Source organism: Magallana gigas, chromosome 1 (assembly GCF_963853765.1).
Source record: "Magallana gigas chromosome 1, xbMagGiga1.1, whole genome shotgun sequence".
In the NCBI taxonomy this organism is placed as follows: Eukaryota; Metazoa; Mollusca; class Bivalvia; order Ostreida; family Ostreidae; genus Magallana; species Magallana gigas.
The window spans coordinates 41582835-41727013 of NC_088853.1; the positions used below are offsets into that span (position 1 = coordinate 41582835).

The 144179-nt window shown below is 31.6% G+C and overlaps 6 protein-coding genes and 1 long non-coding RNA gene across 8 annotated transcripts; all 7 read left to right on the forward strand.

Moving 5' to 3' along the window:
- The first annotated feature begins 5037 nt into the window (after window positions 1-5037).
- LOC105342635 (cell death abnormality protein 1) lies at window positions 5038-98246 on the forward strand. Of its 2 annotated transcripts, none has more exons than XM_066067377.1 (12): window positions 5038-5111; window positions 5549-5776; window positions 6566-6820; window positions 6957-7094; window positions 8533-8670; window positions 9012-9152; window positions 9957-10097; window positions 10452-10589; window positions 12665-12756; window positions 13227-13345; window positions 13798-13847; window positions 97034-98246. In XM_066067377.1, the coding sequence occupies exons 1-12, from the start codon at window positions 5057-5059 to the stop codon at window positions 97363-97365; spliced, it is 1827 nt and encodes a 608-aa protein (XP_065923449.1). In that variant the 5' UTR covers window positions 5038-5056; the 3' UTR covers window positions 97366-98246. The 2 variants fall into 2 exon arrangements, with proteins under 2 accessions (XP_065923449.1, XP_011447929.3); XM_011449627.4 differs by lacking the exon at window positions 97034-98246 and adding an exon at window positions 14460-16568.
- On the forward strand, window positions 18626-22904 carry LOC136273531 (uncharacterized). Its single transcript, XM_066078087.1, has 7 exons — window positions 18626-18695; window positions 20171-20410; window positions 20530-20784; window positions 21461-21595; window positions 21974-22111; window positions 22403-22540; window positions 22738-22904. The coding sequence occupies exons 1-7, from the start codon at window positions 18644-18646 to the stop codon at window positions 22902-22904; spliced, it is 1125 nt and encodes a 374-aa protein (XP_065934159.1). The 5' UTR covers window positions 18626-18643.
- Window positions 26091-30086, forward strand: LOC136273808 (uncharacterized). Its single transcript, XR_010712058.1, has 3 exons — window positions 26091-26820; window positions 29501-29570; window positions 29672-30086. It is a non-coding gene; the product is annotated as an uncharacterized lncRNA (long non-coding RNA).
- Window positions 57018-70766, forward strand: LOC136273533 (uncharacterized). Its single transcript, XM_066078090.1, has 17 exons — window positions 57018-57156; window positions 58648-58714; window positions 59968-60210; window positions 60562-60813; window positions 62845-62982; window positions 63548-63688; window positions 65139-65276; window positions 65565-65662; window positions 66470-66585; window positions 67046-67095; window positions 67635-67903; window positions 68130-68217; window positions 68504-68577; window positions 68726-68762; window positions 69709-69806; window positions 70340-70468; window positions 70755-70766. The coding sequence occupies exons 1-17, from the start codon at window positions 57133-57135 to the stop codon at window positions 70764-70766; spliced, it is 1974 nt and encodes a 657-aa protein (XP_065934162.1). The 5' UTR covers window positions 57018-57132.
- On the forward strand, window positions 70778-77682 carry LOC136270265 (receptor-type tyrosine-protein phosphatase U-like). The gene is made up of 10 exons (XM_066067383.1): window positions 70778-70958; window positions 71681-71816; window positions 72164-72310; window positions 72698-72791; window positions 73092-73165; window positions 73570-73704; window positions 74071-74190; window positions 74381-74520; window positions 75042-75177; window positions 75801-77682. Exons 1-10 carry the CDS (start codon window positions 70813-70815, stop codon window positions 75876-75878), a joined length of 1206 nt encoding a protein of 401 aa, XP_065923455.1. The 5' UTR covers window positions 70778-70812; the 3' UTR covers window positions 75879-77682.
- LOC136273537 (multiple epidermal growth factor-like domains protein 10) lies at window positions 87315-95255 on the forward strand. Its single transcript, XM_066078099.1, has 9 exons — window positions 87315-87397; window positions 87835-88062; window positions 88892-89146; window positions 89283-89420; window positions 90872-91009; window positions 91341-91481; window positions 92285-92425; window positions 92781-92918; window positions 95152-95255. Exons 1-9 carry the CDS (start codon window positions 87343-87345, stop codon window positions 95253-95255), a joined length of 1338 nt encoding a protein of 445 aa, XP_065934171.1. The 5' UTR covers window positions 87315-87342.
- A 9582-nt stretch (window positions 98247-107828) lies between the features above and the next one.
- Window positions 107829-119854, forward strand: LOC105348153 (receptor-type tyrosine-protein phosphatase epsilon). The gene is made up of 23 exons (XM_066067365.1): window positions 107829-107964; window positions 108476-108613; window positions 108906-109043; window positions 109250-109387; window positions 110159-110256; window positions 110617-110732; window positions 111013-111056; window positions 111306-111574; window positions 112406-112493; window positions 112793-112866; window positions 112991-113027; window positions 113483-113580; window positions 113899-114027; window positions 114367-114512; window positions 115172-115307; window positions 115933-116079; window positions 116424-116517; window positions 116808-116881; window positions 117285-117419; window positions 117789-117908; window positions 118111-118250; window positions 118801-118936; window positions 119492-119854. Exons 2-23 carry the CDS (start codon window positions 108490-108492, stop codon window positions 119567-119569), a joined length of 2559 nt encoding a protein of 852 aa, XP_065923437.1. The 5' UTR covers window positions 107829-107964; window positions 108476-108489; the 3' UTR covers window positions 119570-119854.
- The last annotated feature ends 24325 nt before the right edge of the window (window positions 119855-144179 follow it).

Genomic DNA, 144179 nt, shown 5'->3' on the forward strand with positions numbered 1-144179 from the left:
TCTGAACATTTAGCATTACTCCGCATGTATTTATTTCAGTTATGTTATATTTTTTTGCACATGAATCGCTTTACTGTTGTTTGATATAGAAATAAAACTGTTTACTTATGATAACAAATACAGAGAGAACTGTTACATGTGACAAGTGATGTGTTACTAAGTGTTAACCATCTACGGTGTCTGAAATGAAGATATGTTTAACAAGTGCATATATCATTCAATCTAAATAAGAATAGCGCACCAAAAAAAAACACTCTCTCGATCTCCCTCTCTTTCATTAAGATTGATCGACAAGTTATCAAGGAAGTTATTAATCATAAGTTGATATTTAGAGGAAGCTGAAAACAGAAATGAAATCAAAAGATAGTTCGTGGTTAAAATATATATGGATTTATGTAGATAAAAATAACTTAAGGAAGGACAATGTCAGTATTTCTCGTAAAGGATTGTGCTTCCTGGTCTATGATTTCGTTACATCCGATTACACACCTTAAACTCCTTTCGTGATGCTTTTATTTTATGCATTTATTTCTTATTTTATGTGCATGTTCTGTTATGATTAATGTTCTACATTCATCTAATCTCCTGGCTTAAAAAAAGTGCGTGAAAGGACAACATGGAGCATTATACATTTCTTCATCACAAAAAGTACAGTTTCATAAAGAGCACCTTGATACCTTTATACCGTCACCCTTCAGAATAAAGGATGACGGTATTTGAAATCACATTGAAAATAAGGATGTAAAATATTATCAACCCAGTGACGTCAAAAGGTAAAAATGACGTCATGAAGTTTGTCTTCTTTTGATAGTATAATGTTTCGGAGCAAAAAAGGATTGTTTTCCGAAGGTTTTTCGACTTGGAAACAGCGAGCTTAACGAGGCCGTGTACAGAACGAGTACGCACGCTTTCGCGCAGCGTTTTATTTGTATTGTGACGTCATCTTTTTGCTTGTTTGACGCCATGGCGTGATAGTTTTATCTGCAGATATTCAGCGAAATTTGTTGAAAATGGCTCGTTTAATGCGTAAAATTAATGTTATATTGTGGAATAAACATAACTGTCTCGAAGTATAAGCTATATTTGGGCTCGGGTTGAAAAAGTGAAGAGGGTTCAGCAGGCCAAACCCTCTGTCACGTTTTCTTAACCCGCCTAAATATCGCTTTATTCATATATTTCAAGACAGTAACCATGTATTTTATATTAATGACCCTTAATATGTGATGTTATATATTTTTGTTATTATTTAAATATGTCTAAAGGCTTTATTAATACTATAAAGATCACCTTTTCCGCCTTTGTCAAATAAAAAATAGCCATTATCTGACAAATCTGGGAAATTGGGCATACAAAAATCAACTTTGATAAGACCCCTGGAACAAACCAGGAGGTAAAAGGTTTTTTTTTATTTGACCATTTGATGCCTTTTAGCAATAACTTTAATATGTAGAACAGAAAAAGAAATCCCTAGGGCAGAAGTTTAAAAAAATGTGCAAAATTGATACATTTCAAGCGAAATCCCATAGGGTTAAAGATTAACAAACTTTGAGATGCCTCCTAAACAAACGGTGTGGTAAATGTCTTATTTTTTAATCTTAAAATAATAATTACTACAGTATATCAGTAGAAATTCAGATAAAACATTTCATTAAAAAATCTAGGGCAGAACTAATTAGACCCGGCCTCGTTAAGTATCATAATGTGTATAAATGTATGGAAAAAATGTAAAATACCTACTTGAGTACACCTGTTCTCTATATATCCATTGGTAAAATATGTAGGGAAAATGACAATATTTTTATTCGTTATCAAATTTCGGGAATTGGACTATTTTAGTGACGTCAAAGGTGAACAGCTATTAGACAATCATAACAAATATCGAGATTAATGTGATACACATCATCTGTTTAATGTTTTATTAGGATTTGATTTTGATATAATAAAATTGAAGAGGGGAGAGGGGGATATTTGACTATATTGAATATCGACCTTTGATAGTTTCATCGCCATTGAGTAGCACGGCGAGAAAAGATGTCTGTTAACAACGGTTAGTCCTCTACAGCAAAATTCTTTTAACCGCTAAGAGTTCTGCAGCTTATTTAAGGAATGAATTCAATATTTATTTGTTTTATACGATATAAAATGGTTTGGGGGAGTTTACGCTTTATAAACCGCAAAGTAAATAAAATTTTATTTTTTTACTCTTCAATTTAGATAAAAACGGTCATTTGATCTTTAAAATGACGTAAATGTAAACAACATTCAAAGGTAACGTCAGGCGTATTGATACGTTTGTTGATGTTAGCCTTACTATGACGTAGGCATCATTCTTTATACGATACAAAATAATTTTTTAACCAATCAGAAAGCGCGTTACAACCAGAATTAAATTATATAGGGGATGTAGAAATGGTGGTGATGAAAGAGAGATATTGGGGACAGTGTCTATTTACGAGAAAAAATCTTTTAACTGCTGAAAGGCCTGCGACCTATTTAAGGGTTGTAGGGATAACGGTGATGAAAAGAGAAATACGGCGGACAGTGCCTATTTACGAGAATTTTTTTTTACACTACTTAAAGGTCTACGGACTATATAGGGGTTGTAGGGATAGCGGTGATGATAGAGAAATAGGGCGGACAGTGCCTATTTACGAGCGGTGTTCAGTTCTAAACATACACAAATAAAGCAAATAAAAATGTTCACGTATACCAACGACATGAAGTTGTTACTCAACAACGTTTATAAAAACTACATGCACATTAATATGTGATGGAAACGGAATATTTCAAATAGGTTAGAAACGGAAGCGATTTATCAAATATATAATAATGGTCCCAATTACGCAACATCAACCACAGAATAACAATAAAAATAACATTAGCTGGGATATTACAAATTTTTATTATAAAAAAACAACATTTTTTTGCAAAGTAAATTGCTGTTATACATGTTTATGGGGTTTTTTTTTTAAAAAGATTGATAAATTGTGTACACTGTTTGTACTTGCAATAGCGTCAGAATTTGTTTAAAACACAAAGGGTTTATCGTTTAAAGTTAGTCATTTAAAAAAAAAATTACTTAAATCGTATGCCTTTACATGTAACACCTTTGTAGCAGTCTATTGTTGTTAAGCATCATAAAAAAAACACCTCATTTTTCTCATTTTCAAAACATAAAGGTTCATACACTTTACTGAAATATTTACTTGAAACACCAATTTCACATGAGAAGAAAAAAAGCTTCGTCGACTAAAAGTTATGTTACAGATAGTAAATCTTTGTTAGTTTCTGGATCATTTCACTTATGTTTTTTTTATTATAGGTTAGTACACATGTGCTATGTATTACGGCGGCATGCAGATTGGTTAGTCTTACAATGTCGAACACCCCAAACAAAACTTGGGATTTTGCATTAAATGTAAGAAGTAAACGATTATTAGCCGGATGTGAGCTTAATGTTTAAGAGTTAAGTAATCAAAGTTTAAGCTACGTGGAATTAACCGTTTGGTCCGTGGAATTTAGAGGTAAAGTGGATAGTTTCAAATATAATTCGATATGCGGAAGGCTACAATTGCAGGATTTTAGCGTTAAATATGTATTTGCCGACCATTGCGATCCAAAAAACATTTGTTCGTATAAGTGAATGAATTTGAACAATACGGAAACATGTAATCCGTTGTTTAATTGTGTTAATGTTAGACATAGTGGTTAGAATGCGCAGACCGTACGCTAGTTGGGTGATTGTCACTTCAGTTACAGATTGTGTTCAAAATCCATTTTAAAGTAAGCTTTTTTTGTTTTTTGTATTGTTTGTTTTGGGTTTTTTTGTTTTTGTTTTTTTTTAAACATTGTTCAGGTCTCAATTAGATCTGGCATGGATAAGACGTAAAAACACGTGTTTTTACGTTGTTTTGTGACGTATGGATAATTACCTTTAAAAGTTACTGAAGTGACAATCACTCAATTCTTTCACAATCTCGAATTACACCCCCTCCCCCTCCAGCCTCCATCCCCCACATATAATTAGAAGTAGAGCATGGAAATATTGTGTTTGTGTTCCTTCGTCCAGCAAATAAAGTAGATTTCCTGTCCAAATCTAGTAAATATCGTAAACAAACTTAAAAATATGAAGAAAAGTTGTTTAAAGAATTCACGATTTAAATGTCCCATATTTCTTTAGAAATCTCAAAAACGTGCATTTATCACCCTCAGTTACTCGTAACTTTTTTTAGATTAGCAAGTAACTTAATTAACTTTTTTACCTTAAATCCCCCTGCTGGTTTGCTTCTTCAAGCACTTCCGGTATTACGCATAACTAAAGTAATTTTATGCTTACGGCTATAACGTGAACGCATACCGGTATAAGTACACGTTATAAGTTTCGTATGACTAAAAATCTCTAATAAATTGTTTATTGGAATAACATTTCACAAACTTGATGAATATTGACCATTAAGTAGCACCGGTTGGGGAAGATATCGATTAAAGTAAAAATGGTGCAGTGAAACAACCGAAAAACTTTTCTTCAATTATCTAAACAGTCGATAAATCAAATGTTTCGGACCCATTAAATGCATATTTTGCTGAATACATTAAAAAAGATTATCATTGTTTTTTTAACAGCCTGACAAGTATGTATCGCGGGATATCAACCATATCAATGCTATTATTGTTAAATGTTTTCTTGTCTCAAAGTAAGAAATAATAAACATTTGTTATGGAAATTATCTAAAGCATATACTTCAACACACATCTTTGCAATCGTAACATTGTTTTCTATTTTGAAATTGCCTGAGTGGCATTTGCGATATATATTGGAACAATGGTTAAGCTGTAGTTTTAAACTTTTCTATACCCTATAGAATATACCTTAATTTCGTTTTACTGGTAGCATTCATAGCAACATTTCGGAGAAATAAACAGCATCAATTTAGAAATCCATATGAACACTTATTTAATATTTCAGTATGCTTATTTTAAATGGGCCCACAAGTATATTTATGATATGCATCGTCATTTTCTTTTTCTTTTAGAAAAAAAAAAACACGAAAAGGCCATGCTTTTACAAACTATAGTGTGCTGTACTTTACCAGTGATTGTATACACTTACGGTATTTATTAATCTCTCTTCCTACCTCCATTTTTTCGAGTGTTATTCATACAGCTACGAGCACTTGTTTATATGTAAAATAACTCTTCTTTGTAACTTATATTTATTTCCTTATATTCTATGCTCAACCCTTCTCAAATTTTTTTACCATTTAAAACAGGTCCCAAAACACACTTTGTTCTTTAATTCATTACAATGTTTAATCATTAAGAGGGGATGTTTTAATGATTAATCAATTTTAAAAGCAATAGTTAATCAAGAAAGCGGTTAAATTGTATTTTACGTTTTCATTTTTTTAATTACTATTTCATTTCTCATACAGTGGAATTAACGTGGACTTAACTGCTTCGAATATGTTTTGACTACGTTGTTATATTTTCTCTGTGATGAAATTTGTCAAACCTCTTTGTTTGAATTAACTGTTTTCTTGTTTTTCAGAAAACATTGCTTTACACAAAACGGCTTGGCAGTTACATCCCTATCAATATAGGAATTACGACGCTTCCAAAGCTGTTGATGGGTTAAAAACAAATCTTCAAGCTACGGCATATCAGTGTACTATATCCGAGGAAAACTATAAGACAGCCCTCTGGCGTGTTGACCTAGGTGATATGCTCGGTGTCCATCACATCACAATATACTATAGAACAGACAACGATCCTTGGGGTAAGCATTCTTTAAATAACACTGAAAATATGTCGCTTTAATAACCTTAGTAAAAATGCCCAGTTGTTACAAAAGACATGACAAAATATTCTTTTCTCTCTCTCTCTCTCTCTCTCTCTCTCTCTCTCTCTTTCTTCTTCTTCTTCTTCTTCTTCTTCTTCTTCTTCTTCTTCTTCTTCTTCTTCTTCTTCTTCTTCTTCTTCTTCTTCTTTCTTTATCTAATTCTCTCCCTTTCTCTAGCTGTCTTTTTTTTAAAGATATCTTGTCAACTATCAACAGTTTTAATCAAGAGACGTTTCATAATGCATCAGAACTTTCGGCAGCTGGGTTACACGGTCAGTTTGAGGGTATAGTCTTTGTCAAAGCTGCTTTCTATACTAAACTTTATTTTATAATCAGAAGCTTGTTTTTAGGAAAAACAATGTTACGGGTAGAATTACTGTCCGGTATATTTTTCCGTGTGAAAACCATTTTTTAGGAAACTACTAAAATTGAACAATTATTTTAAACAGGTCTACTGTTTTAACCTAGCGGAAAACAGCGTAAATTATGTTAGTTATGTCAGCATAATTTCGATTCCCTTTATTAAACTATTTTGTTTCATATTTTTTAGTTAGATTTAAAGATTTTTTTAGAGTTTCAGTAAGAAGTTACAGAACGCAGTATAATCCACTAAACCAAGATGTTTGCATTAAAATGTTAGAAACACATTTGCATTCCACATATTCACTTTAGCTTTAACTGAAAAATAAGTCAAGTTGTGATTTGGATTTACATAATTTTTAAAAGGTCCCCGTAATGGATATGTCCCTAGATTTCTGGGATTTTCTGTGTACATATCAAACACGACGAAAAAAGAAGACGGGGTTCTCTGTTTTAAGGACAACCAACATTTTACCAATGAAAATATTCCAGCTGTGATAACATTGAACTGTACTCACCACGGTAGATACGTCATCTACTACAACAACAGGACATCAACGAATTTACCACCCTACTACTCCAAATATGCTTTCAACGAACTGTGTGAATTTGAAGTATATGGTAAGTTAAGATTGCATTACACTGTCTTTATATTTTAAAAGTTAAATTACAGATTGATGAATATAGTGTAGAAAAAATACAAACTCTAAAATTAAAAAAAGAAAGCTAAGCATATTTGTTTATATTGTATATGAAGGTTGCCCGAATCCTAAATACTTTAGCAAGAACTGTTCCGAGCCGTGTCCAGCTCGTTGTAACAACAGTCGCTGCCACATAGAGACCGGTCTTTGCTCTGGGTGTGCAGATGGATATCAGGGGCCGGCTTGTGAACAACGTTAGTATATCATTGAACTGATTATTAGAGAAAAAAATCATGTTTACCATTCAAATGGATATGTCATTTAAAGCATAGTTGAAAAAAGGTGATAGTACAAGTACCTCCCAAATGCCAATTTTTGGTTATTTTGAAAATCAGATAAAACTACAGCACCGATCTTCAAGCTTTGATTGTTTAGTGAATAGGTCAGTGAAATAAGCTGAAGTATTTCGGGGCCGTTACATTAATCATTGCAATCTAAAACCGGCTTCCCTGCCGCCGTGAATATTTGCAAATGAGTTGCATAGTTTAGTATTCTGTAAAACAATTTTATTCACATTCAAGAAATATACGGCGAAATTTTTAGAGCCTTGCCCTTGTGACTAATCATCGCCGTGAATCAATCTTTCAAAAGATTTGCATTCGTTTAGGTTACGCGGGCATGTTAAGGCTTCCCGATTGATTTTACAGCGATATGTAGAAAGTCACTTGTCTGTACTTCATACGATATGACGTCATACTTAACTTTGACGTCACGATCTGCATTCCTGTCGATAGTTCTCAGGGAATGTTTCTGAACGTTAAAAGTGAATTATATCAAACCAGTATAATACCGCATGTTTCCTTTACACAGATGCTGCCGTTAATGTGAGACGTACAGAATTCATTCTTATTAAAAACCAGTATCAAATAATCGGCAGTTTTAAAGCTTCGTTTTAAGTAAAAGGCTATTTATAAACTAGTGGTTTGGAGACTCTCCCTGCTACGTGTAAACAACTGAATGAAGAAATTTTTATGCATGTAAAACCAGCTTGGCGCAGGTGAAAGATCAACACAATTTTAGAATATTTTACGTAATATTGGTAGAAAATATAAGTACTAATGTGAATCGTGTCTGGGAAACCTACGGATTTACCCCAATTTTTTGTAAATCGCTTTTGATTAGTAAAAATGTGCATTATTTTGATGATTTTGTGGAATGTTTCAACAATATCTTCCATACACGAAATATATATTTCTTTCCCAAGCAAGAACTTCAAAGTATATGACTTAACAAATGATTTTTATTAAAAAAAATGTATGATTTAATGTCATTAATCACCTGCACCGATGCAATTTATATAGATCATACGCATTATTAGGACTCGCCCGTCACGAGATTACAAAGTACATATGACGTCACAAAAATGCATAAAATGCAATGTTTAACATCGGTGTCAATAAATGTATCATAGATTTTAAGAAATACTCCCGGTCAAAGTATTTTTACGATGATTAAAAAAATATCGTTTTCCAGCCGTATTTTAGCATCGGGACGCCCTACCATTGCTGCGTAGTAAACGGATGCTTAGAAGCGGTTATTACTCGGTACGAACATGTTTATCCCTCGTTAATTTAACTGATAAAAAAGTGGTTTACAGAGTTTCGTTTATTTAGTATATCACCATACATGTAGATTGTCAGAATAGCACGTATGGAGCTGGATGTTCAGAGAAATGTGGACATTGTCTGAATGGAGAACATTGTAACCATGTCAACGGGACTTGCCACAGTGGGTGTGAGGCTGGGTATCATGATATTAGATGCAAAAGAGGTAAAAAGACAATTACAATGTGTATTACATGTAAAACATATGCAAAATTAATACATTATTTTTTGTATTTTTTTTTTTTATTTCATCTACGTGGTAAACATTAAAATCACTGTTTCGTAATAAAAAAAGCAATTATGTTATTAAGCTTTGCATGATTCGTTTTAAAATTTCCGATTTACAACGACTTTTTATCAGATGTAAATTTAGGGAAAAAAACATGACATTAAATATTTATAGTCTAGTGTATTCAAGTTACAAAATCGAATAAATGAATAACAATTTTGAAAGACTGAATATAATTTCTTATTTCTTTTTTTTTTTTTTTTTTTTTTTTGTTTAAGAGTGTCCTTCGGGGATGTTCGGAATTAATTGTTTGCAAAACTGCAGTGAGAATTGTAATAATGAATCGAGTTGTAACGGAAAGACTGGAGCCTGCTTAGGTGGCTGTATGAGTGGTTGGATGTCGCCAGTATGTACGAAAGGTACACTGCTGATGTTATCCTAAGTGTGGAGATTTCTGATGCAATACACTTTGTTGCAACACACCAAAATTGCGTTTCACAAAAGACATAAGGGCGAAGTCATGCATGTTTTTAGTTTCATGGACAGATTTTTAATGAACACTGTTCATTAAAAAAGCATACATTTACACTGGAGGACTATATATTTATGGGTTGAGCCTAATATGGCCCCCTTAATTGAACATCATCATTTTACTGTAATTCTTTGTTTTCTTTGTACAGATATACACTTGAAGTATATTAATATGTTTAATTTTGAAGGGCCCACAATTTAAAAAATATGAAATCATAAAGTTTACCTTTTCCCGCCATTTTTTGTATTTTTAGCATAAAACGGCTTGATTTCAATCAACTAAACGAAAGATATTGTTTTACTTTATGGCAATCTTTAAACAATAAACGTTATCAAAAGGGTAAAAAAAGGAAAAAATAGAGTGTCAAAGGCAAATATGAAAATTAAGCAATTAAATAGTTCAGGTTTTTTTTTCCAAACACATTAGATTTTCGACTTTGACTCGTTTATAAAAAAAGAAAAAAGAAGAAAGAATTGGTTAAATTTAACTCCCAGATAAAAAAAAAAGTATTCAATTGACCTAAGAATCTAGTGATGTAAAAATTTAACATATTGGATAAATATGGTGGTTTTGAAAGTTACCCTAAATAAATGCCTGTTGTAAAATTTATCATGATTTCATAATCATTCGTATTAAGAAAAAAAATATGAGAGTAACTAGCATATAATGTTACATTTTCAATCGATTTTAGAATGTGTAGCTGGAAAATACGGACAAAATTGTTCGCAAGACTGTAGTAGATATTGCAAAGATTCAATGGCTTGTGACAAAAACACTGGAGAGTGTGATGGAGGATGCGTTGACGGATGGAGATGGCCCATGTGTAATAAAGGTGATTTAATCATATGTTGAAAGGTTAATATTCATCATTCATAATAATCTTAGAATTTGATCGCCACAAAGTGACGTCATCGTCTTGTTTAAGCATGTGGAATATCTTACTTGAAAAGAAATATTTGTTTAGGATGTACATCTTATGAAGTCAACATCTTGCTATAAAGATATTACTTATTTTTGGGCGTACGTAAACAAAATATGTACAGAACTATCAAAAAATGAATAATATATGCAAACAGTTTATACTGACATTCAGGAGATGAAATGAAGGATAAAGTTTATTTAAAAAAACATAAAAAAAAATTCACGATATAAGAAACAATTGTATGGATATTTTTTTTTATAATAGAATGTGACGACGGAACGTATGGGACAAATTGCAGTAGTAACTGTGGTCACTGTTATCAAGGACAGTTATGTGACAAGGAGACGGGGGCGTGTCCTGAGGGATGTGGGGCTCGATATGATGGGATGTACTGCAATATAAGTAAGATAGAGAGATAAATAAAACAAATAGTTTAAATTCAAGCGAAAAAAATCAAAATGATAATTTTATTTTAATAAAAAATACCTTCTGGAAAATGTAAATATTAATCGTCGTACTTGTTTTATGGACATTTTAAAATATACAGTTTATAAAATGAAATCCTGAAATACCTGTAAATGAATATATTTTCTTTTTTGAAATTCTTTCGTTCTCTTATATTCATATATATAATATATGTTTTAGGTGGTTTAATATGTATAATAAAGATATATTTCTTAAAGGGTAATTATAGCCTGTAGCTCCCGGTCTGAAAAAATCGAATTGTCTTCAAACTGATTTTTTTTTCAGACTGGAAGCTACAGATATGCAGCTAAAGTAAATAACACATGCTTCCAGTGTAAATTGTTTTTTTGTAATGCAAGCTTTTAGGAAAGCCCAATCGCTTTTTCGAGCTTTTCCGACAACGAAGCGGATAGCGAGTACATTAAATATATTACTAGTTATTTGATTTCCTCTTTAAAATTTTGTATGTTGTTAACTTAAATATAGCTGATGATGACTGCTGGTTTTTGGTCATTCGTTGATGTTTCGAACTCTGCATCAAAAAACACATTAAAAAGTCATAATAACCCTAATGACTGTTACTTAAAATTATCGCCTTTGGATTCTAATAGTAATACTTATAAATATTAAGTCATATTATATTAAGTCGGTGTGGACTTTTTCAATGTATCTACTTCCAAATTAGCCAATCTTTAAGACTCTGCCTCTCATTGGTACTGCCTCTCATTGGTAAAGCTAAACCCATCTGACAAAAGTGTTCGTTTAATTTTACGAAAAGAGGGATAATTCAAAACCGGATAGGAATTTTCAACATGTATAAAATGGAACATCACATGGCATATTATCAGATCTGAAAATATCAAAAGACCAGTTTTACAGAGAGAACATTTTAATTTATTCACAAAATCTCAAATGTTATGATATATGGTTTACATGTACTTATATGCAAGCATTTTGACATATTAAAGTGTCTAGACTTTGGCACCCAGTTAATTTTTGGGCCTCACAATGAGTTCAAAGTTTACTGTAAGTTTATATCCCATATAACAGTTGTTTAAGGTCTTTGTATCATTTACTTCTAGTTCGTTAGCAAATAACATCCCATAGCATATCATTTAACAAAATTTGAACTCGGTTTTGATGCCATATATTGTAAGATTAATTGAATTGAATTACACAATACTTTCAAATTTAATTCTTTTGATTCAAAAGATATTTGTATAAAAAACTACGGTTTTGAAAGAACATAGAAAGAAAAAAATATATTTACATCAAAACATCTTTCTTGCATATCAACAGTTGTTTTAATTTTTTTAGTTGATGTTTGTACATATATTTTTAAGAAGTTTTAAAGTTTTAGGTTGAAATGTTTGGAAGAGTTCTGTACACTTAGGTGTGTTTGTTCAAATCTCAATGCACAGTAAAGCATACCAAAGCAATCCAATGGATTAAGACCTTTGTTTCGATTTCTCATAACAGAACATTCATTGAAAATGCATACCGTAACATATCATGTTTATCTTATGTATTGTAAGTCCTTTTAAGTTATAAGAATAATAATGGAAACATGTCATTTTTCAAAGCATTATTATAAGGTATATTCCTTTTCAGTATCCTGCCTAAATTCCATTATGTAGATATGTAGTGCACTTGATTGTTATTAACCGAACTGTTATATAGGGACCCCATTGGAAACAAGCTTTTTTAACAAGGTTTTTTGGGCTATCCTTAGGTAAAAAATTGTATTTGTATGTTATGAAATCTATATGATAACAATTTTCAACAAATTTATTCTAATGGACTGGACTTGCATAGTGCTGTGATAATGTCGATTTTTATTTTAGTTAATGTATTTTATATGTATAATCATGGCATTCGGTAATATATTTACCTTAATAAAATGAAATGAAATACTAAAGGTATAAAAAGAGATGCCAATGAATGTATTTCAAACCACAATACATCATAACTGCGTTTATACGTGTATCTATATCAACATTGTTTTCATATAGCATGCCCAAGAGTGTACTACGGGCCCAATTGCGACTTACTTTGCAATAGTTCTTGCTACAAGCATCGGTGTGACTATGGAAACTGTAAACAGGTATATCAGTGCATGAGTCAATAATGATAATATAGATAACGCCAAAAAATAATGTTGTTGTTTGCATGTTTATTTTTAGAACATAACACAAATGTATTAAATGCGGGTATCTTTTGAAAGCAGATCTGATTTTCATTGATACTTCCTTGGCGTATTCATCAAAGAGGGTTTGATACTAGTGCCAACATTAACTATTTATCGATCGTGCTGTTTATACAAGAAACATAATTTGCCAACTTTAACAACAATGGGTTTATTTTTGTGAAGAAAAGTATTTCTAATACTAGTACTTTATTTTTTTTTAATTTTTCAATTTTCAATTCAAATTCTACGTTATACTTTCATCTACGTTTTCCCTTTGTCGTTCTACCTTTTATATTTTGAATTAGTGCAAATTTAGAACAAATCTCTCTCTCTCTCTCTCTCTCTCTCTCTCAGTTCTTTTTCTCTTTAATTATAATTCATTTCAGGAAAATGAAGAAAATGGCGTTAGAGGATATCAAAGCGGATACATGACCATGTTTATTTCTGTTGGGGGATCAGTAGTAGTGTTGACTGCGATTGCAGTGACTGTCATAGTATACAAAAGGTATTTTTGTTGAAGTGCACATTTAAACACGTACATGTATATCAGACATGTATAAGCTAGATGAAGACTATTTTGGCCAGGTTTGGGGAATATTACATTGTACAGTAAAGCATTATCATTACTTTATTAATTGGGGTGTTCAATAATCATTAGCATTACTCAATGTCCTTGAAGAAATACATTACATTACAATTTCAAAATAACTGTTTACATTATTCAATGATTTCTTTGATTTTATCTAAACACACTTCATATAGGATAAGAATGTATGTTTTATTATGAAATGCTCTATACAAAAATCGTTTATGTCCAGTTCAAATTGATTACTTTTTGTTTGGTACTTTAGGTATATTTGAATTGTTTTTTATCAATTTATAATTTTTTCTAGAAAACTAACAAGCAATAATAACTGCTTTAATACTTTTTTTTTAAATATTAAATTGATCACACAGGCGGCGTGGAAAGAAGAATCAGATGCCGAGTACAGTATCACAAAATTCAAGTGAGTAGAGTACAGCATTTAAAGTAGACTTCAAAAAGGCTTGCTTACCAAACAAAATGTGATTGTAAAAATTAATTCTAATTTTCAGATTTTAAGTTTATCATGAAAACGTGGTTAGTAACATATTAATAAAACTTAAATTTTGTAAAAAATATTTTAGTTACAAAACGTATACGAAATTGGAGTACTTAATATCCCAACTGAAAAATGAATGGCATAGAGTGCATGATAAAATTTAAATTATGCATGCAATCTAGGATAGAGATCCACATCAGGTTGATTAAAACCAAAGCTGATATTTATTAAAGCAATTAAAGAGGGTTGGATGGCCGTGGTCATTTTAGAGTGTCTTTATCTCCTTCAGAAAAAAGAGTTCTGAATAACGAAATAGAAATATATTATTATTTTAAAGCTAATAAATATACATGTAATGTTTTACTAAATGATACTCTCAATAGTTGATAGCTTAAAAATCACATTTAAAAATCCAAAGACATTCTGATGGGTATTTTGTTGACCACCCATTCTTCCTAAATGAACGATATTAGAATGGAACGTGGATATCAAACAACGGCGTGTTTATTGAATCAATGCATAATTATGTGTTTTCAGAAAAACAGCCAAACAACAAGGACGTTTCCTCTCGGTGCAACGATAAAATTCAAGATCCCAAGTGTTATGGAGAGTCATCTTCACAAATGTCGGAATATTACTGCGAACTGCCGGAAACAGGATACAATGATAATGCAACTGAAAATATTTATGAAGAGGACGTTTCCTCTCAGTACGACGATAATATTCAAGGTCCTAAGTGTCATGGAGAGTCATCTTCACAGAAGTCAGAATATTACTGCGAACTGTCGGAAACCGAATATAACGATACTGCAATAGCGGAAACCGAATACCATGATACTGCAATTGATAATATCTATGAAGCGATCTGATTTGATTTTTTATGAATTTAACTTATTCGTTACAGTTTTTTTCACCGATTCCGATATTCAATAAAGTTCATGATTTTTTTTTTTACCAGCTGATTTCAATGATATGGAAGCCTAATATACAGATGAAATAAATGAAGCTGTGTCAATGTGATAACCATGTAAAGAATTGTGTCTCATCTCTCTATGAATAGAATAATTTGTATGTATTAAATGTATTCGGTTTTATTGCAACGATTCCGTCATTCAACAGAATTAAATATCTATATGTTTCATTTTTTACAGGTGGATGTATGTTAACTATGGGTTTTTTTTCAAACGATACATTTATAACTTTAATATTTAGGTTACTTTCGTCATTTGACACATTACTTGTTAGGCAATGCAGACTAAGTATAGCCACGCAAGGCGAGGACACCACGTGCATGATGATGTTGTAATTGCGCATTTTAGGCGATGTGACAATATTTACATGTAGTTGGAAAATAATAACGAAACTTGACTTGTAGTTTTGTTATAGACAAAACACGTGAAGATATCGATATTTGAATGTTTATTAAATTCATTAACTATATATGTGAAGAAACAAATGTTTTGCATATTTTTTTTAATTCACATAAAACGAATAATGAAGTGAGCTTTTTTGATCCCCCGTTTTCCGTCAGTCTGTCGATTGTCCATCTGTCTGTTAACTTTTCATTAATTCCTCTCACAAACCACTGCACCACATCAGTTTATTATGTGCCGTAATTCATATAAAAAAAACTTCAAACGCTTTCACTTAATCATGATAACAGTGTGTGTTCATGACGAAAGTACATAATTTGTGTTTTGTTCTACGTTTTACTGATACAATCATGGAACGGATGCATTTCTTCATAATCTTATAACAAAAAATGCTCTGTAGATTAGAACACGCCATTGTCACGGATACCACCACCAAACATTGAGGAAGGCGCTGATTTTTCCTGTTTCTTAACGAGGCCGAGTACAGAACGAGTACGCACGCTTTCGCGCAGCGTTTCATTTGTATTGTGACGTCATCTTTTTGCTTGGTTGACGCCATGGGTGATAGTTTCAACTGCAGATATTCAGCGAAAATTGTTGAAAATATCTCGTTTGATGCGTAAAAATAATGTTATATTGTGGAATAAACATAAATGTCTCGAAGTATAAGTTATATTTGGGCTCGGGTCGAAAACGAGAAGAGGGTCTAGCAAGCCTAGCCCTCTGTCACGTTTTCTTAACCCGCCTAAATATAGCTTAATTCATATATTTCAAGACAGTAACCATGTATTTTATATTAATGACCCCTAATATGTGATGTTATATTTTTTTTTATTACTCAAATATGTCTGAATGTTTTAATAATACTATAAAGATCACCTTTTCCGCCTTTGTCAAATAAAAAATAGCCATTATCTGACGAATCTGGGAAATTGGGCATACAAAAATCAACTTTGATAAGACCCCTGGAACAAACCAGGAGGTAAAAGGTTTTTTTATTTGACCATTTGATGCCTTTAAGCAATAACTTTAATATGTATAACAGAAAAAAAAAATCCCTAGGGCAGAAGTTTTGAAAAAATGTAAAAAATATGCAAAATTGATACATTTCAAGCAAAATCCCATAGGGGCCTACGTTAAATATTAACAAACTTTGAGATGATCCCCTAAACATACGGTGTGGTAAATGTCTTATTTTTTAATCTTAAAATAATAATTATATCAGTAGAAATTCATGTAAAAAGTTTCATCCAAAAATCTAGGGCAGAACAAATTAGACCCGGCCTCGTTAAGTTGATTTTTAAAAAATCACTTGTTCGGATTTTTCTTTTTTTTATATTTGTTTTACATGTATTTGTTGTATTATCGTATTAAGAATAAAACCGACTCATTCTCCTTGGTTTTTGTATGTTAAGAAAATATATTTCGCAAAAAATACTTATTAGAATGTTGAATAATTGCTCACTGTATATAACATTATATCATTAATTTCAGTTGATAAAATACTTTTTACGCATTCAGATTTTATTTTGTATGTTTATCGTTATAAATGCACGTTATATAATATTTTCAAAAAATTAGTCTTTCTGTATATGTTGGGATACAGACTCATGTATTTTGGTACAGTGTATATCGAATTTGTACAAAACATCGTATGTTACTTTGAATAGAAAAGTTAATTAAAATGTCAGTTTAAGAAGAGGAATATCTAAAAAAAAAAATCATATAACTGTAAAAGGAGGGTGTTTAGAGTTCGAAGAAAATGATGTTACGATTTCTATAGTGCCCGTGTTGTATATCCCATATTTCTATAGGTAATCATTACGCTGGCTTGAGTGGTACGAGAGTGAATATTACTTCCTGATCTAGTAAAAACGCTTCTTCAGTTGTGATTTTCTTCGTCTCAAAATTTAATTTTGGATTAAATAACCAATGTAAAGGTGAGTGCAGTTTATTTTTTTTTTGTTTCTGATTAGTTGTTTGACTTTTTTTAATGAAGAAATTGTTAGATGGAGGAAGAACCCCCCCCCCCCCCCCCCTCCCCTTCAAACACGCAGACAACCCCTTCCCATAATCAAAAAAAAAATATTAAAGGAAGATATTTTTTCCTATAAGAACCGATTTTCATTATTGTTTTAATATACATTACATTTACACGAAAATGTGCATTCACATTAAAAAATTTCCATTTTTGGAACTACAAATATTCAAAAAATCTGGGCCTCATCTATTTAACATTTCACATCCGTTCAATTTATTACCCATGAGTAGTTGAACACGTGTAGTGATTATTAAAGTAATATCCAAGTCAAAGTTTAAAGAAAACTTGCTTTACTGATGGCTTCAAATGCCAGTACATAATGAAAACAATAGCAAATGTAAAGATTGTTACAAAATTTTGAAGTAATCAAATTAAAACGCAAATGAAAAAAAATAAAATTAATGGTTCCCCTACCCCCCACCCCCCCCCCCCCCCCAAGCGTTGCATACAAAAAGACATACATTTAATGTCTCATATAAAAGTAAAAAATTAGGTGTCACATCTCAAAAAATTGAGATATCACTTAAAATAAGCTTATTTTAGTTTTTAAAAAATCGAATTTAATTAGTTTTTGAATTCTAAGCTGAATATGCCAAAAATATCGATTGAAATATCAAATTATTGATCAAAAATGTTTTTCAGAACAAAATAAATATATCATAACACACAAATACTCTGGAAATTTAGTCTGTGCTGAAAATTCGGAGGCTAATCTAACAGTACTTTGAAACTTTTGAGTTATGAAAATTGTTCATTTTCTTCTTGAAAACCGTCCACCACAAATTATAGTCCCTAACTAAACTCTGTAAATATATAATTTTCGTTTAACATTTTGGATATATAGGTTTATTAGGCATTGTTTAATATAAATATACAAATACAATTAATATATGGTTCAAAATCTTAAGATAGGAGGTGACATAAATTTGTTACCCAAAAGAGAGGAGCAAACCTCTCTATCAATATATTACTCTATGCTATGCTATGCTATGGTCGGCTATGAAATTTGAACCAAAAGAAGCGTCCACACATTTCAAAGATATATGATAAGAAGCCAATATTTACTATTAATCTGCAATTTGAACATTTATTCTGACGGTTTGTTATTGTTATTCTTTCATTCTAACAATGCCACTGCCAATGTTTGCCAAATAAAACTATTAAATCACACACACCGATACACGAGTGTACAGTAAATAATCATTTGTATCATAATTTGTTTTTTTTCCTGTTTATAAAAAGCGTTTTTACCTCTTTCTGTTAATGTGTGTTCATTTCGTTTTAATTTGCAGGTATTCTCACAAACGATGATAAAGACAATCTTTCTGTTTACCTTACCACTGATTGCATTTACCTACAGTATGTTTTGCGCTAGAATGTTTAGTTGCTTTTAAACTAAGAAACTGAGGAACTGAGGGTCTGTACAACGCGGAAGTCGCTGGCATGATGAAGAATCTATGTGCTTAGATCACTGTAAAGTGATATTTTGACACATTGAATAACCTTGATAACGTTAAAAGATTACACTAATTTATCATTATCTCAAGATTTACGTTCTAGAAAAAACGGACAACAGTCTAGTCTCACACATAAATACATTAAAAGCTGTGATCAGGCCAACTTTGATATAATTTCTGTTTAGGAGATTTTTAAAATCAAAATCTAAAATCTGGAATAAAATTTTTTTTTTCAGTTAAATAAGTGACAAATTTATACAATGCTATTTTGACTAATATACATGAGTTAAGTTGAATACTCATTATGATTGAAAACTGAACCAATGGAGAAAAAAAAAGTGAGGCGTTAATTCGCTTTGCATGAAAAAATCTACAGGTACAATGAACATCAAAAGTTGCAAATGGTTGGGGTTTTTTTATCCTTGTTCGCAATCATAAATTACTCTTTTATGTGGAAGAACTAAAAAATATGTACATGCATTTTTTTAATAAATGTTTTGCTATTTTTACTCATTTTTTTTTATCATATTTTAAGCAATTGAAACTACTGCATCGCACTGCTTTATGAATCAAAGTTCTGAGGTAGTGAGAGCTGGTCTCTGTTGATGTGTCTTTATGCATATTGTGTAGTAAAGACTGAACATCTCTCTCTCTCTCTCTTTCTCTCTCTCTCTCTCTCTCTTTTTCAAGCTTTTATTGTCGGCAACGCGTCAGAGAGAGATATGTCTGTCTAGTAGAAAATAATACAAAAGTTGCTGCCTTGAATTTTTCAACAAGCGTTATTAATGCAATCCCCATTTCTTCAATGCGCTGCAAAGTAGTTCATGGAAATTCATGACCATTGTATGTGTCCAAAATGCGTAGTTTTGTTTTTAAAACACGTAATTTATAAGAAAACTAAAATGATAGACAATTATCTAAAAATTAAAAACAAAAAACGAAAAAACAAAAAAACACTTTTAACAAAAAGTGGCTCTTTGTGTAACTATTTGGTATAGCGGAAGCTTTTACTTTGACGCTGTTGGTTTTTTGTTTACTTTTGAAGTTGTGCTATTTTAGTAACATTGGCGATTTGCCTGCCTACAGCCAGGACTCAGCTTTCAGCAGAGCCCGGCTTAAAAATAAACGAAATAAGAATGGGAAAATGTAATGGTTACTATTTTAGTTTGGGTATAAAAATAAATGTATCAGATATGTATAAGGATTTTTATTTATTATAAGTCAATAACATTTTTTTGATTAAAAATTTATTTCCGGTAGAAAATGATACTTAGATATGATTTAATTTACCATGAGCAAGTACGTACTTATTTACTTTCTATCATGATATTGTTTCAAATAACACGGTATATTTCATTTATTTCTTTTTTTCTTCAGAAAATATAGCTTTAAAAAAGAGTACTTGGCAGTTACATCCCTACGCTGATGAGACATTAAGATACTCTGCAAACGCTTCCAAGGCTGTTGATGGACTCAAAACAGACCTCTCTTATACTGGACACCAATGCACGGTGTCTGCAAATAAAAAACGTGAAGCTGAGTGGCGTGTTGACCTTGGAGCCGTCCTGGGCATCAATCACATCACAATATATTATAGAACAGACAACATATCTTGGGGTAAAATTCTTGAGTGCAATTTGTTATCATTAAACGAACGGTTAAATTTGATATATAGCCGACATTTCGTGTCTCTTTCTTAAAAAAAATATGTATAACCCATTTTCTTCATTTTAAAGGCCCGACTCAAGGATATGTACCTAGATTCCTAGGATTCTCGGTGTACATATCAAACACGACGGATAAAGAAGACGGTGTTCTCTGTTTTATGGACAACCAAAATTTTACCAAAGAAAATATACCAGCTGTCATTACATTGAACTGTCCTCACCACGGTAGATACGTCATCTACTACAACAATAGGACATCAAGCAGACCCCCTCCTGGCTACTCGCGGTATGCTTACAACGGACTGTGTGAATTCGAGGTCTATGGTATGTTACCTTCTATTTTAAGTTAACGAAGGCTTGAACACAGTATTAAACACATTAAAAACCAAATATGTTTGATTAGTCATGAAAGTTTTCAAAATAATGAATAACACAATATTTTGTTAACCATCTTTAGTTCATTTTATTTACATTTCAAAGAAAAATGTAAATTAAGCAATTGCTGTTTATATATGTTTATATATTTTTTCTATATATGTGATGGACGTGTACGTGCTCTAGATTATTTGCTTGTTTCTAGCGATTATTGTCAAGAACGTGGAGGCAATATTTTTAGACCCTTAAAAACAGTATTTGCAATAAAAGTAGGTGCAAGTAGTTGCCATGACGACTTTATTCTCAGGATACAGATTTGGTTTACTTCATACTGAAATAATGCGACGTCATTAGATAGCGCGTGTCACCTCCCAATCAATATTTTTTTTTAGGCAAATTAAAACATTTATACGACAAAAATGCAAACTCAATATCATTTGTTGGTGTTCTTATTAACAACATGTTTTTTCCTCGCCAAAAAAACAGCATTTATTGGCAATTCACCTCACTCTTTATGGGCATTAACAACCCAAAACATCCTTGTAGACAGCCACTAACAAACCTAATACGTTATGATGTACCGTTTTAGTTCTCCTATCTAACGTCACCATTTGTTATGTTATAGGGTGTCCACTTAACTATTTTGGTCCGACGTGTAGCCAGTCGGGTCCTGCTCAATGTAATAACAGCAACTGTCACATTGACACTGGTGAATGTTTTGGGTGTAAAGACGGATATCGAGGTCCAAAATGTGGAGAAGGTATGTATTGCTGTACAATGAAATTCTTCATGCAATTTGATAATAATATCGTCTCTGTGCTTGCCTCAGATAGTTTTTTTTCAAACCTAACCACCAACCCCGTAATTTGAAGTAGTGCATTTTTTTTTTTTACCTGTAAAAATGGCGACCCTTGATCTCAATGTGAATTTAAGATACTTGATTCCTCCGGTACCGTGTTGAGGAACGCTAGTAAATGATATTTAAGTATATGTTTTTACTTTTGCAATGCATCTTCACAACCAGTTAATAAGTCATTAATCATTAATAAATAAATAAATTACATAATATTGAGATGAAATACGCATCCCGTCCGACAACGTTTTGTGGTAGACACTTACACATACATGTACTTTGTAGAATGCGAGAACAACATGTATGGGGCCGGATGTTCGGAAGAATGTGGACACTGTGTGAATGGAGAACAGTGCAACCCTGTTCACGGGACTTGTCGCAATGGCTGTGAGGCGGGATATTATAAAAAAAGGTGTAAAAGAGGTAGAGCCAGCAACACAATGCACACTGATACATCTTAGCAATAACATTGATGATTTATTTGCGTTCCCGGATTATATAAGATAAAATATGTGTTAGGTTAAGGTCTTACTCATATCGAATGTTTTTTACATGATTTCATATAAAAATTGTTTGGTCAAATGCCAAGCAAGAAAAAATTCCAACATAAAGAGATTAAAAGTAATCAGGAATATACTATTAATTCTAATCGAAAGAATTTTTATTTAAATATCTTTATTCTGTCTAATTTTGATTACCACTTTTTGTTTAAAGTATGTCCTCAAGAGTTATACGGAAGAAATTGTTTGAAAAACTGCAGTGAGGGTTGTTTTTCAAAGACATGTGACGGTAAAACCGGTGTTTGTGAAGGAGGTTGTTCAAGGGGATGGAAGTTACCCTTATGTAATGAAGGTATTTATCAAACTCTCATTACTCATTTATTTATATTTGAAACATTTTAATAGATTTTAACATCACCTTATTCATAATTAAATTTATTTTTGGCTATTTATACCTTACGTAGATTTTAATGTTTCTTTCAATGTAATTGTATGCTGTAAACAAATACCAAATGCACCTCCATTGAATAAAGGGTTCTTCATTGCTAGAATGTGATGACTCAACGTATGGAAGTAACTGTAGCTATTCGTGCGGACACTGTCAAGATGAAGTTCCTTGTGACAAGAAAACAGGAAAATGCCCCTCGGGCTGTGCTTCTGGCTATGAAGGAATCTATTGTAACAAAAGTAAATTGCAAGAGTACAGTGCAAACTAGTGTGCATGTAAATCTTTCGAATATGCATGGGGTGGTTGTTTGACTCATTGATCGATGAACAAAATTTATGTAACTTTTATATACATTAGCAAATACAAAGCGTGCGAGAACCGTGTGAAACTTTCAACAGATTTCATTTGGAACTCTCTGACAATTTCATTGTTTCAAAATAGCGCTCGTGTTAAACATTACTTTAAACTGATTGGCAAAACTCCTTTGAGATATTCTCGTGAAAAAAAATCTATAAGAAATGATATACTTAACTTTTAACAAAATTGAATTAATTTTTAACAAACAAAAGAAAAGTACGCGTATTGAAAGAAGACTAGTTGCTGAGACTATTCAGCTGTGTACAACCAGTACACATAATCTCGGACATCGGGTAAGACCTGCACCTGGCTGAACCTGTCAATCAAACTCTGTGTATTCGTTTTCAATGGATGGTCACGCGTCTCTTTTTATGTCAATAGCTAATAGAAATTTAAGACTTCAAGGTAGTTGGAATCAGTATTTGATGATGCACACAATTTCAAAGATAGATTGGTTAACATTAATTTGAACAAAATTAAATGTAAACATAGAAAGAAAATATACTGTTCATTTCTATAAAATGCGGGAAGTAAATTCTTCTGAATCCCGATTAAAAAATTTTCTTCAAGTTATTATCTTAATTATTTAAACGCTGATAACGGAAAACAACAAGTAATCAACACACTGAAATTTTCCTAAAATGTACACATGCAATTAATTATTATGGAAATCTATATGCATGGTACTTAATTCAAATAGATTATGAAAGATATATTGTACGCCGTTATGCGGGGCGCCGGTAATGTATACGAATATTGAGACAAAAATCTAAATCATTTTTTATTTTTTGTTCTTTCCGAAATCCAAAATAGTAATGACAACTTTCTTTATTGATTTTTCTCTGTGATATTATTGTCGGAACATTTATTTACGCGAATGATTCGACATAAAAAAAAATCAATCGGTTGTCTTATAGCTTATGTGACTAATTTTATTTTACATAACTTTCAAAATTATCAATGTAAATAATTACAAGTTTATTTACAGTTAGAATTTTTTCATAGTATTCTCTGAAACCAATAAAAATATTAATGTGAGAAGAAAAAACAAATCCCGCCGAATACTGAAAAACCGATTTCAGTTTGTAATCATACGGATTTCATTTTTGGTATTGAATATTGTGTTACGGTAACTTTTTTCTCTGGAATTTTTATCATTTACGGAACTTATAAGAATCATGGATATTTCTTTTAAGCAATAAATATATTTAGAGAAGTAATATTTTTGGCTAATTCTGTGAATAAATAATTTTTTGCTTTAAATATAAGTACCAAATTAATTTAATTAATCAATTCAATACTTATGTACATATATGTTTCTAATATCAATATTTCTTTTATTTCGTGTTTTCTTAAAATTAATTCTTACTAACAGAGTCAGGGTAAAAATCCGAGAGGACCCGAATCGATCAGGATAACAGCGTGTCCAAAGCGTGTGAAAAGCGAGCAAATCGTTTCGTGCTAGAATTGTTTCGTGTAAACCGTTCAGCGTTTCGTGTAAATCGTTTAGCGTTTCGGGCAAATCGTGCAGCGTTTCGTGTAAACCGTTCAGCGTTTCGTGTAAACCGTTTAGCGAGCGTGCAGCGAGCGTGTGGTGTAGTAGTACGTTTCAGGGTCTTTATCATTACATGTTTATATAATTCGCTACTTTATTGATCCGATAATCTGTTCAAAACGCTAAAATGGAATAAGTTTGAGCACATATTCTTACACAGATAGGACATTTTATTTGTAGCATGTTACATAGGGTCGTATGGTTAGGACTGCAATGAAACATGTGGACACTGTCATGACGTAAACCAGTGTTCCGATATCAACGGGACTTGTTTGACTGGATGTGATGCTAATTATCAAGGGGACTTGTGTAAAACACGTGAGTATATATATATATATATATATATATATATATATATATATATATATATATATATATATATATATATATATATATATATATATATATATAAAAGTTAATATAGAAAAAAATAGATATACAAATTGTATGTATTACTTAGGTAAGAAGATTTATTTAGGAGATAGAAATTAATACTAATTATAGTACATACTCTATCCATGTCAGTCTGTCCCGTTCGATTGGATACGTAGGCCAAACAATTTTTTTTTAAACTGAAATATTTTTTTTGGTTCATGAAATGATAATGAAATGTGTAATAATTGAATGATAATTATCTGATTTGTATTCAAGACATTACATTAAACAATTATCTTGAAATAGTATGCCTAGTTCAGTTTTAGTTGTTACTCCAAATTAATAATAACCTATATAAATTAAAAATATATGGCAACGAGTCGAATAAATACTTTGGCAGTCTTATGTGTACCAAGCTGTATTAATGTGGATACATCGGACGCCAACAATTTGTCCATAGGTTAGTGCTTACATTTCTCCTGTTAAATTAGTAATGAAATGAATAAAGAAAAGAAACACACACAACCTAACAAATGTAACAAAGGTACATTTTAAAGAGCATTAAAATCTTAGCTTGCATAAAAACAGATATATATTCGCCAGACGTTTAATTAATTTCTAAAAGAGAAGACAATATGTCAACGCAAGATGTAAGTATGTGATGTTTTGCATTTATCTGTTAAAGGTACACACCCATTATTTCAATGTACATATTTTTTTTTTAAATCATTGAATGACTTTGCTTGTTATGAACATTACTATGTGTGCATCATACAACTCGTGATCGCGTTCGCGTTTGAAGATATTCGGTTTCCGTGAAACAACATGGAATAATATAATCTCTGTATTAGGGTAAGTAACCACTTTGACTATTAAATATATAAAGAATAGAAGTGTTGTCATTTATTCATATTGAAAATGTATTTCAATTCTCACAACTCTTGCAGTTATAATATAAGTCAAAGTTACCTACATGCATAACTGTGTTTATACTTTAAAGTTGTTTTTGCATTATGAATAATGAAAAAAAAAAAAAAAAAAAAAAAATATATATATATATATATATATATATATATATATATATATATATATATATATATATATATATATATATATATATATATATAGGTTAGTAAGTCATTCAATGTTGTTGATGTATTGCCTAAATGTATGTATGTTTTGAAACTTTGAAAATGTATCATGACACTCTTTTTTATTTCTTGAAATTGCTTTTTTCTAAAAGTAAAATGTATTTTACAAACTGTCTATTTGTCAGAACAGGAATAGGGCAAATGGGATTACATTTGCTTAAGAGGGCATAGACCAGCAGCAGCTAGAAAATTGTTAAGATTATTATTCCATTTTAGAAAACATAAACAAACAAAAAACAAAAAAAAATGACGTGACTATTATAAACAGCTCGGAAGAAGATTCAGAGACATGTGGTCCTGGATAAAATACAGAGAAATGCTTACTAAAATATAGATATCTTGTTGACTTTTATATTGATTCTTGTGTATTGTGTCTAGGTTCCAAAAGAAAAAAAAGCAAAAAGGGTCAAAGAACATTTGGAGAAAGAAAGACAACCGAGAAGAACTGGAAAGGCGTATATGGAAAGAGGCGCAGGTTGTTGTTAGCGACCGCCGTATTTGGCGTCCCTTGTTGCACGGCCTCAGCCGTGCGTCTTCGGGGCACGGAGGGGATAAGTAAGTTCTGTCTTCAGTAGTTCTTGAATCTTATATATTCATATCCAACTTTTGATTTTGAAAAGGAATGCAAGAACTAAGTGCAGATAGAGGACTTGTAGTGGACAAAATGGGATGTGGACAAGAAAAAAAATACATACAAAGGAGATGAGGCATCTTGTTCTATATTTGAATAGGAAAGAGTTTTTGAGGTACATGTATTTTGTGAATTTTACTATCAACATACAATTTCTTTTATTAATTTGATTTTTAAAAAGTATTGATTTTTATTTTTTTTTATAGCTCACTTGATCCAATTTTCAATCGGGCTTTTCTGATCACCTGCTGTCCGTCGTCTGTTAGTTTGTCTGTCTGTCTGTCCGTCCGTCTGTCCGTCCGTCTGTCTGTAAATTTGTCACATTGTTAAATTATTCTCTTGAACCTATGAGCCAAATTTTAATAAACCTTTTTATGATAAGGAAATTCCAAATTCATACAGTAAAAGCCAAGAACCTTTTTTGACGGGGGAGATAATTATAAAAAGTGAAACTTAGGTGTGTTAATTTTCTTTTTCTCAAGTATAACAACAACAGAAAAGCCAGTATTTACACACAAAATTGCATTATATCACATAGTGAATATTGCAAATTGTTAAGATCGTTAATACTGGGGCCGAAAGGAGTGTTGAAAGTAAAACGTAGAGATCTATATGGAAAACATTTGAAAATCTTCAGAAAAAGGACTGCATTGCTGCAATTTTTTAGTTTATTATGTAGCATTTTATGATGTGTCGATACTAAATTGTTGAAAATCTTGACCACCGGACCAATACTGATATGTTTTAATGAATATTTTTATAATCCTGCTAACAACTAAAGGCTCGAGATTAACCGGTTGGTAAATCTTAGGCAAGGGCGGGGATTATTTTGCAAGCCATCAGGGCATGTGGTCCTTTAACGCTCAGGAACATCAGTTCTTATTTTACTGCAAAGTGAAAGATATAAAAAAAATGTTATTTATTGCAAGTGAATACGTGGACCTGGTAAGAACATACACAACATACATGTAAATGTACTAGTGTTTTCTATAACTGTAGGAGTTTAGAGAGAGAGAGAGAGAGAGAGAGAGAGAGAAAGAGAGAGAGTTTGCATTGGTTTTGAATTACAATTTACTAACAGTTTATCCGGGAATTAATTTTCTAAAAGGTTAACATGCAATCCAAATGTCCCCATTGCCAAGTCTTCATCATTGTGTAGATTAATTTAGAGCGATCAAATTAATTTCACTCTATCAATGTTTTCTTTAACACTAGATTGATTGATCAAAGAACTTTAAAACATATGATTAACAACTGGTTGATTGATGTATCAGTGTTCAAAGGAGAGGCTGTTGACTTTTTTTTTCATTCGGTCAGTAGTTATCTAATAACAACTGTACACAGCCCGTCTTAACAATTTGCAGTGCACAGTAGCGAGGTAGGGAAAATGAGACACAGTTGTACATGTATATACACACGCTTCCTCAGATCTGGGTGCTCCCGCAGTGATTATTTAATAGATATTGTACACAAACCTTCTTGACAATTTTCACTGCACGGTAGCGAGATTGGGAACAGTGAAGTGATAGACACGCGTGTACTTGTATATAAACACACTTCCTAAGATCTGAATGCTTGGTTGTGATAAAGAATTATGCAATATTTTGTTAAAACACCCCTTATGACTTTCTGTCACTGTCTGCCACGTAAAGAAAACAGAAAATAAAAAAAAAAATGATTCATAAGTTTTAAGAATTTCAAACATGAAAAGGAAGAACTTTAAATTTGAAACATTATTTGACACGGTCATCCAAATTAAGATGTATTGCTCTTTATTTTTTTTTTCATTTTTTAAATCGAATCTAAATATTTGTTGGGTATTTTTTTCTAATTTAAAAACCAGAACATTGTTTTAGGATCATGCAGGTGTGTCTTTACGTTACCCGTAACTGGTATTGTATATAGATATCCACAATTGCATGAACTTTATCATTGCGTTATATGTATGAGGACATTTTTATACATGTACAGTAATGCATATGAATTACTAAACTGAATTATGCATACTGAAAAAAGTTAAAAGTTTCAAAGGTCCGGACTTACCCCCCCCCCCCTCCAAAAAAATCAACTCTCTCTCTCTCTCTCTCTCTCTCTCTCTCTCTCTCTCTCTCTCTCTCTCTCTCATAATTTGTCAGAAAAGAAATAGAAACAATGGCTGAAAACAAAAATCATCGATTGCGATATGTTCCTTTAGCATTATAAACTGCTAGATAATTATATATTTGAAAAAAAAAACAACCCAATAACATAATTAAAAACTTATTTTAAACTTTAGCAGGCAGTTAAAAACATTACAATGGATGAAATGGGTATGTGCAGATAAATACAGTAATTTACAGTGAGTGACAGGGGCATACAGGGTGACAGAGGCTTACAGTGGCACAAAGAGAATGTGCACATGGGGTTGACAGGGGGTGCTCAGGTACTGACAGAAAAAACACAGGGGATGACATGGAAAAACAAGGAATTTATATACGGACAGGGGTTTTCATACCCAATAGTGTAATACATTGAGATATAAAAGAATAGGATTTGTTAGTTGATGCATCTTAGATCTGAGATATGACGTCCAAAAAAGTAAGCTTCTTTTTTTATGGATTGTTCAAGTTATTGTCAAAAATTGGAATACATGAGACTTATATGATATTTTTAGAGAGTTTTATAATCAAACATTTCAAAAAAGAATTATACAAGACCCATTGTTTCGGTAATCGATGTGGCCCTTGGGCCTCTCGTTTTTGTTTTTATTTCTTAATATCACATATAATTACCATCGATTTTAATTCTCTATAAAGGAGTCAACTGGAAAAGAAACTTTGCCGCTGAATGTATCAGCCGCCGGCAGTACCCCCAAGACATCTGCAGGTAGAACATATTTAAAAATGTGTATATGACAATAATTCCAGAATACATTCATACAGTTCTCTTTCTTTCATTTATATCGTTTAATTTTCATTTTTTCTTAGGAATCCAATTGTAATTGAAGAACGGTTGCTATTACCTGAACACAAATCTTTACCTAGAAAAAAACACCCAATATATTAGTTTATACTTCTACACCAGAAGTCCTTGGAAGTTGGAAGTTTGGAAAGCAATTACAAAATATTCTGTGTGAACAATAACGGCCGTATTTCCAGACCGATGTGGACAGTATATTATCTTTTTTTCGTACATGCTTAGTTTAAGAGCAGCTGTGTATAGTTCAAGATGATCAATGCATTTTTTTCAATGGTTATTTGCAGTATTTTAATTTGTTTGAACATTTCGTAATAAAAAATGACTTTACAGAATAATGTTTATGTGTATTTAACACATATTCGTAATACACTTAATCTAACATTTTCTTGTATTTCTTAACGTCCTCTTGTACAACTTTTTTTTTTTGAATATCTTTGAAAAAAATTTTATACATGTTAGCAGCTAAGTTTTGTTTTTTTAACTCTCAATTTAGAAAATAAAAATGTGTCTCTTGTAAAAACGGCTGAATAAATATATATTTAGTGGTTTGGTAAACAAAATATTTTACTCCATGTGCTATTGCACTTAAATTGAGTTTAATTAAAATTGCATTTGCTGACAAGCTCGTTGTATTGACAATAGAACTTACCAAAATATGACGTCAATCGAGACTGTTCACATATGATCTGTTTTGTTTGTGATGTGACGTCAGAGCGCGCGAGCAAGAGGATAAGTATCGCCTGCGAAGAGAAAACCGCTTTAACATTAGAGAGGAAAGACGCTTCTGAAACGCCAGGAATTTAACTGTTTCGCCATGCTCTCTATGTTTTCGGTGAACTGATATTGAACTTGTGATCCGCCAATGCGCATACCATTGCATCAAACTGTTCTGTATTATCGCACCAACCGCCTATCAGCTGCCAATGTTCAAGTTCTTTAAGATTGTGTGAATTATATCGTGTTTTTATTATTATTATGTGTGTATTTGTCTATACATGTAAGCTATTAAATATCTAAAAGTTAATCGGTTTTTTCACTGATGTTTTTCATACCTGTGTCTTTTTTAGGTCTGAAAGTTACATAAACTATTTTTAGATTTCTGCTTTCGTTGCATGCTATAAAATTATTTTTTTCAAATTTTAATTTATATAATTGATTATTTTAATAGTTTGCATAAAGTTTGCAAATTCAAATTATCTGAATGTTCATGTGTTGACCACCAATCCTCTATTGCAGTACTATTTCGATCTGTCTTAAAATGTTTAGACATTGATATTTTGTCAGTTCAATGAAAATGACTTAAAATAACACCGGAAAAAGACCGCTAATCGTATAGAATTTAGTATATTTTTGACAAGTTTAGAGATAGAAAAACTTTTTATGGTCAATGGTGAACAATTTACGATATTTGAAAAATCATGTACTTAAATCCCTTCACCACATTCAGCCACAGGATGAATCTCTGCCATTCAGTCAATTAAAACATGACTGAATGGTAACTGAAATGTGACTGAATGACATATATGTGCCATTCAGTCACCTTTTAAGTTATTATTCAGTTGATTGAATGGCAGAGAGTCATCCTGTGAGCAGTACTATGACCAGAGTGAACAATAGAGAAGTAACCTGCATCATTGTTCTAATAACATGTAAATCCTAGCTCACAATATTAGAATCGTCTGATAAATAATCTACTTCCATCAGCTCTGTCAAATTACAAAGTATCTTTATGTCTTTTTAAAGTATATGGCACATGGACAAGACGCTATCCAGTTTAGTTTATTGTAAATTAATATATTTGAAATACATATTTTATTTGAAAGTTTTGATTAATTCAAATATAACGCAATATGAAGTAGATTTTGTAATTCTCAGCAGCCAAACATAACATCATGGAGATGTGCATGTAATACGTTTACTAATGTGAAAGATGTTTATATTACCCCATGTCAAAGTTACATTCCTTTCAAAATCGTCCGTGTATAACAATGTGATTAGCGTTTATTGGAGAAGCCTGCAGATGAAAACTTGTATTTCTCTTTGCGAAGTTAATATGAAAAATAGACCATTACAGAGATCAACCAGGTGATGAAATGAAACAACACAACAAACACATATGTTCATTTTTTTTATTCTGCAAGAAGGCAAACTAGCATAAGTCTTGTTCCACAAATCTTAGACTATATTACCCATTTTGAATAGCGTAGTATGCATTTAATACACAAAATGATTCTTTAAAAGATATACCCTTGTAAAAGAATGATGTATCTTCAGCTTAAAAATGTCCAGTAAATATGCATATACAGAGGAGCTCCAGTTATCTGGACGCATAGCTCCCAAGTTGCATCGTCCGGACAAGTGAAACGTCCGGATATCTGAAATATGTCTATTGTTGTCATTAGTGATGTTTTTTTTAAAATAATGGCCCGCAGAGTTTATACTGTTTTCGTTGCCTTTCATACTACATGTAAATAGCAACTCATTAGAATTGTCTGCTGAAATGAACATTTTTAGATATAAATAATCCGTTTTATAGTTTTATTTTGTCATGAATTATTAACCGAAGTAATAACCGAATCTAACTAAATTATTTGTGTCCAAATGTGATATGTGCCCATGTTTTTAACTATATGTTTCAAGAAAGGCCAATTTCAAAGATAATTTAATTTTTTTTTTTTTTCATTCTAAAAAGAATGTCAATTTCATTGAAAAAAATAACGTTCACTAGCTGGAAAACTGCAAGATCCACCAATGCACCTCCGATGATTTGTCACTCTTTCATTTTGTTTTCTTCCTGTTCTTCCGGTTTGGCCGTAATCGTACAAGGCATTTATGAGCCAGTTCGATTTAAATAACTTTTAAATACGGATGATAAACCACAAACTATGAAAAATTTCCAATGTTTCTTGATTTAAAAAGCACATTCTTTATTTGAAATAAAACGGATATTGCTCACCTGGGACACAATGACTTTATATGGACGTTCAAAGGATATTGTGTCATATGGCCCTTCGGTAGAATAAAACAAATTTGAAAAAAGAATAAATACTTTAAAGTATCCGAATTTTACACTTATTTTTGCATACACCTGATCTTTGTAGTTGTACTCTTTGGGAATACCATTTTAATAAAAAATAAGAAGATTATTTGCAAGATATAAGGAATAAGGAATCATTCTTTGAGTATTATGAGGTGATAATTTCGGTCGAGGCATGATCAAATCCATCATAAAGCCCTTCGGGTTTGATTGGATTTGATCACGCCCCGACCGAAATTATCACCTCATAATACTCAACAAATGATTCCTTATTCCTTATATCTTGCAAATAATATTCTTATTTTTTATTGAAATGGTATTTCCAAAAAGTACAATTACAAAGATTAGGTGTATGCAAAAATAATGTCGTTGGTGTTGTCGTTGGCTGTTGTAAACGATTCACATTTTCATCTTCTTCTCAATAACCACTTGGCAGATCTCAACCAAACTTAACACAAAGCATCACTGGGTGAGGGGGATTCAAGTTTGTTCAAATGAAGGGCCACACCCTCTTTTAAAAGGGAGATGTTTAGAATTATTGAAAATTTGTTGGTATTTTTCAAACATCTTCTTGTCAAAAACAGAAAAGCTGTAACTTGTATGAAAACATTTTCAGGTAGTGTAAAATCAAGTTTCTTCAAATCATGGTGCCTGGTGGTAGGGCGGGACCATAATGGGGGGGGGGGGTGTGAATGAATTTTTACATAGGAATGTATGAGGAACTCTTTAAAAATCTTTTTTTTGGCCAAGAAAGTTAAAACTTGTATGCAAGCATCCTCGGACAGTTAGACTCAAAATTGTTGAATTTAAGGTCCCCAGGGATAGGGTGGGGTCACCAGGGGGGGGGGTCACGTTTTACAAATGATTATGCGGAGAAAATCTGTAAAAATCTTCTCAAAAACTATTTGGCCAAAAAAGATTAAACTTGTGTGGAAGCATCCTCAGACAATGTAGATTCAAGTTTGTTCAAATCATGGTGCCTGGGGGTAGGGCAAGACCGCAATGGCGGGGGGGGGGGGAAGCACTTTAACATAGGAATGAATATTAAAAATCTTAAAACTCTCCTTCTGAAAAACTATTTGGCCAGAAAAGCTTAAACTTGTGTGTAAGCATCCTCAGACAGTGGCAATTCAAATTTGTTCAAATCAAGGTCGCAAAGGACAGGGTGGGGCCAAAATGGGGGAGAGGATTTCACTTTTTCTATAGAAATTTATAGAAACAATATTTAAAACTCTTCTCTCAAAAAAAAAAAAAAAAAAAAAAAAAAAAAAAATATATATATATATATATATATATATATATATATATATATATATATATATATATATGATCGATAAAACTCTTCTTCTCAAAACCTATATGGCCAGAAAAGCTGAAACAAATCATGGTCCTTGGGGTAGGGTTGCGCCACAATGGGGGATGAATTTTAAATGGGCATATATAGAGAAAATCTTTAGAAATCTTCTTCTTAAAAATTATTAGGCCAGAGAGACTCAAATTGGAGAGAAAGCATCATCAAACAGTGTAGATTCAAGTTTGTTCAAATCATGGTGTCTGAGGGTACACCGGGGCCATAATGGGGCCGGGATGAATTTTTTCATAGGAATATAAATGTATAGAAAATCTATAAATCTCTTCTTCTCAAAAACTATATGGCCAGAAAAGCTGAAACTTGTGTGGAGGCATCCTCAGGTAGTGTAGATTAACGTTTGTTCAAATGATAGTCCTCGGGTTAGGGTGGCGCAACAATGGGGGGATGAATTTTTACATAGGAATATATAGAGAAAATCTTTAGAAATCTTCTTCTTAAAAATTATTTGGCCAGAGAGACTCAAATTGGAGAGAAAGCATTCTCAAACAGTGTAGATTCAAGTTTGTTCAAACCATGGTCTCTTTGGGTAGGGTGGGGCCCGATGGGGGAATGATTTTTTACATATGAATATATAAAAATCTTCTTCTTACAAACCATTAGGCTATAGAAGCTCAAATTGGAGTGAAAGCATCCATAGATAGTATAGATTCAAGTTTGTTCAAATCATGGTCCCTGGGGGTAGGGTGGGCCACAATGGGGGGGGGGGGGGATTTTTACATAAGAATGTATCGATAAAATCTTTAAAAATATTCTGGGAAAGTTTGAGTCAAAAAAGCAGTACCTTTTGTGAAAGCACGAGTTTTACAGATTAAAGTTTGATTAAACCATGATTCCCTTGAGAAAGGGAAGGGCCATAAAGTGGTGGGGGTGTATAGGAATAGAGAACAATCTTCTGACAGGTACAACAACAAATGGGCTTGACATTTACCATCAAAATATGTAGATAAAAATCAGCAGATTTTTTTCAAAAAATTGAGCAAGATCTGTATTGTACTAGTTGTCAAGATAAGTTGATGTTGATACTGTAATGATTATTTGATCAGAGTTAAGACAATTGTTCATAACGTGAGCAATGAGGCCCCTGGGCCTCTTGTTTGCAAAAAATATGGTTCCCAGAACTTTCTTAGAACTTTTGGAGTAGCTACATCATCTCTCAGGGGCTGTCCTAGATGAGCAATACGGTTTTAAAAATTCAAATTTTGCCCAGATTCAAATAGTAGCAGGGAACTTTTTTTTCAAAAAAAAAAAAAAAAAAAAACAACCCCAAAAAAACTTAAATTTATTTGTGGTCAAAACAAGAAGTAATCTTACATTTACACTATTCTTAATTGTCATATGGTCTATGATTTAGGATATAGCTTGGGGTCAAAACGTTTTATAAACTGGTAAAAAATGTTTTTCTTAAAAAAAATAATAATAATTACACTTTGCGTAATTGACAAATGATCAATTAAGATATCATCAGAAGTCTTAGTTTCTACATGGGGATCAAAAACTAATATTTAAGTTGAACTATTTAATAATAAACGATTGAAATGTTTATCACCCATATATCCACCCCCATCTCCCCCTTAATCAAACCTGGTGGTCAAAATTTAGTCTCTTAATTTTCACATTTGTACAGAAGCAAATTTTAAATCATTTCTTGATTGTTATTTTTCTCTCGACATGCTAGATGCTCATTAAGATTTTAGAAATTGCGTTTTTAATTGTTGACATAAACAAAATGTTATATGAATTTGGGGCAATTGTAAAGTCTCCTAAACAACGCAGGGTCATCATTAGGCTAGGAATTATTAACCACATTGGTCATACACTACATATAAATAAGATAAAATACTTTAACATTACCAGTTCTGAAAAGTCAGGGTGACTCCAAAGGGGTATAAATTATATACCATTTGATGCGCAATGACACAAAGGTAAGAATTACATGGTTTAGGCCAACTTTAGGGATAGGGATCTCAAAACTTATCAAAATATATCATAATTTCCTTTTCTTTTCTTTTTTTTTGGGGGGGGGGGGTGGTCATGTACTTTACACCATTTGTTTCTGTCACAATCAATAGATTTATTCATGCTTACTATTTTCCTGTAGGGTACCTCTGATTTTTATTCTATGTTCATATCCTTTTTGGTGTCTCAGATTTTGTCAATTCGGGTATTGGTCAATATTGGACTATACTCGGACGGTTCTATTTTTTTACTTTAATGCTATAAATACCCATGTTTTTGGTCAGTGAGCCGGGGTCCATTAGCACACACTGCAGTAGTAGCACGGTGTATAGCTAAGCGTATTTTTTACGGTAACCATCTCCATTAGGGGTAAGTTCGTTTTTCCTTATACTTTAGTCTTGTTTGTAATATTTAAGACTTTATTTACCGTAGAGTTATGGTGCGTTTGTGTGACAAGCGTGGTTTGCTAGTTTATTTGTGAGTTTATATTTCGTAGTCTTATACGGCGTTATTGGTCATACATTGACTGTTTTGTGATGTTAAGGGGTCTTATACACTTAACTATATTGCATGTTAAGAGGTCTTATACGCTTAACTGTGACAGTGTTTGATACGTTAAGGGGTCTGATACACTTAACGGTTTTGTAGAGCGAGTATTGTTCGGTGTGATTGTATGGCGTGCAGTTACGGTAATTAGGTAAATAAGTATTTTGTGAAAGTGAAACGTTTAATAAAACAAATTATTATTTATATATAATTAAAAGGTTCCAGCAAGGCTCCAGCAATGTCCCAGTGATGATTCGGCCATAGTCACCAGTGTTCCGGTATTGAACATCTTACCACCCGTGTAACCTCTTTCGAGTATTCACTTACTACGCTGGAAGCCGGTGGACGGAAGCCGTCATCTTAGGACGTGGTACCGAAGGAGGACACATTAGAGGAACACTGGAGGGACACTGCTGTCCAATATACCACCATAGGACATTGACGAATCAGATATTAGAAACATTGTTTTTGTTAATATTTTGTGTGTGTGTGTGTGAATGTGTATATTTGTAAATTTATTGATTTTATATATATAGATAAAGATTGTAAATACTTATTGTTGTTCTCATTGCTTCACTGGTTAGACACACGACGGCTGTCGTGACAGTTTCCTCATAATGACATTAGAAACACGAATATACATGGTTTTCAAGATATTTGGTATTTTCCTGTTTCATGCAGTCAGAACAATCCCAAAGGTTCATGGTCTACGTTATATTTCATGCATCATGTTATTAAGGAAATAAGGCCCTTTTCCATTATTTTGATTCATATAGACATGATATATCTCCAACAGTTATTTACATGCAATACACAAATTTAATACAAAATGTCATCGGGTCAATATGAAGTCAACTCAATAGTGTAAGTGTGACAAATAAAAAAAAATAACTTTTGCAATTACATAGCAGAAACTGCACAAATGCGATAAAAAAGGTACTGATGATAAGCTTATTTAAAAATCAAAAAATGATGATACGTGTGCAGTATGCTGGCAGAGGGAAATAACTTATTTAGAAAGTTAAAGTAATACTTATGTACACCGGTGTCTCATAATATTCTGCTACTACATGTATTATGCTTACCTGTATTGGTCATAATTATAATCCAATTAGAGCAAACTAAGATTTCCTTAAGCTAATCACCACAAACAAACGGCTTATGCCTGTTATTTAATCCTATTCTGCATTTCAAAAACACATATGCACTTGTACACCACGTGAAACCCATCTAGCCTTGTGCTGGGTAAAACGAGGACTCGATGCTGTTGACGTGCAAAGGCAAATATGGTGCCGAGTCTATATCAAATAAGTATTTAGACCATACTTTCTATGACATGAAACGTGAAGATAATCGATAAATTTAAAATTCAACCAGATTGAACATAAAAGACCGATATTGTGTATCTTATCCTATATGAAAAAAAAATTATCTAAAAGCTACTAGAAATAACATGTGGCCTTCTTTTCGACCAAAACTATTACACAATAGTGTTTTTAGGGCCAAACACTTTATGCAGAGATTTCTGTCTGATGACAAAATCTAGTTAATATTTTAAGATTGCGCAGTGTTAACATTTAAAAAATGGATTGACACTTATAGCTTTATTCAGCATAGTCTAAACAATATAATTGTTTTAAAAAATTACACAATTTTTTAAACACTTATTAGCTATTTTTGTTTGAGGGAGTCTTCTTACATATTAAAAATGTTTTATTTTATCTTTGAAGAAAAAAATTCGAAAATATTTTTGAAGCTGGTACATTTGGGTTTTTTTTTTACTGTCAGTGAAATATACCCACAAACCTAAAAAAAAAACTGTTATCTGTTTATTTTACATAATTCATATCAAGTTTCTAAACTAAAACGTAGATCCAATTTACATGTTATCCTTTTATTCCACATAAGTTTATTGATATCGTTGAAAATTATCGCCATGCGCTCTGACGATGACCTTACACAGACATTTCTTCTTTCAAACTGCTTCTACAAGTCATGCACTGCTAGCGTCGCCATCGTATTGTAAATCACGTGATTGGAGTGCAAACCCAAACCACTGGACCAGGCAGCTATATTTGGTGGCATCCTGTTAAATATAAGGTTGGTTAGTTATATAATAAGCATGTCTTGACCTGTTTTTAAAATTAGTCCATAATAGTTTTACCTCATCAAACTTGTTGCTGAGTGTATATTGTTTTTTACTTGTCTGTCAGTCAGTCGGTCCTTTTTTCATGTAAGCGCAACTCCTAAATCGTTGCAAAGAATTGTCCGATACGTTGTAGTTTCAGTCCAAAAATCAGTAATTTTGTGAAAGCACAAGTTTTGTAGATTAAAGTTTGATTAAACCATGATTCCCTTGAGAAAGGGAAGGGCCATAAAGTGTGTGTGTGTGTGGAGGGGGGGGGGGGGTATATAGGAATAGAGAAAAATCTTCTTATAAGTACAACAACAAATGAGGCTTGATATTAACCATAAAAATATGTGGATAAAAATCAGCAGATTTTCAAAAAAGATCTGTACTGTACTATTTGTCAAGATGTGTTGATTTTGATACTGTGATGCTTATTTGATCTGAATTAAAATTTTATTTTGGTCAAAACAAAAAAAATCTTACATTTTCACTCTTCTCAATTGTTCAATGGTCTATGATAATTAGAATATAGCTTGGGGTCAAAAAGTTATATAAACTGGTAAAAGATGTTTTTCTTAAAACAAAAAATAATAATTACACTTTGCGTAACTGACAAATGATCTATTAAGATATGATCAGAAGTTCTTCTACCTGGGGATTAAAGACTAATATTAAAGTTAAACTATTTAACATTAAACGATTAAAATGTATATCATCAATACCTCCACCCCCCCCCCCTTTTTAATAAAACCAGGTAGTTAAGATTTAGTCTCTTAATTTTCACATTTGTACATAAGCAAATTTTAAATCATTTCTTGATTGTAATTTTTCTCGCGACATGCTAGATGCACAATAAGATTTTAGAAACTAGAGACGAGCTCGTTGCAAGTAACGATTAGGTTTTCCGTCGTAGCTGCGTCATACTTGTGACGTATTACAAAAAAATGATAGCTGACCATAGTACAATATTAGATGTGTAAACACTGAGAAACAAAGTATTATATTTCTGTGACCGCGTAGATTTTACGGTGCTAGAGAATTCGTCTGGATCTGCATCGGACGTGTGCAGTACGTACCGGGTGAGGGAATGTTGGCGTTAGGTGTATAAGGAAAAAGGTTGGGGCGCGCTGTGGGCCGTAAGCTAAAACGAAGGGTAGGTTTGCCGTATTCCCGAAGGTCCACCAGTATACAGTTCCAGAGAAATAAACAGGCAATCGATGCAGGATTCCACATTATTGGAGGAGACTCAACGATGGCAACATTATAACAATTTAACAGACATACATGTTACAAACAAGTCGGATATAGCCAGAAGTGGCCTCCGGACTCAAGACTCTGGGAGAGTCGGACGTGGCCGGGGCTGGCCGCCATATTCCAGACTGCGCATTGACAATTGTACATAACTATTTATAAGAATCTTAACAATGAGTATAAATTGCAATTGACAGGTAATGATATAAGTAAGCTGAGTGAAAGGTTCACAGATATAAAATAATTAAATAAACTCAATGAGTCTTTGATGTCCAAGAAATGAAAATCTGATAATTGCACAATGTTGTTTTAAGAGATTAACAGTCCTTGAGACATGACACTCTGTCTCTTTGAAATCACATATAAAGTCTGAAAAGTGTCAATCACTAAATAAAAACATAGGTAATCACAGATTACAAAGCTCACCGAGACGAGACATCACCCTTATGAGACTTTACCTTTATGAGACCACCTTTATCATATTAAATGAAAATCATACTTTATGATCTTGGATATTCATGGATTCTGTTTTGACACAATATCGTATATCATCTGTTAAAAAATTGTATGATAATCATATGTTCATATGTTAATCAAAACAATAATATAAAATTAAATATTGCATCCTATCATATTTACAACAAATATCATATAATACAATAAAATACCATAATAAACAATGATGAGATATGATATTGTAACGTATGATATGACATTGTATTGTGTTATACGTTATTGTATTTGATCACATAATACAATATCATAATATATAAAACAATATAGTATTATAATACAATATCATATTACATAATACATCATAACATTGAAACATATGATATCATATTGTATTATATAGTATGATATTGTATGATACTGTATCATTTTTGATACATAATATGATATTGTATCATATGATACAATATTATATGATATAGTAAAATATTATATGATACAATATCATATTATACATATTGTATCATTTGATACAATAATACATTTTACAATATGATACAAAACAATTTCATGTGATGTGAAACTATATCATATTATAAACAAATATCATATTATACAATATCGTATGATACGATATTATAAAATATTAAAGTATCATATTATACAATTTCATGTGATATAATTCTATATTACAGAAACTAATATCAAATACAATATCATATGATACAATATTATAGAATATACAATATTGTATCATAGGATACAATATTATATTTTGCAATATCTAATGTAATAGTATCACGTGATAAAATAATAAATTAATAATACAATATAATATTATACAATATTGTATCATAGTATACAATACTATACATGACGATATCATGATACATTATCATAACATAAAATATCAAAAAAATTGATAAAATATAACTTTTTATAATATTACATATGATATTATATTGTATCATATTAAACAATATTGTTTCATACTATACAATACTATATCATAGGAATCATGTTATATCATTTATCAACAAACACATCTATCTATCGAGCAGGTTTGAGTGAGGTAGGAGATTTCTTTAGCATCCTTGATAATGGAGATCAGGCTCTGCATCTGAAGCAACCTCTGCGTTTCATTTAAAATATAGTCAAATCAACTATGCAAGCTATCATCTATAAAACATGTGACCTGTTCCAAAAAAACTAAACATTATCCAGGATCCGAAACCTATAGCTCAGATTCAGCATTCAAGCCTGTCAGGTGCATCAGTATACATAAGACGCATTTCCATGCAAGTTTGGTGAAGTTCAGACCAGTAATAACTAAGATATCATCATCAGAGGGCACTAGCAATTAAAACCTTAACCTGCTCCAGCATCCGCAACCTATGGCTCAGATTCAACATCCATGCCTGTCAGGTGCATCTGTATCATAAGACACACCATCCATTCAAGTTTGGTGAAGTTAGGACCTGTAGTAACTAAGATATATTTTTTAGCATCCTTGATAATGGAGATCAAGCTCTGCAACTGAAGCTTCCTCTGTGATTCATTCATATTACAGTTTAATCAACTATGCGAGTTTGAAATAGTACTATTATCTATTAAACATGTGACCTGTTCCAAAAAACCATATCCAGCATCTGAAACCTATGGCTCAGACTCAGCATTCAAGCCTGTCAGGTGCATCAGTATCATAAGACTGGCAGTCTGGTGAAGTTAGGACAAATAATAACTAAGATATAGTCATCAAAGGGCACCTGTTTCAAAAACTTTTACTAGCTCCAAAACCTTAACCTCCTCCAGCATCCGAAACCTATGGCTCAGATTCAGCATTCAAGCCTGTCTGGTGCATCAGTATCATAAGATGCACCATCCATGGAAGTCTGGTGAAGTTAGGACAAGTAGTAACTAAGATATAATCATCAGAGGGCACCTGCAACAAACACTTTAACCAGCTCTAAAAACCTTAACCTCCTTCAGCATCTGTAACCTATAGCTCAGATTCAGCACCCAAGCCTGCCTGGTGCATCAGTATTATAAGACACACAATACATGCAAGTTTGGTGAAGTACGGACCAGCAGTAACTTAGATATTGCTATCAAAGGGCACCTGCAACAAAAACTTTAACCTGCTCCAAAAACCTTAACCTCCTCCAGCATCCGAAACCTTTAGCTCAGATTCAGCACTCAAGCCTATCGGGTGCATCAGTATCATAAGACACACCATCCATGCAAGTTTGGTGAAGTACGGACCTGCAGTAACTTAGATATTGCTATCAAAGGGCACCTGCAACAAAAACTTTGACCTGGTCCAACAACCTTAACCTCCTTCAGCATCTGAAATTTAGGACTCAGATTCAGCATCCAAGTCTTTCAAGTCCATAAGTAGGTCCAGATGCATCATCCATGCAAGTTTGGTGAAGATAGGACAAGTAATAGCTTAGATACAGGACCTGCAACAAAAACTTTAACCAGGTCCGGACGCCGACGCCGAGGGTATAGCATAAGCTCCCCCTTACTTCGTCTCGGTGAGCTAAAAAGTAACTATGTAAGAAATAAACTGTGAGAAAAAATTACGAAACAGATGTTGAATTTTACAAGTAAAGTAAAAAAAAATATAATTGAACAGTGCATTTTGCACGATGATACTACATGTTTATAAGCAAATACAGATCTTAACACGTTGTCTCTAGTTTAATTCGCCGCATTTTATTCACAGAGTGGGACTGTGGTTATGCCCGGTACGAAGGTAAAAAGACCATTGGCAAACGTTTTACACGCATTTTTATCGAACGCAAGCGCCAATGAATCTCTTAGTATATATGCGGAGATCCTGGAAGTTTTACAAGGGGTTTTGAAGAATAATTTTGTATTTCGAGGAGGGGGGACATGCGCGGATCAGAAAATTTTTCCGGGTTGGGGGTTGAAAAGTCAGACGGTTATTTGAGTTTGCCAAGGATGTCCGAGGCATATTTGGTAAGTTTATAATGTACACGTAACTGAAAGAAATTTCGCTGGTGGGTTGGGGGAAGGGGGGTCTGGAACCCTTCCCCTTCTAGATCTGCGCACGGAGAAGACCGATGCCGGTAATTTAACTGTAATTTTAACCATTTTTATTTAATTATTCATGTTCATAATTATCAGAAAACCAATATTACCTTTCAAAGCAGTTAAAACTTAAAACTTAAGATACAAACCATTTAGTCTCGGTGAGTATTGCGTCCGCGTACGAAAATAATGGCAATTTTCAAGAAATTCGGATGGACGATCTGTGTCCTAGGTCGTCCATCCGATTCTTTTTCTGACTAAAAGCTACAGACCTGCAGTTAGAGATTGTCAAACTCTTATTGATTATGTCAATTTGTTTGTCTCAAAGAATCATTTTTTAAATCAATAAAGTTTTACCTTAGAAAAAAAGAAAGAAATCGGGCACAATTTTCAATGCTAGCATGTTACAATTTTATGGTCGAATAAAATTTCAAGAAACAACTCTTCATTGCTTTATCCGAAATATTGCTTGAAAAAAATTTACATCGCATTTTTTAAATTACAAAAGGATATTCAAAATGAACTTGGTTTAACCGCTAACAAACAGGCATAAAGAGAGACTGAGAACCAATTTCTTCTCTTTTTTTTTACATCAAAAGAAATTCAAAAATAAATCAAAATACATTTTTTTCTTTGTATGCGTTAATGAAAATGTAGATCAGCAAGGGGTTCTTTTTCGTGCAAGCACCTACTTAACAGATTGTTATACGGGTCTACAACGATGACAAATATCGAAAAGGCAATATTGTTAGTGATGGATGAATGTGTAGTTTGTTTTTTAAGTTTATTTTTGATACATGTATTTATATTTATCTGGATCGGTTATGTTTGTTAGTTTGTTTTGTTTATCAAAGAGGGGAATAAAGAAATGAGTACTTTCCAAGCACGTAGCATCGTTTTTGAAAGTGTGGGGGGGGGGGGCAAACTCATCCAGCAAATCTTGACAAGCAAAAAAAGAAAAAAAAATTGAATTTTCCAAAATTTTCAAAATTTCACTCATAATTTCAAGATTACCATACCATTTCTTTTACATGCTACCAAAATGGGGGGGGGGGGGGGGCAACTCCATGATAATTCAATTTTTTTATGTATATTTTATAAAAATAGTTGCTTCGAGAAAAAGTGGGGAGAGGACATCTTTATGTCATATAACATGTGAAACTGATTTCATTCCACCCACAAGCTTGAAATAATGAAATAATTTTAATGAAAACAATATAAATAGACGTCATAAATCCCATATCAAACGACATATTACCACTTGATTCTGTGCGTCTTTTTAATGAATTTATAAACAGCGGCAAATTCTAAAATGTATTTTTAAAGGTAATGTTAGCTGCAAGTCTGTAGACCTTGTATGAAAAATTTCGGATGGTAGTCAATTTTTCCGGGATACAGACCGAGCGGTACATATATGCAGCTAAGGTAACTAAGAATGATTCCAATAAAATACTTGGTTGAGTAATGCAAGTTTTTAAGAAAGCAATACTTATATTTGTTTAAAATATAACACCCAAATACTTCGTCTTACATTCGCTATTTGTAGAACAAGCAGAACAAGTATCAGTCTGACCGGCCTCACCATATACATTGTTGGAATTTTATTGTCTTAGCATTGCATTGCTCTGCATGTACACACTTTCTTTTAAAAATTAAACACTTAAAGTGTTCATCTATATGGCTACACATAACGTACACACGTGATTCAAAATAACCCAGACGGAAAACGGTAAAGAATTCAGTCATTGAGTCTACGTTTTATAGAACTTGTAAGAAAACACATTGCGAGTCTGAATGTTTGTTGATACAATGTATGTCAATCTATCAATATACAGTTTGCTAATTATTTTCGATTGCTAAGGCTACAGCGTATTTGATGAACATTGAACAACATTTTTTCCATGCCACTTTTTTCCATGGAAGATAGCTAATACAAGTAAAAAGCATTTATAAAATTTATTTAATTACCCCTTTAGAATTGTGTATGAAATAAATAATTTATAAGTTGCTGCTGAAGGTTGTTTGGTATTTTCGTTTGTAGATGTTTTGCAAGTAAAAAACCTGAAACGCGGGGCAAGTCATAATTAATTTTCCTGATAACCGTAACTTAAAACTAGCGGCTTTGGATTCAAATATTATCGTATACGAATATTAAGTTCACTTTTTAAAATCATCTCCACGATGATAATCATATTATATCCATCGCAAATCAGTATTTTTTTTTTTTGCTTTAAAAGAATTGTTCTATCGGGAGCAATCCCGCGTTCGTTTAAATTGCCAGCGTACATTTGTCATGTCAGTTATACACATTGTGCTTTATATGACGGCCGTGTATACGTATTGTAGAAAAGTTGAGTTAATTACCATGCATTGGAACCATTTTATTAACACATCTCCCAGTATTGAAACAATTCAAAATGTCTCTGTTACAGTAACACAGTGGGGCGTTAATCGTGTACGTCCAGCTCTACAAGCACATGCACTGTCGTCTAGGCGACGGCCTGAATACAGCTAGCGACTCTCCTATCGATCGGTTACCTGAGTCTGGTAATGCATCTAAATACAGAAAGGGGCACAGTTATGAAACATGCAACAAAAATAAGGTCAACGAGGTTTATCTATTTGAAATGAAAATGTACATATGTATAAAAACATTTGGGAATTGTATGTGGAATTATTTTTGCGCTCTACATGTATCAGTTAGTGCATTACAAGAAGCTCTTTCATAACCTCATAAACGTGCGCACCCCCACAAAAATGGACCGAACTGACAACAATTGTTTCTGCAAATACTGACTATGAATTACGAAAACATTAAATTGAATACTATGGAAGGATTCAAAATTAATTTCTTTACAACTATGCTTCAATAATGCATTAGAAATGTTTATTCCTTTTTAAGTTATTGACAAGAAACTTTGGACGCCTCTAACCCCCTTATTATAAGGGCCAGCCCCTTTTTCGGTATACCGAATGAAAGGTCTGGGTACGACCAAGAAGTTTTAAAATACATATTATAACAAATTTTTATCAGGTAAAAAACTAACACGGAAAATACGCGAATTTTTTTGATTTTTTTTCTTACCTTTGTTTCAACATCTATACCACCCCTTTTATTTGCATTTAAATAATAAATAAAATATATCTCGCACAAATTCAATGTATTAGCTTCCAAACCAGCCCATCTTTGAGACTCTGCCAGTCATCGTTAAAGCTAAACCCCCTGGACAAAAGAAGTCGTTAAATTTTACTAAAAGGGGAATAACTCAAAACCGGATAGGGATTTCCCTCAACTAAAATATGCAACGGCAACATCACGCGGCATGTTATCAGTCCTGAAAATTTCAAAACAATCGGTGAACAAACGAGCGAGATATTAAGGATCAAAGTTGGCGTATAGAAGAAAAAAAATAATAAGAAATTTGAAAATTTTTCAGAATAATAGTAAGGTTTTCCGCTGAGAGCGGAAAACCTTAATTAGAAAGTGTCTCATAATATTGTGCTACAGTGTGTTTTATACCTTGGTCATAATTATAATCTAATTAGAGCAAACTATGATTTCCTTAAGCTGGTCACCACAAAAAAAAAACTAACGGCTTATGCCTGTTAATTAATCCTATTCTGCATTTCAAAAACACATATGCACTTGTACACCATGTGAAACACATTTAGCTTTGTGCTGGGTAGAACGAGGACCCGATGCTGTTGAGGCGCAAAGGCAAATATGGCGCCAAGTTTATATTAAGTATTTATTTAGACCATAAAAAACCGGTATTGTGTATCTCATCCTATATGAAAATCAAATTATTTAAAAGGTATCAGAAATAGCATGTAGCCTTCTTTTCGACCAAAACTATTTCACAATAGTGTTATTTAGGGCCAAACACTTGGTGCTGATATTGCTGTCTAATGACAAAATATAATTGCGCTGTGTTCACGTTTGAAAATGGATTGACACTTATAGTTTTATTCAGCATTGTCTAAACAATAATGTTTATGAAAAATCACACGCATTTTTAAACACTTATTTACTATTTTTGTATGTGGGAGTCTTCTTACAAATCAAAAATGAAAATAAAATGAAAAAAAGAAAGACAATTCGAAATTTTTGAAACTTGTACATTTGGGATTTTTTTGTTTTACTGTCAATGAGATTTATTCACAAACCTAAAAAAAAAAGTTATCTGTTTATTTTACATAATTCATGTCAAGTTAAACGAAAACGTAAATCGAATTATCATGTTATCCTTTTATCCTTTTATTCTAGAGAAGTTTATTGACATCGTTGAAATTCATCGCCATGCGCTCTGACGATGACCTGACACATACATTTCTTCTTTTAAACTGCTACTACAAGTCATGCATTGCTAGCGTCGCCGTCGTATTGTAAATCACGTGATTGAAGTGCAAACCCAAACTGCTGGAACAGGCAGCTATATTTGGTTGCATCCTTTCAAATATCAGGTTGGTTAATTATATAACAAGGAACTGTTTTAAACATTACTCCATAATAGCTATACCCCCCACAACTTGCTGCTAAGGGTAGATTGTTTTTTACTTGTCCGTCAGTCAGTCGGTCCTCTTATAATGTAAGCGCAACTCCTAAATCTTTGCAAGGAATTGCCCGATACGTTGTAGGAAATAAGAACACAATACGCAGATGTGCATATTACCAGAGAATGCTGGTTCCATTTTTTTACGGGTAATTTGTCACTTTTGTTGATCTTAAAGGAAACATTTTATACAGATGTGCATATTTCCTGGATGTAGAGCACAATAATCAGTAACCGAAAAGTCGCGGGTTCAAACCCAGCGGTGGTCACTTCCTGTTGTCAGTTGTGCACCCAGCTGAAATTGGGTACCGGCTTACGCTGGCGGTTGACCTGCGATGAACTGGTGTCCTATCAAGGGGGAGTTAATGACTTTCATCCACTTAGCACCAGGGGATAAGAACCGGCCTTGTGCGCCTCCACGGCACGGAGAAGGATTAAATTAACTTTAATAGCGAGCGCAGAATGGGGTTTGAATACACGTTCTTAGTACCGCACAAGCTTTGTTGAGAACCAAGACATTTTTTACAGGTTTCCATTACTTTAGATTGAGTTGAGATACGTAAACAAATGATTCTATATTTTAACGTATGACGTCACAGTGGCTCGTGCTATTTTTCCCGAAGCGGATCAAACATCGGTAATGCGTGTACTAGCAATTTTTAAGGTAAAAACTCGAAACCTGCCTTAGGTGATGTTTTTATTTATTTATTTATTTTTTTGGTATTGATAGAGACATTATATATGTACTAGCTAGAGTCATACTTTACAATCATATCGATCCAATGTTAAGCTAAATTTGCATGCATGTAAGTATAATAAGTAAGGGAGTAAGTATAATAAGGGATTATTTAGAAAAATAGGTCATTTTGAAATGATTTAAAAAGAATAAGAAGAAAAAAAAACAGTTAAAATATCTATACAGATATTGCATATTGTCGAACCATTAAATTAGAAAAGAAGAAATTACACACGTACAAATAGCTAGGGACCGGGGCAAAGGGTGCAACGTATGTAATTAGAATGCAAAAACAAACGAAAAAAATTATAAACCAGGAAAAATATAAAATTCAGATAACAACAAGGTACAAAAAAAAATAATGACATAGTATCCATCGTTAACAAATTTGACCAAATAAACACAAAAAAAGTTTTACAGACTGATCAAATCTCTTTAATAGTAAAAAACGGTTTTAGGTGTAAGCATGTCTATGGATTTTTTAAGAATTTTAAAAATTATAAATCTTATAATTATATCTCTCTCTCTCTCTCTCTCTCTCTTTCTCTCTCTCAAAATTCTTTGATGGTAGTTTATAAATGAACGACACTGATTTGACAATGATGCAATGTATGTGTAATTGTCGCTGCACTCGTCGAAACGGTGGCACTGGATGTTTTGTTGTGATGATTGTTTGGGAGTAATGCCCCTTTATTTACATGTAACTTTTTTGTGAATGTTATGCTTATTCTGCAATTTATTATGTGTAGCAAATTCTATTTTATTGTACGGTAAAGTAAACAACTGTCCAATATCAAATACCTATATTTGTTTTGCTAAGTAGGGTGTCGTACGTAGTTTGACTTATCTGGTCAAATGTATAACAATGTGCATTTCGTGATGGCTTTTAATAAATCCTTATTTATGTCATATTGGTGATCTGACTGGGATTGTCATAAACATAACACATTTTTGAGTATATATTATTTATTTTTTTTAAATAAAGAAAAAAATACAGACTAGAGGAATGTCTTAACAGTAATTGTATTTCTAAAGGTTGATCATCAGACATTGGATGTATGATCGAATAAAGTGCGAAATATGACCTCCCCTGCACACAACTTAAATGTAGCCTGTTTTTCTATTTCAAAGGTTGATAGGGTAACACTTAGCTTCGACCATAACGGAACGAATATCAACTTTTTATTAAACAAAGAAAACAGAAAACAGTTTATCCAAGGTAGAACTGCAAATGCCTTCACTATCATATATATGTACGCTTATGGATTGTTTTGTATTGGTCTGTGTTTAAAATTTTAACTTATTTGGCATTTTTACTACCAAATTAAGACCAGTTTATATTTAAGGCTGAAAACTTGTTTTATGTGTTCATATTTGTAATTAAAACTAAATGTGACAATTTGGAATAAGTTTAATAAAAGTTCCGTATTTAGTTTTATATGTACTTGTATTGTAGTTAACACTAATGTATTGTACCCTATTGAAATGTCATGTGACGGCAATGTCTATTTCGCTCTTCCATATGTTTTTTTTTCTTTTTCTTTTTTTTTTTTGGGGGGGGGGGTAACGACAACATTCCATTAACCCACATCATTGCAAATAATATTTGGACTCAAAGGCGTTTTTCTTTAATGTTGAGAAATTTTAAACTTATTGTTTGTGAGGGTCTTATTTTTTTGTATTTATTTATTCATTTTTGTCTTAATTTATATCGTTTTAATGGTGATAAATAGCACAAGGTATTACAATTTGCATAAATAAATACTTCAAAAATTGATTTCTTTTTCATTCTTGTTGTTTTACATGTAAGTAACGTCTGGATATATCATTCACAATTATTATCATATCTACTTTTTTTTTCTATGTGAGAGAAGCAATGTCTTACAGTTAAATTGATACATGTATATCAAAACGGAAGACCTTTTTGTTGCTTTAACAACAAGAGTCTAGTTGTCTTAATTTTTAATTTTTGTCTTAATTTATATCGTTTTTATGGTGATAAATAACACAATGTATTACAATTTGCCAAAAAAAAAAATAATATTATTGCTGTAATATTGTAGGGATAGTTCTTTTAAGGCAGACTAGGATTGTTTTTGATGCGGGAATAATGTAAAACAATTATAAAGGATATATTGATCAGGTAATCAAATCGAAGTTAATGACATTTGTTCAAAAGAATGATTTCATTTTATTCAGGAAAGTTTATATTTTGGACGGTAGATAAAAAAAAATAGAATGAATGAAATATTTTTTTTCTTAGTTGTGTATAATAATACAGAATGTTGTTAACAAAATTTAGAGTAAAAGAAAAATACAAGTTAAAGCTACACATGTGTATGTTGTATCGAACAGAATGTTGGCAATGTTTAAAATCATGTTTTGTATGTTGCTCTTGTTATGAATTATTGTAGCACCTGAATTTTCAATGCATAGTTATTTCGGCATGTAAATTTGTCTTGACCGATGAAGTTGCGGTAAATGATGTTTTCTTGTAAGAAACATTGAATCAAAAATAGATAGAAATGTCACAAGCGTGTAAACACATGTAAAAGCACAGTTAGTGTTCTTATGCTAACAATTATCAGTTTTTTGTCAGCAGTATAGCATACAATTTTAAACGCGTTCATTGAATCGTGATAACAGTATTTGTGAGTTCGTGACGGTAGCACATAATTAGGGTTTTGTTTTACTTCTTACTGAAACTCTCATGGAACGGATGCATTTCTTTATAAACCCTTAGCAAAATATTCTTTGTAGATCAGAATACATCATTGTGATGGAGACCCGCCGACAGAAATTGAGGAAGGATCATGAAGACTTCTTTGCGCTGATTTTTTTTTAATGTTTTTAAAGTTGATTTATAAACGAAAGACTAAATTTTCTATTTCAAAACTTAAAGGCTTGCTTTATTTCTATACGCTTTTATCTTTTAAAAAAAACACATTTTTTGTTTGTTACTGATTAAGAAGTAAATTTGTGAACCGACAAAAAATAAATAGAAGTTAATTTATAAAAGTGTTGAATATTTCTTTAACTTTATATAGCATATCATTACTGTCTATTGATATTTTATACTTACAGGAAACTGTTTATGCATTTTGATGCAATTCTCGAATATTTTATTTATTTATGTTTATCACTGTCCAATATCTACCAAAAAGAACGTTATTAATGTATTTCAAACTACACCTTTGTCAAATAATAAAGGAAATATCAATTCAATCTTTAGTGTCATATTTTACTTCCTTTTTCTGCCAGAGTTTTAACTGCTCTAACCATCATCTTTTTATAGCCTACTTAAGTGTACTCTAAGCCTATTAACGTCGTTAGAAAAAATGCAAGCACTTATGTACTCTCTTTTAATTGCTGTCTTAAAGAGTTCTTCATTAAAAACAAAGTAATGAATCAGCCAGAAAAATTATATCATGTGAAAGAGGGACAATCTAACACACGTACAAAAAGTAATAAAAAGCAAAAAAAAAAAAAAAGTTAGTAGCTCCACTCATCCACCCATTCCCCCCAAAACTGGATAATTATTTTTGTTTTAAAAAAAAAGAAGACACTATCTCAAAATTCCAATCATTATTTTTCCTTGGAAAAAGTGCACGAAGGTCAAATAAAGAATAAGAAGATTTTGACTGTCTATCATATACTTTTTAAAATAGTTATAACAAACATTAATTTATGCACAAACACTTATTTGATTGATATATAAAGTTTAATTCTATTTGATGAAAAGGTATTTTGTTAACCGATTTTGAAAACAACATGTTTTGTCCTCACGCCGTACGGTAACGTTGAAAACACGACGTCAAGATGACGTGCACAGTTAATAGAAATACCCAATCTTGATATCACCCTGAGTATTTTGTACTTTTTACCATACAATTGAAACTAGCACTGTATCACTTGACATCTAATTTGTTCACGTTTGATCATAAGTTAGTTCCTCCATTCTTTTTAATTGTTTTACCGCATGTCTCTTCGTTTACTGTAAAAAAAAAAGACCTTTAACGTCAGATGACGTTGTTTATTCTTTTGAGCAAATATTTACAACTATTCTACTCTCTTTCGCACTTTGATTTTCAAAATACAAATACCATCACCACCAAGCAATTAATACAGTTAAACAAAAACGTGCAAATAATTTTTCTCTCAATATGCAATGGTCATTCACTACAACAAGGGAATGGCTAATAATGCTACAATTGTAAAATTACGAAATAAACTCAATGTCTACCCAAGCTATACGAGTGTAACCTGGGTTGGGGCATTTTTTGCTTTATAATCCGCGAAGCAGATTATAAAAAAAAACGTAAATTGCACCAACCCAGGTTATACTTGTATAACTTGGTGAGATATTGGGTTAATTCCTTATAATTTAATTTGTTGTAATTTGCTGTATAAATTGAGTCCGTTTTACTTGTATAAATGATATAAATCTTTTCAGAATTCAAACGTAACGTCAAACGGATTAGTACGTTTTTTACTTTGGTGCATTGTGACGTGTCTTGTGACGTGCAAACAAGGTTATACAAATTTAACTTATTTAATTTAACAATCAATGCCACGTTACAACCAGAATTAAATTATTACATAATAATGCACAATATAATAAAAGTTGCAAGACCCTAGGCAAAAATCGAATCAATAAAAACTTTAAAAAAGATCAAAAGAAATTAGCTCATATATGTAAAGAATTATTGAAGCACTTGTTATCGTTCTAAGTATGAACTGTGGAATTGTTTGTGTTCCTCCTTTGTTAGTGATATTTCAGTAAGTTATCAAATGTTGTGTGGGGAAATTGTTTGAGTGTTATACATATAAGAAAGAATATTGCTTCCTGGTCTAGTAAAACGCTTCTTTACTGGGGGATCTCAGTTGTGATTTTCTTCGTCTTAGAATTTCAATTTTGGGTGATTTAACCAATGCATAGGTGAGTCCAGGTTCTTAGTTGTATTTTACAGAATGTTTTACTCGCTTCTCATAAGCATACAAAATATATCAAGGAAACAAATTGTTTTTATAAGCAGTGATTTTCATTATTGTTCTATGTTTATTATTGTTAAAGGTGACTGAGTAATTGCCTAACATATATCAGGTACGTAATACAAGTGATGTACATGTACGATCAAGAATATTTCAATTAAGTAAGAAGGGCAAGATGATAAAGATAAGAAAGATATATATGTTATGTGTTCATTTCTGATCGCAGGTAGTGTGCATGAAAGAATGGAAATATTTTCGTGATATAATAGTATTATTTATTGAATTATATGTACATTTTGTATAAATCGGTTATATTTTTAACCGGGTTTTCCATCGAAAAAACCCGGTTATAAATAAGGTGAAAATGGCGGGCGGGCGGGCGGCTGCCAAAAGGGTACCCTCATTGAACGGAAAACTCCTCCTACAGTGTTCAAGATAGGAAGTTGTTCTTTTGCAGATTAATTGTACATATATTAGAGGTGTGAATAGTGCTAGGATTTTCATTTCTGATTATTTATGAAAAATATTCTATCCTTTGAACTAAGTCATTTTTTGGCAAAATGTTGCATAAAGGGTACTCCATTTTACTGGATACAGGTTGGCATGGATTATGGATACAGTTCACATAAAATAAAACCAGGTTTGCTGTCACATTGACAACTTTTCACTTGTTCAATTTATCTTGAAAATGTCTTTTTTTCTTAAATTGCCAAATTTTATTTTATTATACTTAAGGACAAAGAGAAAGAGAGAGTCGAAATATAAAATGTAAAACCAACTCGCTATGAATATGAAATCTATGCATATTCACTTAATCCGTAAAATGATAATATGAGTTTATCAACCACTTTTTGATGACGCAGTACGCAAAAAAGTAAATCTGGAAGCATTCAATTCCGGTACTGGCTGATTTAAACTGAGGCGAACTGTATGGGAACCGCTCTTTTGAAAAATTTGTTAAATGAATAGATTTAATTTGATAATTGGAAAATTCATTACTTACAAGTAATGTGGTATATGACACCTTCACGTTGTGTGGTATTATTTATCGAAATAAACAATAAAATAAATTATAAATTTTTAAAGAGTTTCTTTACCATAATCGATATGTTGCACCGTAGCGCAGTGGGTTAATGGGTTCTCTAGAAACCAGTAGGTCATGAGTTCGATTCCCTCTGGGAACAAAAAAAAATTTATCTTTCCGAAAATTTCTAAAACGTATTTTTTGGTTGAATACCGTGAAAGAAAATTCTAAACCGGTGATAATATTTCAATTATAATATACTTTAATGCACATTAATATCGACACCTAACGGGGATGAGAGGGTTGCTTTGAATTTCTCTCAGGTTGGGATACATAAATCCTACTAGCCTAGTCAATGTTCCCCTTTATTTATTTGACTTAGTTTTGCATTAAATCGAATATATTTACTTATACAGGGCAACGTCTATAATGAAATATGTATGTATTTATCATTCCAACATTATATTTAGGAAATTTTCTTCAACTCAAAAATGAAAAGTCCCCAAGGTGTTTGGGCCTTGGGACTTAGGAACGATAACCCTTACCTGAGGAACGTTCATACCAAATAAAATTTAAAATATTTTTTTGTGTTTATTTGCAATGATTTTCATTCAATTTTTTATGTCACATTTATTAAAATACATTTTATTATAACATCAAGCAACTTTTTCAGATGATTTGTCAACAGAGTAAGAAAATATGAAAAATTATGTTTTGGGGAAATACTAAAAAAATTGCAATAATAACATTTTTGAATGTTAAGAAGTGTTATATTTTTTTGTATGTGTCCGAAGGAAATATCCATCATATGACAAACAAATTTCTCTCAGTTTGTTATTAGCTGTCTTTTAAAAAAATATTTTTCAAAAACACGAAAAAACATTAAAAAATTCTTTAAAAATACCTACAGTATCCCTATCATCATTTTAATATTTGATAAGTATATGTTTTGTGGTCTTCTATTGAAAATTGGAATTAACTGTGGGTGTATAGAGCCACCTTAAAAAAATTTAAAGTCCATCTAATAAAACTGATATTGTGTTAAAAATGCATGTCGGTACATGTAGCAGAGTCGAATAACGTCCTCAATCCCAAAATTTTACAAAAATCAATAACAGAAACATTTTCGACTTCTCTACACTTCATTCAAAGAACCCCCCCCCCCCCCTTCCACCCCTTCCCCACGATAAATTAAAGTCCAGGATTTTGTACATCATTGAAAGCTTCTTTTTCAATAAAAATAGATCACGTAAATTTACTTACCTTGTCATAGGTCATATTCAAAAGTGCTTTGTTTAAAACGATTTGGAGTGTGCACACAAGTACTACTCTGAAGTGGATATTAAAAAGGTTCTGATAAACTTGTCGTTTTGGAAATGAGGATTTCAAACAATCTGTTTGAATACCCATTGGTATTGCGCCCAGTTGTTAGCAGTCTTATCTTTATATTCATACGAAGCAGATTTTATTATAATAAAACTTTTACGTGAAAAAATAAAACAAAATAAACAATAAAATTTGCCGTGGCCTCAACTCAACATTCAGGTATATTGACGACGCGTTATCAATCAGCAATTGCTACTGCCATATTCACGTCGCCTCGAGATACCCCAGTGAGCTTGAAATAAAAAATACCACAGAGTCAGTGTAATCTGTTTGTGTCATCTGTTTTACTTGAAAGGGACATTAACGTTAACCTAACAACAAAACTGTATGATAAACGTGATGACTAATTTTTCTATAGTCTAATTTCCTTACTTATGTAACAATATACCTTCATCACCTGCATATGGATTTTTTGTCTCTCAGTTTACACGATACGCATGGGCATGCTCAACATATTCGAGGCAAGATACTGATAATCTTTCCTCCTGGAAACAGTTATATTTCACAGGAAAAGGTCAAATTTCCCTCCCAAATTGTTACATGTATACCACCATCGCGTGCAATAATTATGCATACATGTATTAATGACGTCCGGTTCAAAATTTAGATAAGCAAACGTTAACAGTTCCTTGAGAATAAAACAAATCAGTGCAGCGTCAGCTATTCAGAGGACGTTACTTAATTTGTTCATTTTGAAGGAAAACAAATATCATTTTGTGAATCTACTGTCGATCGCTTTTATAGTCTTTACGTTAAAAGATAACGGTCACAAAACATTACACATTGAATTTTAAAATATGAAGATGTATTAATTAAATGCACTTTATAATGCGGTAAATATGTTCTTTGACTGATTTTTTTAAAATGTTATATATTAACACATATTACACGTTTTTCAGGGTGAATACCAGGAAATCTGTTGCTTGGTGACGGTATAGTCTTCAGAATTGGGCGACATAACACATCAGGGCTTTAATGTATCCTCGGATGAATATGCTGGTATGTCGCCACCGAAGCCATGTAACATGTGTTTAATATTTGCCAGTTAGATCCCTGTGTTATCTTAAAAAAATATGTAGCTGGAGCGCTTGATATACATATATATTTAATGCGAATTCCGTTATCCCACGGGACTATGATATCGGTACGTTTCCGAGCTTGCTTGATATAAAAATATACAACTACTATCTTTTCAGTTTTATATTCCTTGTTTGGAGTTTAATCTCTCTCTCTCTCTCGCTCTCGCGCTCTTTCTCTCTCTCTCTCTCTTTCTCTCTCTCTCTCTCTCTTAAATGTAAAATTCCGTAGAGAGATTATGAATTTGTGTATGCTTGAGTATAAAAGGAACCATTCATACCACATGTTTTGTTCATTGTTTTTCTTTTTGTGGTAGTTTCTAAAAATAAATTTTTGTAAGTAATTCTAAACATACTACACCACATCACATAAAGCTTCTTTTAAACTGCACATTTTTCTACAACCTGTTTGATTTACTTTCATTATTATTTGTCATCAAAAACATTTTATTTCGTCATTTCATGCATAGTTTCATTGCATTTGTGACAAAATTACATTCCTTCAGCAAAATGAACATTTGTCAATAGTCTTTGTGAAGTATTGATGTACAGTGTCTGAATATCAGGCTATGTACTGATAGTAGAGTGATAAATATCCTGATTTACTCATTTTGTTTAAGCAGAAGTGGCTACATTGCATTTATTTATTTTCCTGTCCGTAAAAACAGCGTCTTTGAGTATTTAAATTGTGTACTTTTCATGAGTCGGTTTATTCCAAATTTATTGACAAATACCCTAAGGTGAAATAACTTCGCAGTAACTGCCATCACTTTTCAGAATGCCCCTGTTGAAATGTTCAAAATAATAAATATCCTCTTTTCTATTACATACTCTTTAAACACATATATGCTTTACTCTTTGCTTCTAAAAGTATTGTTGAAACTCAGCTATATTCGTTTCATTTTGCGCTCTGCCGGTGCTAGTCTCTCTTTTCCATTGGTCAAAGAAGTCGTCAATGTAAACAACACTGAAAAAGAGAATTACTATAAATATATTAGGACTAAACAGTATGTTGGACCGTTTTAGTTAAAAAGACATATCTCCCTTTATGTTGCTGTCTAAGTTTGACGGTCGCCGTTTAAAGAAAGGCCATTCTAGTTGGAGGAAAAACAATTTTAAATTGTTGCGCTTTATAACATAATGTTCAAAAGGATATCTCCGTTCCCATCGATTAAACAGATGACTAGAATAATTGTCTTGAAGAAAACTTTTTTTAGGTAAAGTTATTAAATGCAGGTCCACGGATTTGTTAACTTTCAGGGATATTTTAATCCAAAGCCTATACTTTATCATTCAGTCTTAGCTGTCAAAGAGTTTTCCATAATATTAGATAAATGTTGATGACTTTTTGTATTTTAAAGTTGTTTTGTACTTGTTTCTGTAACTGTGTTTTTTTGTGTGTGTTTTTTTGCAGGCATTTTCAAAAACGATGATAAATGCAGTTCTTCTATTCACCTTACCATCGATCGCATTTACGTATGGTACGTTTAGAATGCTTATAAAGTTTTACATACACAAACTGGGGAGCCGTTAAATGTGGTAGTTATTGAGATAAAAACAAGCAAAGATTATTTCAGAATTGCCTTGAGACATTCTATGACATTCGAAGGGTTCATATTTAAAATAATTTAACCTTATTAAATCAACCATTGTATTTTGATTAAATGACTTATTAGTATCTTAACACGGCACAAATAGTGGCTATTATGTTACTGTATCAAAAAATACGTTCTCCTAAAAGGAAGCAACGAAATATCTAACATACGGTACCGGTCAGATCCAACATAACACCAAAGTAAACCCCAACTAAACCCCGGGTTTACTTTCTGGGTTTACTTTGGGTTTATTCTGGGTTTACTTTTTGACAGTTTGGATCCACTGTGTGTTTACTTTGGGTTTACTCGAAAATTGCTTTTGAAGTCAACTGTACGCACTGAAGTGTGAAGAAGACCTGTATTTTATCTTACCATCTTACTGCCTGTAATCCCTGCCACTTGTATATTCCGAATACACATGTAGCGTGTGTTTTCAAAGGTTAACTTCTTATCGGGGTTAACTCTGTGTCCTTTCTGGGTTTACTTTCGGTTTGCACGGGGTTTACTCTGGGTTCACTGTAGGAAACCTGGAGTAAACCCAGAGTAAAACCAGAGAGTAAACCCGGGGTTTAGTTGGGGTTTATTTTCTATTAGGTCGGGTCTGATCGGTACTGTATATATTTTCGTCCTTTTTCTCTATCGACACATAAATGTGTCCGGTGTCACCCGAGTCGGCTGTATCAACTTAAATAGGTATTGTAAAGTTAAACCGCCGATGGAATTTATTAAAATAAATGCATTGCAAATAGTATAGTGCTAGTTATTCTTCATTCCTATTCTGTTAAGATGTACTGTAATATTTAATGCTCGTTGTTGTACAAACTGCAGCCTATGGCCTAACCATTGGTTGGTCATAAAGAGGCAGATTAGGTCATAGTTAGCTATGCAGCGAGATCGGCCTCCCGCTTTTATTGCAGATTGTATTGACGTCCAAACGTACATAACCCTTACTTTTTGGTGTAAACGACTTTCAGGACTTCCTAAATGTATAATTACCGTTTAATACAACGGAATTCTGATGAGTTTTAAGTCATTGACAATTTTTTAGTTACAGTCTATGCAATATTCGTCTGGTAGGGGTTAGCCTTTAGATATGACCTATGAAATGTCTGCTTTAAGAAATGTGGTTTTTTTCTCAGAAAACATTGCTTTAAACAAGAAAGCTTGCCAGACACATCCATACATAAATCGACACATCCCTGCGGCGACTGTGGACGCGTCAAATGCGGTTGATGGATTAAAAACAGATTTCTCTTTTTTTGGACAACAGTGCAGTGTGTCTGCAGAGAAACAACTTGAAGCTCTGTGGCGTGTTGACCTTGGAGCCATATTGGGCATTCATCACATCACAATATATTACAGAACAGACCATGTACCTTGGGGTAAGAATCAAATGCTGTTTTGTGTAACGTTAACATAACAGGTGGTGTTTTAGGGGTATGACTAGTTTTCTCTCCCTTAATTGTGCAAATTTTATATTTCTTTGTTATGTACCTATAGCTTGGGAACAGTGTTTGTAAAGAATCTCATTTTTCTCTTGATTTGTTCCTTTGGATTTCCACTACTAACAACATGACACCCTCACAAGGGGTATGCCAAACAGTGCTTTACCTAAAAAAATGAAAAGAATTCTACAATGATAGGTCACTTGGTACATCAGTATTTGGTTATCCAATGCATTGCATTTAAATAATGACATATTATTAACATATTTTTTTACATACTTTTCAAAGGCCCAGAGAATGGTTTTGTCAACAGATTTCTGGGATTCTCTGTTTACATATCGAACACCACAAACAAAGAAAATGGAGTTCTCTGTTTTAAGGACTACTACTTTACCCAAGTTACAATTCCACCCGTAATAACATTGAACTGTTCTCGCCACGGTAGATACGTCATCTACTATAACAACAGGAAGTCAAGATATCTACCACCCTACTACTCGCAATATGCTTTCAACGATCTGTGCGAATTTGAAGTATATGGTGCGTTTTATTAGACAATAAAAAATAAATTATCATGGCATATGGAAAAGAATATAGAAATACGAAAAGAAGCAATTTCTTGATTCAACTGTCGGTCTTTATATTAATGTGTGCCTGATTAGACTTTTTATTATTATTAACGACCATGCAATGAATGACGCCATCAATAGCTTTAAGCTGAATAAAAGACAGACAAAACTTCTTTCATTGATCTTTTGCTGTAAAATTATGTATTCAAACTGTTTAAAGCAAAATGTCTGATAAGTCATCGTTTATTCCATAGGATGTTCTAACCCTGAATATTTCGGTGAAAGATGTAACCTGCCCTGTCCAACTAGATGTAAAAACCGTCGTTGTCATATAGAAACGGGTAAATGTTTTGGATGTAAAGATGGATATCATGGTTCGACATGCAACATTCGTAAGTACTGCTGGTTGAGATCCATGCAGAGCATTATCAGTTTCATCATGCAATTAGCATACCAGTAATTTAGTAATTTTTACATAATCTTTTGTTTAAAAAATATTTTCCCATAGAAAATACACTGAATTGGGTGAAAATGAAAGGGGTGGGGTTTCACACTGACACATATTGTTTTCCTTGATGCGTTTTAGCTCATCTGGAAAGTGCTTCCAAATCGCATTTCGATCTACTAATCCGGATGATTTCGTAAACTTTATCATATACAATTTCTTTAATAGGACACTTCCTTATAAGTCCGTGTAGATTGAACTCCTCTACATGTTTAGTCAGTGTAATTGATTAGATAAATCGGAAATATACTCAAAATGATTTCTTCCATTATCATATAACAAATACCTTTTTAAAATGATCTTTCTTTATCTGACCTTAACATCAGACCAATAGCCCAAATGCACATTTTTTTTTCTTTATTAGTACTGCTTTTATGGCTTCCGTAAATGATAAGTAGTTTTCTATTTTATTTCTGAACAAAAATGAAATTCAAATTATTGTAAGTGTCTTCCTAACACCTGAGGTGAATGAATAAAGCTTCTTCGTTTTGGAAAAAAACACACTGCGATATTTTCATTTTAATTTTCTTCTGGTTTCACTCAAGAAATAAATAACAAAGCTAAAAATGTCATCGGGATATTAATTTAGTTGCTAAGTGATCAAATATTCCGAGAAGTCTCTATATGAACTTGGTTGGTACATGTACGTGATCAAATCTTCTTAGAGACCCCGTCGGGTTTTTCAAGATATACTAACCAAGTGCATATTCAGGGGATTTTTTTAAACTTTGCAATCAATTACTTATATTTACGTATTAAAAAGAAAATCACTAATTATAAGTTTTTTGATGGTCAATTTTTTTTTTCATTCGGTATTTGAATAACTCAAAGTACTAATTTTGACCCTAAAATTAAGAAACCTACATAATAAATAGTAAATACCGATATATGTTTATACAGGGTGAAATTCTAAATCCCTGTTTGAACATTTGATGAAAGGTTATTATTGTTAGAAACAATCAACACGATAGTGAATGTGACCAAAAAAAAGTTTTGTGTTAATCACATTGACAACAAATCAACATGTAAATATATATTTGTAATATATATCATTATATACACATCACGGTTTGTTCTATAGCTTATCGAAGAGTTTTGTGTGTTTATCTAAATACATTGATGTATGCCCAGCCTTACAATGAGCACCAAATATATCATTGGCGTACAAGATACTATGACAATCGAACAACAACGACAAATATGTATGGAAAACAATAACTATACAGAACACTTAAGGTGTAAAAATAATTTTCAATTTTCTAAGAAAGAATATCGTTTATACAAATGTATATGATACAATGTTTTAATAAAATGACGAAACACCATGCAATAAATAACACATAAGAAACACATGCGTATACTTTCCATAAACTATTAATTATTTTGTGTGGGTATGAAGTGGTTTAATTATCATGGATGATTAAGCACATACTAAAGCAGATTTATATTACTTAGTAACTCATTATAACAGTTTGTATTGTACATGCTTATTTGCAGAATGTGGTTCCAACACGTATGGACCCGGATGTTCAGAGAAATGTGGACAATGTTTGAATGGAGAACAGTGTGACCATGTCAATGGGGCTTGTTTCAAAGGGTGTGAGGCGGGGTATTATTCAACTATGTGTAAAATCGGTAAACACAACAACACAATATACATTGTTGTATCCTAGCAATACATTTATTGATTTACTTGAGCTTGCATTAGCTTGCAAAGCAGAAAGGAAGTAAAGCACTTACGATTATAGTTAAAAACAAAATACAAATATTACAAGTAAAACTAGGTGTAAAAACGATAAACACAACAACACAATATACATTGTTGTATCAGAATGTATCTTATCAATAAAGTTATTGAATTACTTGTAATGCAAAAAGAAAGTAGAAACCCTTACGATTATAGACAACACTTTCATTGAAAAAAAGAGGCAATTTCTTTAAAAAAAAAAAAAAACTTTTCTAAATGTACTTTCTCAATTAAAAAATGGGTATTACAATAGTTATCAAAAACTTTAATGAATTTTTTTTTTCAATTGCTTTTGTATGATATTTTACTAAAGAATTCTTAACAAGTTAGTATAAAATTACATTGTTTCAACTATAAAAGCTTTGAAAAAAAAATCTGTTGTAAAAATTGTATACATATTTTCAGTGGATACAGGTCTTTATTCATTTTGTTTTCCTTTTGGGATTCATTTAGAATGTCCTTCAAAGTCATACGGAAAAAACTGTTTGCAAACCTGCAGTGAAAAATGTTACACCTCCAGGACATGTGACAGAAAGACCGGTGCATGTGATGGTGGTTGCGTAGAGGGCTGGAAACCTCCTCTGTGTGATGCAGGTATTTGTAATACCGTTATTATTATAATGATTCTTATTTTAAGCAATTATTTTTGGAACAAATATATGTTCGTGTTTAAAATGAAACGGATTTATAATTTTCAATTGTGCATTAATTTCATTGTAATTAGTCTTAAGATATGTTTTCCTATATAAATGTATGCATATATAAATATGCAGTGCCAGCATATTCGTCCTGCCAACAAATTATAACAGTTATCTAATAGTTGATTATGAAACTATTCTTGGTGTTGAATTTCTGTGTGTTTAATTACTGCATAAATAACAAATTATTTACCATCTTTTTTACATCGCAATACTTGTTTGATAAAGGGTATGATATAAAAAATAAGTCTATCTATTCAGTTATCTACGTATCAGATGTATATTTCACACTGTTCAATATACTAAATCTAACCGTCACCTTTAGCTGTCAAAATTTATCATCACGTTGGGCTTCAGTTCCTTACCTAAGGTAATTAGTTAAAGATAAAGTTTTTATGTAGAATATTGCAAGGGTTGATTTAACGCTTTTCAAGCTCCGATTAAGTTTTGTTCATAGGTGGAAATTGCGATTAACGACAAAATAGTGAAATTAAAACTCTTTTCATTTCATTGAAAAATGATATTTGTAGTGATAACATATCCTTAATACTTTTGATTTAGATGAATCCAATGCTTGATAAGAAGTGTCATTTTTGGCACAGTATGTCACGGTTTGTCAATTGAAGTTTCTATATAACAGCAGTTTGAAATTAAATGCAATATACAATAATAATTTAATTTTAGTTGTAACGCGGTATTTGATAAGAGAGAAAATTAAATTTAATTGGTATAAACTGATTCGCACGTCACAAGTCTCGTCACAATGCACCAACGTCAAAAACGTATTAATCCGCTGACGTTACGTTTGAATTTTGAACGGATTGATATCATTTTTAAAAGTAAAACGCACTTAATTTGTACAGTAAATTAAAAAAAAAAAGAAAAATAAATGAACTCAATATCTACCAAAGTTATACTCATATAACCTGTATTGGAGGAATTTACGCTTTTTTTAGAATCCGCTTCGCGGATTATTAAGCTTAAACTGTCCCAACACAGAACATACTAATATAACTTGGGTAGCCATTGAGTTCATCTCTCAAAATAATTATTTGGGGGAAACAGTTCAAAGTACATGTAAACAGTATGTTGCTTGCTTCACACATTTCCAATTTTAATCAAAGGGCTAATAAGGTACTGAGAAAAAAATTATATAATATTATCATTCTAATCAAAAACTGTATAAAATGTATTTCATTAAACTAAACTAAACAGTACTGAAAATATAAATATATCATACAATTTTATTATAAGAAGAAAATATTAGAAAACATTATCATTCTAATTAAAAACTGTATAAAATGTATTTCATTGAACTGAATTAAACAGTTTGTTTCTTATTCTAGAATGCGATGCCTTCAGTTTTGGAAGAAATTGCAAGAAATCGTGCGGTCACTGTCAATATGGAGAGCCTTGTAACAAGAAAACTGGACAGTGTCCCTCAAGATGTGCTTCTGGCTATGAAGGAAATTACTGTGACAAACGTAAATAGTAACATTACTAAAAGTATATGCGGAAAGGCATTCATATATATATATATATATATATATATATATATATATATATATATATATATATATATATATATATATATAATTAAAAGTCAACAAATTAGATTAAGATGTATTACTGTTAACACCCTTATATAGAGTGATCTTAATGAAAACAAAATTTGATTATTATATGCTAATAATTATATCAGAATTGTGTTGGAAAATACCATCATATATATGTTTTGATAGGAATATAATGTGTTTAAAATATACATGCAGCATGTGACCATACATTCTATGGACCTGACTGCAACTTGACTTGCAGCACTACCTGTGTTAACCAATCGTGTAACGCTACGAACGGAAAGTGTCTAAAGGTACAATATTGAAGTCCAGTGACATACTTAAAGTACAATTTCGAGTTATACAAATATGTAATTGTTTTACTTATCTAATTATTTAAAAAAAGCCCACCTTAGTACAATGAGTTTTAGTGAGTTTTTTTCATCGATCCAAGTCAAATTAGTTTCATCAATAAATCACCAGTTCGATTTGATAATAATTCAAGTAAAATTGATCACCAATCAATGTGATATTTAAGTGTTATTAACGTAAGTCGGTATGATCAATAATAATTAAAAAGATATACGTTTACATAAAAAAATATAAAAATGCTTCTGTTGTCTCACATGGGATATAGCTGTTGCGAGGAATGCATGCTACTGTGGATAACTGCTAGAATGTTAAAGAAAGAAACTTTCAACCAATTTCTGATTTTGTTTTTTTTTCAGAATGTGTGTTCCATTGCTTTAAATGATGATAGTAGATGTATAATGTATAACTTCTTATAATGTCCTTTCTTTCTTCGTTGTTTTTTCTTTGCTTTTTTTAAAACAAAGTTATTTTTACGATATATAATTTATATAAGCTTTTATACACTATACATGTAGTTCCTGATAATAAAACATGGTATAGGAGTCAGTCTGACACTATTACACGACATTTTTCCGATACATGGGCATTCAAGGAAAACATAAATCCTCTTCAAACTCATTATTTATAATGATGTACATTTCATTGGAATTTGTTTTCTACCATCATAAAACTTTGAGAATATTTCAGATCATGTTTTACATATACGGTTAAAAATAAACTAAATACAATGATTTTTTCCAACACTGTAGGAAAAAGCTCAAGCCAATGAAGAAAAAAGACACAATTCGTCTGTTGCCATTGGTGTGTGCTTTGGAATCGTGGTTGTTTTTGCAACAGCTGTTGTTGTTATCATTGTGTATAAAAGGTAAGTTTTTTGGAATGAATTGTTGTTGATATTTTCTGTTGTTATAGTTGTTGCGTTATTGCTGTAAGTATACTTGTTTCTTATGTGTTTGTTTTGTTTTCTATTTCTTTTCCTTTTTCCTTCAAAAGGTGTTTTTGAATCAAAAATTTTTAATAATAACACAATTTAGTACAATTGCATCACACATAGAACATTAATCATATTTTTATTTTAGACTTTTTAATAATTAACAAAAAAAGTATTTAATTACTTAATTTTCAGATTTTTTGAGCACTTTAAAGTTTCTGAACTATCATAATGATGATGATATTTTCGTATAAATGCATTTTGAATTATCAGACTTATGATGTTATTGCTACTAAAAATTTGTTTCAGTGTTTCGTCATTGTGTTATATATATAAATGCAGTCACAAAGTATAGGTTTTCGACCAATCTTTATATCTTTACATTTCAATATAGAAAAAGACGACAGGATCAGAATCAGCTTCCCCCACACAAACCTAAAAGATGTAAGTGTTAAAATTGAGATCAGTTTTCTTTTCTATATCTAGGGAATAAGGAATCATTCTTTGAGTATAATGAGGTGATATTTTGGTCGGGGATGTGATCAAATCCAAAAAAGCCGGAAGCCATCGTACGATTAAATATTTAAATATATGAATAAGCAAATCCTTCTGGCGCCTCAATTTGGTGTCATTTGAAGTAATGGGTAATATAGTACAACATCGATTCGTAATGTTATCACAGGCAAAGACAAATGAAAATTCGTGAATATATAATTTGTTTATAAAATTACTAAATTAACAGAGTTTTAAATGTAATTAAAAATAAAAGTTGTATTCGCTAATATTTTTCATGTCTGAGTATATGAGAAGACAAGAACATTGTTGATGTTGAAACTGCAAATTAATAGAGTTACAAAGTGTAAAACTGTAGTTTTTCGTAAACATTCTTTTTGAAAACAATTTTTATGTATCTTTTTTTAATCTAATATCGAAAAACAAATGCCTGATTGCAATCGAGTTTATTTTTTTATTTTCTTTGCTAGGTATGCAGTACGAAAATACTGATTTGCATTTATCAAATCTCAACAAAAACAAGCAAGGTGCCGAAAGCTCAGCAAGAACTGAAACGGATAAAGCCTATGTTGACTTGCCTCCTGATGTTGACATCGACGAGAAAATCCACCAAGAGAATCCTTATGGGGATATGTATGTTAATGAGCTTTATTGCCCCGACTTCTTAACAAAGGACATCGGTTCTGTCATTATGAAAAAGAAAAAGGCTGAAAATGATGGATTCAAAAGAGAGTATGCTGTAAGTTTTTCAAACAGTCATGCTTATATCTAGTAAGTAGTTTATGATATGTTGTCATAATTTGTTAAATAGTTGCTTAAATGTCTACAGTAAATATAGTAAGTTACACAATGTTGTTAATAAAAAGTGTCCTTTGTGACACAATAGGAATAATGACAGATGATATCGGACTTGTTTGTTTTTTGTTTTTGTTTTAATTTTCATCGTAAAGGTTGTCGTTTTTTAGTCTCTACCATACGGTGAAAGATACCCATGTGACATCGGGAAACTCAACGTCAACGTTCCCAAAAACAGATTTAAGGCGACTTTTCCCTGTAAGTAATTGTAAAACAAAATTTCTAAAAACTTAGCCATAGAATACATGTACCTAGTATACTTATAATCTAAAAGCTCCTGATTGGTCAATATGGTAAACATTTTTTTTTCAGTTATGTATCTGTTTTCCTGATTGATTCTATTTCATGGTGTGACATTTTTATACATTAAAAATTAAATAACAAATTGAATAACTTGATAAAAAAAACTGAACTCTGAAAATTAAAAAAAATGAATATCACTGATCCTTCTATCATTATAATTGTCATTTTTTAATCAATTTAGATGATCATTCAAGAGTGATTCTAAGGAGGAATGCAGGATCAGCTGACGATTATATAAACGCTAATTACCTTGATGTAAGCATACATGTACTTTTTATTTTATTTTTTTGTTATTTTAAAGATAAATCAGTACGTATTGTGAGTAATTCAAATTGAGCAGTTGTCATCAACGCATGGCATAGTTTGTCCCAATTATAAATATATATATATATATTTTTTATAGGGAAATGAACGCAAAAACGAATACATTGCATCACAAGGTAAAACATGCATTAATTATGCATTGTATTGATAATAGGGATAATTATAAAAATTAGCAGCTGTCAGTATTTTCCGCTCTCTTAAAGACAGTACCGACCTAACGAAACGTAAACTCCAACAAAACACTGTGTTTACTTTTGGGGGTCTACTCTGGGTTTACTCCGGGCTGACTAGAGTGGACCCACAGTAAACTCAGGGTAAACCCAAAGTAAACCCAGAGTGAACATAGAGAGTAAACCTCAGTCAAAAGTATACCCCTGAAAACAGACGCTACATGTGTATTTGCAATAAATACAGGCGGTGAGATAGAAGACGGGTCTGCTTCACACTGCCGTGCGTATGTAACAGATACACTTATTGCCTCCGCTCTGGCATGCCAATCCAGCACTCTACCGATCGAGCTATAGGGTTAACCCGCTAGCCAGAGCTAGTAGGAATGCCATATACCTTGACTCTACCACATTGTCCCCCTCCAGGAAAAGAGGCGTACCGACTCTCCTGGAGTGCCAATGCCGGTGGGGCGAAGTTCTGGAAACAATCTCTCTCACCCGCCAGAGAATACCCAGGTCCCAACGTGGACGCCAAATGTAAAAAAGACACTTATTGCCTCTGCTGGAGTTTGAACCCGGGTCCTCTGGCATGCCAAACCAGCACTCTACCGATCGAGCTAAAGGGTTAACCCACTAGCCAGAGCTAGTAGGAATGCCATATACCTGACTCTAATACACGTACACTGGACGCCAAAAGCAAAATCCAAGTAAACCCAAAGTAAACCTCGAGTGGACTCAACGTAAAACCCTAGTGGACGCAAATTTTCAAAAAGTACACCCAGAGAATACCCCTATGAACCTGGGGTTAAGTTGGGGTCTGCTCTTATGTTAGGTTGGGTACTGTTTGAATTGTCTTTTCATTTTACTAATCGAGCAAATGTTATTTAAATTACAGGACCCAAGGAAAGTACTTTGGCCGATTTCTGGGAAATGGTTTGCCAAGATAAAGTCAAGCAAATAATCATGTTAACAAATCTAAGGGAGGGAAGAAAGGTGCTAAAACATGATAAATTAATGTTAGAATGGTCTATTTTTCAACTCTATTTTTCTCTTGGCTCTTAAAAATTGATTGATTAAATTGATAATAAACCACAAGAAAAATATATACATTTTGGAAGTAATTTGTGTTTTCCAAATTAATCCACCATATCTTAAGATAATTTGTTTTCTTCAAAAGAGGTACTGTGGAATCATTAAAATTCGTGGGGGCCAATTTTCGTGGATTGCCTAAATTTTACAGGTTCGTGGGGAGGTAATTTCGTGTATTTTCTTATACCTACAAAAGGGAATATGACTTTAAAGCCCTAATTTATTAATTCGGGGAGGATGTTAATTCGTAGATGAGAGGTAACCACGAATTCCACAAAAATTGAGCCAACACGAAATCTAATGATTCCACATTATATGTGAATTCTGCCAATAAGGAAATTAGTTGAAATGGTCATGTTACTATTTACATTTGAATCAGCATGAACAACTTCAGTTTACTTTTGATATTTTTTTAAGAAGTATTTTACTTTGTTTAGTTGAAATGTCATCAATATTGGCCGAACCTTGGTAATAAAGAAACATATGGCACGGTCTCTGTCAAATCGATGCAGGAAAAACACTATGCCTTTTATATTGTCAGAAAATTACAAGTGTTTCATAAACCGGTAAGTCCTTGTCTTTTGCACTACTTTTCATTTTTTCATTAAAATAATCAAATAATTAAATGCATTAAAATGATGTCATTTCTTTCACAGTCTAGAAATGCAGTTTGATCGACAATGTCATTAAATTTTCATTTGATTGATATTAAAACTCAGTGGTTGCTATAAACCTCATATGTACTTGTCATTAACCATTAATTGATACATATTTTAGGATACATTGACAAAGTATACTTGAAAAAGTCAATATTTCATGTCACATGTTTTCTGCAAATGTAATTTGATGTAGCATGTCATCTAATGGAACATAAATGCGGGTACGGTAGAGATGTAACTTCTTTTTATAGATGAACCCATTCATGGTGACCCAGTTCCACTATACCACGTGGCCTGATCACGGAGTCCCAGATCCTCTGTGTTTGGTTATATTCCATAGCAACGTTTCTCATGAAAAATCAAATGAAGACCTTGCACCTACTTTAGTTCATTGCAGGTAAGTGAAACTAACTTAAATGGTTTCACAAAATCGCGTTCATTGACAGTAAACTAAGTTTTTTGTGTAAACAGTTGTTTACTGAAAAGGTTATGGGAAGGATTTAAGAAATTAAATTATGAATAGTTTGATATTAATTTTAAAAACCAGCACATTATCCACATTAAATCTAAAATTTAAAAGTTTCATGCCGAGATTTTATAACTACCTCGGCCTAAGTTTTACAAACTATCCCGAACGTCATCAGCGAATTAGATTAGAAAAAGCCTCTCAATTGTTATGAAAGTCTAAATTCCGGTCAAAACGATTTTATCTCTTTAATAAGCTCAATGCGTTTCAATGGCAGCCCTGGTGCACATCGTGTTTTATATAAATTTATTGAAGAGTAGGATTATAAATCATATTAAACAACATTAGAATATAGGGAATATGACTAAACAAATTGTTTTGAATAAGACAAGTGTATTTAATAATCAACAAACAAAGAGCTCTTAGTAGAAGAAAAAATAATGCCAGTTTTGAAATGTTTTTGAAATATCATCTTACGTGTTTGCTTAAATATTTCAAAACATATCTCGATTTCGGATGTTATTCTGCTACATTAATGAAAATTCGTACTTTTTTTCAAATAGAAGAAGAAAATTGAATCCATATTTGTATGCATATTTTATTCTATGTACATCAGACTCTTTTCTTTTTTAACCATTGTTTTTACATTGTAGTGCAGGTATAGGCCGCACTGGTACATATATTGCCTTGGACTCCCTCTATCATGCAGGAAAAAGGTCCGGAAGAGTCAACGTTGCAGAGTATGTGAAAACAATGAGGGCCAACAGAATGAACATGATACAAACTTATGTAAGTAAATTAATGCTCGATTCTTTAAACATGCATGATTGTGAATTTGTGAATTTGTAATATTGTGATTTGCTTTTCATTTTTAACATTTTTTTTGAAAAATGTGTCATTCATATAGGAACATGAAAAAGGCGCATTATCTAAAGCCAGATGTATCCTTTAACTTCTTTTAAATCAATCACTAAGTTTTCGAACAATTTTTACGTATTTGCTACTCATGTGATAAAAAATCATGCAATATAAAATCTTCATCAAACAATATCTTCCACAAAAAGTCCGACTGCATTACTAATTTACGCTGACGATAGATGCATGGAAGACATCCAATATTTTTTTTTCACTTTTAGGAGCAATATATGACCGTTTTCTTGGCATTACACGAAGCTTTTAAGGCTACGCCGGATCCTCAAGCCACTGTCAAGTTTCGTCAAAGAGTTTCACAAATGCTAAAAGATGTTCCTGCAAACTATTCCGGGCTTAGAAAGGAATATGAAGTAAGGAACATTCGGATTTTTATAATTTATTAATTAATAATTATAAATGAATTAATTTATAATTTTTGTAGTGCATTTTTAATAGGAGTTCAACATGCGTGATAGAGAAAAATTGTTTCACCATTAACTAGTCACATTTAAGCAAATGAAATATTTTAGTTGTGTTTTAGTTGTATTTCACATCGAAGAAATCAATTTCCTTCAAAATATATGGACTGAAATTAATTTTTTAAATTAGAAATCTTAATTAAGAAATTTCTTATACACAAATAGTTAAAAACTATGTATAAATGTTCAATATTGATATTGCATTCATTTTACTTTGTATGTTATTTTAATTTGGTTATTTTTTTTTCTCTTTGTTATGTATACTCTCTTTTTTGAAAGCTTTTAAGAAAGATATGTCCGGTGTTTACTAATGATGATTACAAACTCGCCAAACAAAGCATGCCGAAGTTGAGGAAAGATGCTATTTTACCTCGTAAGTTTACTTTTTTTATTTTAACGAATTGTTGTCATGTAATAAGCATTTATTAATCAATGTGCTTAAAATGTGCATGATGAGATCATTTTGGTTTTTTTTTAATTTAAACAGCTTATAATGTTTAAATAAATATCATCAGTAAATTAAAAATTGTTTGCTTACTTATCTTTTATTATGTTAAAAAATAATAACGACATATACTTGAAATTAAATTAACCTCGTCTTGTTGCAGAGAAGATTTAAACTTCATTTCCAAATGCAAATGTTACAAATAATTTTTTCATTTTTTGTTAAAAGTTGATAAGTATGGACTGTATCTTTCATCGAACGTTCCTACAAGGGGGAGTTTTATCAACGCTATCGTTGCTTCCGTAAGTTTCCCAGAAAGGCAAACAGTTGAGATCCGTTTTTAAAATGAATTAGGGATGCCATGTGTGTTAAAATAAAGATCAAACATTAGTCAGTACACTGCAAATCGACAATTGTTCTCAGTATTTCAATTCAAAAAGAAGTTTTGACTTTGTTTTAAGTCATAATTTACAATCAATTCAATAAAAAACCTGTATTTCAATACTTTTATATAGCTGGATCCAAAAATACCTCGCATTGAATTTTTATTGTATTAATGCGTAAATTAAAAAAACAAATAAGTAAGCAAATGTTAAATAGTTAATTCATACTACGATTTTTTTTTTATTTTCGTATTTACACTAGACACTTTAAAATCAATAAAGTTTCTTAATTGTTCAACTTTAAATGATATTATTTTTTAAAGTCATACATCAGGGATAGTGCGTTCATTGTTACACATTATCCGCCACAAGAGGACGCTGTTGATTTTTTGCGCCTGATTACTGACCATGAAAGCAGTACCGTGATTTGCATGGATCCTTTGAATACAATTAACTCGGTTGGTTTCTTCAGTTTTAATCTTATTTGGCAATGCATACAAAGTTCCTTAAAAACTGTTTGATAAAAAAAAAATCAATTTTACTGCGGTGTTTTTCCTATTAAAACAATTCGTTTGGGTGGTTTCGCCTTTTTATTTTGGTATCAAACATTAATGATGATGTATAATACATTGAAATATCAACGTAAATAAACTTCCACTTTCCAGGTTTTAGAATTAATGACAGATATAAAAATTAAGAACTGCTTTTATCTTATATCCAAAACATTAAAGTTTAAAGTATGATAAAATGAAAGGTAACAGAAATACTTATTCTGATAAAAAATATTGATTTGCAGGTAATAAACACTTTTTTCATTGTTTTAGAGTAAGTCTTGGTTGCCCTTGCCTTCGTCAGAAAAGATCGTTTCTCCCTACAAAGTGGTTAATAATTCCAGCAAAGACAATAACGTCAAGACATCAGTTATTTCTATTCATAAAAAAGGGGTAAGATAACAATTGCAATTTGAAGAAAGGCAATTTACCATGAAATTTTAAACATATAATGTTGATTTTTTATTATTCAATGCATAAGAATCAAGAATAAAAAAAGGGAAGCAATATGAACTCATTTTGAAAATCGAAGATAGCGGACTATACAGGACTATACAGTTTTTTCAAATATTTTTTTTTTTAGGAAAAGTCACGCGATGTTATGATAGCTGAGCCCAAATCTGACCCGAAGTCCCAAAATGTAAATGGCACTTCCTCCCTTCGGAGCTTGGTCTCGTTCGCACTGAGTTGTCCTGATGAAAGCCCAATTACTGTCGTCAGCAAGTTAGTACTTCACCTTTTTATAAATATTAATTACCATATAATTAACTGATAGTTATTATTAGTTGTTTTTCTTTGGTGATTGTCTGAACTATCTAGAAAACAAGTGATTAATATACATATTTTATTTTTGATGTAAGTTTGGTTTTTGGGCTGAGCTTTATATTGAAAAAAAATCATATTCGCTGACTCAAAGATTCTAAATCAATAACATCTTCCGAGGGTTCTGAACTTTAATATTCTCCAATATTATCACCAGGGTTTTAAAATAGCTATATATTCAATATCTGTCTAATCATTGTCGAAAAGTAAAACAAAATAAATGATTGCATTGAGCAGGGAATCCAAGTAAATGTAAGGTGCATAGTCAGGGCACAAACAATAGATGATCTTGTTAACTAACACGCATTCAAGTATTTTTCAGCTTAGTATTTAAGAAAAATGATAATTGAATCATAAATTTTCTGTAAATTCTTATATTAATTATGGGACTGTATTAAGTGGCCGTATTAATATCGAATCAGGGACGGTGCTTCAATGTGTGGTGTCTTCTGTGCTGTGTTTAACTCCATACAACAAATCACTATGGATGACAACATTGATGTGTTTACAACAGTCCGACAACTACAGACAAGGAGACCAGAGTTCTGTTCGACACAGGTACGTTGTTGTTATAATGTAAAATTTTACATTCATTTTCCACAAAATACATGTTAATAAAAAATTCCTTAATATTAAAATACCAACTTGAAGTGTATTTAATTTCAGATTTTTTTTCTCCAAATTTGGAAATATCATATTACAGTATAACTGTTTGTGCTTTGTGATAGCGATGAGTCCATAATTGTAGACATGTTGCACACTATCAATGGCATGCTTCAATATAATCAGTTACATATAAAGAGAAAATTGTGATTTTTTTTTAAATCTAAGTTTCTCTTGATTTTCTTGTTATACATGTATATGTGATAAAACCTATAGTTTTCATGGAAATAAATAAATAGATATATTCACTCACTGATAAATTTTCTTGTAAACTATTTCCTAAAACGCAGTTTTCTAGAATCATAAGATTCATTATTATCCTTTATATCAGTAACTTATGTTCAAGGACCAAAAAAAAAACAACACAATTCGTTTTTTCCAAAGTGTAGTTAATTGTGTGGGAGAAATGTTTCTCAAACCTGGTGGTTTGCAAATTATGATGAAGCCAGAATATTCCACTTCACTTTGTTTCTGTTTATCTTAATTCAATTGAACTTCCAATCCTCTTCTTTTTTCAGGATGAATATGGTTTGATCTACCAGACTGTTTACGACCATCTGATAGCTGTGTCAGATAATGTTTACTATAACCAGTGATCATTTTTGGCAAAAGGAAAAGATATGAAGATGATGAGCACTGACATTATTTAATATTTTATTATTATTATTATTTTTATTTTTTTTTGCTTTTTTTGTTCTGTTTATCTACTGTTCTAGCCATTTTAATAATTGTGTATTCGTTGTTTTCTTTGCTTGTGATGGTGATGATAACAGTGATGAGGAGGAGAGTGATGTTGAAGTACAGTGAACATTCTTGCATATTTTTTTTTATTCAAAACTAATTTTTAAACAGTTGAGATATTTTTCACTTTAAATGAATGTTTACTATAACCAGTGACCATTTTGGCAACAGGAGGATATATGATGAAGATGTGCAATGACGTTTTAAATTTTTGCTTTTCTTGTTTAGTTTATTGACTGTTTTAGTCTGTTTCAATCTCGTATATTTGTTGGTTTTTTAGCTTGTCGTGGTGATAAAGAGGACGGATTATAATGACAATTCTTATATTTTCTTTAACTCAATTACTAATTTTCAAATCAGTTCAGATTTTGTTTACGAGGGTTGATCCAAAAGTAATGTCACAGATACGATAAAATTGTGGAAAAACCGCGTAAAATGACAAAAATTCGTGCTTTAAATTATCTACCTAATTCAATTCAGACCTGAAAATTTTAATGCATTGTGATTATTATTTCTGAAGATAATATATTTTGTAGAGCATTAGGTAACGATAGTCGCCGCACGCTAGCGACATCATATCTAGATCGTTGGCGTTCTGGTAGAATTTCGTAATTTAATACTCTATATAAATTTGCCCCGGTGGTCCAGTACATTTTTTTCATCAATTGTTTTCATAAAGTTTTTTATATACACGTAACTAATTAATTTACAACTAATTAATTTTTTTATAATCGATGAAGTAGTATATTGGATTATTTAATGTGCGATCAGTTTGTCAAGGTCTCTTCAAGAAGTCATAAACGTAGCTTTATTTATTTATCAACATGACATATGATTTAATCAGGTATTTGAACCACGTTTACGGTACCTTGTTCACTTATTCTCAATTTTAGGTTGATATATCAATTCCAGTACATTTCTAGTGATTTTTTTTTATCAATCGAAGTATAAAATGCACCATATCACTATTCGCATGTCCAGCCTTTTTATCCCTTCATCTAGAGGCAAAATGCACTGGGTAGATATCCGAAATGGACAGTAACGGTCCCAAATTTTCAAAACAGTTAGAAAAAGTTAATAACATATCTGTTTTGAAATATTGTGTTGTTTGGATCATTTTCAAATTTTAAAGCATGTAATTTATTCATATAAACAAACCTTTAAAAAGACGTAAAGTCATGACGCGCCGATGTCACGTATATATCATGCTTTAAACATCAATATCTTGTTAAGTGTTCAACGAAATTTCATTAAAAAATCAATTCGAATTTAATTTTTGATAAGAAAATTTTGATGTATCATTTTATACAGTACAGTGCCAATGAGAATCGCGGTGCATAGTATGACATTACTTTTGGATCAACCCTTGTAATATTTTTTTTTCTACATATACATTAATTGGTAATATATTATTCATTTTTTTTAATTTGTCTATTTTATTTTACCCATTAATTTATGTTGTATAATCTTAAACTTATATGCATGCTTTTTTACCAGTTAAACTTAGATTATACATATTTGCACGTTTTATTACCAGTTAAACATATATTATACAACTATTTTGCATGTTTGATTAACGTCTTTGTTCATTACTTAACGTGTTATACAATTGCTTTTACGTTGCTTTTATCCAAACCCATTTTAGCTTTTAAGTCAGTAAATAAAAATAGCCACTTATATACTTTTTGGTCAATATTCCTTCTTATTAAAAAAAATAAAGATTTAAAGGTTATATATGATGTAAAGTATACATCTATTTTGAATTAACGTCTGTTAAAGCAATATTTTGAGCCCCTGAAATAGTAATTTGAAATTTCCGAGGTCCTTTGCTTCTGGCCTAAAGTGCAAGTGTTCTATAAAAAAGCTTTGAAAAAATCTACTAGACCACCAGGCCATCAATTATTTTAAGATCAAATTCCAATATTGAAAGGGAAAATGGAAACAAAAATATAGAAAAAAATTGTATTAAGGATGGCGTTTACTCAGAATGAACAAAATTAAATGAGTAAACAACACCGATAAATTTACAATAAAGAATATAATACACATATAACACTTTCCGTCTATATATATATTTTTTTTTTCTTGTCAACTAAGCATTTTATAAATGTGCTTCTGTTTTTGGTAATAGTCTTAAACTATTTTTTTTCACATCATATCTATTTTACTCAATCAGTGCAAGCACGAGTCAATTCATAATATTATTCAATCAAAACCAAACAAATTGGATCACAGAAAAATAGTTACAATACTTTTTCCCAACTCGTATTGCTGTCTTCCATGACATGTTGTGGTAACGAACAGTGTTAAGACTCAACAGTCTAGAGGAAAAAATACAAAACAGGAGGCGAGCAAAGACGAAACTCCTAAAATAAAGAAGTAGGACCAGGTGTAATGGAGGAGTAAGCATCCCCTATATCTGCCGACCGGTCACATCCGCTGTGTGCCCAATGTCATATCAGTAAAAATGTATTTATCGGGGAAATTGTCTTAATTTTGGAAAAATATCATGATCGGGAAAACGGATTTATGTTGTTAGGTTACCCTCAATATGATGTCCGTTTCCGGTAAAATATCCAAATATCAAACATGTGACGCAAACTCTGTGGTATCTTTTATTTCAAGTTCACTTGGATATATCGAGTCGACGTCAGTATGGAAGTAACAATTGAAAATACGTCGACATAAGTGTATGTTGAGTTGAAGGCCACAGCGAGCGATTTTTCACGTACAAGTTTTTGAATTAATTCTGCTTCATATGAATACAAAATTAAGCAATTCTGTGTATAAAGTAATAGTAATCTATAATATATTTTTATTCCCCTTTCCACTTTTTCATATTTTTAATTTTTATTTCTCGGAAGAATCTATCACCTTAAACAAAGTATAAAACTGCATTGTTCTTAAATTACTTCTTGACTGTACAGTAACATCTATAAGTATACATGATTTTGCATTGCTATGATAGACACTAGTAGGAATATTTGACTTGCATGCTCAAACTAGTAAATCATTTATCAGGTTGAATTTAGGGATAATTTGAAATTTGCATTTCATTATTTGCCAAAGTATCTTTTAACGTTATGTTTTTTTAACACTCTATTTCTAGTCAATTTTCCACAAATACACTTCCGATCAGTTGATTTTTTTTTTCTTGTTTTTCTTCCTATGCTTCCGGTTTTGACTTAATCCTACAGTAAAATCGCCAGATTCTTCATTAAAATAACTTTTTTGAATATAAAAAAACACTACGTTATGTAGAACATCCCTAATTAATTAAGCACATTCTTCCTCTGAAATAGAGGGGTATTTTAAACAGGGATTGCACGCGGGGGTGTTAAGGAAGCATATGGAATCTGAGTTACATGTAATTCGGTGAAATCACAAATCTTACTAATTATGTACATATTCAAATATCTAAGCAACGAAACGTAGACTAAAAACTAATTTAAAATACTGAAGACAATTTTTTTCCAGAAATTAGTTTGTATTACGTAGATTTACACATTGATGACGTCATGACTAAAAGTTGAATTTCGTGTGAATTTGATCGGAAAGCATTGTAAACATAGTCAAAATATAACTAATCCAAGAACTCTAATAAAGTTTTGTGGTGTGATTTATTGAGAATTGAACATAAGAATACTGGGAAAGAAGTTAGTTTTATCATTCATTCGCGAAAAGGTATGCAAATTTGCTTTTATTTATCGGCCAGGCTCTCCTCTGTCGTTGTTTACGATATAAAAATCCGCCTAGAACAACACTAACCCGTATATATTGAACTTGAAATTTTATACGTATCGTTAGTTTGATCAATGCTTTATTTGAAAAGTGCTGCTATAATCCCATGTTTTGTGTTGTTTTGATGGAACATACCATTTTCCGTGCAAACTTTATAAAAGTTGGGAAGGTTTTACGAGAGCCGGATGAATAACTATTTAATCAAGAAGAACATAGAATTCTAGCAGCGGTTTTTATTAAACTGAGATGTTTTGCCTTCACTTGGTATGTTTATTTTATTGTAGAAACCGCGGGGTAGTGTTGTTCTGTCACATTTTATGTGAAGGAATATACGTAAGCTATTTATAACTGTCACGTGATAATGCACCAATGTGGCAGTAATGTACTACCCGATTTTATTGCACGGACATCTGTTTTAAAGGAAAATACTAAGTTTTTGATCTTATTCAAAATATTTATTTAATTTCACGATTTTGAATATAACAGTCAAAATAAGACGCGAAATTGTCCATATGCTTCCTTAACACCCTCGCGCACTTGACAGGTGCATATTATAAAGATATCCAAGCCAAGTGATGTAAGGCGTGTCTTATCCTGTGTAACAAGCACTGTCGGTAATATTTGAAAAAAATTGATAATCAGAGTGTTTATACCAGCTTTTCATGAGGATCTACTCATGAGGGTCTAGCAGGTGAAAAAGGCTTGACAATCAACTCTAAAAGGTGTAATCATTCTATTGTATTAAGCGAAGAATCATTTTTTTTACCGCCAAGTTAAATAAAGATTTAACATTCAACAGTTAATGACAATTTGTTTGTGTTAAGAACAGACTGTCCTCAACCGAAATCTGAACTGGACAAAATAACATAAAAAAATTGTTCCAAAATAAAATAGTCGGTACACTGAAGAGTCCGGATATCTGGAATCCGGAAATCTGAAGCCCCATCTTATTTTGATATGTATACATTAAAGAAATGTATAGGGTGTGTCAAAATTTTTGAAAAAAAATACTTATTTACTCAATTATCTCGTGTAGCCTACAAACGCTAGCATCAGCCAAAAAAAAGCGAGAATCTGTGTTTAACTAATGGTTAACAAACTTAACCCAGCTCTGAATAATGGTTTATTATAGCCAAAAGTTAAACATTGCTTAAGCAATCAAACCCGTGGTAAACTGTTAACTAGTATTTTGAACAATCCTGTTTTACAAGTTCACTTTCATGTTTCAGTTCTATGTTGATTTTGATTTCCCTCTGTCAGCATTGCAGCTTGTGCATGCTTACGTAACATCACCATAACAGCTGCTGAGAGAGTTCAGCGATATTTTTAATTCTAAAAGTTTAGGGAACTTGAATATCATAAAACTACTTACATCTGGTAATAATTTTCAGAATGTCATGTCGCGGGATTTTAATATACATCATAGACCTGGACAACCTTCCTGAATTTTGAATTTAAAAAATTCGAAAATGGGAATTAAAACAAAATAATGTCTTATTTAGAAACAAACAAAACTGTCAAATCTTAAAAAAAAAGTAGTATATATCCAAAATATCATTTTTGTACTAAAATTAGAAAAAAAAAAAAAATAAAAAAATGTTTTTTACAAATATTTTTTTTGAAATAAGCGATGCAAACCATTGAATGAGACTGCCGTCCTCCAGATCTAAAATAAGATTTTAGTCTGACGTCTGGTAAAAATGAATGCTTATTTTTAGCGTTTAATAAAAACATTTTGATAAAAAAATTCTTGCAATCGAGAAGTTTGAAATTTAAATTCATTTAAGACATTCATTGCATCTTCTCCATCGTCTTATCAACTGAAATTATTGGTTTATCAATAAAACCTTAGATGGTTATACATGTATCTTTTGTAAACTTGTTGTATGTAATTAAGCAAGATAAATTGAATATGTATTGCATAAAACTTTCATTGGATTATTAAAATTCATGCCAGTCAATAAAAGCCATTTAAAGAGGGTTTTTAATGAAATACCATTGTACTGCAAACTGATTCGTTTAAAAGCATTATTAGTATTATTAAAAGTATTATTAGCACCTCCTCTTTAGTAATTAAAAACTTTGGAGACTTATGCTTTACAATATATTTTATAACTTTAACTAAAGGTTTACCTCGTGTTGCATAATAGCAATACGGATGATGTCTTTTAAAGAGAACATTTCCTTCCTGGTTATTAATATATAAGGATATACAATTGTAACAGTTATAGCAGTGAGTTTTGTAAAACCGTCCTTGAATCAAATAAGGAGAGCCATCAGGTATCAGTTGCTTTTATAGATTACATACCTATATGGTATTTTGATAAAACATGCATGAGAGTTTGCGATACATTTGATCGTCATTACTTTTCTAAAGTATGTTTGATTCTAAATCCAACGAAAAAAAAGTGCAGATTTTCTAAATGACAAAATTACCTTTTTAATTAGTTCAAGGTTTAATTGGAGCTACATTTTAACTGGAAGAAATAAATGTGTTTTTTGGTATATAAACTCAAAACAAATGTCAAATTAATCTGAACATTTAGCATTACTCTGCATGTATTTATTTCAGTTCTGTAATATTTTTTTGCACATGAATCGCTTTACTGTTGTTTGATATAGAAATAAAACTGTTTACTTATGATAACAAATACAGAGAGAACTGTTACATGTGACAAGTGATGTGTTACTAGGTGTTAACCATCTACGGTGTCTGAAATGAAGATATGTTTAACAAGTGCATATATCATTCAATCAAAATAAGAATAGCGCACCAAAAAAAAACACTCTCTCGATCTCCCTCTCTTTCATTGAGATTGATCGACAAGTTATCAAGGAAGTTATTAATCATAAGTTGATATTTAGAGGAAGCTGAAAACAGAAATGAAATCAAAAGATAGTTCGTGGTTAAAATATATATGGATTTATGTAGATAAAAATAACTTAAGGAAGGACAATGTCAGTATTTCTCGTAAAGGATTGTGCTTCCTGGTCTACGATTTCGTTACATCCGATTACACACCTAAAACTCCTTTCGTGATGCTTTCATTTTATGCATTTATTTCTTATTTTATGTGCATGTTCTGTTATGATTAATGTTCTACATTCATCTAATCTCCTGGCTTAAAAAAAGTGCGTGAAAGGACAACATGGAGCATTAAACATTTCTTCATCACAAAAAGTACAGTTTCATAAAGAGCACCTTAATACCTTTATACCGTCACCCTTCAGAATAAAGGATGACGGTATTTGAAATCACATTGAAAATAAGGATGTAAAATATTATCAACCCAGTGACGTCAAAAGGTAAAAATGACGTCATGAAGTTTGTCTTCTTTTGATAGTTTAATGTTTCGGAGCAAAAAAGGATTGTTTTCCGAAGGTTTTTCGACTTGGAAACAGCGAGCTTAATGAGACCGTGTACAGAACGAGTACGCACGCTTTCGCGCAGCGTTTTATTTGTATTGTGACGTCATCTGTTTGCTTGTTTGACGCCATGGCGTGATAGTTTTATCTGCAGATATTCAGCGAAATTTGTTGAAAATGGCTCGTTTAATGCGTAAAATTAATGTTATATTGTGGAAAAACATAACTGTCTCGAAGTATAAGCTTTATTTGGGCTCGGGTTGAAAAAGTGAAGAGGGTTCAGCAGGCCAAACCCTCTGTCACGTTTTCTTAACCCGCCTAAATATAGCTTAATTCATATATTTCAAGACAGTCACCATGTATTTTATATTAATGACCCTTAATATGTGATGTTATATATATTTTTTTATTATTTAAATATGTCTGAAGGCTTTAATAATACTATAAAGATCACCTTTTCCGTCTTTGTCAAATAAAAAATAGACATTATCTGACAAATCTGGGAAATTGGGCATACAAAAATCAACTTTGATAAGACCCCTGGAACAAACCAGGAGGTAAAAGGTTTTTTTTTATTTGACCATTTGATGCCTTTTAGCAATAACTTTAATATGTAGAACAGAAAAAGAAATCCCTAGGGCAGAAGTTTAAAAAAAATGAACAAAATTGATACATTTCAGGCGAAATCCCATAGGGTCCTATGTTAAAGATTAACAAACTTTGAGATGACCCCCTAAACAAACGGTGTGGTAAATGTCTTATTTTTTAATCTTAAAATAATAATTATATCAGTAGAAATTCAGGTAAAAATTTCATTAAAAAATCTAGGGCAGAACTAATTAGACCCGGCCTCGTTAAGTATCATAATGTGTATAAATGTATGGAAAAAATGTAAAATACCTACTTGAGTACACCTGTTCTCTATATATCCATAGGCAAAATATGCAGGGAAAATGACAATATTTTTATTCGTTATCAAATTTCGGGAATTGGACTATTTTAGTGACGTCAAAGGTGAACAGCTATTAGAGAATCATAACAAATATCGAGATTAATGTGATACACATCATCTGTTTAATGTTTTATTAGGATTTGGTTTTGATATAATAAAATTGAAGGGGGGAGAGGGGGATATTTGACTATATTGAATAGTTTCATCGCCATTGAGTAACACGGCGAGAAAAGATGTCTGTTAACAACGGTTAGTCCTCTACAGCAAAATTCTTTTAACCGCTAAGAGTTCTGCAGCTTATTTAAGGAATGAATTCAATATTTATTGTTTTATACGATATGAAATGGTTTGGGGCAGTTTACGCTTTATAAACCGCGAAGTAAATAAAATTTTATTTTTTTACTCTTCAATTTAGATAAAAACGGTCATTTGACCTTTAAAATGACGTAAATGTAAACAACATTCAAACGTAACGTCAGGCGTATTGATACGTTTGTTGACGTTAGCCTTACCATGACGTAGGCATCATTCTTTATAAGATACAAACTAATTTTTTAACCAATCAGAAAGCGCGTTACAACCAGAATTAAATTATATAGGGGATGTAGAAATGGTGGTGATGAAAGAGAGATATTGGGGACAGTGTATATTTACGAGAAAAAATCGTTTAACTGCTGAAAGGCCTGCGACCTATATAAGGGTTGTAGGGATCACGGTGATGAAAAGAGAAATACGGCGGACAGTGCCTATTTACGAGAATGTTTTTTACACTACTCAAAGGTCTACGGACTATATAGGGGTTGTAGGGATAGCGGTGATGAAAGAGAAATAGGGCGGACAGTGCCTATTTACGAGCAGTGTTCAGTTCTAAACATACACAAATAAAGCAAATAAAAATGTTCACGTATACCAACGACATGAAGTTGTTACTCAACAACGTTTATAAAATCTACATGCACATTAATATGTGATGGAAACGGAATATTTCAAATAGGTTAGAAATGGAAACTATTTATCAAATATATAATAATGGTCCCAATTACGCAACATCAACCACAGAATAACAATAAAAATAACATTAGCTGGGATATTACAAATTTATTATAAAAAAACAACATTTTTTTGCAAAGTAAATTGCTGTTATACATGTATATGTTTTATTTTTAAAAAAGAAAGCAACTTGATTGATAAATTGTGTACACTGTTTGTACTTGCAATAGCGTCAGAATTTGTTTAAAACACAAAGGGTTTATCGTTTACAGTTAGTCATTTAAAAAAAATTACTTAGATCGTATGCCTTTACATGAAACACCTTTGTAGCAGTCTATTGTTGTTAAGCATCATAAAAAACACCTCAATTTTCTCATTTTCAAAACATGTAGGTTCATACACTTTACTGAAATATTTACTTGAAACAACAATTTCATATGAGAAGAAAAAAAGCTTCGTCGACTAAAAGTTATGTTACAGATAGTAAATCTTTGTTAGTTTCTGGATCATTTCACTTATGTTTTTTTTTTATTATAGGTTAGTACACATGTACTATGTATTACGGCAGCACGCAGATTGGTTAGTCTTACAATGTCGAGCACCCCAAACAAAAACTTGTGATTTTGCATTAAATGTAAGAAGTAAACGATTATTAGCCGGATGTGAGCTTAATGTTTAAGAGTTAAGTAATCAAAGTTTAAGCTACGTGGAATTAACCGTTTGGTCCGTGGAATTTAGAGGTAAAGTGGATAGTTTCAAATATAATTCGATATGCGGAAGGTTACAATTGCAGGATTTTAGCGTTAAATATGTATTTGCCGACCATTGCGATCCAAAAAACATTTGTTCGTATAAGTGAATGAATTTGAACAATACGGAAACATGTATTCCGTTGTTTAATTGTGTTAATGTTAGACATAGTGGTTAGAATGCGCAGACCGTACGTTAGTTGGGTGATTGTCACTTCAGTTACAGATTGTGTTCAAAATCCATTTTAAAGTAAGCTTTTTTTGTTTTTTGTATTGTTTGTTTTGGGTTTTTTTGTTTTTGTTTTTTTGAAACATTGTTCAGGTCTCAATTAGATCTGGCATGGATAAGACGTAAAAACACGTGTTTTTTACGTTGTTTTGTGACGTATGGATAATTACCTTTAAAAGTTACTGAAGTGACAATCACTCAATTCTTTCACAATCACGAATTACACCCCCTCCCCCTCCAGCCTCCATCCCCCACATATTATTAGAAGTAGAGCATGGAAATATTGTGTTTGTGTTCCTTCGTCCAGCAAATAAAGTAGATTTCCTGTCCAAATCTAGTAAATATCGTAAACAAACTTAAAAATATGAAGAAAAGTTGTTTAAAGAATTCACGATTTAAATGTCCCATATTTCTTTAGAAATCTCAAAAACGTGCATTTATCACCCTCAGTTACTCGTAACTTTTTTTAGATTAGCAAGTAACTTAATTAACTTTTTTACCTTAAATCCCCCTGCTGGTTTGCTTCTTCAAGCACTTCCGGTATTATGCATAACTAAAGTATTTTTATGCTTACGGCTATAACGTGAACGCATACCGGTATAAGTACACGTTATAAGTTTCGTATGACTAAAAATCTCTAATAAATTGTTTATTGGAATAACATTTCACAAACTTGATGAATATTGACCATTAAGTAGCACCGGTTGGGGAAGATATCGATTAAAGTAAAAATGGTGCAGTGAAACAACCGAAAAAACTTTTCTTCAATTATCTAAACACTTGATAAATCAAATGTTTCGGACCCATTAAATGCATATTTTGCTGAATACATTAAAAAAGATTATCATTGTTTTTTAACAGCCTGACAAGTATGTATCGCGGGATATCAACCATATCAATGCTATTATTATTAAATGTTTTCTTGTCTCAAAGTAAGAAATAATAAACATTTGTTATGGAAATTATCTAAAGCATATACTTCAACACACATCTTTGCAATTGTAACATTGTTTTCTATTTTGAAATTGCCTGAGTGGCATTTGCGATATATCTTGGAACAATGGTTAAGCTGTAATTTTAAACTTTTCTATACCCTATAGAATATACCTTAATTTCGTTTTACTGGTAGCATTCATAGCAACATTTCGGAGAAATAAACAGCATCAATTTAGAAATCCATATGAACACTTATTTAATATTTCAGTATGCTTATTTTAAATGGGCCCACAAGTATATTTATGATATGCATCGTCATTTTCTTTTTCTTTTAGAAAAAAAAACACGAAAAGGCCATGCTTTTACAAACTATAGTGTGCTGTACTTTACCAGTGATTGTATACACTTACGGTATTTATTAATCTCTCTTCCTACCTCCATTTTTTCGAGTGTTATTCATACAGCTACGAGCACTTGTTTATATGTAAAATAACTCTTCTTTGTAACTTATATTTATTTCCTTATATTCTATGCTCAACCCTTCTCAATTTTTTTTACCATTTAAAACAGGTCCCAAAACACACTTTGTTCTTTAATTCATTACAATGTTTAATCATTAAGAGGGGATGTTTTAATGATTAATCAATTTTAAAAGCAATAGTTAATCAAGAAAGCGGTTAAATTGTATTTTACGTTTTCATTTTTTTAATTACTATTTCATTTCTCATACAGTGGAATTAACGTGGACTTAACTGCTTCGAATATGTTTTGACTACGTTGTTATATTTTCTCTGTGATGAAATTTTTCAAACCTCTTTGTTTGAATTAACTGTTTTCTTGTTTTTCAGAAAACATTGCTTTACACAAAACGGCTTGGCAGTTACATCCCTATCAATATAGGAATTACGACGCTTCCAAAGCTGTTGATGGGTTAAAAACAAATCTTCAAGCTACGGCATATCAGTGTACTATATCCGAGGAAAACTATAAGACAGCCCTCTGGCGTGTTGACCTAGGTGATATGCTCGGTGTCCATCACATCACCATATACTATAGAACAGACAACGATCCTTGGGGTAAGCATTCTTTAAATAACACTGAAAATATGTCGCTTTAATAACCTTAGTAAAAATGCCCAGTTGTTACAAAAGACATGACAAAATATTCTTTTCTCTCTCTCTCTCTCTTTGTTCTTCTTCTTCTTCTTCTTCTTCTTCTTCTTCTTCTTCTTCCTTTTCTTCTTCTTCTTCTTCTTCTTCTTCTTCTTCTTCTTCTTCTTCTTCTTCTTCTTCTTCTTCTTCTTCTTCTTCTTCTTCTTCTTCTTCTTTCTTTATCTAATTCTCTCCCTTTCTCTAGCTGTCTTTTTTTTAAAGATATCTTGTCAACTATCAACAGTTTTAATCAAGAGACGTTTCATAATGCATCAGAACTTTCGGCAGCTGGGTTACACGGTCAGTTTGAGGGTATAGTCTTTGTCAAAGCTGCTTTCTATACTAAACTTTATTTTATAATCAGAAGCTTGTTTTTAGGAAAAACAATGTTACGGGTAGAATTACTGTCCGGTATATTTTTCCGTGTGAAAACCATTTTTTAGGAAACTACTAAAATTGAACAATTATTTTAAACAGGTCTACTGTTTTAACCTAGCGGAAAACAGCGTAAATTATGTTAGTTATGTCAGCATAATTTCGATTCCCTTTATTAAACTATTTTGTTTCATATTTTTTAGTTAGATTTAAAGATTTGTTTAGAGTTTCAGTAAGAAGTTACAGAACGCAGTATAATCCACTAAACCAAGATGTTTGCATTAAAATGTTAGAAACACATTTGCATTCCACATATTCACTTTAGCTTTAACTGAAAAATAAGTCAAGTTGTGATTTGGATTTACATAATTTTGAAAAGGTCCCCGTAATGGATATGTCCCTAGATTTCTGGGATTTTCTGTGTACATATCAAACACGACGAAAAAAGAAGACGGGGTTCTCTGTTTTAAGGACAACCAACATTTTACCAATGAAAATATTCCAGCTGTGATAACATTGAACTGTACTCACCACGGTAGATACGTCATCTACTACAACAACAGGACATCAACTAATTTACCACCCTACTACTCCAAATATGCTTTCAACGAACTGTGTGAATTTGAAGTATATGGTAAGTTAAGATTGCATTACACTGTCTTTATATTTTAAAAGTTAAATTACAGATTGATGAATATAGTGTAGAAAAAATACAAACTCTAAAATTAAAAAAAGAAAGCTAAGCATATTTGTTTATATTGTATATGAAGGTTGCCCGAATCCTAAATACTTTAGCAAGAACTGTTCCCAGCCGTGTCCAGCTCGTTGTAACAACAGTCGCTGCCACATAGAGACCGGTCTTTGCTCTGGGTGTGCAGATGGATATCAGGGGCCGGCTTGTGAACAACGTTAGTATATCATTGAACTGATTATTAGAGAAAAAAATCATGTTTACCATTCAAATGGATATGTCATTTAAAGCATAGTTAAAAAAAGGTGATAGTACAAGTACCTCCCAAATGCCAATTTTTGGTTATTTTGAAAATCAGATAAAACTACAGCACCGATCTTCAAGCTTTGATTGTTTAGTAAATAGGTCAGTGAAATAAGCTGAAGTATTTCGGGGCCGTTACATTAATCATTGCAATCTAAAACCGGCTTCCCTGCCGCCGTGAATATTTGCAAATGAGTTGCATAGTTTAGTATTCTGTAAAACAATTTTATTCACATTCAAGAAATATACGGCGAAATTTTTAGAGCCTTGCCCTTGTGACTAATCATCACCGTGAATCAATCTTTCAAAAGATTTGCATTCGTTTAGGTTACGCGGGCATGTTAAGGCTTCCCGATTGATTTTACAGCGATACGTAGAAAGTCACTTGTCTGTACTTCATACGATATGACGTCATACTTAACTTTGACGTCACGATCTGCATTCCTGTCGATAGTTCTCAGGGAATGTTTCTTAACGTTAAAAGTGAATTATATCAAACCAGTATAATACCGCATGTTTCCTTTACACAGATGCTGCCGTTAATGTGAGACGTACAGAATTCATTCTTATTAAAAACCAGTATCAAATAATCGGCAGTTTTAAAGCTTCGTTTTAAGTAAAAGGCTATTTATAAACTAGTGGTTTGGAGACTCTCCCTGCTACGTGTAAACAACTGAATGAAGAAATTTTTATGCATGTAAAACCAGCTTGGCGCAGGTGAAAGATCAACACAATTTTAGAATATTTTACGTAATATTGGTAGAGAATATAAGTACTAATGTGAATCGTGTTTGGGAAACCTACGGATTTACCCCAATTTTTTGTAAATCGCTTTTGATTAGTAAAAATGTGCAATTTTTTGATGATTTTGTGGAATGTTTCAACACTATCTTCCATACACGAAATATCTATTTCTTTCCCAAGCAAGAACTTCAAAGTATATGACTTAACAAATGATTTTTATTGAAAAAAATGTATGATTTAATGTCATTAATCACCTGCACCGATGCAATTTAAATAGATCATACGCATTATTAGGACTCGCCCGTCACGAGATTACAAAGTACATATGACGTCACAAAAATGCATAAAATGCAATGTTTAACATTGTTGTCAATAAATGTATCATAGATTTTAAGAAATACTCCCGGTCAAAGTATTTTTACGATGATTAAAAAAATATCGTTTTCCAGTCGTATTTTAGCATCGGGACGCCTTAACATTGCTGCGTAGTAAACGGATGCTTAGAAGCGGTTATTACTCGGTACGAACATGTTTATCCCTCGTTAAACCCGAGGTAACATTTAACTGATAAAAAAGTGGTTTACAGAGTTTCGTTTATTCAGTATATCACCATACATGTAGATTGTCAGAATAGTACGTATGGAGCCGGATGTTCAGAGAAATGTGGACATTGTCTGAATGGAGAACATTGTAACCATGTCAACGGGACTTGTCACAGTGGGTGTGAGGCTGGGTATCATGGTATTAGATGCAAAAGAGGTAAAAAGACAATTACAATGTGTATTACATGTAAAACATATGCAAAATTAATACATTATTTTTTGTATTTTTTTTTATTTCATCTACGTGGTAAACATTAAAATCACTGTTTCGTAATAAAAAAAGCAATTATGTTATAAAGCTTTGCATGATTCGTTTTAAAATTTCCGATTTACAACGACTTTTAATCAGATGTAAATTTAGGGAAAAAAAACATGACATGAAATATTTATAGTCTAGTGTATTCAAGTTACAAAATCGAATAAATGAATAACAATTTTGAAAGACTGAATATAATTTCTTATTTCTTTTTTTTTTTTTTTTGTTTAAGAGTGTCCTTCGGGGATGTTCGGAATTAATTGTTTGCAAAACTGCAGTGAGAATTGTTATAATGAATCGAGTTGTAACGGAAAGACTGGAGCCTGCTTAGGTGGCTGTATGAGTGGTTGGATGTCGCCAGTATGTACGAAAGGTACACTGCTGATGTTATCCTAAGTGTGGAGATTAGTGATGCAATACACTTTGTTGCAAAACACCAGAGTTGCGTTTCACAAAAAAACATAAGGGCGAAGTCATGCATTTTTTTCGTTTCATGGACAGATTTTTAATGAACACTATTCATTAAAAAAGCATACATTTACACTGGAGGACTATATATTTATGGGTTGAGCCTAATATGGCCCCCTTAATTGAACATCATCATTTTACTGTAATTCTTTGTTTTCTTTGTACAGATATACACTTGAAGTATATTAATATGTTTAATTTTGAAGTGCCCACAATTTAAAAAATATGAAATCATAAAGTTTACCTTTTCCCGCCATTTCTGTATTTTAAGCATAAAACGGCTTGATTTCAATCAACTAAACGAAAGATATTGTTTTACTTTATGGCAATCTTTAAACAATAAACGTTATCAAAAGGGTAAAAAAGGAAAAAAAATAGAATGTCAAAGGCAAATATGAAAATTAAGCAATTAAATAGTTCAGGTTTTTTTTTTCCAAACACATTAGATTTTCGACTTTGACTCGTTAAAAAAAAGAAAAAAGAAGAAAGAATTGGTTAAATTTAACTCCCAGATAAAAAAAAAGTATTCAATTGACCTAAGAATCTAGTGATGTAAAAAATTAACATATTGGATAAATATGGTGGTTTTGAAAGTTACCCTAAATAAATGCCTGTTGTAAAATTTATCATGATTTCATAATCATTCGTATTGAGAAAAAAAATATGAGAGTAACTAGCATATAATGTTACATTTTCAATTGATTTTAGAATGTGTAGCTGGAAAATACGGACAAAATTGTTCGCGAAACTGTAGTAGATATTGCAAAGATTCAATGGCTTGTGACAAAAACACTGGAGAGTGTGATGGAGGATGCGTTGACGGATGGAGATGGCCCATGTGTAATAAAGGTGATTTAATCATATGTTGAAAGGTTAATACTCATCATTCATAATGATCTTAGAATTTGATCGCCACAAAGTGACGTCATCGTCATGTTTAAGCATGTGGAATATCTTACTTGAAAATAAATATTTGTTTAGGATGTACATCTTATGGAGTCAACATCTTGCTATAAAGATATTACTTATTTTTGGGCGTACGTAAACAAAATATGTACAGAACTATCAAAAAATGAATAATATATGCAAACAGTTTATACGGACATTCAGGAGATGAAATGAAGGATAAAGTTTATTTAAAAAAACATAAAAAAATATTCACGATATAAGAAACAGTTGTATAGATATTTTTTTTTTATAATAGAATGTGACGACGGAACGTATGGGACAAATTGCAGTAGTAACTGTGGTCACTGTTATCAAGGACAGTCATGTGACAAGGAGACGGGGGCGTGTCCTGAGGGATGTGGGGCTCGATATGATGGGATGTACTGCAATATAAGTAAGATATAGAGATAAATAAATCAAATAGTTTAAATTCAAGCGAAAAAAATCAAAATGATAATTTTATTTTAATAAAAAATACCTTGTGAAAAATGTAAATATTAATCGTCGTACTTGTTTTATGGACATTTTAAAATATACAGTTTATAAAATGAAATCCTGAAATACCTGTAAATGAATATATTTTCTTTTTTGAAATTCTTTCGTTATCTTATATTCATAAAGATAATATATGTTTTAGCTGGTTTAATATGTATAATAAAGATATATTTGTTGAGTTCAAATAGAACCGAAATATTTCGAATTCATAGATGTTCAGAGAAGCATACAATTGATAAATATTCTTCTATAATAAGTGTTAAAGTCACTATCTTTTATTGTTAAAATTAAACAAAACAAAATGTTCACGTCTCTTGTGTGAGTTTATCAACACCAGCACATTTTAAAATGTATTTCTTAAAGGGTAATTATAGCCTGTAGCTCCCGGTCTGAAAAAATCGAATTGTCTTCAAACTGATTTTTTTCAGACTGGAAGCTACAGATATGCAGCTAAAGTAAATAACACATGCTTCCAGTGTAAATTGTTTTTTGTAATGCAAGCTTTTAGGAAAGCCCAATCGCTTTCTCGAGCTTTTCCGACAAAGAAGCGGATAGCGAGTACATTAAATATATCACTAGTTATTTGATTTCCTCTCTAAAATTTTGTATGTTGTTAACTTAAATATAGCTGATGATGACTGCTGGTTTTTGGTCATTCGTTGATGTTCCGAACTCTGCATCAAAAAACACATACAAAAAGTCGTAATAACCCTAATGACTTACTTAAAATTATCGCCTTTGGATTCTAATAGTAATATTCATAAATATTAAGTCATATTATATTAACACAGTGTGGACTTTTTCAATGTATCTACTTCCAAATTAGCCAATCTGTAAGACTCTGCCTCTCATTGTTAAAGCTAAGCCCATCTGAAAAAAAGTGTTTAATTTTACGAAAAGAGGGATAATTCAAAACCGGATAGGAATTTTCATCATGTATAAAATGGAACATCACATGGCATATTATCAGATCTGAAAATATCAAAAGGCCAGTTTTACAGAGGGAACATTTTAATTTATTCACAAAATCTCAAATGTTATAATATATGGTTTACATGTACTTATATGCAAGCATTTTGACATATTAAAGTGTTTAGACTTTGGCACCCAGTTAATTTTTGGGCCTCACAATGAGTTCAAAGTTTACTGTAAGTTTATATCCCGTATAACAGTTGTTTAAGGTCTTTGTATCATTTACTTCTTGTTCGTTAGCAAATAGCATCCCATAGCATATCATTTAACAAAATTTGAACTCGGTTTTGATGCCATATATTATAAGATTAATTGAATTGAATTACACAATACTTTTCAAATTTAATTCTTTTGATTCAAAAGATATTTGTATAAAAAACTACGGTTTTGAAAGAACATAGAAAGAAAAAATATATTTACATCAAAACATCTTTCTTGCATATCAACAGTTAAGTTGTTTTAATTTTTTTACTTGATGTTTGTACATATATTTTTAAGAAGTTTTAAAGTTTTAGGTTGAAATGTTTGGAAGAGTTCTGTACACGTAGGTGTGTTTGTTCAAATCTCAATGCACAGTAAAGCATACCAAAGCAATCCAATGGATTAAGACCTTTGTTTTGATTTCTCATTACAGAGCATTCATTGAAAATGCATACCGTAACATATCATGTTTATATTATGTATTGTAAGTCCTTTTAAGTTATAAGAATAATAATGGAAACATGTCATTTTTCAAAGCATTATTATAAGGTATATTCCTTTTCAGTATCCTGCCTAAATTCCATTATGTAAATTTGTAGTGCACTTTTTTGTGATTAACCGAACTGTTATATAGGGACCCCATTGAATATATACTTTTTAACAAGGCTTTTATAGGCTATCCTTAGGTAAAGATTATCATTTGTATGTCATTAAATCAATATAATAACAATATTGAACAAATTTATTCTGATGGACTTGAATAGTGCTGTGATAATTTCGAGTTTTTTTTTAATTATTTAATGGATTTTATGTGTATTATCATGGCATTCTGTGATATATTTACCTGAATAAAATAAAATACAAAAGTTAAAAAAGTAATGCCAATAAATGAAATTAAAACCACAATGCATCATGTCTGCGTTTATACGCGTATCTAGATCAACCTTGTTTTCATTTAGCATGTCAAAGAGTGTACTACGGGCCCAATTGCGACTTACTTTGCAATAGTTCTTGCAACAATCATCGGTGTGACTATGGACAATGTAAACAGGTATATCAGTAATAAAAATTTAGATCAGGCGAAAAAATATTGTTCCTTTTTGCATGTTTATTTTTAGAACATAACACAAATGTATTAAATGCGAGTATTTTTCAAAAGCAGAACTGATTTGTATTGCTACTTCCTTGGCGTAATCATCAAAGTGGGTTTGATACCAGAATTAACTAACTATCGACTGTGCTGTTTATACAAGAAACATAATTTGCCAACCTAAACAACAATAGATTTATTTTTATTTTTTTAATAAATGTGAAGAAAAGTTTATTTTACCAATAGTATTTTATATTTTTTTACCACTAGTACTTTATATTTTTTTTCAATTTTTAATACACATCAAACGTTAAACTGTCTTCTACGTTTTCCCTTTATCGTTTTAGCTTTTATTTTATGAATTTGTGCAGAGTCGAAACAAATTTACTCTCTCTCTATGTCTTTCTGCCTCTCTCTCTCGCTATCTCTCTTTTTCTTTCTATCTCTCTCTCAGTTGTTATTCTTTTTATTTCTAATTCATTTCAGGAAAATGAAGAAAATGGCGTTAGAGGATATCAAAACGGACACTTGACCATGTTTATTGCTATTGGGGTATCAGTAGGAGTGTTGACTGCGATTGCAGTGACTGTCAAAGTATACAAAAGGTATTATTGTTAAAGTGCTCATGTAAAAACGTACATGTATATCATACATGTATAAGCTAAATGAAGACATTTTTGACCAGGTTTGGACCAAATTACATTATAACGTAAAGCATTACATTATCATTACTTTTTGAATTAGGGTGTTCAATAATCATTAGCATTACTCAATGTTCTTAAAGTAATGCATTAAATTACAATTTCAAAATAACTGTTACCATTATTTAATGATTTCTTTGATTTTATCTAAACACGCATCATATAGGATAAGAATGTATTATTTTATTACGAAATCTCTATACAAAAATCGTTTGCATCCAGTTCAAATTGATTGCTTTTTGTTTGGTACTTTAGGTATATTTGAATTTTAATTTATCAATTTATAATTATCAATTCATTTTTTTTTCGAGAAAACTAACAATCATTAATAAATGCTTTAACACTTTTTTTTGAAATATTAAATTGATCACACAGGCGGCGTGGAAAGAAGAATCATATGTCGAGTACAGTATTACAAAATTCAAGTAAGTAGATTACAGCATTAAGAATTGATTTCAAAAAAGGCTTGCTTACAAAACAAAATGTGATTGTAAAAATTAACTATAATCTTCAAATTTTAAGTTACAATGAATACGTGTACGTATTCGGTGATATATTACTATAACGTATTTTTTAAATATTTTAATAACAAAATCTATAGGAAACTCAAGTCATTAATATCCCAAATGAAAGAAAAAGAATCGTAGGGAGTGCATGATAAAATATTGATATTAAATTATACATGTAATCTAGGATAGAGATCTGGTGGTCAATGAAAACCAAAGCTGATATATAAAGTAATTAAGGAGGGTTGGATGGACGTGGTCATTTTAGAGTGTCTTTATCTCCTTCAGAAAAAAGAGTTCTGAATAACAAAATAGAAAAATATTATTATTTCAAAGCTAATATATATACAGCTGTACATGTAATGTTTTACTAAATGATACTCTCAATAGTTGATAGCTTAAAAATCACATTTAAAAATCCAAAGACATTCTGATAGGTATTTTGTTGACCACCCATTCTCCCTAAATGAACGATATTAGAATGGAACGTGGATATCAAACAACGGCGTGTTTATTGAATCAATGCATAATTATGTGTTTTCAGAAAAACAGCCGAACAACAAGGACGTTTCCTCTCGGTGCAACGATAAAATTCAAGATCCCAAGTGTCATGGAGAGTCATCTTCACAAATGTCGGAATATTACTGCGAACTGCCGGAAACAGGATACAATGATAATGCAACTGAAAATATTTATGAAGAGGACGTTTCCTCTCAGTACGACGATAATATTCAAGGTCCTAAGTGTCATGGAGAGTCATCTTCACAGAAGTCAGAATATTACTGCGAACTGTCGGAAACCGAATATAACGATACTGCAATAGCGGAAACCGAATACCATGATACTGCAATTGATAATATCTATGAAGCGATCTGATTTGATTTTTTATGAATTTAACTTATTCGTTACAGTTTTTTTCACCGATTCCGATATTCAATAAAGTTCATGATTTTTTTTTTACCAGCTGATTTCAATGATATGGAAGCCCAATATACAGATGAAATAAATGAAGCTGTGTCAATGTGATAACCATGTAAAGAATTGTGTCTCATCTTTCTATGAATCGAATAATTTGTATGTATTAAATTTATTCGGTTTTATTGCAACGATTCCGTCATTCAACAGAATTAAATATCTATATGTTTTATTTTTTACAGGTGGATGTATGTTAACTATGGTTTTTTTTCAAACGATACATGTATAACTTTAATATTTAGGTTACTTTCGTCATTTGACACATTAGTTGTTAAGCAATGCAGACTAAGTATAGCCAAGCAAGGTGAAGACACCACGTGCCTGATGCTGTTGTAATTGCGCATTTTAGGCGATGTGACAATATTTACATGCAGTTGGAAAAAAAAATAACGAAACTTGACTTGAAGTTTTGTTATAGACAAAACACGTGAAGATGTCGATATTTGAATGATTATTAAATTCATTAACTATATATCAGTTTATTATGTGCCGTAGTTCATACAAACAACACTTCAAACGCTTTCACTGAATCATGATAACAGTGTGTGTTCATTACGAAAGTACATAATTTGTATTTTGTTGTACGTTTTACTGATACAATCATGGAACGGATGCATTTCTTTATAATCTTATAACAAAAAAATCTTTGAAGATAAGAAAACGCCATTGTCACGGATACCACCACCAACAATTGAGGAAGGCGCTGATTTTTCCTCTTTCTTAAGTTGATTTTAAAAAAATCACTTGTTCGGATTTTTATATATTTGTTTTACATGTATTTGTTGTATTATCTTATCAAGAATAAAACTGACTCATTCTCCTTGGTTTTTGTATGTTAAGAAAATATATTTCGCAAAAAATACTTATTAGAATGTTAAATAATTGCTCACTGGATATAACATTATATCATTAATTTCAGTTGATAAAATACTTTTTACGCATTCAGATTTTATTTTGTATGCTTATCGTTAATATTGCACGTTATATAATACTTTCAAAAAATTAGTCTTTCTGTATATATTGGGATACAGACTCATGAACTTTGGTACAGTGTATAACTAATTTGTACAAAACATCGTATGTTACTTTGAATAGAAAAGTTAATTGAAATGTCAGTTTAAGAAGAGAAATATCTAAAAAAAAAAAATCATAAAACTGTAAAAGGAGGGTGTTTAGAGTTCGAAGAAAATGATGTTACGATTTTTATAGTGCCCGTGACGTATATCCCATTACAGCATTATTGTAAATAATAGCATTTATGTAAATTGTGATATGTTATTTTTATGCTAGTACCAAAAATAGTAGTCTAGTTATAATATAATTGTAATTCTAATTTTTGAGTACTTTTGAGTATTTAGCTGATCTTCCTTTTTGTTTACATTAACCAATCAGAGTGCGGCATTTAGTCGCGCGATGTTTTGACTACGTCACTTTAACTGTCAGCTGTCAACAAGTTTGTAAATACCCGAAGTCAATTTTATTCACATGCAGAGTCGTGTGTACTAATTTTGATTCACATGCAGAGTCGTGTGTAATAATTTTGATTCACATGCAGAGTCGTGTGTAATAATTTTGATTCACATGTAGAGTCGTGTGTACTTATTTTGATTCACATGCAAAGTCGTGTGTACTAATTTTGATTCACATGCAGAGTCGTGTGTACTAATTTGATTCACATGCAGAGTCGTGTGTACTAATTTTGATTCCCATGCACAGTCGTGTGCAATATTTTTTCTGGTTCACGTGCAGAGTCATGTGCACTATTTTTCTGGTCAGTATGCAGAGTCGTGTGGACTATTTTTTCTGTTTCTCACTCATGGTCATGTGGACTATTACTAATGCACATGCATCGATTCCATTTTTATATGCTCATGCAGATTCATGCACACATGCTTTATGTGTATTGTTACATATATGTAAGTTTACATGTGAATCTAAAGATATACACTTTTTTGACGCAAGTCTTATAATTGCATTTTCCTATTAAATGTTTGTGTGTCAAAAATTGCAATTAATCAAATAATAATTAGCTCGTGTGCACCTATATCCGCATGATTTGAGTGTAAATTTGTACACTCAAAAGTTGCATTAATTGTATATGGGGTACATTTAGAAAATTGATTTTAACAGTTTTAAAATATCTTGTAGACATTAATTACCATGCCAAAACGCAAACATCCTGTGGAGACAAGTGAAGGTACTAGAGCAAAACATAAACCTCAGGCTGAAGCAATCGATTACCAAAGACTTGCGCAAGAAATTGTTAAATTGCAAAAACCCAACTCTGATGCATCAAGCAGTACAGTGGTACCCCTAGAAAATGCTGCATCTGCTACATATGCAAACACCGTCAATGAGTTACCTACACCAACGACTGCTTCTTCGTCTATGCAAGATAACCCTATACTGTCAGTAGTATCTCAACTTTTAGAAAACACAGGTGAGCCAGTAGGCACAAACAAAGGTTTATTCAATTCTGATAATCTTATCTATGTAACAGAAGGTATTCCTCTTGGTGCAACAATTCCACAAAAGATAAAGGCAAAAATTTGGTCGAATGAATTTTTTAATTTAAAAGTATTATTGTCGCACCAAGATGAAGAACCTCTTATGTTGTGCATTACTCCAGGGGTCATTAATGTGCAGCAAAGTTTAAAATCAAAAACCCCCATGTTCATCAGTCAGTGGACTGATGCCTTTCTTATCTTTATTAACATTAGAATTCAGAAACACCCATCAGAAACTCCCCATTTATTAAAATACATGAGCTTTATTAGAGAAATGCAAAGACTGCATGGGGATGTTGCTTGGAGAACATATGACGAATCTTTCAGAAAGCTTAGGGAGTCTTTGGCTGTAGATTGGCAAAAACCTATTGAAGAATTAAGAGGTAAATGTATTGCCATGTCCAACATTTGTAGTGAAAAATCTTACTAATATTATTGATTTTGTTGGTTTGAACCCTGCTCTATACAAGGGTCACAGCTTCAGGATAGGGGCAGACACTCATGCAGCACATTTGGGTTATTCTGAAAACTGCATTCAATAAATAGGAAGATGAAAATCTGATGCTATTCGCAGATACATATGTCTGTCAAGCTTTACATTTTAAATATGTATAACAAATGCTATGTATATAAAATTTTCTTGGAAGATTTTCACAGTTCAGAAGTTAACTGCTGTGTATTATAATTGTATCTGATATGCATTGTTTGTGTTTTGAATTCAATGTATAGATTAGTTGTATTTCAAAATTCAGTTCTCATCACAATTCCCTATCATTTGTCTTCTATTGGACATTATTCAAAGTGTGATTCATGTATACATTTATCTATACTATGTGCATGATGTGGTTACACATAACATAACACAGGTCAGAAGTAAACTGATGTGTTTATGTCTGCTGTATAGTTTTTTAACCATTGTTTCTGTTGTTTGATTTTGTCATTTGAGTAACATGTGCCTACTGGTTCATCTGAAAATGTTTGATTACATGTATATCTGTCTTTAAAACATGTTTGATAATATAACAAACTTTTAACATGTATATTTTATAGCAGCTGTTATATTAACACAGGGCAGAAGTCAACTGATGTGTTTATACTTGCAAGGTTAAAAATAAGATGTTCCAAGTGGTATTCAAATTTATAACTGGTTTGGTTATAGATAATCTGTGCCTTCATGATATATTAATATTTATATCTCCATATAAGGCAGGCGTTAGTCATTGCCATATGTGTTGTATGTACTGCCATCTTTCATATTGTTGACTACCATGATCTGGCTAGTCCACTTTGTGTGGGGTCTTTTGTGCAAACCTGCTGTTTGCTTTTGGTGGCTGTTTTTGGTCAACAATATTTTTGTTGCATGTATATTTGGTACATGTTGATAATGTATACATCTTTGTTTAATATGGGGGAGGTCATTTGCTCACCTTTTATAACTTACATTCAATGTCTGGTTATTGATATTATGACTGTTTGAAGACCTCCCCTTATTGCCTATTTTTTCTTATTAGCAAAATAAATGGCAGTACATACACACAACCATGTTTTATATTTTTCTATCAATCCTAGACAGATCAACAATATTACATAATACAGCATTATTGTAAATAATAGCATTTATGTAAATTGTGATATGTTATTTTTATGCTAGTACCAAAAATAGTAGTCTAGTTATAATATAATTGTAATTCTAATTTTTGAGTACTTTTGAGTATTTAGCTGATCTTCCTTTTTGTTTACATTAACCAATCAGAGTGCGGCATTTAGTCGCGCGATGTTTTGACCACGTCACTTTAACTGTCAGCTGTCAACAAGTTTGTAAATACCCGAAGTCAACCCACCCTCCTTCCCCTTCATCACCTTTGTAGTTGGGGATTTATTTTGCAATGTATTACACATGTATGTTGCTGTTGGTGTGAAATGCTGTTTTTGGTCAACAATATTTTTGTTGCATGTATATTTGGTACATGTTGATAATGTATACATCTTTGTTTAATATGGGGGAGGTCATTTGCTCACCTTTTATAACTTACATTCAATGTCTGGTTATTGATATTATGACTGTTTGAAGACCTCCCCTTATTGCCTATTTTTTCTTATTAGCAAAATAAATGGCAGTACATACACACAACCATGTTTTATATTTTTCTATCAATCCTAGACAGATCAACAATATTACATAAATTTCTATAAGTAATCATTTCGCTGGCTTGAGTGCTACGAGAGTGAATATTACTTCCTGATCTAGTAAAAACGCTTCTTCAGTTGTGATTTTCTTTGTCTCAAAATTTAATTTTGGATTAACTAACCAATGTTAAGGTGAGTGCAGTTTAGTTTTTTTGTTTCTGATTAGTTGTTTGACTTTTTTTAATGAAGAAATTGTTAGATGGAGGAAGACCCCCCCCCCTTCAAATACGCAGACAACCCCTTCCAATAAGCAGAAAACAAATATTAAAGGAAGATATTTTTTTCCTATAAGAACCGATTTTCATTATTGTTTTAATATACATTACATTTACAGGAAAATGTGCATTCACTTTAAAAAATTTCCATTTTTGGAATTACAAATATTTAAAAAATCTGGGCCTCATCTATTTAACATTTCACATCCGTTCAATTTATTACCCATGAGTAGTTGAACACGTGTAGTGATTATTAAAGTAATATCCAAGTCAAAGTTTAAAAAAAACTTGCTTTACTGATAGCTTCAAATGCCAGTACATAATGAAAACAATAGCAAATGTAAAGATTGTTACAAAATTTTGAAGTAATCAAATTACAATGCCAATGAAAAAAAATAAAATTAATGGTTCCCCTCCCCCCCCCCCCCCTCTAAGCGTTGCATACAAAAAGACATACATTTAATATCTCATATAAAAGTAAAAAATTAGGTGTCACATCTCAAAAAATTGATATATCACTTAAAATAAGCTTATTTTAGTTTTTAAAAAATCGAATTTAATTAGTTTTTGAATTCTAAGCTGAATATGCCAAAAATATCGATTGAAATATCAAATTATTGATCAAAAATGTTTTTCAGAACAAAATAAATATATCATAACACACAAATACTCTGGAAATTTAGTCTGTGCAGAAAATTCGGAGGCTAATCTAACAGTACTTTGAAACTTTTGAGTTATGAAAATTGAAAACCGTCCACCACAAACTATAGTTCCTAAAAAAACTCTGTAAATATATAATTTTCGTTTAACATTTTTGATATATAGGTTTATTAGGCATTGTTTAATATAAATATACAAATAGAATTAATATATGGTTCAAATTTTAAGATAAGAGGTGACATAAAACTGTTACCCAAAAGAGAGGAGCAAACCTCTCTATCAATAAATTACTCTATGCTATGCTATGCTATGCTATGGTCGGCTATGAAATTTGAACAAAAAAAAGCGTCCACACATTTCAAAGATATATGATAAGAAGCCAATATTTACTATTAATCTGCAATTTGAACATTTATTCTGACGGTTTGTTATTGTTATTTTATCGTTCTAACAATGCCGCTGCCAATGTTTGCCAAATAAAACAATTAAATCACACATATTGTTCTTATTTCCCTGTATAAATAAGACATTTAAAAATCGAGTTAAAATCATGTTTTATTACTATTCTATCGTATGATATGACGAATGAGATCGTATGCTATGGTATGAGATTTCAATCCTATGTTATGATATTTCAATGCTATGCTATGGTGTATGTTGTAAAAGATATGCTTAAACTGACTGTTTTGTTACTAAGCACTTTTAGCTTAGGCGTATGTTCATTGTGTCTTTTCCGAGTAATCAGATTACAAGGATGAACACCTTCCGACTAAAGCAAAAGATGCATTAATGTTGGTTTTTACTCGGGTTCATTGCGTTAGAAGTTTTTCAAAGTACATCAAATTATCCCGAATTTCCATACTCGGATTATTTTGATTAAAAACGTCTAATTTTACTTTGTTCTTTACAAATTTTTGAGTAAAAAGATTTCTCAGAGAGAGTCAGTCAACTGGCATTGTACAGAGCAATTTCATAATTAGCGTATTTTAAAAAAAATATGTTTTAAAATTGAACTTTATAATCTAGAAATTAATAAAGGTAGACTATGAAATAGGTGTATACATTTCTTTTTCAAACGGACCCGGTAAAGAAAATTTTTGAGGTATCAAAGAAGTATAATAAGGTATACAACATTCACTTACATCTACCAACCACTTATAATTGTGACTCACTTTCTCCCTCACAAAGATTTCTTTTCTTTTGAGATATAATATGGTTTTGTTTACTTTTATTCCATAAGAATGAAACAGTAATAGAAGTGGATCAATAAGATAATAATTGTCCGTTTGGTCTATAAATGATACATGAAATAACATGTAGCATACATCGCTAGATATCCGTATGTTTTATGATGCAAATGTTAGCCGAGCCTGCTCGCTACAGCTCACTACAACATTAGCATGTGTTGATTGCATTCTATTATCACTTTATATTATATAGCATACTTACATGTTCCCTGTTTTTAGTTTAATATCTTTATTTCTCTCATTCCGATAGAGAAAAATATTAGTTTATAAAATTAATGTTAGGAATTCTAATATGTTTATGCTTAAGTATAAAATGAAATATTCAATCTACAAATGTTGTTCTTTTATTCGCCTATTTTATGATACTTATTCTATTTAAGTTTTGAAAGTAATTCAAATAGTTAAAACTACCCACAATCACAAAGCACTGGCTCCTGCACTACACACTGACGAGATATAAAGATCCATCAATTGAATGAAAGCTAGTTTATCCTTAGTTTTTTAATCAAACGAAAACAGCAGAAAATGTACATTGCTACATGTACGTTACAGACAAGCGTGATTTCTAATGGGTTGAGAGACTTGCATGAGTAATTTATTTGCAAACATATGAAATTTACCGATACACGAGTGTACAGTAAATAATCATTTGTATCATAATAAATAAATAATTTGTTTTTTTTCTCTTTATACTAAAGTGTTTTTACTTCTTTCTGTTAATGTGTGTTCATTTCGTTTTAATTTGCAGGTATTCTCACTAACGATGATAAGGACAATTTTTCTGTTTACCTTGCCACTGATTGCATTTACCTACGGTATGTTTTGCGCTAGAATAATTAGGTGCTTTTAAACAAAGAAACTGAGGAACTGAGGGTCTGAACAACGCGGAAGTCGCTGGCATGATGAAGAATACATATGCTTAGATCACTGTAAACTTAAGTGATATTTTGACACATTAAATAACCTTGATATAGTTAAAAGATTACACCAATTTATTATTATCTCAAGATTTACGTTCTCGAAAAACGGACAACAAACTAGTCTCACACATAAATACATTAAAAGCTGTGATCAGGCCAACTTTGATATTATTTCTGTTTAGGAAATTTTTTAAATCAAAATCTCAAATCTGGAATAAAAAAATTTTCAGTTAAATAAGTGGCAACTTTATACAATGCTATTTTGGCTAATGTTCATGAGTTAAGTTGAATACTCATTATGATTGAAAACTGACCAACTGGGAAAAAAAGTAAGGCATTAATTCGCTTTGCATGAAAAAATCTGCAGGTACAATGATCATCAAAAGTTACAAATGGTTAGTTATTTATCCTTGTTCGCAATCATAAATTACTCTTTTATGTGGAATAACTAAAAAAAATATGTACATGCATTTTTTAAATAAATGTTTTGCTATTTATACTTAGTTTTCTTGATCGTTTTTTAAGCAATTGAAACTAATGCATCGCACTGCTTTATGAATCAAAGTACTGAGGTAGTGAGAGCCGGTTTCTGTTGATGTGTCTTTATGCATATTGTGTAGTAAAGACTGAGCCTCTCTCTCTCTCTCTCTCTCTCTCTCTCTCTCTCTCTCTCTCTCTCTCTCTCTCTCTCTCTCTCTCGCTTTTATTGTCGGCAAAGCGTCAGAGAGAGACCAAATTTTGTAAGTGGCAATGATCAAAAATATGTCTGTCTAGTAGAAATAATTCAACAGTTGCTGCCTTGAATTTAGCAACAAGCGTTATAAATACAATCCCCATTTCTTCAATGCTTAGCAAAGTAGTTCATGAACATTTATGTCCCTTGTATGTGTCCAAAATGCGTAGTTTTGTTTTTAAAACACGTAATCTATAAGAAAACTAAAAAGATATACAATTCTCTGAAAATAAAAAAAAACAACAAAAAACAAAAAACAACACTTATAACAAAACGTGGCTCTTTGTGTAACTATTTGGTATAGTGGAAGATTTTACTTTGACGCTGTTGGTTTTTTGTTGACTTTTGAAGTAGTGCTATTTATAGTAGCATTGGCGATTTCAGCAGAGCCTGGCTAAAAATTTAACTATTTCAGTTTTGGTATAAAAATAAATGTATCAGATATTTATAAAGGTTTTTTTTATTTATTGTAACTCAATAACATTTGTTTGATTAAAAATGTATTTCCTGTAGAAAATCATACTTAGATATGATTTAATTTACCATGGACAAGTACGTGCTTATTCACTTTCTATCATGATATTGTTTCAAATAACACGGTTTATTTCATTTCTTCTTTTTTTCTTCAGAAAATATAGCATTAAAAAAGAGTACGTGGCAGTTACATCCCTACACTGGTGGGACATTAAGATATTCTGCAAACGCTTCCAAGGCTGTTGATGGACTCAAAACAGACCTCTCTTATACTGGACACCAATGCACGGTGTCTGCGAATACGAAACTTGAAGCTGAGTGGCGTGTTGACCTTGGAGCCGTCCTTGGCATCAAGAACATCACAATTTATTATAGAACAGACAACCAATAATGGGGTATAATTTTGAGTGCATCTTTTTGTTCTTAAACTCACAGTTTAATTTGATATTTATCTCTCTTTCTTTAATGAATGTATAGCCTATGTTCCTTATTATAAAGGCTCGGAACACGGATATGCACCTAGATTCCTAGGATTCTCTGTGTACATATCAAACACGACGGATAAAGAGGACGGGGTTCTCTGTTTTAAGGACAACCAACATTTTACCAAGTACACGATCCCAGCTGTAATAACGTTGAACTGTACTCATCACGGTAGATTTGTCATCTACTACAACAACAGAACATCAAGCAGTAAACCACACTACTACTCGACGTATGCTTACAACAGATTGTGTGAATTCGAGGTCTATGGTATGTTACCTTCCATTTTAAGTTAACGAAGGCTTGAACACAGTATAAAACACATTAAAAAACATAAATTTGTGTGATTAGTCATGAAAGTTTTCAAAATAATAAATAACACAATCCATGTATTTTGTTAACCATCGTAAATTCATTTTATTTACATTTCAATGAAAAAATGTAAATTAAGCAATTGCTGTTTATATATTTTTTTTATATATGTGAAGGACGTGTTAGTGCTCTAGATTATTTGCTAGTTATTAGTAATTATTGTCAATTACGTGGAGGCAATTTTTTAGACCCTTAAAACAGTATTTGCAATAAAAGAAGGTGCAAGTAGTTGCCATGACGACTTTATTCTCAGAATACAGATTCGTTTTACTTCATACTGAAATAATGCGACGTCATTGGACAGCGTGTGTCACCTCCTAATCAATATCTTTTCAGGCAAATTAAAACATTTATACGACAAAAATGCAAACTCTATATCATTTGTTGGTATACTTATTAACAACATGTTTATTTCTCGCAAAAAACAGCATTTATTGGCAATTCACCTCATTCTTAATGGGCATTAACAACCCAAAACATCCTTGTAGACAGCCACTAACAAACCTAATAAGTTATGATGTACCGTTTTAGTTCTCCTATCTAACGTCACCATGTGTTATGTTATAGGGTGTCCACTTAACTATTTTGGTCCGACGTGTAGCCAGTCGTGTCCTGCTCAATGTTATAACAGCAACTGTCACATTGACACTGGTGAATGTTTTGGGTGTAAAAACGGATATCGAGGTCCAAAATGTAGAGAAGGTATGCGTTGCCGTAAAATTAAATTGTTCATGCAATATGGTACTGATATCGTCTCCTTACTTACTTTTGATTGTCTTTTAAACACCGTAAATTAAAAGTGTGTAGGTTTTTTTGCCTGTAAAAATTGCGACTCTCCATCTCGATGTGAATTTAACATACTTGATTTTCTAAGGTCATTAGTGTGTTTCGGACAAAGTCTGAGGAACGCTATTAAAAGCTATTAAAATATGTGTTTTTTTTCAACAATGTATCTTCTTTTCACAAGAAGTCAAGTCTTTATTCATTGTAGACAACTTACTCGGTGTGTAATTTTTCACAGTCCCAACCTTTTTCAACTGTCTTAAAGTTCAATATACTATTCCCGTACAAAATTAGTATTTATTAAAGTTGTGGCGGCCATGTCTTAGTTTAAATTGTACAGATTGATAAATAAATTTCATATTTTGATGAAATACGCACCCCGTCCGACAACGTTTTGTGGTAGACACTTACACATACATGTACTTTGTAGAATGCGAGAACAACATGTATGGGGCCGGATGTTCGGAAGAATGTGGACACTGTGTATATGGAGAACAGTGCAACCCTGTTGACGGGACTTGTCACAATGGCTGTGAGACGGGATATTATAAAAAAAGGTGTAAAAGAGGTAGAGCCAGCAACACAATGCACACTGATACATCTTAGCAATAACATTGATGATTTATTTGCGTTCCCGGATTATATAGAAATAAGATAAAATATGTGTTAGGTTCAGGTCTTGCTCATATCGAATTTTTTACATGATTTCATATAAAGAATGTTTAGTCAGATGCCAAGCATGAAAAAAATCCAATATAAAGAAATTAAAAGTAATCGTGAATATACAATACATTCTAATAAAAAAAAAATTCTATTTAAATAACTTTATTCTTTCAAATTTTACAAAGTTTTGTTTTAAGAATGTCCTCAAGAGTTCTACGGAAGAAATTGTTTGGGAAACTGCAGTGAGAATTGTTTTTCAAAGACATGTGACGGTAAAACCGGTGTTTGTGAAAGAGGTTGTTCAAAGGGATGGAAGTTACCCTTATGTAATGAAGGTATTTATCAAACTCTCATTACTCATTTATATTTGAAACATCTTTATATATTCTAACACCACCTTATTCATAATTAAATTTATTTTTGGCTATTTATACTCTACGTAGATTTTAATGTTTCTTACAATGTACTCGTTTGCTGTAAACAAATACCAAATGCACCTCCATTTATTTTGAACTTTGAATAAAGGGTTCTTTTTTGCTAGAATGCGATGACTTAAGTTATGGAAGTAACTGCAGCTATTCGTGCGGTCACTGTGAAGATGAAGTTCCTTGTAACAAGACAACAGGAAAATGTCCCTCGGGCTGTGCTTCTGGCTATGAAGGAATCTATTGTAACAAAAGTAAATTGCAAGAGTACAGTAAAAACATAGTGTACATGTAAATCTTTCGAATAGGCATGGGTTTGTTTGACTCATTGATCGATGAACACAATTTATGTAACTTCCATATACATTAGCAAATACAGGGTGTACATAAATGCTGATACTCTCTTGAATAAAACAAAATTCACTGAAAAATACCAAAAGGATATACAAAGAATACAGTTATATATTATGTAGGTTGAATGCCGTTTGCACGCTTACATAGCGGTACAGGGAAACCAAATGTAAACATCAAAGAAGCAATATTACATAATACGGTTTATTCGACGTCTTTTGTTTTGCAAGTATAAGTATAATAAAGAGTTTTTATGACAAATTATCACTACACAATGATTTACATTTATGTTTGTTTCTCTCCATATTGCTTTTTATTAACAGCGTTGATATTTAAGACGTTATAGTTTTATTGATGGATGTGATCTTTTAAAAACATCTATCAAATCAAACAATTTCTCCCAAGGTCAACATCACGATTTTGAGCAATGCAGTAAGTCGTTTACTGGGATCTCTATTTTCTCTATTTTTTTAAACTACAACATTGATTTGTTTTTATGTATTCATGGTACATTAGGCATTTACAACCCGACAAATCTCCGTATTAAACAGTTAATTATATCAGGTAAAATGTTTATTAAGTATTAAAACTGTTTCAGAATTGATGTATCACTTTGTATTATTATGTTAAAGAAGATATATATAAAACTGAATCTGTATTACATTTTCCTATAGCATGCGAGCATAAATACCACGGATCTAACTGCAACTTGACTTGCAGCACCACCTGTATCAACCAAACGTGTGATGCTGAAAGTGGAATTTGTGTGATGGTAAATTTTTTAAACTCATTGATTCATTCTATCGTCGAAACCCAAAATACAAAATTGAATCATAGAAGTATTTATTTACGTAAGTATTTAGGGTAAACTCACTTGAACAACAGAGATGATTTTTTTTTCTGTTTAGTTTTGTTTTTGTCTATATTTTTTATACTGAAACGATTTAAAGTACTTCAAACAAGTATGCAACAACTACTCTGACAACATGTGCAACATCACATTGTTTATACAATCGTTTATCTGTCTTGTAAACCCTGATTATAATACAATGAAAATTTGAGAATATTTTAGTTTATGTTTCTCAAATACGGTTAAAATTGTTCACAATTAGTTCTTCAAACATTTTTGTAGTCAGCTCAGGCAAAGGAAGAAGACGGAAACATGATCACGCCTGTCGCCACTGTAGGGTCCCTGAGTATCGTGGTTGTTGCAACGATAGGTGTTGTTGTAATCATTGTGAGAAAAAGGTAGGTTTGTTTGAGATTTTGTTGTTGTTTTTGTTGGTGTTATTCTATAGGTCCTCCTTGCTTTTGTTTTTGTTTTAGTTTTTTATGCTTAGAAAATCTGCTCTTTTATACAAAAAAAACCCCTTTTTTTTCAAAATTAAACCTTGTAATAATTATTGATATCAGTACAGTGGCATCACACAAAGAACTTAAACCTTCATGTTCTTGATTTTCGTAAGTTTAATTACATCACTGAGTAAAGGGTTTCGATAACTCTATGTAAATTTATGTTTTATTATAGAAAAAGGCGACAGAATCAGATTCCTCCACAAAATCAAGACCGAAGTAAGTATTTATTTTGACATCTATGTCTAAGTATATGAGAAGACAAAATAAATCAAATGTTGAAACCACGAATTATTACAGTTTACAAAGTGTTTAAAGTGATCATAATAATTGATGTTTTACTGAAACTGTATTGTCTCGTTGACATTTTTTAAAAACGATTTTAATGGGGTTTTTTTAAAATCTGATATAAAAGAACAAATACTTGTTTGCAATCGAGTTTAATTATTTATCAATTTTGTTTGTTAGGTAAGCAGTACGAAAATACTGAATTTCATTTATCAAATCTCAACAAAAACAAGCCAAGTGCTCATGACTCAGCAAGAACTGAAACAGATAAAGCCTGTGTCGACTTGCCTCCTGATGTTGACATCGATGAGAAAATCCACCAAGAGAATCCTTATGGGGATATGTATGTTAATGAGCTATATTGCCCAGACTTCTTAATAAAGGACATTGGTTCTGTCATCATCAAAAAGAGAAAGACTGAAAATGATGGATTTAAAAGAGAGTATGCTGTAAGTTTTTCAAACACTTCTGCTTTTATCAAAGGACGGCACAAATAATGCCTAGCAGCATTTTAAAGAACCATTTCTTTGAAGAAATGCCATACAAATTGTTCCCAGTCATGTTTATGTCTCGTAAGTAGCTAATTATATTTTCTCATAACTAGTTATATAGTCAGTTAATGCAGTTTGACACGTTATGAATATATATTTTACGTTGCAGGAATTTCCAAAACACTTCTTCAAATATAGGCACGCAAAACTATAAAGATAAGCATAGTTTTGTAATAAGTTTTCTTAAAACTGCAATCGCTTTACAATTATATTTCCAATGAAGTTAGTATATTTTTGTAATCTTCTTCCGATTTGTAAGCTATATGTATCTTATTTTAAATTATCTGTTAGGATGGTGTTGCGAACCAGACAAAATTCGTTTTAAACTGTTATTTTTTTGGATTTTAGATTATGTTTATCGAAATATGCCCGGTGTAAATCTTTTTTTAAATTATCTGTTAGGATGATGTTGCGAAACAGACACAATTCGTTTTAAACTGTTATTTGTTTGGATTTTAGATTATGTTTATCGGAATATGTCTGGTGTAAATAACGTAAAATATCGATGGTGAACGTTGCAATGACTCCTGCGGAGAAAGGAACTGTTTGCGACTGCAAATTCAATTTATCATTTTAGAATATTTAAATTCCAGTTTTAACATATAGCATAAATTATGCACACGATGCTGTAAATGAAAGGTATTTTTGTGACCACAAAAAAATAGAAATTATGACAGATGATATTTGATTTCGTTTGAAATATGATGGTAAAAGTTTTCGTTGTTTTAGTCTCTACCATACGGTGACAGATATCCTTGTACCATCGGTAAACTTAACGTCAACGTTCCCAAGAACAGATTTAAAGCGACTTTTCCCTGCAAGTATTTGTAAAACAAAATTTCAAAAAAGTGAATTCTGTTTAACATAAAATACCTAGTATGTTTTTAATCTTAAAGTTCCTTACTGATCAATGTGGTAGATATTTTATCAGTTATGTATATATCTGTTTTCCTGTTCGATTCTTACTCATCTTGTGACATTTCTGTACATTACAAATTCATTATTTAAAATGAAATGAATAACTTGAATATAGAAAATAGAATACACTAAAAAAGGAAAATAGGTATGACCATTCCCACAGTCATAATGGTTAATATTTCTTTTGAATCAATCTAGATGATCATTCAAGAGTGATTCTAAGAAAGAATACAGGATCAGCTGACGAATATATAAACGCTAATTACCTTGATGTAAGCAACGTTTTTATTTTATTTTTTTATTTCGAAGATATATCCATAAGCAGGGAGGTAATCTAAATTGACAATTTGTCATCAATGCATAGTATATTTTGACCGAATTATGATTTTTTTATAGGGATACGAACGTAAAAACGAATACATTGCATCGCAAGGTAAAACATGCATTAATTACGCACAGTATAGATGCTAATTACAGGTTTTCAGCTGTCAGTAAATATTCTAGAAATATTCGATTTTTTTTTTTTACATACAATACCGATCAAACCCAACCTACTAAAAAGTAAATCCCAACTAAACCCTGGGTTTACTTTTGGGGTTTACTTAAAATGGGTGGGTCTGCTTTACACTAGTGCGTACAGTGGACCCCAAAAGCTAACCTCGAGTAAACCCAGCGTAAACCTCGAGTGGATCTAAAATAAGCCCCTGGTGGACGCAAATTTTCTGAAAGCAGACCCAGAGTAAACATAAAGTAAACCTAGTGGTTAATTTATGTCTGCTCTGGTGTTATGTTGGGTGTGATCGATAATGTACTTTAAAACAAAAGATACAGTCTTTGAATTGTATTAATTTTCATTTGACTAATCAGGCAATGTGATTTTAATTACAGGTCCCAAAGAGAGTACTTTAGCTGATTTTTGGGAGATGGTTTGCCAAGATAAAGTCAAGCAAATAATCATGTTAACAAATCTAAGGGAGGGAAGAAAGGTGCTGCATTTACAACAGAATAACATTATGATAAATTGTTCTATTTTTAAACACTATTTATTCCTTGGTTCTTTATGGTTAGTCAATTGATACTGAACCATTAGAATAGTATACACAGTGTGCTAGCAATTTTCATTTTCTGAATAAACCAACAAATCTTGATTAAATAATATTGTTTTCTACAAATCGAATATATATACCAATTTTGCTAGTAGTTAGTTGGTCATGTTACCACGTACATTAAAATCAACATTACCAACTGCATTTCATTTCAATTTTAGTTTGATATTTTTTAAAGGAGTATTTTACTTCCTTTAGTTGAAATGTCATCAATATTGGCCAAACCTTGGTAATAAAGAAACATATGGCACGATCTCTGTCAAATCGATGCAGGAAAAACAGTATGCGTTTTATATTATTAGAAAGTTCCAAGTGTCCCAGAAAGCGGTAAGTGCTTGAATTTTGCATCACCTTTCAATTATTCACTAAAATAATAAAATATATTAAAATGCATGTTGTTTCTTGCCTAGTCTAGAAAGCCCATTTGACCGACATTTTCTTTCATGAAACTTTGTTAGAAATGAATTATATAAAAACTCAGTGGTTGCTATAAACGTCATATGTATATCGTCATGAAGCATAATTTGATACATTTTTTCAGGATACATTGTCAAAGCATGCATTAAAAAATACTTCATGACGCATCTTTTAAGCCAATGTAATTTGATGTTTGTATTTCATATAATCGAATAGAGATGAGGAAGCGGTAAATAACTTACTTTACAGATAAATTCATACATGGTGACCCAATTCCACTATACCACGTGGCCTGATCACGGAACCCCAGATCCTCTATGTTTGGTTATATTCCATAGCAAAGTTTCTCATGAAAAACCAAATCAAGACGACGCACCTACAATAGTGCATTGCAGGTGAGTTAAACGAACATAATTAGTTTAACAAAATTGCGTCTATTGACAGTAACTGGATTAGCCTACTTTATCAGTTACTCATGTTCTTGTGTAAACAGTTGTTTATATGTAATTCAAAGGTTATGAAAAGGATTTTTAAAAAATCATTATGAAAATACATTGATATTGATAATTAAAATAAGACATTTAATGTCTTGGTTCCAGTCAGATAATATTTGTCTTCCCCTTAAATGAGCTCTATGTGGCTTTTTCAATGACATCTCAGGTACATTTGCCCAACGTGTTTATACATTGAATGAATAAAGTGTAGGACTTATAGCCATATGAAATATTTCTAAAAATTTAAGGAATACGATTGAAAGTTAACTTTTAACAAGAGAAAGGTACTTGATAAATCAACATAAACGGGACAACGATCATTATTAAATTCCGAGCTTTTAGTAGAATAGAAATGATGTCAGTCTTGAAATGTTGTTTAAAATATGATCAAAATCACATGCTTCGGCTTTTATATATCGAAGTATGTTTCGACATCTGGTATTATTCTACAAATTCGTACTTAATTTTTAAATAAAAAAATTGAAACAATATTTTCATACATATTTTATTACACGTACTTCAAACACTCTTCTTGTGTGACCATTGTTTTTACATTGTAGTGCAGGAATAGGTCGCACTGGTACGTACATCGCCTTGGACTCCCTCTATCATGCAGGGAAAAGGTCCGGAAGAGTCAACGTAGCAGAGTATGTGAAGACAATGAGGGCCAACAGAATGAATATGATACAGACATATGTAAGTCAAGTAAAATTAGATTTTACACAATGACTGGTTGGTTGATAAGTGAATTTGAAATATTTCTAGCTGGTTTTTTGTGGGGGGGTTTTATTTTTGCTTTTTTTTTTTTTTTTTTTTTTTAACTTTCTGAAAACAATCTCATTTATATTGAGACAGAAAAAAAATATTTGCCTAAGTTCAAATTCATCCCTTTTTTTTATTAATTCCTTTACTTAGCCTTCAAAACCATTTTTATGCAATTTCTATTCATGTGATCAAATAGCATGCAGTATAAAATCTACAAATTACAAAAAAAAATCTGACTGGATTACCAGTTTACGGTGACAATACTTGCGGTAAGTAAATTTTCTGATATTGTGATTTGTGGTTTTTTTTTTACTTTTTAAAAATTATCTCATTCAAATTGAGACAGAAAAATGGACATTAACTAAAGCCAAATGTATCCATTTTTTTTAAAATTAAATCAATCACCTAGGTTTCAAACACTTTTTTAATGTCAATTTATGTTATCAAAAATCACATAGTATAAAATCTTCGTGTCGCAAAAAAAATCTTACAGCATTACTAATTTCCGGTAATTATATATGCGTGCAAGACAGGTTCTCTTTTTTTTCACTCTTAGGAACAATACATGACCGTTTTCTTGGCATTACACGAAGCATTTAAGGCTGTGCCGGATCCTGAAGCCACTGTCAAGTTTCGTCAGAGAATTTCACCAATGCTAAAGGATGTACCAGCAAACTATTCCGGGCTTAGAAAGGAATATGAGGTTAGGGACTTTTTTACATTTACAATTTTAATAGTGCATTTTTGATATGATTGCAACGTGCATCTTGAAAAAGAAAATGTTTTACTATAAACGAGTCATATTTACGCTATTTAAAGATTATAGTTTTATATTTCACATCAAAAACAGAAATCAATTTCAAACAAAAAATATAGACTGGCGTGAATTTTATAAATTAAAGATCTGAATAAAAAAATTTATTATATACTTAAAAAAACTATGTACAGAAGTCCAATATTCATATTGCATTGACTTTATTTCGTGTGTTGTTTTACCTTGTTTTTTTTTTTCTCTTTGGTAAAATGTATACGGTTTATTTTTGAAAGCTTTTGAGGAAGATTTGCCCGGTGTATACTAATGATGATTACAAACTCGCAAAACAAAGCATGCCAAAGTGTAGGAAAGATGCTATTTTACCGCGTAAGTTGACTTTTTTAAAATTTAAACTAGTTTCCTTGTGTTATAAGCATGTAATAATCAATGTGCATACAATGTGAATATTACGTATAAATCATTTTTTTTAATTCGGAAGAGATATAAAGTTTAAATAGAAATCATGAGTAGATTCAAAGTTGTTTGCTTACTTATCTTTTATTATGTAAATGGCGACGAATGATTGAATTTGAATAAACCTCGTCTTGTTGCAGAGAAGATTTAAACTGTATTGCTTAATGCTAATAACATAGGTGTTTCTCGTTTTTATGTACAAGTTGATAAGTATGGACTCTATCTTTCATCGAACGTTCCAACAAGGGGAGGCTTTATAAACGCTATTGTTGCTTCGGTAAGTTTCGTCGAAAGCATAAGTTTAGATTAGTCTTTAGTACTTATGACCGATGCATATAAAAATTAAAATTGCTAGTATGCATTGAATCAGTACTCTACAAACAGACATTCATTCTCAGTACATCAATACAAAAGCAGTTGTGAATCTTTTATAAATCACGAAATACATATCAACCTTTTTTTTTACTCTTTTATATAATAACACCAAAATAAGATCTGCTTATAAATTGCATTTAAACAATGTGTATATAAAAAAATGTAGTAGTATGCAATAACTTAATAGTGAACTCGAACCACTAGCTTTTATTTTTCGTTTTCTACTAGACACTTAAAAAGTTAATAGTTAAAAAGTTTCGTTATTGTTTACCTTCAATTGATATGATTTATTTTTTTTTTTCAAGTCATACATCAAGGATAATGCGTTCATTGTTACACATTATCCGCCACAAGAGGACGCTGTTGATTTTTTGCGCCTGATTACTGACCATGAAAGCAGTACCGTGATATGCATGGATCCTTTGAATACAATAAATTCGGTGCGTGTCTTGAGTTTTTATGTTGTGTTGCAATGCACACAAAGTTCTCGATAGACACTGTTTGATAAGAAAAATAATCAATTTTGCTACAGTGTTCTTGTTATTAAAGCATTTCGTTTGGATGTTTTCTCCTTTCTATTTCTCCATAAGACATTAATAAAGGTGTATAACAGAATAAAATATGAACGAAAAAAATTTCAATCTTTCAAGATTTAGATGTAATTGACCGACAGTAAAAAAAAAAGGATTTTTTTTTTCATTTCAGTTCCAACTCATAATTTTCTTAAATATTGAAAAAAATAGCAGAACAAATTGTTCTGATGTAAAGTTATTAATTTGCAAGTCATTAACTTTTTTTCATTGTTTTAGAGTAAGTCTTGGTTGCCTTTGCCTTCATCCGAAAAGATCGTTTCTCCGTACAAAGTGGTTCATAATTCCAGCAAAGACAATAACATCAAGACATCAGTTATTTCTATTCATAAAAAGGGGGTAAGATAAAAATATCAATTTGAAGAAAGGCAATTTACTGTGAGATTTCAAACATCTAATGTTGATTTTTTTATCATTTAATCATTAATGCAGAGGAATTATCAAAAATAATAAAACAGATACCGACGAAGCAAGATGAATTCGTTCTGAAATTCGAAGAAAGCTTACTATAAAGTTCTTACAAATATTTATATTTCTTTAGGAAAAAACACGCGATGTTACGATAGCCGAGCCCATACCTGACCTGAAGACTGAAAACGTAAATGACACTTTCTCCCTTCGGAGCTTGGTCTCGTTTGCACTGAGTTGTCCTGATGAGGGCCCAATTACTGTCGTCAGCAAGTTTGTACTTCACTTTGATTTAATAACTATCAGTGTGCTGTCTGGCTGATTGTCTGAACTATCTAGATAAAAATGATTTATATAGTTTATACTATAAACTTTATGTTGAAAAATATCATATTGATTCAATCTGTCGATGGGTTGTGAACTGTTGTAATCACCAACAAGAGATTAAATGGGGTTTTTTATATCAATATTTGCACTCTGTCTAAACAATGTCAAAAAGTAACAAACCCAAAAACAAACTCGTTAAGCAGCAAGTCCAAGTAAATTTGAGGGTCTAGTCTCTTTCGAACGCCCGTAAAAGGTTAATCGACCCTGTTGTGTGCAGGCAACTAAAAGAGCTATGTTGAAAATAGACAGAAAAGAAAAGAAAAATTGCAGCAGTCATTCAGGACACAAATGATAAATAGTTTTTGTAGCTCAAACACTTTAAATTTATCTCATAGCTTGATTTTAAAAAAAGAAAAAGATAATTAAAACCAATTGTATGCAAATTGCTATAAAAGTTACGGAACTGTATGTAATGTTTGTGTTAATATCGTATCAGGGACGGTGCTTCAATGTGTGGTGTCTTCTGTGCTGTGTTTAACTCCATACAACAAATCACTATGGATGACAACATTGACGTGTTTACAACAGTCCGACAACTACAGACAAGGAGACCAGAGTTCTGTTCCACACAAGTGCGTTGTTGTTATAATGTAAAATTTTACATTCATTTTCCACAAAATACAAGTTAATAAAACAATACACTAACATCAAAACACCCCTTTTAAAAAGTGTTTGATTTAAAGTTGTTTTTTTCACAATATGAATGGTCATTGTAAGTGTTTGTGGTATAATCAGTAATAGGAAAGAGTTCTAAATCGAACGTGCACATGTACGTTGCACATTATAGGAAATATAACTCCCACTTATAGCTTCAGATACAAGGAAAATACATGTTTGTGGATTGTATTAAAAAATGAATTTTCTTTTGATTCCTTGATCGTATTTATTACACCTGTTATAAAACCTACACTTTCCACAAATTTACAAGATGTATTGTCTCACTGATGTTTATATTCAGTGTATATTTTCCCTTATGTGTGCATTGGAAATCTGAGATGTTCAATTTTTTATGTTTACACTTAGCTAATTCATTGGCCATGAGCACAGATACAAACGTCTTCACGTGTTTTGAGTATATTTATTTTTGAAAGATTTAATGAAACTTCCAATTCTCTTCTTTTTTTCAGGATGAATATGGTTTGATCTACCAGACTGTTTACGACCATCTGATAGCTGCGTCAGATAATGTTTACTATAACCAGTGACCATATTTAGCAAAGGAATAGATATGATGATGATGATGATGATGATAATGATGATGATGGTGGTGATATGCATTAACATTTTAATGTTTCGCATTTAATTTATCTATTATTTTTTAACTGTTATTAGTTCCAATATTGTTTATTTGTCGTTTTTCTTTGCCAATAGTGGTGTTATCACGATTGAAATAAGGATGAAAAGATGTTAATAAGGTGCAATTACATTAAATTCTTATATATGTTTTTTATACAATAACTATCTTTAAGTCATGTTTTTATTTCATTTTTTTTTATTTTTTTTTTCAGTTTTATGACCTCAAACTTATATGCATGATTTTTTGGACCAGTTAAACTTTGATTATACAACTATTTTGCATGTTTGATTGACTTGAGTGTTTATATTTTAGCGTATTATACAAAAGATTTTATGTTGCTAATTTACAAAACCATTTTCACTTATTAGTCATCAATAAAAAAAACTTTAGTTAAATTTACCTTCTTATTTATTTTCAATAGGGTACAAAGGTAATCTGCATAATGTGATGGATATTATACACCCAATTAAGCAAATTCTTGTGGAAATTTTGGCTCATTTGTTTTCTGGTTAATTACAAGTTATCGTCGTCTCATTACTTATAGGTTTTACCACAGAAAATGTAATTCTCGCCAATGCTGAGTTTGTTGATGGAAAACAAGACCGAGTTATGGGACTTTGAATATAACGTAGCGACTAATGTGACACCAGCAGAGCTCCCAGATTAAAGGGCGAATAAATTGAATGTTGTATATGAATAGTCTCTATACTATTAAATGAGCAAAAAGTACATATACTATTTCACTGTAAACAGTGTATTAATAAAAAAAACACCTCGCGTTTATTTGTCTTGATGCAACATTAAATAAAGCACAGACGTGTAATGAATTGTATTTGCTCATTATTAGCACTGGTAAATGAAATGATAGACATTAATAAGGACATTTCTGGCAAACAAAATTTTAAACTTAAATCAATGAATAAAAAAAATGATGTTTTATTCATGGAACAAAGAAAAGTGCTAAAGTCTTTAAAAAAATTAAAATACACTCATCTGTTAGTTGACGTATTAAGGGGGCTGGGGGTGGCTGCCATTTTAGACAATATTGATCTCCTTTAAAAGAAGAGCTCCATATAAAGATAATGGGACGTGATGGAATTTTATATCACAATATATGAATTTTTTCTATATCAAATAGAAATAGAATAGTTGATAGCTTCAGAAATCGCATATAAAATTTTCAAATAAATCTGATGGTTTTATATTATATTATATTTTGACCCCCCAGCCTCCTTAAACAGGGTTTTGAAAATATTTCCTAGAATCACTTTATTATGAAATTGACTATTTAAACCATTAGCTAAGACTGCCGTCTCCCAGATATAAAATTAGATTTCAACATGGGCAGGGTTGCTTAGAACTCTGTTTAACTTTAACCGCTGGTTAATTTAACCCTTGATCAATTTCAGTATCAAATGGTATGATAAGCAGTGGTCAAAGTAGTGTTGCACCAAATGTATTTAGCCGGTTAGCCGGTGGCTATCAAACCACTGCTTACTATTGTTTAACCAGTGGCTTGTTTCCCAAAATACTTCGTACATTTGTACAATATGGTCAAAAAAACAACCAACTTACTTTTTGTTCTTAAATCATGTCCATTCCAACCTGCACACAGTATGATTAGTACTAGTATTTTTTACTTAAAACAAACACATGGGATCACAAAAAGGGGGTTACAATAATTCGCTGACAAAATCTCTATTAGCATTAATTTTTACATTGACCTTCTTACCACTCAAATTACTTATTATAATTTCGAATTCGGAAGTAATAGTATGATACTTTATATTATTGTCCCCGTTTCACCCTTTTCAGCTTTTCAGATTTTTCATATTTTATTTTCTTCGGAGTATTTATCACCCGCCCCTTCCACTGAAAAGTATAAAACAGCACAGTTTCATAAATGCTAGTAACATCAACTAGAGTATGCATGTTTTAGCATTGCTATCATAGACCTCAGTAGGAATATTTAACTTGCATGTTCAAGCTAGTCAATAATATATCTGATGAAGTTCAGAAAAAAGTGTATTTCGCATTCCATTATTTGTCAGATGCAATATACAGTGGAGCCTCAGATAACAAGACGCTTTCGTTTCAAAATTCAGTCATCCTGATAGGTGACGTGTATATTGTATTTATAAATGATAACTCGATGCTGTTTTATTTACCTTTTATACTAAATAGCAACAAATTAGACTTGTCCTTAAATATCCGTCTGTTTTGATACAAAAAAAAAAACCTTCTCTACATTATGTAATCAGTTTTTCCTATACTTCCTGTTCGACTTAATCTTACATAACAATCGCCAGACACTTCATTCAAAATAATTTTTGTTTATAAAAAGCACAAAACTATGTAACTCGTCCCAGATTAAGCACATGTATCCTTTGAAAGAGAGGAATATTTTAAAAAGGGAAAGCAATTGACAGGTGCACACTGTAAAGATAAAAAGAACAAAGTGCGAAGTGCAGTGAGGCGTGACTTATCCTGTCTAACCAGTTTTGCCGATGATATTTAAAAGCAATTTGAGAAGTCGGAGTGCTTAACAAGCTACTCATGGGGGTCTGAAAGGTGAAAAATCGTAAAACTCAACTGAGAGGCGTACATGCAATCATTCTATTGCATTAAGTGGAGTTTCATTAAATTTTACAGTCCAGTGAAATGAGGCAAAATTTATTTTTTGGGGCTAAAAGCAAACTGCCCTGGCCGAAATGTGAATTTAAACAAAACGACATTTGCAAAAATTGTTGCCGAATAAAAATGTTTGTAAAATGAAGGTATCTGATGTCCGAATATTTGAAGCTCACTGTACATGTATATGGATATGCATGCATATTAGTAATATACAACGTATATATTACAATTAAAATTTGGTAATATATCTCATTCCATAATTGTATACGTTTTATCGAAATTATGACCAACATATCTATTCACTCAAATATTTCTGTGCAGTCCCCTAAAACGGGTATCAACAAGCGAGAATGTATGATTAACTACTGGTTAATTAAACGGGTATGTTTTGTTAATGCACGTTTAAATAGCACTACTTATTTAACTTTTTTTTGAATTAGTGACCGACTCGATTCTTAAGTTTTTTTATCTGTAGCTAAAGGTTTACCAACCATTGCGTAATAATGATCAGAGGGTTTCGTGTAAAAAGAACGTTTCCTTCCTTGTAAAAAATATTTGATATCAGCAATGATTATTTGAAGATCATTTGCTAAATTTAAACATGGATATCAGTAAGACAAATATCTGTTCATCTTTTTCTCAGTAGATCATTTTCTCTGCATAAAAATATAACAAAAAACAAGTCCAAACAAACAACCCAATTTGGGGTTTCAAATCAATGCATATGTTGCACATTTATTTCCCCATCATAAATGATTATTTATTTCTTTGGTTTTTTTGTGGGTTTTTTTTGTGTTTTTTTTTTATAAACTATATTTTTTTAAATTATGCATGTTTCTGTTAGAATTTTCAAATAAAAATGTTATAAGCTGGAAAATATGAATGCTTCTGTTATTTTTTGAATACTGCCAACATTATAGTCATAGAGAGAAAGTTATTTATAATTCTACGTTTGACTGAAGTTAAACATGACCATAGTATCTCATAATACATCGCATATGTGGGGTGAATATTACTCATGTTTAAAATAAATTGCTTTATCAATGGATTATGCTTACATGTGTATTCCGCATCACTATTTCTATTACCAAACATTAATTTGCAATAGATTTTGATGAAGATTTATGGTTACTAAATGAAATGGAAAAAAAAAATATATAGCTGATTAAATAAATCAATTCACGGTTTATTTCAGTAAAATTTTGCAAAAACAAATATATTTATCTGCAAGTTGAAGTTTTAAATTATGTTGCGCAAGGTAACAAAAACTGCATAAAACCACGTTTCATCACTGTTAAGGCTACAAGAATCAATTTGTGTCATTTTAGGAACTGTCTCCAACGCTTTTTAAAATCACTGTCTAAAAAATGTATGAGATAAATAGAGCATCTTTCCGCCCTGTGATAAATATACCATTTAAAATCGTTGAATAAAGCAAATATAAATCCACACAATATAGATATTCTCTACTAGTATATATCCTATGTTTCGTTCGTAACATACTGTTAGCACTCAAAACATTCATGTTATCTCTCTCTCTCTCTCTCTCTCTCTCTGTTTCTCTCTCTCTCTCTCTCTCTCTCTCTCTCTCTCTCTCTCTCTCTCTCTCTCTCTCTCTCTCTCTCTCTCTCTCTCTCTTGCTCTCCTATTTTATTAAAACAAAGATACTACATAAAACATGTGTTTACACAACAAGCGTTTTTGACTCACATTCTGTTATATTGATTTAAGTTTGCAGAGGCACGCCTGAAAAACAGAATCCCTTGAAAAGAAAATCAGCCGTCGATATTATACATTAGATAATATTTTCTTGGGGGGGGGGGGGGGGGTGTTAACCTTTTATTTTGAAATTATTATTTCCTCTCATATTTTGCGTAACCTGATATCATTGATACTTTTCTTAAAAGTTTTTTTGTGTGTATCTGTACATTACATATATCGTGTTTCTCTACATGATTTTGTATTATGTGGATTAGATTTCAAAGCTCTATTCGTGAGGAAGTTGCTTCCTGGTCTACTATATTGCTTTTAGAATAGGGGTATCCGCTTGGATTTTCCTAGATTTTTTTCAAGGACGTCGGTCTAGTGGGTTGGTATATGTTTTATTTCCATTTATTTTTAAATTCAGCTTATTAATATAGATTGTACTAGGAAACCACAATAGTGTTGGTGTTTGCGTTCAAATAATAATTAAAGCCACTGCTAACACATATTCCAAACCTTATGTTTTCTTACTTTATGGACTTTTAAAATTTGTGAATTTTAAAATGAAATACTGTGTGCGTTCACGTGTGTATATATATTATCTATTCTTTTCATTTCTTTACAAGATAAGCAGAGACTAAAATCAAAAAAGTAACTTACGTTGTCATTGAATTTACGGATAGTTATTCAGTGAATTAGGACAAATTATATTCTGAACACATACATATATTTATTGAGGCTGAGGGCAACAATGATTTTATTGGCTCACGAAGAACAAAAAAGGCTCGCCCCAAGGAGGCTAATGTGATTAATGTTGCCAGAAAGTACAGCGAATATTTGTTTTGTTATACATTATATGTAAAAACAAACCAATAATCAAAAAAATAAATAGAAATCACAGTGATTTTTTTAGCTCAACATAGAGGTCACAAATTCAATTTTGCCCTAAGTCCATCTCAAAAAGAAGGCCGGAATCAAGCGGTTACTAGTTCTATTCCACCCGACCATATAAATTAGGCTACAAATGTTTTACCTAGTTTTACTTCATAATACTCGCAAACCTTTATATCCTATATGATAGCAAAACGTCGCATTGCGCGTCCGTGCCTTGACTGACTGCTTTTTCATGACATCACCTTGTTTTAGAGCCACAAAAACCTTTTTACGTCACTGTTTACAAACCAAATAATCAGAAGCGATTAATAAAAAAAAAACCGAGGGATTATCCTTTTGATATTATTTTTAACCGTTCAACATAAGAAAAATTGAGCAATCAATATTTTTTCAGACAAGCTAATTATACATTTATTGACTGCTTGTCTTTAAAGAATGAAAATATTTTCCTGGATATAACAATAACTTATATTCGGAAATAAACGTAAAGTTAATTTCCTAAAACTGGCATTGTATAACATTAGTCTTGTTCCAAAATGTAACAATCAAATGTTTTACATGTACATAAATTCCGAACACATGAATTACTTTTTCAAATTAGATAATGTCGGTCAAAAGTGTGTCAAAACTCTCTCTCTCTCTCTCTCTCTCTCTCTCTCTCTCTCTCTCTCTCTCTCTCTCTCTCTCTCTCTCTCTCTCTCCGAAGTTGTCGTAATTAGCTACTATCTATAGAGGCCTTTAACTTATGAAAACATAAGTACTTAAGGTGGTACTTACTTAATCTGTAATGAAACATTTCCTTTGTCTTCTTTTGTTCTTTAGGCTTTATTGATTACGTTAAATTTGTACAGTTAAAAGTATCAATCAGCAATTCTTACATGCACAGACATTACGCAAAACTGCATACAAAGTAGGTTCTTCTTTTCAAAGCAGGGCACTACACGTTGAACTAAACGTGCAATTAGAAAATCCATCTAGCAAATGTTAATCCATCCAAACAGTTCAACTGTATACTTGCTATTGCTTCGTTTTACAATTCAGTAAACCTACACAACACAACTTTAAAGTTCTCTGCCCTAATCTCTCAACTCTTTCTACTTTATTAAAAGATGTCAATTTTTCAGCAGGAGTTTAAAAATTTGTTTTTTAAATAGTGATTTTTTTATTTAATGTGTTCAATCGATAGCATTACGACAAGCAATTACAATTTTTAGAGCAAGTGTTTTGATACACAATGTATTTTATCGAAAAAGTTATTTTTTTAAAAAGACGCTACTGTTAAAATATCATAATATAAAAAATCCATAGATAACAATGTATAGGAAACGGGTTTGTGAGAGTAGAAATTCAATATGTCGTTGATTTATTTAACTTTCCAACTAAGGAAATAGTTTTTGCATGTCATCTAATTACCACTATACTTATTATCATTGTAAACAATCACTGAAGAAGTCTTTTGTGTGGTTGTGCCCAATATATATCACGTTTATGTTCATGCTATTGCGCAACTTGTATCAGAGCGTTAGTAGAGAAGAATATGCTTCCTGGTCTGTGTTTATAGCTTTGTATAACTAAAGGCTATTGTAAGGATTCTTGTTTTATTCCCTCACGAGTCATTACGTGGATGTAAACGCTGGGTATATACAAAGGTCCAGTTGGTTGGTAAGTACAATTTTTTTCTTTACTATCACGTAATGTTGGTGTCAATTTAAAACACAGGAAGGGGCTGTGCCGCAACGCATTTAATAGTCTCCAATATGATATTATCGGTCTTGTCTGACATTTGCAACTGAAACAATTTTCAATGCGACGACGTGTTTGAATTTTTAAAAGTGAGTTGAGATTTTATTCGAGAATGTTTCATTTAAATTATTTTTTTTAAATATAATGTAGTTGTATTTAGTGGTTTTTTTGTTTTTCAAGAGAAAAGAATAGAAAACATTTAGATCAATAGCTATGTATATGAAATGTCGGATACGTGTGCTTTTTTGCGATTTATTTTATTTGATTTGTTTACGAAAAAAGAAGAAAAAAACAAAGCTTATTGTTATGCATATGAAATTTTGAATACTGGTTGATTAGAATAAGACATACGATGTGTTTTTCCCTTACTATTAAGTCCATTACGTTAGACACATCTTTGGATGTTGATATAATGTCCTTAACCCCAGTCAACATTAGAATGGTGATAAAAAAATTTCAAGTTAGGGTGTAAATTACCTTCCTTGTCAATCGATCTATGAAAAGCTGGTTATCAATAGGGTTTTTTAAACGTTGTCTAAGATTCAAACAAAAAGACTTATTAAGTTTAAGATGTTAATAAATAATATTTTTGTACAGGCGATTTCTCAGAGATTGTTTGTTCAACTCCCTATAAATGCTACACGCACAATCATCGTCTGTTTGTAAAACCCATTTGTTAAAAAAAGCATTAACATTTATAAAGAAATAAAGGAAAAAAATTAATAAAAGACCTTAAGTAAACAGAAAACGATTGGATGTTAAAAACAGTTGAAAACGACTACTTAAGACTTTATTGTTAGTCTGTGAATGATGTATCGCATTTGCGTACCATGATACTAATTTCAGAGATTAATTAGAAATATACTTTCTTTCTTTGTCATGGCAAAACGTGATTAAAGCAAGGGTTTTTTTTTTTTTTTTTTTTTTTCAAAAACTTAATTTCCTCAAGTGAAATTATATACTAAAAATAACATGAAATTTTCCCTAAAAAGAACTACTTAGTGGGTAATAATCTATTAGAATTATGCCTTTCATTTGAAGAAGTTTGCAGTAAACACAATCACTCTAGTTATAATAAAAAACATAATTCCCTGTCCAAAATTTCACATTATTCTCCTTGCCATTAGTATTATGCAGTCATTGTCGAGCATAACGTTGTACATTTAGTGCTTGATTCAACAAGAGGGCTGCTCAAGAGTAAAATACTTCCTGGTCTTTATCTGAATGCTTGTCGAAAAAGGAGCATACTTACATTTTAGTAAGAATTTGTCCTATAACTAAGGACACATTTTTTTTCTTCCGGGTCTGGTTTTTCTTATATCTTCAAGTTGAAAGTTATGACATTGATTTTTTTTTCAAATTGTCTTAGATTCAAACAACGAAAGCCACCAGTACAATATAGTTTTATGATTTGTATGATGAAATCTTTTTAAAGGACACGTGTAAAGTGATTGCGTTCTATTTTAATGTCCTTACTTTCCTAACGTATAATTCTGTTTTATTTCACTAAATCAAACAAAGCAAAAAAACACGCATAATTTTATATAACATGCTATCAACTCCTAGTGAATTCAAGTTTTGAATATAGTGATTGAACAGAAATACTGATACATGCAATTGTATTTTGAATTAAAATTCAAGCAAATCTTAATTGAATTTGAACATTTAGCTTTACCTCTCATTTACATGTATTTATTGAAGTCATGTTACATTAGCTTGCAAACGAATTGCTCTACTGTTGCTTTAATATAATTTTGGGAAAATGATTTTAATTTCAATAAGTAATGCACACAGAACTTTTTACATGAGACGTGTGAAATGTTAAAACGTTTGACTATTTCATGCTGCATAGAATTACAAAATTCCTAGCAAGTCAATATTTATCGTTTCAAAAAATTACGATATTATTGAGTGAAATCTCTCTTGATTTGTCTCTTTTATGCAGACTGATCAACAAGTTAATAAGAGAAATAGAGATTCGTCAACCATAACTGGGTCATTATCTAATCGTAGGTTTTACACTTGCATATGTTCAACGCATATGACAATCTACCCTTGAAGTTAATGTTTAGAGGGAGAGAATAATATGATATATTAATATATATATTATGATATATATATTTAGCAAAAACTAAGACGTATAAAACCTAGCAAAAACGATTATACTATATGACATTCTATCATATGTCATGAGCGATTGTTTGATTGCCTTTACAATTTAGCGATTTTATTTACATTATTAATAGTTTAAAGTGTATTAGGTCATTCTAACACTGATACTAGAGGCTTCGGAACTTATAAAAACGTTAGCATTAAAGGAAATACTCGTCTAATCACCCATGCAACATATAACTTCCTTTCTGTGTAATAGTTCTTTCAGCGTATTAAATAACGATTAAAATAACTCTTTGAGTAGTTATTAACATGTAAAATCAAGAAGCACTGGAAAAACCAACAACACTTGACATCAAGAAGTGTCGGATCTGACAGATAGGCGGTTATAACATGAAATATGAAAATGCACTTAAAATAACCACTGGCACATACACTAGAGTTAAATATTGTCAAGTTTTTGGAATGACACGTTCCTTCTTCGGGGCAAAAAAACCTAAACTCTAAACATGAAGGGAGAACAAAAATTACTAATCTAACACTAAACTAAAATCTAAATAAAAAATACGCGAGATCTAACGATAAAAATCGCGAGAAATATACACAGCTAGCGTGCACCGCTGGGAACGGACTGCGTGGAAGTGCTGAAAGATAACGGGAACGAATTAAGTAGCTGATTGTTAGCTGCTGTTATTAGTCCCCTACCGGTTTCACCGGAGGGAACTATAGTTTTACTATGCGTCCGTCTGTCTGTCCATCTGTCCGTCCGTCTGTCTGTCCCACTTCAGTTTTCGACTCTTTTTTTCTTTATGCGTTTGAGGAATAATATGATATTTGCTGAACACTTCAACATGTCAAACTACAGATCAAGTTTTGTAGCGTCTGGTTGTCATATTTTCGAGAAAATTATTTTTTTATGTTCCAATTTTTTAATGTTTGGGGTCGTTATCGGGTTTGGTTTGTATTGAATAAACGAGGAGAGTAATAAGTCAGTAATAGTATCGTACATTATTTGTACCATTCCTTTTTTATTTCTAACAAACAAATACGTTCTGTAAAATAGTGTCAAAAATTGTGTTGGTTTTTTTTGTATTATTACAATCGGGTTCGTTATCGGGTTGGTCTGTTTATTCGGGGTACAGAAGACGGTAAGAAATGATATTCTGCATAACAGTGCATTGTTTTCACAAATTTCTGCAAACCTGTAGGGGACGTGTATTGCTTCTGCAATTCTCACAGAATGCTTGTTTAAGTTGTGTTTGAAGGATAATCCGTAATGAAGGTTTGAAAGGGAGACAGACTCTGTCAATAAACAAAATAATATTCACAAAGTGTAACAAATGAAATAAAAAAAACCAATAAAAATATCTAAACAAGTTGCTGTCCTTTAAAAAAGGACTACAATACGTAGACCATTTGCATGTGTTTCCAACCAAAACGTGAAAGCCTTGAGATTATCAGAGATTCCACCGACTCTATCCCTCTGCTTTTAACCACTAAATTTGTACGTTGAATTACGTATACATGTATGTATAGCCCTGACTTTTTATCTCATAATTTAAAGGGTTCTTACTTCTAAAATAATTATGATCTATCTATGAATGAAGTTTGCATGTATAGTATCAGGCATTTGGTGAATTCTACTATCTGAGCACACATTACGATTCGCACTACTTTGTTAAATAACGTTATGCAGTGACAGCTTTGTGTAAATTAAATTTTCATATTTTGATGCATTTTTCTTGAGATTTAAACTTTTATACAGTGACATAATTATTCAATCATACTTAAATGCTTTAAAAAATTTAATGGGGAAGTTCTCTAGCCTTGCCTAGTATAAAAGTAAAGTTAAGTTACATGTGTTTTCGGAAAACAACAAAACATTGCAAATTATGCTATTTGATGCATGTTGTAGTTTCGGCATAACATAAACTTATTTCATAATACTGGTAGTTCATATCACATGCCAATCATTTCTTTAAAAGGAATACTTTGTTCTGTACTGTTTACCGACAACTTTACAATTATAGCGCCTTTGAACTTATGTGTGCATAAGGCACGGAATCCCGATCCCGATTCAGATAAACGTGTGCTAGCCTGGTTCCCTGAGCTACCCATTACGCACAGGAACCAGGCTAGCTCATGCGCAGGCTAAATTTTCCCCAAAGCATCTGGTTTAACCTCGCTTATATATTTTCTGCGTGGACCTCAGGGTCCACGCAATTAAAAGAAAACTCAAACTAACCCCTGTAAATTAAACCGATTAAGGAACGTGTTAGTACGTTGAATTGGTTAAAGTAAATGATAGTAAGTGCATGAATCCAAAAGATAATGATGGTGATAATACTAACTAAATTCAGTATGCTTTAGTTGATGTTCATTTTGGTAAATAAAATTCAATTCACCAAAAAATCATTTCACCAAAATAAACATCAACTAAAGCATTCTGATTGTTTTTTAGTAGCAATATACAGCAGCAAATAACTTTTTCATCTATCAGGGTATGCCATTTACAGATAACGTTTTATACCCCCACAGAGGGGATAAAGCTGTGCAGTATAAAAAAAAAATCAGGTAGCTGGATTTTAACAAAATGACACATAAAAACCGTGAACAAGTTTGCAACACTAAAATACGTGTGTATATTTTCTTCAAAATATCATCATGCTCTTTAAATTGATAAGAATATAGGAAAACATTTGTATTTTTGTTTACTTAACCAGCATATAGCGACCAACGATGTGATTTATACTTTTAATTTTAAAAAAATCAATTTGAAAGGTATAAATCATCGCCTTTAGATATTCATTGGGTATTTTTTTAATGTTGTGATTAACTTATCATTAAGCCGTGTCATAATAAAATCCAGTTTCATTGAAATCGTTCAATGGAATGCGGAATTGATTATATTTTATCGCTATTTCAAAACGTAGGCTGACCTGTACCTTCATACATGTCTTTTTGTGGATATTAAAATAAATCAATCACATACATTAAAAATAACTAAGACAACGATCAGGTGTCATAAACAAAAAGTGAAAACAAATAGAAACGCCCAAAACGGATACTGTAAATTCCTTATATTATGCGAGTACTTAATTCCGTGATCTCGCTGTTTTGTATCAAATTGCGAGAATATCAAATCCCGAACGCGGAACTCTTATCATTATTTCTCAAGGTTCTAAATTCTCAAAAATAATGGCGAGATTTTAAAATTTGCAAAGGTTGCTCCTCGTGATTTTATGCGGATATTAATTCCTTGGGTTTATTTAGGAATCAACAGTATCAAACACGGGACCCTAGTTTACTACCATCAGCTTTTTACATTTTACTACTAGCATTAGCTCACTCAGTGCGCAACTGCAGGTCATGTCTGATGAATTCTTAAGGTCCTGTTAATAGTTGGCTATTGGATTAATGTGACTTGTCCGACATTTTTAATTATAATAAAAAGTTTCTGGCTTCCATTCAGTTCGTAACATTCAATAATAACTGATTACATTCATGCATGTATTGAGGATGAATTGCAGTACTTGGTCTTCGACGTGTACGTTTAAGTTCCACTTTAAAGTTATATACCATAGGATTTGATAAATTCAAGTTTTTAAAACAAATGTTTTGCACTCTGAATATTTGAATCACGGCTTATTTCGGCAAATTACTACCCTTTTCCTTTTTTACCTAGTACTAGCAAGCAGAACAGTTTTTAATCCGGTATAATACAATTGTATATTTTTTTAGACCTTATACCATAAAACTTATGCTGAAAACGGTTCCGTTTTTAATAAAACTGCATACTCATAAGTACAAGGCTTAAAAATTGATATCTTTATCATTATTTTTATTCATTAATGTTTTATTCTGTTGATACCAATATATACCTCAAAGAAGAAAAGAAAGAAAACCATTGTCGCTGTTAGTTATTTTTCAGTGAGTGTTTTTTACGAAAACAAATTCGAATACAAACGAAAATATGTTAATTTGTATTTATGAATTCTGAGTTCGGCTCAATAAAAATATATGAATTAATTGAGTGTGTGTGTGTGTGAGAGAGACAGAGATAAAACAAAATTCAACGAATAGTTTGTAATAGGAAACAAACATACTTTAATATAATATCATGAGCAGATCTAGAGACAAGGGCTGTGATCGCCGTTACAATAATTTTGAAACAAAAAAAAAAAGAATGACCTGAAAATTTTATAAAGGGTATCTGTATTTTTGGGGTTTTCGCCATTTGCATATTACCCGTTATGTGATGTTTAGTTAAGAAACATTCTATGTGAGACTTACTGAGTAAACAATTTGCGTTTCACATGCCGGAGCCGAGATGTTTTGCTACAAAGTATGATTTTATTCTGTGTGAATTGTGCAGTGCCATAGTGTAAGTATGTAAGTATAGTGTAGTGTAATGGTTTTACGCGTTGTATAGGTTTCTTTCCAGAGTTTTGAGCTTAATTCTGAAATGCACAGCTTGCCATGTCATGCTCATTCTGTAGTTTTCTTTAATGTTTACTTTCTGTAAAGTGCACAAATTAATGTTTTGTATTGCATGCAATTGCTTCATCGTTATAAGCGTACAACTTAATTCTAAATCTGTTCATGCAGTAGAGTTTCTTGGCAGATAAACGATGTATAAGTAAATGTTTATGTTTTGTTTTCGGTCGTTTTGAAAAACACATGGTTGCTGATGGTATTTAGGTATATGGAAAGCAGTTAGGGTTAACAATTCAAGTATATACGTAAATGTATGCAGCATTGTCATTATATCTGTAAATATATACATTAATATATGTATTTAAGTCATTTGTCTTTTGTAGCTTTTTACTTATAAAGAATGGAAACAAGTGCTCTAACTTAATTCAGAACACATTAACTTCATGTCCTATTTAAACGTGCTTCTGTAGTAGTGTTTATTTCACAATTTGACATTAAATTTAAAGGAAGACAGCAATTAGGATCCTGTTGGTTCGTAAAATATTTACAATCCATGTTTTTATAACCTAACGGTCTTCTTTAAAGGGACTTGGACACGATTTGACTTAAAATTTTCAAATTTTAGTTTTCCATTTTCAATGATTATACTGATAAATATAGAAGTTTATAATGCTATATCAAAATTTAAAAGTCAAATATCAAGTTATAAGCAAGTTACAGAGTCCATAATTCTTTGTTTTGTAAACAAAGCTCGAATATTGTCATTTTTACATATGTCTTGTATTGGTGTAAGTTTCAATCAAATGTATCTTTTTTTGTTGATAATAGTGTTTATGAAGATACTGAATTAGTTTAAAATGTTTTAACATGTCATTTTGTCTAAGAAATGGCAATTCTCTACATTACATTTTTTGTAAACAACTATAAGACTCGAGCTTTGTTTACATAACAACCAATTCTTACCTCTGTATCTCTCTCGTAACTTGACTTTAACATTCAATATTTTGGTCAATCATTTAAAATGCACCAGTAAACCATTTTATACATAAAAAATAAAAATAGAATTTTTGATCTCAAATCGTGTCCAAGTCCCTTTAAAGAGCGAAAAACTATTTTTCATTTCAAAATTTATGGAAAAATAACAATACAATCTTCAAACGCATATGATCAATGCACTACATTAACAGGTTTGTAAACCGTACGTGTAATGATCTTTATAAATTTTAAAGTACATTTTTTTAAATTAAATTTGAAAACAGATAAGAAAATTAACTTCCGGTTCTTAATTAAAAGTAAACCAACGTCTCCAAGGTGAAGTAAAACATGATTTTGGTGTTTGAAATGTGTTGTATCGAGGGACATCATCGTTTTCACGACTTCTTAAGATTCTGTTTGTCTTTGCATGATATATTACAAATGCAAATATGTTCTTATTTTGTCTTTATTGTATTTAAATATATTTTTATTTTCACGAGTCTTATAAGTACGTGAAATGTAATTGCGCACAATTTCACTGCAATAAAATACAAGCTTGTATTTTTTTTTGGCCCGAAACTCCTTTGACCCTTTTACCGACACAGTTGTTATAACTTGTTAATACAACATACCCTACTGCTACTAATTAATGATTAATTTATTAGCATATCGGTATAATTTAATGTGTGTTTTCATTGTTAAAGTGTGATGGTTTAGGTGGCATTTCTCTTATATTTTGTTTCCAATACAACTATCTGTAGTCTTAAATGACTAAATAAAAAGACCTTTATTTTCACATTGGTGATATTTTAAAATTGGTATGTGTAAGCCCAGTTTAAAGCGTATAATTTAAAAGGATGACATTAGATAATTTGCTAGATTATGCTGCAAAGTGACCCCCCCCCCTTTAAAAATGAATATTTCTATATAGATACTTTAGTCGTTTTAAATAGGAGACCTGACAGTACGTTACTATGGATCATATTTACAAATACGGGTATATGACACTTGAATATTTACGTGCCTTCAAAATAATTTACTAAAGTAACTTCTGGAGCATTTTGAATTATCAAATTTTGGTTATAGTTTTGTTTTTTTAGTAGATTATTTCCAAATTACACAGTAAACAAAAATACTAGTTGAAGACAATATTCTAAAATAGCTTTTTTTTCAACAGCTTAACATTAATTTTAATCCTTCATTCTTCAGTATATAATGATCTTTTATTTAGTTTTAAAGAAATATTTTACCATATATATTTAGAGGAATAGAGCGTGCACGCCTGCTCAGGTACGATTTTGCATGAGTTCGATTTTTTTCCAGTAGAAAAACACTCATTTTCTGCTCCAAAACATTAATTTAATAAAATAAGGCAATGTTCATGATGGTATTTCTACATTTTGACGTCACTACAGTGGTAACCTTTCAGACACTTATTTTCAACATGATATCTATTATCTTCCACTTTATCTTTAAGGCTTACAAAGCTTTAATTTTGGGGGCGAGAAATTCATGAAACCACATATGTGTTTCAGAAATGTTAGCAAAGTTAAAATTCTTAAAATAACTTTTATTAGCAATAATGACATATGCAATTGTTACGCATAATTATTGAAAGGTCTCTCTATCCACAGGAAAGAAGCAGGGTACTAATATAATTCAAGTTTAATTTGATGCAGTTAGAAGAATCATCTTTTGTATAAATGTAAATGCATCCAAACATGTCAACTTATATCTACCATGTTGCGTCGTTTTACAATGATGAAATCTTTAACATTTTAACACAAAACATTATTCATACCCCCACCCCACTCCGACTTTCATCTCGCAAGTTCTACATTATCAGATGATGTCAATTTTTTCAGAAAGTGTTTTAAGATTAAACAACTGGTATTTCTTTCTAAATTGTGCTACAAGGATACATTTCTTAGTATGCTAAATATGTTAAATCAATAACATTAAGATAAGGTATCAATTTTTTACAGCATGTGCTTTTGTTACATGTTTTTTTTAAATTAATAATAAAGCTCCCATCTAAAAACCAACATTTAATTACAAAAATCAGAATATGGGTCGGTGATAGCAGATATTCAATCATATGTCGTAGATATCAGTCATCTTTGGATTAAGGAAAGCTTTTCTCATTTCATTATTTTGTTACCTGTTATCATTTTAAACTTTGATAGAATGTTACATTTTGCTTTTGAATGGCTGTGACATATATAATATGTTTCATGCATACCTCTACGTCACCTAGATAAAAATTTTAGAGCAATTTTTTTAAATCAAATTTCCTTCAAGGTCTGGCAATCTTCTCTACCGACCGATATCAGTAAGGTTTTTACTTCCAAGTTCAGACATTGTTACATGTACAAACACTGACGGTCACGAGTGTCTGGCTGGTTAGTATTCATTTTATTTCTTTTCATTTTTATTAATATCAATTTATATAAATGACGTTAATCGGCAATAGTGATCCTATTTACGGTGTTTGTTACATGTAATGTTAAAATGATTCGCTGGCATCGGGCACTGAACAAATATTAAAGCAACAACCTTAAAATATATGTTTCAATCACCTTAATTGCTTTCCCCAAATATTTGATTTAATTATATTTTTCCTATAAAATGGATTTAAATGAGTTCATTTTTTAAGACTAAATTTGTTTGTAAAAGAGAATTTAAACAGTTGAAACTTTAAAGTTATTTAATTAACAAGCATATAAAAATGTAACTCATACTTTCATAAATTTGGAAAAAGTAAAGATCATTGCTTTTAGATATTATCCTTTATATGCGTGTTTTCAAAATGAAAAGGGGGGATAGAGAGAACATGTTTTTAATGCATGTATATAATAAAATGCGTAGGTTTAGTGATGATAAGCATGCATTGTTATCAAAATTATTCAAACCTATGCGGAAAAAGAATATTTCATCTCTGCTTTTGATATATATTCTGAATTGCACGTTTCATACTTAGTTCATATCTACTAGTTAACATGGAAATAAATGAATCACATTAATTGAAAAGAGGGCTTAAACTTGAATTACATGTTTCCGACTCCCTTTAATCATAGTGATGTAAAAATTCCCATTAACTTCCTAGTCTAGTTGATAAAGCTTCTGGTTATCAGCAGGGTTCATTTCAAACTTTTGCATTGATTTTAGGTAAGAAGAGCTGTTTGGTCTTTTATAACAATTTCAGTTCATGTGCTATTATTACGATCTTTTTTTTAGGAAAAGAAACGCTTCTTTCATATAACAAATTTTATACAATATCTCACTAACTGTTTGTCGACAAGTTTTAAACGCTTATGATCAATGCACATGATATACATGTTTATGCTTAAATGGGCTGAGATTGTCCCATTGTATCTATATTTTTTTTCGATTTCACGTTCTCATAACATTCGTTCCAGAAAATAGCAAGGACGTAGAACTATCAAACACATGATGCAGTTTTTTTTTTTTGGATTGCTGGACATTTGATAAGCATGCGTTGTATACTTTTATTCGATTTTTATAGGTGCAAACTGGCTCAGTTATTGATGTTACAGATATCAAACAAAATAATATTTTGTGTTTAAGAGAAAAAATAACGTATATGTAGTAAATATCCATGTAACCATTAATTCAAGCCTTTGTTGAATAACTCCTTGTGATATGAACAATTTACGACTTATTTAATTTGTCTATCTAAAGGTATATCTACGGTAATATAAAAAAAAAATCCGGATAAATTATTTATTGACCATAGCTGAGGATCGGAGATCGATAACATTCACTGAAGATTTGTGTAAAATGAAATATTTATTAGTTTGATAAGATATTGGCGCCTCTGGTTGGTCGAAAAATTTCTTTGATACCTGTATCAATAGAATTTTGCAGGATCTACTTATTTGATGTGTTTTGATTCAACCCTATTTATAGAACTGGAATTTCCAAAATAAACACTGTCAACAAAATTTAAAGTTGTGTTTGATAAATTGTCAGCAAACAACTTCATAAATATCCAAAAAAAAAAGTAAGTTTAACCTTCAAAAATAAACGATACACATAATTTAATTCACTGAATAGAAAATTAAGTGTCTTCTCACGATTTCGTCTGCTTTAGATCAGCGATCAATATTTACGGCGATGCTTGTGTCGAATTCCAGGAATAATTGTAGCAAACCAAAAGCCATATACTTTCACGATAACACCGATGTTTAAATTTGGGTATTGGGAGTTTTAAATCAAGCCTCGTACATGATCGGTCATCAGAATAAGCATCGTAAGACAAAGATATGAGTAGTACATCAACCCAAGCGACAGATATACCATTTAACTACTTTACAGGCTATCTAGTTAACGCAGCATTTACAAAACCTGCACATACACACTATTATTTGTCGACATATCAACTATCTTTGTCCACGATCGTGTTTTCTTACATGGTTAACCGTTAGTATTGCGTCTCCTTGCATAGTTATTTCCAGCGATTTAACTGATATTAAAACCAGTTTTAAGGTAACGTGCTGCACAATGAATAATATCACTGGCCATCGCAGGTATTTCCCTTTCGTTTTCAATTTAGCCGATTCAAATTTCAACACTGCATGTGTTTAATCTAGTAAATTTAGCACAATAGCTATGCATCCATTTTCAATATTGTTGCTGTTGTTTTTTTTATTACCACGCACCGCTTCATTTACATTGTTTTTATCAATGACACTTCAAATTTTATGATTTGAAAATGTTTTATTAAATGATGACAAATTCTCCGCGCATTAATAAAAAAAAGTTTTCCGGTCAATTTTTTCTTGATACGTCGATTAATAGAAAAATTATTTAACTCATTCCTTAAGTCTGTGTATGATAGAACATGATTCTGTACATGCTTTGGTATGTTATGGATTATTTAACTCATTCCTTAAGTCTGTGTATGATAAAACATGTTTCTGTACATGCTTTGGTATTTCATGGATTATATTTTGAAGCTCTTTTCGTGAGAAAAATGTTTCCTGGTCTTGCTATAGAGCTTATTAAAACGCGATATCAGCAGATTATTAATGTTCTATACAGCCTATACAGGTTACAGTCAATCAATTGCCTCATTGTTTTATTTAATCAAGTGCTCATTTTATTAAAGAATAAAATGTACGTGAACATGTATTTTGTCTATGAGCGAGTACAAGGTAGGTAAAAGTACCCTGCTATAAAAATATATTCCAACTAGATCGTTCTCGTTGCGAGCAACGAGTGGGTCTTCCGTCCGATTTTTAAGTTATTGAGATAAAATCCTTCACTTTTAAGACTAAATTGTTAATCAACTCAAAAAATTAGGGAACAAAATTTCGGCACCCGAAGCTTGAACCCGGGTCGCCTGGGCACATGTCCACGACTCTAACGACTGAGCTACTCAAACTCTCGCTTCAGGTCTTTGATGCTTTATATCTCGGGAACACATCAATCGATTTCAAAACAAATTACATATTCTGAATCAGTAAAAGAGTCTCTATCAACCCGTTAGAAAAATATGTAAAAAGCAAAAAATTGAAAAAAACGATTTTTTATCTGTCCTTCCAGTGACGACCGGAAGTGACGGCGGACGTTTTTATGACAATGTTGCAACAGATACAATTGATATCTATCCTCACTGAGAATTTCAGCCGCCCTATATCTTTATTCGTTTTTTGGATCTGTAGCCGACAAAATTGATTTTAAAAAATCGTAAACGGGCGATAACTTCCGACCGGAAGTAGTTATCCAAAAATTGAAACGGCGGTACAAAATTCAGATGCCGACACATCAACCCTTAAAATTTGAAGAAAATCAAATGAGCCATCTTTGAGAAATCGCCTGCACAAAATTTGTAAGACAAAAAAAGAATAAAAAGAATAATAAGAAAAGTGAAAAAGAAACAATAGAATAATAGTAGGGTCTTCCGCTGAAGACTGAAGACCCTAAAAATGTTGGATACTATTTGAAACTAAATGCAGCGAGTAAATTTTAAAACACTGACATTGAGCAATTCTAACATGTACAATCGTTATAAATAACTACTTTGGTCCGTCTTTGTTTAGCACGTTAAAATGTCACTACATTTATTTTAAAGGCACTTACGTGCAATTAGAAAAATCACCCAATTAATGTTTAAATGTACAAACATATCAGCTATATGCATGTACTTGTTTCGTTTAACAATGGTGAAACACAACATATAACGCTACTCTATCCCTCTTTATCACTTCTTTCAGCAGGGATTTGAAAACAAAAACGATCATCTTTTTTTTTAGAATGTGGAAACATTTTTTTTTTTTTAGTTTAGTCAAAGGAACTACGACATATTCAGGATTTCGTACAGCATGTGTTTTGATACACATTTTATTATCTGATTATTAAAAAAAAAAAAACACCTAATAAAAACCAAAATATAGGAACACTTAAAATTTATTTTAAAGAAAATAGGTCGATAAGAGTAGAAATTCAATATGTCAAAGATATTTTTTTACTTTTCAATTACGCGGGTAGGTTAAGGCAACTCCGAGTTTAATGACCGTCAAAATTATGATCAATTTAAAAACTGTTTATTGTTATGAAAACTGCGGAATATTAATACTAAGTGAATGTGTTTACCACGATATTATTTTTCTACTTCGGAATCGACTCAATCTTTGAAGCTGCCGTGACATGTTATCACGTGACAGTTAAAAATAGATCACTTTTTTACCTTAACAAAAAATCAAAAAGTGTAACACTTCCCTGAAGTTCTTTTGAATGTTTGCAACGATAATTCGATCGGCAATTAGTTCATGTTTATTAGTATTACTGCTAGAATCCTGTTGTTAATCGCATAAAATAGATGTTGTAAATAGTTATCGGAAACCCTCTCAGCTTCCATAATTTCATTAAAAATACTACTTTTTTTTTATTTAAAACATCGACGCACAGGATTCTAGCAGCACTTTTCCAGTAGTTTAGGTCATATATCGTTGATATTTACCAAAGTCATCTTTCATAATATCCGGGGTAGTCTTACATTTTTGCCCTTTTTTGTACACACTGACAGAGGAAAGGCTGGTCAAGCCATATAAATGTCGATCTGCTTACCTTACAACACTCGCTGATTAAATAAAATATACATGCCTGTATTATCCTGATTGTATCTTAACTAACACTCATCTAATTCTTAGGTATCTGTATTTAATAAGTCTTATTTCGGCATTGTTTACACTGCATTCCGATGATTTGTCTCCCGACATGATCTTCTCAATAAAACATGCTTGTGACGTCATCAATGATAATTATACATAATAAAGATAAATAGAAGATATATTCAGTTTGAAGAGTTTCTAGTGATATTTTATGCCTGTAGTTTTATAATTTAAATCAGAGATAAAGTTAAAATCAACATGTTTCTAAGTAAAATATGACATCATTCTGCTTATTGTGACGTCATATCGATCAGAGGAATTTGATCGCTGAGAGTTGCCTTATCATACCTGCGTAAAGGAAAGCTTTTTTTTTTTATATCATCATCTTTTGTGTGGTTGTGTCAGATAAATCATGTTTCTGTATGTGCTATTGTGTTACTTGTATCAAATGTTAGAGCGTTCGCAGAGAGAAATTCGCTTCCTGGTCATGGGTTATTAGATAGGTTTTTTTTCCTTCTTAAGTTCAAAATTAAATTCGAACAATGAGGATGACGAAGCCCCGATTGAATTGGTTCGTACACACTTTATTTATTGTCATTTTATGTTGATATAAATTGATTGATTTTGATTACGCAAGGAGGAGCTTAAATAGTACGTGATGTTATGTTTATCGACAGATAATACTGCAACAATAATTGATACTGCGACATTTTTTGTGTATTCCAAAGAGTTAGTTGACTTGGTATTTAAAAATATTTCAGTTAAACGACCTTTGAAAACAAACACTCTATTCGATTTGTTTATTAAAATACGTGTTCTTGCATTTTTAACTTCTTTTTTTAAAGCACCTCGTTATGAATATGAATATATTTTTTTCAGACAATATTTTAATAGAATATGACACATGATAGCATACATGAATTGACGTATCTTCGGATATGAAATCAAGAAAACTTGTTTCATAAGACTGATGTTTTTGAAATTTCATTTAGCAGTAGCAAATAACTTCTTCAGCTATAGTGGTTTATCATCTTTTATTAATGACACCAATAAATCCAAGTAGTCAATTAATACTATGCAATCTAAAGAAATACAAGTCATTATAAGTGCAACTAAACAAAGCCTTTATTCTTGTCTATAAAAACCTAAACAAGTTTGTAAAATCCCAACACGACAGTATATTTTCTTTCAAACATTACGTGGTATCTGAGGAAGGTTTTTATTATTTATTTTATTTGGTAATTGTGCTTTTTTCAGTAGATTGGAAAGAGCATAAAGCGCCCTATGATGTGACAAGTAGTTGTAGTATATCAATCTATTTGTATTTGGGAATGGTATACATGTACATGTGTCGCGTAATATTTTATCATCGTTACTTCTCCAACGTATGATTGGTTCCTTATTTGCTTTATCCAAAGAAAAAATACAGATATTCTGAATAGCATTACTACCTTTGTAAGTGAATCAAATATTGATTAGACTTACATGTTTACTTGAAAGCTACAAGTATTTTCTGTTAACTAGATACGATCGCGTTACGAGTAACGAGTAGGTCTTCAATTTTTAAAACGATACCATTAAAATATCAATGATATTTCAGAATTTCCCCTCAACTACTCCCTTTCAGATAATGTATACAGTTGTCAATATCCTTTAAAATGCTTATCAAAGTGTTTTGTTTTTTTTCAGATACAGCACATTAAAGATTTAAGTCCCCTAAAGTCCCCTAAAATCCCTAATTACGTCATGTTTACGTTATGTTAAAGTTAGGTGTGGCAATGAGTTTTACAAACTGATATTATTACGATCAACAACTTTGCTTCTAAAATGCATTACAGAATCTTGATTGTTTTTAAGGTATGTGTAAGAGACTTTACAAATCTTTTGGCCCATAATTTAAACACAAAAAAACGATATATATATCACCATAAAAAAATTCAGCCCTTTATCTTCACTCGTTTTTCAGAAACCTGACAGAAAAAATTGACTTTTAAAAATCGTAAAACGACGGTTTCTTCCGACCGGAAGTAAATTTTCAAAAACTGTCCCGGCGGTATAACATTCAGATGACGAGGCATCAGCACTGAAAATAGGAAGAAAATCGCACAAGCCATATTCGAGAAATCGCCTGCTCAAAATTTGTAAGAAAAAAAAAAAGAATAAAAACTAGATACGATCTCGTTACGAGTAACGAGTAGGTCTTCCGTTCAATCTTTTAAACGATGCCATTAAAATATCAATGAAATTTCAGAATCCCCCCCCCCCCTCAACCCCTTCCTTTCAGATAATGTATACGATTGACAATATCCTTTCAAATGCTTGACAAATAGTTTTGCTTTTTCACATACAGTACATTAAAGATTTAAGATTTTAGTCCCCTAAAATCCCTTATGATGTCATCAGTGGGTGTGGCAATGAGTTTTACAAACTTATATTGTTACGATCAACAAATTTGCTTCTAAATTGCTTTACAAAATCTTGATCGTTTTTAAGGTATTTGTAAGAGACTTTACGAGTCTTTTGGCCCATAATTTAAAGGGCCAGCCCCTTTTTCTTGAGTTCATTTAAAAGGTCTCACAAATACTAACATGTTTTGTTCTTATACCCATCTAAAATTGTTGTATATTTTTTTGAATACAAATGATTGACCATTTTAGGGGCCAGCCCTCTAGATCCTTAATGGGGACAGACATTGCTGTTTTGATTAATGGTATCGATTAGAATTGTCAATGCAAACATTTTCTCTTCTACAATGCTTAACAAAATAAGTCCCCTTCTCTAGATATATTGCGTCAATGTTTAAGTATTTTGGCCCCTAAAAATCCCTTATTATGTAATTAATTGGCGTGGCAATGATTTTACCTGATATATAATGTTACGATC

Bases quoted from the DNA above. Each gene is read 5' to 3' on its own strand.
- LOC105342635 (XM_066067377.1), top strand. From the start codon at position 5,057: ATGCTTTTACAAACTATAGTGTGCTGTACTTTACCAGTGATTGTATAC. The intron at 7,095-8,532 runs GTTAGTATATCA...CCATACATGTAG, and splicing joins GGGGCCGGCTTGTGAACAAC to ATTGTCAGAATAGCACGTAT. The intron at 10,590-12,664 runs GTAAGATAGAGA...GTTTTCATATAG, and splicing joins TGGGATGTACTGCAATATAA to CATGCCCAAGAGTGTACTAC.
- LOC136273531 (XM_066078087.1), top strand. From the start codon at position 18,644: ATGATAAAGACAATCTTTCTGTTTACCTTACCACTGATTGCATTTACC. The intron at 20,411-20,529 runs GTAAAATTCTTG...TTCATTTTAAAG, and splicing joins AACAGACAACATATCTTGGG to GCCCGACTCAAGGATATGTA. The intron at 21,596-21,973 runs GTATGTATTGCT...TGTACTTTGTAG, and splicing joins AGGTCCAAAATGTGGAGAAG to AATGCGAGAACAACATGTAT.
- LOC136273533 (XM_066078090.1), top strand. From the start codon at position 57,133: ATGTATCCTCGGATGAATATGCTG. The intron at 62,983-63,547 runs GTAAACACAACA...GGATTCATTTAG, and splicing joins TTCAACTATGTGTAAAATCG to AATGTCCTTCAAAGTCATAC. The intron at 67,904-68,129 runs GTAAGTTTTTCA...GTCGTTTTTTAG, and splicing joins GATTCAAAAGAGAGTATGCT to TCTCTACCATACGGTGAAAG.
- LOC136270265 (XM_066067383.1), top strand. From the start codon at position 70,813: ATGAACCCATTCATGGTGACCCAGTTCCACTATACCACGTGGCCTGAT. The intron at 73,705-74,070 runs GTTGGTTTCTTC...TCATTGTTTTAG, and splicing joins CTTTGAATACAATTAACTCG to AGTAAGTCTTGGTTGCCCTT. The intron at 75,178-75,800 runs GTACGTTGTTGT...TTCTTTTTTCAG, and splicing joins CAGAGTTCTGTTCGACACAG to GATGAATATGGTTTGATCTA.
- LOC136273537 (XM_066078099.1), top strand. From the start codon at position 87,343: ATGCTTTTACAAACTATAGTGTGCTGTACTTTACCAGTGATTGTATAC. The intron at 88,063-88,891 runs GTAAGCATTCTT...AATTTTGAAAAG, and splicing joins AACAGACAACGATCCTTGGG to GTCCCCGTAATGGATATGTC. The intron at 89,147-89,282 runs GTAAGTTAAGAT...TTGTATATGAAG, and splicing joins GTGTGAATTTGAAGTATATG to GTTGCCCGAATCCTAAATAC.
- LOC105348153 (XM_066067365.1), top strand. From the start codon at position 108,490: ATGTATGGGGCCGGATGTTCGGAAGAATGTGGACACTGTGTATATGGA. The intron at 113,581-113,898 runs GTGCTGCATTTA...TACTTCCTTTAG, and splicing joins ATCTAAGGGAGGGAAGAAAG to TTGAAATGTCATCAATATTG. The intron at 117,420-117,788 runs GTGCGTGTCTTG...TCATTGTTTTAG, and splicing joins CTTTGAATACAATAAATTCG to AGTAAGTCTTGGTTGCCTTT.